Genomic DNA, 126,582 nt, shown 5'->3' on the forward strand with positions numbered 1-126,582 from the left:
TGTAGAAGTTGTCAGGGTAAATAATTCCATTTAGGTCAGTCAGGGAATAGAAGAAGACCAAAGAGGAGGTTTATGGATGTAGTGAAAGAGGACATGAAGGTAGTTGGTGTGAGAGAAGAGGATGCAGAAGACAGGGTTAGATGGAGGCAACTGATTCATTGGGGCGACCCCTGAAGGGAAAAGCCAAAAGGAAAAGAAGACAAAAGTCGGTCAGGGAATAATCTATCAACTCCAAACTATCTTGCTCATCAGTTCTCTGTATAAGGTCATTTCTTCATACTGGACATATATGGCTATTTTTTGCTCTGCTGTAGTTAGCGTTGGCCATACCTTATTGATCATATTTTGCTATCTCCTTGGTACCCATGATCATCGTTGTTTTCATTTGCTACTGATAAAACCCCTTTATTTTGATGAAGATCCTGCAGTTGTTCCTCCAGGTGATGTCGATCAACCCATTCTTCTTTAGTTGGCGAGCTTTTTTGGCAATAGATAGAGAGATAGATAAATACATAGATATACTTCACTGATGTAAAGATAATGGTTATGAGTGATGGGAGTTAACCACTGATTGTCTAAAGGGAGAGTGTGGCAGATGTTTAGTTAAGGTCTTCAGCCTCACTTTCTCTGCAGGTTTGTGCAGATTGTATAATAATAAAGGTTTCTCTGTGTATGTACACATGAATGTTCATATTGTTTACAAGTCAACCATTTAATTAAAAAAAATATTTGGAAATGTTCCTACATCACCTTGTTTGTCCTGTCACCATATGGGCATTGCAGCAACCTTTACCCCCACCCCACCATCCCCCCAACACCAACACCACATCACCTAAAGCATAAGGTAAGAAGAGAAATCCCCTGGCAATACACAGAGCTACACCGCTAATCTGAGCTTAGACTTGAGAACCTATTTCAGCCACTAATGCCCCCCCATGGACGCTGTCTTCAAGATATTTAGCAGAGGGCTGCACCATCAATTTTACAAAAAAATAACAAAATAAAGCCAGAAGCTGTCAGAATGCTCTAGGTTGCCATAGTCACTCACAGATATTTTTAATAATGTAAATAATGCTACTGCTGAGTGTGGTCACTTTGTGTGTGTCTGTGGCCCGACTCTGAAGAGGAACCTTATTTGGGTTTGTCCTCACTTAGAATAGGCTTAAACCAATCCATTTATAACGTCTGTGGATACATCCACCAAATATAACATTCTATTTTCAGATATTTTAAACATTATCTCTAAACTATGACATTACTATGTTCAATGAGACACACTATTCACTTTAACTTCAACATGACTTCTGTAGCATTCTAATAGGAGTGTTTGATCCTTGTTCAAACCAACTGTCCCAGATAGCATTAAATGTGTAGTCCTTTTGAACGTTTTGCTTTTCTATTGTCATTTTTAAATGGATGCTACAGCTTGTGGTAGACCAATCACTCTCCCTTCTCCATACATCATTAGATTCAGGACTGTCTCCAGGTGCCTGGATCTTTTGAAAGCCTCTTTACATCTCTGCCAGAAGACACGTGGTAATTACAACATCCTAAACCCTGGCTTGCCACAGCACAACAATCGTCTCCTACACACTGGCTTCGGTCTGCATTTCCAAATCAATCAGACTGTGCAGCGCCTTCAAGACGAGAAAAGGCCCTCATGAAACACAAAACACAATATTTACAATATATAATAGAATATACAGTACATGGTAAAACGTTTCTGTTAAGTAGGTTAAAATCCTCTCTCACTTGTCTGTACATTAAATGTACACCACTTTCAGTAGAATATACAGTATATACAGTATATATACTGCATATACAGTATATATATATATATACAGTATATACAGTGTATATATATACTGTATATGCAGTATATATACTGTATATACTGTATATTCTACTGAAAGTAGACACACACACATATATGTGTGTGTGTGTGTGTGTGTATGTGTGTGTGTGTGTGTGTGTGTGTGTGTGTGTGTGTGTGTGTGTGTGTGTGTGTGTGTGTGTGTGTGTGTGTGTGTGTGTGTGTGTGTGTGTGTGTGTGTGTGGGTGTGTGTGTGTGTGTGTGTGTGTGTGTGTTTGAATTTATTTTGAAATTTCAGTCCATTATTTAATCTGTTTCCATTCCGTTTTATTACTCAAGTTAAATAATTAAGAAACGGGCAGCGAGAGAAAAGTCAGAACAAGATGAAGAGTTTACAGTCATGCTAGAAACTTTGTGAAGTTAATGTGTGCTAATGTTTAACATTGTGTGCTAATAAAAGCATGCACAAAACACAAAGTGCAGAGGGTATTAAGAGACTGGTTGTAAAAGCTTGACTGATAAATTTTTTGACCTGATGATGACGCTGAGTGATAAAATAAGTTTTTACAAAGTGAACAGAACTCATTGAGAAGAGAATTAATGTTATTTACCAAGTCAGAGGGAATCCATCCAATGGTTGTATTTCACTCTACAAGTACAAAGACATCCTGCTGACTCTTATTTTATCTTTTGATTTTCAACAGCTTGAAATCTGCATACAATCAAAAAAAACACTTTGGATTTACTTCAATCAGTCGAGTCAACAATTTCCACAAAACTGAGATACATTAAACTAGTTTAAAAGCATTGAAATTACAATAAATAACTTATATGCAATCACTAGTTGCATTAGGCAGTTCTAACAGTATCCTGTAATCTTGGTTTTAATCAATAGATCAGTGGAACCATAATCCAGAGTGGAGCTGATCCAACACAGCCATTGCTCTTTGCTATTGCCAGGGTTCAGGGTGTTGGTGAGGTGTAAAGCTGCAGTCACATCCACAGCCTCTGAATGGCCCCTGATCACCAGCATCATAGTAGCTGGAGGTCTGCATGCATCATCCCAGCAGTGCTGAGGTGTGTCAGCCAGCTGGAAACTTGTTAAACTTGGTAATTTATTTGATTTTAAATCCATTTCAATTATTCATTCAAACTGAAATGAAGGAGCACTTACCTGCTTGGGCCATTCCAGGGGACCAGCTGGAGAGATCTGTCCACCATGAAATGATGAAGAGATTTATCCAGCTGCTCCCTGGAGAATTCCCTGTCCATGGAACTCTGGTGCTGAAGAAAATGCCTCATGTTCTCTGACAAATAACCTGACAGCTTTTATTGTTTGGGTTCCAGCTTTATTGTTAAAGTCCGTTTGTTATCCATTTATTTGTTTTCAAGTTTTCACATTTTTATGTGATAAATCTATAAAATAAAAATTATGTAAGAATAAAACTAATGACTCGAAGTCAGCGACATCAATAAACAATAGAAAAGTTTCAGAGATTCTAAAGACCCACTTTATATTTGTTCTTATACTTCCTGTGACAGCAGTGTGAGCGACTTGCCCCACTGAGCAGACTCACGTAAAAGTTTTAGGAGTTTTATAAGAGCTTGTACAACAACATAGGCTTTGGATAAACTGGTAAAGTGTGTTATTAGTATCACATTGATGGTGTTTTTGTGTCTCATTGTTCAAGAACAAAAAATATACTATGACTTTATGACTTTTGATTTAATTTTAATTCCTGTTGATATTTAAGTCTCCATTCTCCAGAGAGAAAATACATCATGTTGTTGTTCAGACTGAGGCATCTTTGAGATATACATCTTTATCTTCTTAATACAGTGAGCTGATTTAAAGCTTCAAAAAGATAAGATAGTTACTTTTTTCATGTTACTGTAAAATTATATATGATGTTACAGCAGCATATGAAGCAAAGCAAATATGCTACATAATACATATGTATACCATCTGTAGAATATAGTACTGTAGTTTAAAAACATCCTGAGCAGGTAAAAAAATCAAAAATTAGGACGATTTTAAAGAAAACGGGAGAAAACCTGCAATTTATGCCTGAGACATAACTTTTGTGCACACGCTCCACAATGAGTGGGTCCTCACATCATATGTCCTGCAGCCCTCATCAGTCTAAGTGGCCCCTGACAGCCCTCTTGTGCTGATTAGCTGGACCCTCTTCATCAGTTGCTAGGGATGAGTGCTTGTCCCTTCTCATTGTTTCATATGATTTATCCTCCGCCAAACACACACGCTTGTTATTCCAGCCTCGAGGACAAATTTGTGTGCCTTCGCTTGAGCACAACATGCCAGACGTGACCCTGGTAGCGTGTGGGAGGACGTCCATTGATTTGCTGCTTTCATCATCCTCTAATGGTTCAATGAATTCACTGAACACTGCAATCAACCACACCTGTGTTGTTTGTTTGTTTTTCTGTGTGTGTGTGTGTGTGTGTGTGTGTGTGTGTGTGTAAGCCATTATGGCCACTTGTGTATTCCAATCACATTATAAAGAATTTGACTGCTTGACTCCTCGTGCTTTCTTTATACTCATTCAGGGGGATCTGCTGAGAAACAGTGAAGATGGTATAAGGAGGGCCTTAGTTGGATTTGAATATTGAACCTTTTGCGATAACACAACTCACTGCAACAACATGCCACGTGATACACAGAGACAAAATTATAAGTCTACTGAAGAAAATATAAGAAATTTGAAGGAGCTTACAAGAAGGGACAAAGACTGAGCAAGTGAAGAGCTGGATTCAACGTGTCTGAGGAGAGAGTTTAGCAGGTCAGACGTTCCCTGAATGCTATTCAGATCCAGATCTGACTTTTATGTGTGGTTGATCTTACTGGGATGCAATCATGTAAATGTGGTCTATTGTCATCCATAAAGTTGGAAACCATCATGTGCCTATAGCTTATATCCATCACGATAAAGAATCCTTGAATAAAATTAGAAGTAACTGAGGACACAACGAGAACTGTTGTGAAAAAGCACAAGCATTAGTTTGAATGTTGAATAAATAATGAATGACTCGACAGTAAGGACCAGGTGTAAAGAACAACTGTTCATGTTTGTGATATTAACTATAAGAATGGAAGAAGCAGTATGGTTACTTCCTCAGTGTGCTTGGATTCATGGATGGGGGCTGATCTGGACACATGATATGACCCCCTCCCCTCTTACACCAATATGCATATGCATGTCAGTACTACGTTATGGGGTTAATATTATCTAAAAAAAGGAAGACTCAAAACAACCTTAAACAAATAAAATTCAAATAATTTTTTTGAAATAATAATAATAATAATAATAATAATAATAATAATAATAATAATAATAATAATAATAATAATAATAATAATAATAATAATAATAAATTCGTTGTCTAGTCATTTTTATCCACTGTCCCGGGGAGCCTATCCCAGCTGACTAAGGGTGTGAGGCTGCAGAGTCACACAGAGACAGACAACCATGCTCTCATACACTCCCAACTACGGTCAATTTTGGACCGGCCAGTTAACCTGAAGCGCATGTTTTTGGAGGTGGGAGGAAGCCGGAGAACCCGGAGAGAACCCACGCGGACACGGGGAGAGCATGCAAACTCAACACAGAGCAGGACCTTACTGTGCATCACCTTACTGTGCGGCAACAGCGCTATCCGCCGTGCAACCTTGCCACCCTAACAATAATAATAATAATAATAATAATAATAATAATAATAATAATAATAATAATAATAATAATAATAATAATAATAATAATAATAATAATAATAATAATAATAATAATAATAATAATAATGATAATAATAATAATAATAATATAATGACAACTGTTTTGTTGTGACCTTAAAATATTTGTACTCCCATCAGTCAGTTTAAAATTAAAAACCCACTGGATGAGAGAATGATGAGAAAAAGAAGTCCAGCTGCTTCAGATTTAATCAACCTAATGAATGAGAATCTACACCAGGGGTCTCCAAACTTTTCCTGTAAGGGCCACATAACTTTTCTCTTCTCCGATGGGGGGCCGGGTCAGTTTGTAACAGAAAAACTGATGATCGCAAGGTTGCCTAAATGTAAACATGTATTGTCTTCCAGAACCAAATATTAATTACCCTTTCTGATTTTTATGTCATTTGGGAGGGAGCATAGAAGTCAATAAGACTTTCCAGCTTGAATGCATTTTTCAGAACATCATTGTTCTGTAACTTGACCAACTCAAACTGATAAGGCTGGTCTTCATCAATGTCAGCAACAAACGGGTTCTGGACTAACTTCTTTAGCATTAGCATGTTGTTGAAGGAATCACACACAGAACTCCGCCTTCAGCAATGCTACTGCTTCATCATACCGTTCAGCTGGCAACAGAGCCTCTGGCTTCTCTGCAGAGGTTTTGGGTGGCAGGGAGATGGATGTTGTGCTTTTTCACTTGTTCCAAAATCAACGCCAGTTTCATCTCAATTGCTTTTATGTGGGAATACATGTCCAAATGAGTCATTTTACTGGTACTGTTCAGGGGGCCTTGCGAAATGTGGAGGTGGGCCGTATCCAGCCCACGGGCCATGCTTTGGGTACCACTGACCTACACCAACAACATATGAAATGCTTTATACTCTCAATATCCACACAGAAAGAGTGCCCACAATTTATATTTATACTAACAGTAGTGTCCTCTGCCAGGCAAGAAGAGGAGAGTTCTGCCCTCTGTTGGTAGCTTACTGATCACATACTGTACTGCAGACACGCACTGACCTCACACTTATCAGGGTGAGAGAACTTTTACTGTGTGAATCATCTTGGATCAATACCATAAAGTTTTGATGGTTAAAATGCAAGACAACAGGTGCAATTATTATATCATGAAGATGAGTTTTAGTGGTTAGAGGCCGAATCCCAACATTGAATTATCCTGTTACAGAGGTGTAATAGTTGTTTTTGACAACAATTTGTCAAAAACAACTATTTTTGAAATTGTTGGAACTTTGTTGAAAATAAAAACCTTTTATCACATCATCACGGGATGATGTATGTATAATACTTTGGAAAAAAGTGAATTCATTCCATTTATGAATGAGGCTGTTACATAATGAAATGTGGAAATGGTGTGCTGTGTACATTCCAGATGAATTATTCATCTGCACAATAATGATGGGGTGATAATTAATCCTCTTACAAATGGGCAGAGCTCTTTGGCGGAAGAAGTTGTCAGTCAGCTCTGAGTCAGACCACAACAACACCGAGATCCCAGCAGTGCTTTCAAGGATCAGATGCAGTGAAAACACTGTCTGCATTCCGTTTTCTGGTTCAGCAGCACCTGTCACCATTGTGATAAATCATGATGACATGATGACATGTGTCTCTTTACTCGTGGCAGTCAGCTGCTGCCTCCCTCTGCCCAGTCAGCCCCCAATCTCAAGTTTTGCCTGTTTTCAATAAATCCCCCTTTTGGGGCAGTAGTAACTCAGTCCACTAGGTCCTGGGCTGGAGACCAGAGGGTGGCCGGCTCAAGGCCCGTGTTTGTTTCAGGGGCTTGTACTCACACACACACACGCACACGCACACGCACACGCACATGCACACGCACACACACACACACACACACACACACACACACACACACACACACACACACACACACACAAATATAGAAACCATGAGTGGAAAAATAATTTCCCCAAGAGGGATTACCGTATTGGCCCGAATATAAGACGGTGTTTTTTGCATTGAAATAAGTGAAAAAGTGGAGGTCGTCTTACATTCGGGCTCTAGACATTATACCCATTCACAACGCTTGATGGCGCCAGATATCTTTAAAGCGAATGCTGAACTTAAATCCCCAGGCCAAAGCAAACCCCTGTCACGAAGAAGAAAAATAAAAAATAGCGGTAAGAAAGAAAACAGAAGAAAATAAGAGAAGAGATAACAGAAAAAGGAGAAACGTAGCAACAATCTGGAGTAATGTTCTGACATGACAGATCTCAGCTACTCTCAAGTTTAAACCAGTCTGCATTATTTTATTGCAATGTTTTTCCTTATTCAGATTTGTTTCAAGACTAGTTACAGTTAGACTTCACTTTGATGGTTAATGCAGTTATTGCAGTTTTGTTGTTTTATTACAGTAGACTAGTTTATTTACATTTCTAAAACCCGAAGCCATTAATTTACAAATGTGATTGCACTTGAGTTTACATATCTAAATGTTCAGATATTAAGATGTGATAGACAGTTTTTGCATGATTTGAATGAGGCAAAAATGACAGAAATAATTGTTGGTCAGCACTCTCAGTATTTCTGTGATTAAATTGCTACCTTGCCCTACAGAAAAATTTCAAGACAAGAGATTTTTTTAATGTTAGGTTTTTAGTAGTGCACAAATCTCACACAATCCACAAGCCACAAGAGGACACAAGCCAGTGTCTTATTGTGCCGGTCCCAAGCCCGGATAAATACAGAGGGTTGCGTCAGGAAGGGCATCCGGCGTAAAACTTTTGCCAAATCAAAGATGCGAATCAAACCTATGACTTCCATACCGGATCGGTCGAGGCCCGGGTTAACAACGACCGCCATTGGCGCTGTTGACCTACAGGGCGCCGGTGGAAATTGGATTACTGTTGGTCGAAGAAGGAGAGGAGGAAAGTGAATTCGCTCGAAGAAAGAGAAGAGGAACACCAAGAGTATAGGACTAAGAGTAGGGACGTTGAATGTTGGAACTATGACAGGAAAAGGTAGAGAGTTGGTTGACATGATGCGGAGGAGGAAGGTAGACATACTGTGTGTCCAGGAGACCAGGTGGAAAGGTAGCAAGGCTAGAAGTTTAGGAGCAGGGTTCAAGTTGTTCTATCATGGTATAGATGGGAAGAGAAATGGAGTAGGAGTTATCTTGAAGGAAGAGTTTGTTAGGAATGTCCTGGAGGCCAAAAGAGTGTCGGATAGAGTGATGAGTCTGAAGCTAGAAATAGAAGGTGTGATGTTCAATGTTGTTAGCGGGTATGCTCCACAGGTAGGATGTGAGCTGGAGGAGAAGGAGAAATTCTGGTTGGACTTTGATGAAGTGATGCAGAGCATGCCTAGAAGTGAGAGAGTTGTCATTGGAGCAGACTTCAATGGACATGTTGGTGCAGGAAACAGAGGTGATGAGGAGGTGATGGGCAGGTTTGGTATCCAGGAGAGGAACGCAGAAGGACAGATGGTAGTAGACTTTGCAAAAAGGATGGAAATGGCTGTAGTGAATACTTTCTTCCAGAAGAGGCAGGAACATAGAGTGACCTATAAGAGTGGCGGTAGGAGCACACAGGTAGACTACATCTTGTGTAGACGGTGTAACCTGAAAGAGATCAGTGACTGTAAAGTAGTGGTAGGTGAGAGTGTAGCCAAACAGCATAGGATGGTGGTGTGTAGGATGACACTGGTGGTGAGGAAGATGAAGAGGGCAAAGGCAGAGCAGAAGATGAAATGGTGGAAGCTGAACAAGGAAGAGTGTTGCAGGACTTTTAGGAAGGAGTTAAGACAGGCTCTGGGTGGTCAGGAGGTGCTTCCAGATGACTGGACAACTACAGCTAATGTGATCAGGGAGACAGGTAGGAGAGTACTTGGTGTGTCATCTGGAAGGAAAGTAGATAAGGAGACTTGGTGGTGGAATGAGGAGGTACAGGAGTGTATACAGAGAAAGAGGTTAGCTAAGAAGAAGTGGGACACTGAGAGGACTGAGGAGAGTAGACAGGAGTACAGGGAGATGCAGCGTAAGGTGAAGGTAGAGGTAGCAAAGGCCAAACAAGAAGCTTATGAGGACTTGTATGCTAGGTTGGACAGTAAGGAGGGAGAGACTGATCTATACAGGTTGGCAAGACAGAGAGATAGAGATGGGAAGGATGTGCAGCAGTTTAGGGTGATTAAGGATAGAAATGGAAGTCTATTGACAGGTGCCAGCAGTGTGATGGGAAGATGGAAAGAGCACTTTGAAGAGTTGATGAACGTGGAAAATGAGAGAGAACAAAGACTAGAAGAGGTGACTGTTGTGGACCAGGATGTAGCAAAGATTAGTCAGGATGAAGTGAGGAGGGCATTGAAGAGGATGAAGAGTGGAAAGGCAGTCGGTCCTGATGATATACCTGTAGAGGTATGGAAGTGTCTAGGAGAGGTGGCAGTAGAGTTTCTGACTGGGTTGTTCAACAGGATCTTAGATAGTGAGAAGATGCCTGAGGAATGGAGGAGAAGTGTGCTGGTGCCCATTTTTAAGAACAAGGGAGATGTGCAGAGTTGTGCCAACTACAGAGGAATAAAGCTGATGAGCCATACAATGAAGTTATGGGAGAGAGTAGTGAAAGCTAGACTAAGGGCAGAAGTGAACATTTGTGAGCAGCAGTATGGTTTCATGCCAAAAAAGAGTACTACAGATGCAGTATTTGCGTTGAGGATGTTGATAGAGAAGTACAGAGAAGGCCAGAGGGAGCTGCATTGTGTTTTTGTAGATCTGGAGAAAGCTTACGACAGGGTGCCCAGAGAGGAACTGTGGTATTGTATGAGGAAGTCTGGAGTGGCAGAGAAGTATGTTAGATTGGTGCAGGACATGTATGAGGACTGTAAGACAGTGGTGAGGTGTGCTGTAGGTGTGACAGAGGAGTTCAAGGTGGAGGTGGGACTGCATCAGGGATCAGGATTAGTCAGGATGAAGTGAGGAGGGCATTGAAGAGGATGAAGAGTGGAAAGGCAGTGGGGCCTGATGATATACCTGTAGAGGTTTGGAAGTGTCTAGGAGAGGTGGCAGTAGGGTTTCTGACTGGGTTGTTCAACAGGATCTTAGATAGTGAGAAGATGCCTGAGGAGTGGAGGAGAAGTGCGCTGGTGCCCATTTTTAAGAACAAGGGAGATGTGCAGAGTTGTGGCAACTACAGAGGAATAAAGCTGATGAGCCATACAATGAAGTTATGGGAAAGAGTAGTGGAAGCTATACTAAGGGCAGAAGGGAACATTTGTGAGCAGCAGTATGGTTTCATGCCAAAAAAAGAGTAATACAGATGTAGTATTTGCTTTGAGGATGTTAATAGAGAAGTACAGGGAAGGCCAAACGGAGCTGCATTGTGTTTTTGTAGATCTGGAGAAAGCTTATGACAGGGTGCCCAGAGAGGAACTGTGGTATTGTATGAGGAAGTCTGGAGTGGCAGAGAAGTATGTTAGAGGGGTGCAGGACATGTATGAGGACTGTAAGACAGTGGTGAGGTGTGCTGTAGGTGTGGGACTGCATCAGGGATCAGCTCTCAGCCCCTTCTTTTTCACTATGGTGATGGACAGGCTGACAGATGAGGTTAGAGAGGAATCTCCATGGACTATGATGTTTACAGATGACATTGTGATCTGCAGTGAGAGCAGTGAACAGGTGGAGAAGCTAGAGAGGTGGAGGTTTGTCCTGGAAAGGAGAGGAATGAAGGTTAGCCGCAGTAAGACAGAGTACATGTGTGTGAATGAGAGGGACCCAAGTGGAAGAGTGAGGTTACAGGGAGAAGAGAACAAGAAGGTGGAGGATTTTAAGTACTTAGGCTCAACAGTCCAGAGCAATGGAGAGTGTGGAAAAGAGGTGAAGAAGTGTGTACAGGCAGGATGGAATGGATGGAGAAAAGTGTCAGGTGTGATGTGTGATAGAAGAGTTTCATCTAAAATGAAAGGAAAGGTGTACAAAACTGTGGTGAGACCAGCGATGTTGTTTGGTCTAGAGACAGTGTCACTGAAGAAAAGACAGGAGACAGAGCTGGAGGTAGCAGAGATGAAGATGCTGAGGTTCTCTCTGGGAGTGACCAGGAAGGATAGGATCAGGAATGAGTTAATCAGAGGGACAGCACATGTTAGAGGTTTTGGAGATAAAGTCAGAGAGGCCAGACTGAGATGGTTTGGACATGTCCAGAGGAGTGATAGTGAATATATTGGTAGAAGGATGTTGAGTTTTGAACTGCCAGGCAGGAGGCCTAGAGGAAGACCAAAGAGGAGGTTTATGGATGTAATGAGGGAAGACATGAAGGTAGTTGGTGTGAGAGAAGAGGATTCAAAGGACAGGGCTAGATGGAGGAAATTGATTCGCTGTGGCGACCCCTGAAGGGAAAAGCCGAAAGGAAAAGAAGAAGAAGAGACAAATCTCACACAATCCCTGTGAGTCATTTCAAGTTCTTGTCAAAACCCATTTGGAAAATAATTGCTATATTCATACTGTTGATAAATATTTAAGCAAGATCAATACTATATTTATATGACTATATTTAAAGTTTGAAGAAAGTCAAATCTTGATAGTTTTTTTGCAAAGCTAAAAGGGGAAAGACAACTCCCAAAATGAATTAGAACTGAGAAAGTAACATTATTATAAATATTATACCCAACAGTAATAGAAGCAAGCATTGTCTTCTGTCTAGATAAAAAACATGAACACTAAATTTAGTGTTCATGTGAACAAGAAAATTTGAGTTTGTTTACCATACATGATGCTTGATGAATATGTATGGTAATAATACAGTGGTAATGAGCTATATTACCACTGATGAGTCACTCTAGTGGTAGTAGCAGTCATACTACTTGTAGGTCAGTGTCCTAATGAGGGTAGGCCTAAAGCTGACTGTAGGTTTAATCATCCAGTCAACAACAAGAGTGTGTGTGTGACTGTATCTGGTGACCCGACGTGTTGACATAGTGAGGTAAGTGGTTAGAGAGTTGTGAAGGGCTGGACATGATTGAAAAGCTACTGTTATATTGTTAAAACGACCACACAAAGATCTTTCTGAGCAGTTGTGTAACATATGTTATGGACATTTAATGTAATTCATATGAGTTCAGTTAAAAATGTCAATATTGCAATGAGACATAGTCAAATACAGTTGTAGTTCATCAGCCACTCAGAATGAAGTGATCATGTCAGTAACATAACATCATGTCACTATCTTTGGATAGTGACATGATGTCTGTGGAGATTCTCAATCATCCAGGCCACAAATGTCACATACAAAATTCACCCAAATTCATGTAAGAAATATCCCTTTATTGTAAACATTATGTGTGGAAAATATTGACACTCAAACACTGATAATGGTACTTTGGTTTATTCCAACAGCTGCAGAATATAATAATACTAATAATACTCATACTACTACTACTACTACTACTACTACTACTACTACTACTACTACTAATAATAATAATATAATATAATACTACTACTACTACTACTACTACTACTACTACTACTACTACTACTACTACTACTACTACTACTACTACTACTACTACTACTACTAATAATAATAATATAATAATATAATACTACTACTACTACTACTACTACTACTACTACTACTACTACTACTACTACTACTAATAATAATAATAATAATAATAATAAGCCTTTATTGTTCCACAGTGGGGAAATTTGTGATATTAGTAGAATAATATTGCCAATATATATATTATTATTATATATTATTATTATGCCAATATATATTATTGGCGAAATATGTATATATATATTTTTTTCCCCAGATGTTGTTGATGTTGCAAATGAGATGAAAGTGGTGAACTCTGTTGTATTTTTTATTTTGTGTACAGTACTAGTCTGATCCCCGAAGAGAAATTAAGAAATTAATAGCACGTCTGAAAAAATACAATAAAATCCTTCATTCATTCAGTCATTTTCACAACCACTTCATCCGCTGAAACACAGAGGAAGAATGGTTCATATAGAATAAGTGAATATCCTGCATTAAAATAAAAATATCCAACTAATAAATATATAAAACGACACTCAGAGATCCCCTCCGAGGCAGCAGATAGCAGTATAGCACGAAGAAGAAGCAGAAGAAGAAGAAAAGAAAAGCAAGAAATAGAAGAAGAAGAAACAGGAAAAAGAAACAGAAGAAGAAGAAAAAGAAGAAGAAGAACAGAGGAAAAAAAGAAGGGAGGCCGATGTCTCGATCGTTAGTTCGCCTCCGCTCAGTGAGGTCGCAGCTCTGTCTCCACGGCTATGATTGACAGAGTCAGCAGAGCTTTCCCCGGGCATGTCCCTGCAGTCGCTCGCTTGTTATCGTCGCAGAAAGACCTGCAGCATGGCGAGTCGTGAAGGAGCCCAAAGTTCTCGCCACTGTCACACAAGAACAAGATCTCTGTGTGTTGGATTACTGAGGATATTATTTATTACTTTTATTCACACGACGCGGGCCAACCATCAAGGTTTGTAAACGTAGCTGTCCGTGTCGGCGGTAGCTAGCGCTAACTTCCGTAGACACCTCACCCAAGTGAACGTTACCGTTAGGGGCTAACTTCATCACCGCTAACCTGCTGTCCTGCTCGAACACTTACGTCCCTGTAAGTGTTCATTTGTAGTCATTAAAACACCGTAAAATGAGTTACAACAGCGTCCGTTCAGTGTTACAGTGCTACCTTCAGCTGGCTAACCTGTGTCCAGCCCTTACGGTTACAGTGAACGTTAGCTTCATCGTGTTGTCGTCTGTTCCATTTAATGGCTTCACTTTGCTAACATTAACAACAGAACTCCTCATTTAGTGAGTATTTGTATTATCTGACATCAGTAGCTGCATGATCTGTAAGGACTGATCGTAAGAGACAGATCAGAATGTCTTCCTTGTCTCTGTCTCCAGCATCATAGACCCGTAGAAGTCATTCAGGTGTCGCTTTGTTTTCTAGTCTTCGTGGCGTCCCGTTCCCGGTGACAGCCACATGTGTTGTGTCCGGCTGTCAGATCGGGATCGGTCCCAGAGATCAGTCCAGCTCCCAGATCACCTCTGAAACGTGTTATGTTGTTTGCATTGGTTCTATTATCTTTTAACTCAGTCCACGCATGTAATGGTTTCTTTTTTTTTTGCAGTATATGTACTTATGTGTTGTGAAGAGGTTATTTTGCATGCTTGCGCACAGACCCATGCGAAGAAAGTAATTTTAAAGGAGAGATCATTAAACTTCAAACCTCTTTACATTTTGGTAATTGCTAAGAAACCAGCGGTTGCATCACTTGAGACCAGTTTGCCCTCGGTTTCTGTTTGTTTTAGACAAACTGAGCACCAGGAAGTTTATTGGTACAAGTCAATTTGTTTTCTCATGTGTTGCTTTGATGATTTTGATATTTCTTTTCCAAAATGCTAAAGCAGACCAGCAAAAGATCCATTGCTACTTGGACTTTCACTATGAATGTCTTTATTTGGTCGTACTTCCTCCAGGCTGCAGTGATTTCAGTGCTCCCGACAAAACTAACATAAAAGAATTCATTCTCATATCAGTGATATTTGTGACAAAAGCACCAATATTATCTGTATGCATTGTCAGGAGTAACATCTAACAGGATCTGTCATGGTTTTTTTTTCCAGAACCTACATTATATTTATCAGAAATTTGACATATGTTGTTTGCCTAGTTACGCAAAAGTATTAACATGCTTCCATATCATGTATGGTGAACAGGCAATTGATGCTGAGCAGCTTTATGGTTATCCACTTAAATAAGTGTGTAGTAGTAATGGAATATGTCCAAGCAAAAATTGCCTCCATTTGATTCTTATTGAGCTGAAAAATTACAAGTTTGGTATTCTGGGCTTGCGCTAGCCATTCGCCACTTTGCCATAGGCAAAGTAAAATCTAGAGTGGCTACAAAGTTTTTAGCCTGTGTAGCCACAGTGGCATTCTTATTTTTAGGGGGAAAGAAGGCTAAAACTTACAACTTTTTTGGACTCGCAAAAATCCCCACGCGATAACATAAGAAAACAAACTTTTTCTCTCGCTAGGTGGCGCGCATCTTCTTCATCTTCGTCTTCTTCTTCTTTGTCTTCTTATTCTTCATAAAATTGTAAAATGTTCTGAATGTGATTGAATTTTTTTTGCAAAAAATCATCTTCGTCTTCTGAAGCACTTTAGTGATTTCATCTAATGTAAAATTGTAAAATGTTTGAATGTGATTAAAGTGTTTTGCAAAAATAAAAATAAAAATCTACATCTTCTTCTTCTGAAGTGACCCGAACACTCCCGATCATTAAAAAATGCACTCGAGTCATGACTCCCTCTCGTCCAATGAAAAAACAAGGATTCTATTTTTAAAAGCTAAACCCGCAAATTGGTGTACGACAAGGCGAGGACGATTGATCGAAAGAAAATGAGAATAGAGTGTTTTATAGTAGATTTTGCGTTAAAACTCTAATTGAACAACAAATGGTGAATGCTGAGAGGGGGTAGGAGTGGTGACAGACCGATCAGAAGGTAAATGAAAGATATTATCAATACTTTTTTGTAGTCTTAGACTTTTGATCCCAATTATCAGCAGGAATAACCAGCGATGCATGATGCTTGGTGAATGTGTATGGTAATAACACCAGTAATAATCAGTATTAGTTACAGATCATCAGCAGTGATGAGCCTCAGGCTTTGTGTGAGTCAGTGAAACCTCTAGTGGGAGTGGCAGTCATAATAGTCATAGGTCAGTTTCCCGATAAGGGTCTGGTCACTATTATAAGTTTGTTATTGTTGATGATGATGTGGATATTAATAAAATCTTTAAAGTAAATACCAATTAAAATAGCTTTAATATCCTTAAATGTTCATCAGATACAGATTCAGTCGCAGAGACGAGGGAAAAATAATTTAATACAAGTTTATTACCATTAAGGAACATTAAATCTTTTAACTACATAGCTTAGCCTGTCTGGGGTGTATAAACTATGGGTTATGAACTTTAAATGATGTACTCTCGTGGTATCGGTGTCACTAAAAGGGTGCTGCTATTATATATTTTCAGATGACACTGAGCTTTAGCTATGAACATGAGCTGTCAGGGCTGTGGGGATCAGGTGGTGTCAAGGAAGTCTCCTCAGTAAAGTGAAAGCATGATAAATACTGACTACTCGTTTGAATTTCAAACTTGGACTCTCTGCCCTCTTAACACACAAGGACAGAATCAACAGAGTAAACTGATTTATGTTTTATGATTTATGGACGTGTGAGTGGGTGTCTGTCTTCTTGTGCGGCCCTGTAATCAAGCCTAACCCTAATCAGACTTCTTGTTCATTAGCGTCAAAATATTAACAAGTGTTTTTTGTTTTCATTTTTACAGCGTTCATCCAGTCAGACACAATTCTAGAAGTTTTACATTTTGATGAGGGAAGACTTTTACAGGTATGTCCTCTGATTATTTTTCATTATAATTGCTTACATTGGAATTAAACTGTCATTCACAAGAGTTAAAGTCTCATAAAACCAAATCACGTTAATTAGATGACATTTAAATACAAGCTCATTTCTTTTTCTTTTCCCAGGCGGAGTCTGATATTGATTTTAGTTTATATCATCATGAAAGGTAAGCTTGTATTCTTCACTTCTGGTCGTGAACTGAACTGACACACTAGCATACCTTAAACATGACAAACCAACAGGTTCTACCATAACCCTGTTTTGATTGGGATTACACAAAACCATTCGTATTTTAACCTTCGCAATCTGGTAGAAACCAAGAGGCCCACTGAGGCGAAGCCACACTAACCTGCATTTACAGATGGCAAAATATGTCTTTTTGAGGGAAATTGAACGATTCATAAATGTATATTTTACTGAACACTTTTTAAAACAAGCTCCCTTTTGTATATTGATTGGCCACTTGATATATATTTGCATTTTGCAAATGTTACTGTCTCTCCTACTCTAAAGAGGCTTTCCGGTTGTATTGTTCTCATCCCAGCTGTTGTCCGCAGTGAACAAGTTGTAACAGCAGTAAGGTGATAAAGACTGTGTGAGGTGGCGTGCTGAAGCATGTGAGCTCCGTATACGTTGTTGTGATCCTCAGAAATGTTTTGCCAAGGTCAACAGGTCTGAAAGCACGGCTCAACGCGTGACACACCAGATACCGATGCTGCGGTGCTACAGGTCACGCCTCTTTCAGGGTGCTACTGCTTTACTGTTTTGTTGAGTGTAAACAAAGAGAGGCAATGTAGAGGATGGTCTTCGCTGCACCATTGTTTCACAGTCTAAATGTCAGACAGGCTTTTGTCACCTGGTGTGACACCGACACGGCGTCCCTCTTTCTGGAATTACTGTACTTAGAATAATCGAGTTAGTTCAGCTTTCACTGGTGAGACCGCAAGGAGCAAACGGGTGACTGTTAACCAACTGTTTAAGGAGTCCCGTAAAGTAGCCGTATTAGCACACATTTTGCAGTATTCAGTGTGTGACATTTGAGAGGAGGCTACGTAACGTTTGACACGTAAACAGAGTCTGTAAGGCAGGAAATATGATACATAGCGACTCTGACACATTCCTCTCTTTACCTCCCTGCTCTGTCCGTACGTTGTTTGTACGCGTTTAGTGCAGTCTGAGTGCACTTTACTGCCAGATGGATGGGTTATCTTACACATACATATATGACCACTCCCATTGTATTATGGGAAATATTCTGCTGTTCGACTGTTGGTCAGGTTTTCTCTTTGTGTATTTGCAGCATTTGGAAAAAAATATGTTCTTGATTATTATCACCTCTGTGACTCCGAGCTATCCTTTGGTTAAATTACTGTTTACTTACACATTTGAAGTGCCTTGTTTAACGCACTCATCCTATTGATGACCCGGCTCAGGACATGCATGCTCTTAGTCCCAAAATGCACTTCCCTCCCCATGAAAGTCTCCCCCACCTACTCCAATTACAATCTGACATTCAACACATTAGCTCCAGAAGGCTGAGTGAAAGGCCACACAGAATTCACAGCCAGGGTTCATTTGATTCCTTAATCCTACAAGAATTTTGTCAGTGGTTGTTAAATTAATGAGAGAAGTGAGGACGGGCTGCAGTTGACAGATTATCGAGGAGGAACAGGGACGATCAGGGCTCTGCATGGATTACTGCGTACCTCAGGATGGAAATCTATCCCATCTGAGGCACCTCTGTTATCGGAGCTCGCTGTTGCAGCCTTTTGTCAGCTCCTGTGTGTGTAGACGTGGTGGAAATCAATCTCCCAAATCTCCCAAAAAGTTGTCTGTGGATGTCGCGTAAGGTCCCACCATGTCACCTCTTCAACGAGTGGAGAGTAGACCAGTATCTTTGGAGACATCTTTGTTTTTTCACAAATGAAATACCAACAGTCAAAAGCAGAAAATGACATTTGGGCCTTTTGGGTTTTTTCATTCATTAAATGACTTAAAAGCTGAGTCACACATATCTGATGTCCATCCCTTTCTGTGACGCTATTATTAAGGCTCTCACCTCCTCAGAGGAAGAGCTGTGGCTTTTTAGGGATGGCCTAGGCTATTGTTAAGATACACCTGTTGTTAAACAGGTTTGGTGAGCTCAGCCAACAACCAGACAGGCTACCAGTGTAGAAGAGTCTTTGTCTTTGGTGTGAGAGAGACTCCACAGGAGACGAGAGGAGCGAATGTCTTTTACTTGATCTAGTCTGCTTCACCTTTACATCCCATGGCTTTTCATGGAGATCTCATGGATTGGAACATGGTGCTGCAGATGGGAGTGGCCCCATGGCCATTTTAATGCAGTGTTGGAAAGGCCTGGATGCAGACTCTGTTTGCGTGTTTGAGTCCTCATCCGTTTCAAATGCACACAAACATGGACACCCTGTTTCCTGTCCTGCTGCTGCTGCTGCTGTCACATCTTCCTGTCTCTTGCAGCACATCGCCGCAGCGTGGGAACTACCGAACGATACGATTTGAACCGCCCATGTTGGACTTTCACGAGCAGTAAGTGTTTGACTTGTTGAAGAAGTGTTGGATTTTCTGTTTTATTAGTTATATATTCCCCTTGTTTTACTCTCAAATCCTACTGGAGAGGTTCTCGATCAATATGTGGTACAGCTTGTTATCGTGTGTCATGTAAATCCTCTCAGTTCTTCGGAGGCAACCTCAGTCTGTCAACAATGAATGTATCTCTGATGCAACGTGTCTAAACTACATTCTTGACCTGTAGTCACACTAGCCCAGCTTCTCCTGGCACGGCTTCTCAGTGAACATCACATTCTCCAATGAGAGTCAGTTCACACCCATGTTGTGTGACCTTGTCCCACCTGAGTGAGTGCAGTGAGCTCTAGGGGGGGCATACCCCGACAGCAACAACAACGTGAGACCCGGTCTTAGCCTGTCCACCTCTAAACAATCCATTCATCAGCCCAGAATGCTTTGAGAGCATGAAACTGAAACTAACAGACCCCCCCACCCCATCCCGTGCTTAAGTTTGGGTTTGAAAGTGTTAATAATTCACTTAGCAGTGGGTGTGATTACATCTGCCACAGGTCTGTTGGATTCTTCAGGTTTACTCCTTCAACACAGTGAATATTGAGTCTTCAGCTATAGTGCTGTTCTTTATTTGTGAGCATGGAGGTTATTTTGAGCGTTCCGTGTTTCGCATGACCCTCCAGTTTATTTTCAGACCATAATAAAATCATGGAACCCACAGGTTGACTGGGAGATAGGGAGACCTGCGCTTTTATGGGGTGTTTTGCACCTTTCTTTGCAGTAATTCAAAGTGCATTATATTCTGTGGCAGGGGTAATAATACAGATGATGCCCTTTGCCCATCTAGAGTGGCAGAGAAGTATGTTAGAGCGGTGCAGGACATGTATGAGGACTGTAAGACAGTGGTGAGGTGTGCTGTAGGTGTGACAGAGGAGTTCAAGGTGGAGGTGGGACTGCATGAGGGATCAGCTCTGAGCCCCTTCTTGTTTGCTATGGTGATGGACAGGCTGACAGACGAGGTTAGACAGGAATCTCCATGGACTATGATGTTTGCAGATGACGTTGTGATCTGTAGTGAGAGCAGGGAAAAGGTGGAAGAGAAGCTAGAGAGGTGGAGGTTTGTCCTGGAAAGGAGAGGAATGATAGAAGAGTTTCAGCTAAAATGAAAGGAAAGGTGTACAAAACTGTGGTGAGACCAGCGATGTTGTTTGGTCTAGAGACAGTGTGACTGAGGAAAAGACAGGAGACAGAGCTGGAGGTAGCAGAGATGAAGATGCTGAGGTTCTCTTTGGCAGTGACCAGGAAGGATAGGATCAGGAATGAGTACATCAGAGGGACAGCACATGTTAGAGGTTTTGGAGATAAAGTCAGAGAGGCCAGACTGAGATGGTTTGGACATGTCCAGAGGAGAGATAGTGAATATATTGGTAGAAGGATGCTGAGTTTTGAACTGCCAGGCAGGAGGCCTAGAGGAAGACCAAAGAGGAGGTTTATGGATGCAGTGAAAGAGGACATGAAGGTATTTGGTGTGAGAGAAGAGGATGCAGAAGACAGGGTTAGATGGAGGCAATTGATTCGCTGTGGCGACCCCTGATGGGAAAAGCCGAAAGGAAAAGAAGAAGATTATTCATATTTTAGTGATGATCCGGAGGCAGGTCATTAATCATCTCTGAGAAGAGAATGTGTAATTTTATTCTGAAAGATTCGTGGACCCCTCCGAGGGCCGTCTGGCTTCTTGTTGTTGTTGCATTCAATCCTCTGAAATGATTTATCCATGCTTTTGGTGTTGCTCTAGTATTCTCTATTTAAATTTAAATTAAATTTCAGCCCTATTTTCACATTATTGTTTGCTTGCTCTCTCTTCCTCTGCAGGCCCGTTGGAATGCCAAAAATGGAGAAAGTTTATTTACATAATCCTAGCTCAGAACAAATTAGTTTGATATCAATATCAGCAACAACGGCGCATTTTCACGCATCCTTTTTCCAGAATAGGGTAAGTACACACGTCCTGACAAACAGATTGTTGTTGTAATTATAGTAGTCATAGTAGATCAGATACTTGTAATGAGACCAATAGTCTGGTAATTAGTTACGTTTTTGTGTTGATCGCACTGCTGTTTGTTTATTAAACAATCAGTGAAACAGTTCAGCGACCTAAACACACAGAAAACAAGGAAAACTAGAACCAATACAGTCACAGACTGCCACATCCCCCGACACCCCTGAATTTCAAATTTTTACCCTGACCGACTTGCATAGGTCAAAGATAAAAGCTAGTACTCTTGACCTACTTTCATTGATCAAAGCAGTAGCTTTGATCTATGGTCTTACTCACACTTCCCTTCTCCCTCGTCTTTCTATCTTACTGGTTCCTGATTGTAAAAAAGTTAAAATTTGACCTTGACGTAGTTTTCTCAAGGTCAAGGTCATTATCCCATTTTCAACCCCTTTCCTGCCCGAGTAATGTGTTTTTGGTTTCATCTTTCTATCTGCAACGGTTGTGAAGATGTTTGGTGGACTAATGAACGGACGGACGAACACACATACGCTGACAATTATAATACATCGCCGCTTTGAAACGGGATGTAAACACGGAGCAATATAATCAAGTTAAATGGACAGTAAAGTTAATTTTAAGTGACATATATGTTATTCGTCATTTGACTGTTTGGTCAAAAAATTTTCATAATGATGAATAACATATACAGTATGTCACTTAAAATTAACTTTATTGTCCCTTTAAGGATTCCACAGTCTTGAAATATGACAGTCTCCTAAATGAACTGAGTTCTCCTTTATCCTGCTGTGTGTGAGGAAGGTGATGGCAGTGAAGGTTCCGTCGATGACTTCTTGTTTCATACGTCGTTTCATGTCCCATATTGTTGCAGATATAGTGAAAGGTCAGAACCTCTGATTGGCTGACAGTTTACCGTCCACTTCAAGTTAGAACACGTTTACATTAAGGGATGTTATGTGATCTTACACCACGCACACACAAACACACACCGCAAGTGTCAACCTGTCCTCCCGGTCAACTTCATGTGGCACATGACCCGATAACCCGAGTACCAAAGCCAGTTTAATTTGTACCTGTAACGATTAAGAACTGTTTACTAAACAACAGAGTAAACAAAGGTGTGGAGCTTCATGGCTCAACCAATTGAGATGAGAAGGTGGCCACAAAGCAGTCAAACAAACAGAAAATTAATTTCTCCCCAAAAGACAGAAGCAGATAAAGTATTTAACATTTACTCCATTTACTTTAGAAAAGAACTAGAACAGGTGCAGGAAGATAGGTTTACTGTCGCTTGTGTTTCAGCTGCTTGACCCAAAAAGCCCAACCCGATTGATCATCAGCTGTTTTAAAGTATAGGAAATGATTCAACCCCCACCCCAGTCATCTGAACATTTCTTAATTACCCCATTTTCCCCATCGTTCCTTTATTATTTTTGGACAGCTGAACTATATATCATTTAAAGAAAAACGCTCAATCAATAATTTAGTCATTCATATATTGGACTAAACTAAAAAAAAAAATCTAAATAATATATCTAAATAATTTATTCAACACACGGATAAATAAATTTTGTTTAAACTTCTCCTCAGAAACGGGACAGAAGCAGCTAAAAATCTACTCACTATGAAGTATATCTGTTTATTTTGGCTTTGAAATCTTTATACTTTTTTACTGAGGTAATTTTCTCTTTGCAAACACCATTTAGATCATGACATGCAAACAGAGTGTAGTTAACCAAATGAGTGTTGTGAGGGTGTGTCTGTGCGATGCTGAGTTTTGGATGAAGGTGAATTACATTCCCCTGTGTTTTGAGCAAATACAGACATCTTCTGTTGTATTAATATAAGATAGTGATGATAAATAACTAATGTAGTCTGACCAGTCACTTAAATATTCCAAAAATCTCTGCAGGAGAGCTGCTGTGAGTTTCAAAGCTCTAGAAGCACAGAGACGTTTTAGCTGGGCACCTTTATCATTGTGACGTCAGTCAGATATTAAAAGCAGGTGCAAAGTGAACACAAGCAACACACGTTGATACACCGGATAAAGACCAAATGCTTCATGTATAGTGTGCTGTAATTGGACATGTGAATGATGCTGTCTGAGCTGTATAAATACACTGTCTTTGCTGGAAAGGCCTGTTCTGTCCCTGGAGGCAATGTTGTTGTACCTTTAAACATTTACTCTTTTCGGTCATGCACACTATGGAGTCGATCTATTGCCCAAAGACACTAATTATGCAATTGAGATTACTCAGAGGATCATGTTGTTTTGTGAAATGTTGGCTGATAAAATTTCTCATTTCAAAAAAATCCTGTGAGCCTTCAGAGAATTGTTTTTATTTTGGTTATTTTTAGCCAACAAGCTGGTCTTAGAATAAGCGTAACACATAACAGTTGCCAAAAGAAATGTGATTTGCTATCAAGTGTAAGGTACATGTTTGTTTCTTCTTCTTTTTTTTAATAGGTAAAATATTTTTTTTCAGTAAGTTTAAATTTTTAAAGACTATATGATCAAACATCTTGGCGTCAGTGTTGAAATTAAAATAGTTCCAACTTGAGAAGAGCAGGTTGTAGTGTAAAATGATAGTCATTTGGAAAAGGCTTGTGCGGTTTCGAAGTCAACCCAAAGCTTCTAGTCGTCTGTCATGGGATATTGTTGTGTAACAGCTTTTTGCTATGGGGCTCTTGACACAACTCCATGGAGATCCTTCATACTTCTTCCCCTAAGAGCCATTTTACCACCATAAAAACCAGCTGGGAGAACATTGCATTTTGCTGCTTATTTTTTGTTCTTTGGTTTGTCTTTAAATACGTTAGGTTTATTCTATGTGTTGGAGGCCATACATAGTTAGAGATTGCATTCCCCAGATATGTCTGATGTGGTTACAAGTTCCAACGGCACATGTGTTTTTCATCAGAGCTGAAGTGAAATTGTTTTTAGTCTTGCTGTTTTGTAGCTGTGCTGTTGTAGCTCCATTTTCAGACTGCTTCTTATTGCGATACTCAGGCAAACAGATTTTTTGAAAAAACAAAACTCAGTAGTTGCACCTTTTGAGTGGTTGCTCTGATTCCTTATCAGTTTTAATAATTTAATCTGAACTATCAATTGTTGAAATAATGAATCAAATAATGATTAATGAACTCTGACAAAAACTATACACCCATGTTGAATCACACCAAACAAGTTTGTGGGCACCTTTTCAAACAAAGGTCAGAAATAGTTTTTTTGTGTGTGTTGTTTTTATTGAAAAAGTTTCATTTTCCAAATATAGTAAAGTCAAGTTCAAGCAAGGAGTTGATAAAAATGCTGATATCTCATCTTGTGATCGGAGCGGTTAGCTTGACAAGGCAGTAAAACTTCCAGCCGTTCGTCGTAAACACGCCAAACCAGATTTCCTGACATCTCTAACATGGAACTTAAACTAGATTTAAGATGTACATTTAAGTTGGGCTGGTGCTAACATAAACGTTTACCATCATTAAAAGTCTCCTCAATTCTTTTTTTTTTTTACAGCAGGTGACTGTAAATGTACAGTTATGTACACATCAGAAACCAAACCTCCCCCCTTTATGGCATGGAAATATTGCTGCTGGAAATAATTACTTCAATAAATGATTGATGGCCGTTTTGATTATTTGCTTCTCAGTATAATTTATTTTTCTTCCTCCAAGCTCTTATCTGTCAAGTGATGAATTTGTCTCACTGAAGTGTTTCCTAAATTCCTCCCCCCTTATACTCCCTGCTCTGTCAGCACACACTGTGAACATTCTGCAGCGACAGAGACGATACAAGACAATCCAGAACATTTTCATGCATTAGAGCATGAGATGTTTTGGCCTGTACTTGATACTTTAAACTGATTCAATGGTATCTGGAAACAGAAACACTGAAGTCATTATTTACAACCATGATTAGCACTGAAACGCTGAAGCTGGAGTGTAGCTTTACTTTAATGTTTTTGTAGCAACAAACTGTGAAGGTCAGGAAATATGGGGAGTGAGCTGATAGTGTTTGGAGGTCAGTGTGTGACTAAATGAGAGAAGCGGGACTCTGTTAACAAAAAAATGTCTGTTGCACTTCATCATCATCATCATCATCATCATTATCATCATGGCAATTTTTCTCTTCCTTTGTTCTTCCAACAGATAATTCCACCGGGAGGAAACACATCATTTGATGTGGTGTTTCTCGCTCGAGTTGTTGGGAACGTAGAAAACACTTTATTTATTAATACGTCACATCATGGAGTGTTCACATACCAGGTACACACTGAGAGGAATGAGCCATCCCTTGCGGGAAGACATGTGGCTAACTGCATCTCTGTCCTGAAGGTGTTTGGTGTTGGCATCCCGAACCCCTACAGACTGCGGCCCTTCATCGGGGCTCGAGTCCCAGTGAACAGCAGCTTCTCACCTCTCATACACATCCACAACCCATACAGTGAACCACTGCAGGTAATGGAGGTCAAATTTGCACGTTTGTTTTGAATTGGCTTTGTGTGGACCAGCTTCACGTTGGCGATGTGTGTGTGGGGGCGTGTTCCTCTTCTGTTCTGACTCCAGGTTGTTGAGATGTACTCTAGTGGCGGGGATCTACATCTAGAGCTTCCCACAGGTCAACAAGGAGGTGCCGGAAAATTATGGGTTAGTTGGTGTCTCTGGGTTTTCGTTCTTGTGCTTCCTGTGTTGAGTCTCATCAGGGTCGCTCACGCTACCGTCTTCCTCCAGGAAATTCCCCCATTTGAGACGAAGGGGGTGATGAGAGCCAGCTTCTCGTCGAGAGACGTGGACAACCACACAGCCTTCATCAGAATCAAAACCAATGCCCCCAATGAAGACCAGTTCATCATCCTCCCTGTAGAGGTGGAGGTCACATCAGGTGCACCACCCAACACTGTGAATTTATTAAAACCTACGGTATGTGTCCTTTCTTTCCTGTCAGGTCAACATTATTCTGCTTTTTTGTTGTTGTTGTTGCAGCTCCTGGTATATACTCCTCCACAGAAATGCTTGACTTTGGTACGCTGCGATCACAAGGTATGAAATCCTAATAAAAAAGCATTTTTTTTCTTCTCACTTTCCATTTTTGCTCACTCGTCTTTGCTGCTCTCTTCCAAATACTGTCATCCAGATCGTCCCAAACAGCTGAATCTGCACCTTTTAAATTCAGGATCTAAAGACGTTCCAATCACAGTAAGTGTTCTTCATAGTCACTAAAAAAATCATCTCATGGCTATTTGACTTGTTATGTGAGCTGATGCTTTATTTGCTGTGCAGAGCGTTCGTACAACACCATCCAATGAAGCAGTAACAATAGACTTTAAAGCAGTGACGCTAAAGGCTGGAGAAAACAGATATACCAAAGTAGCAAGTATAAATTTCGATGGTAAGTGATGTCTTTTCTGTCTGTGACTCTGGTTCTGTTGACGTTTACTGTCAACACACTCCAGTTTGTCAGTTGGAAGTCGATGGAAGTGACCAAAACCATTTTAGCAGAGATTGTACATTGAAGACCTTTTGTGCTTCCCTTCACTGAGTCCTGTCAGTGAGTAGTGGTGCTGTTAGCTGTTAGTCCTAGTGATGTCTCCATACGATGTCAGTCTGTGTTTTGCTTACGATGAAAAAACATCCCGGTATTAATCATTTACCTTCCCTTCCCTTTCCCTTTTGGGAAGTAAATGATTGGCTGTTGATCTCTAGGGTAAGAAGCTCCCTGTGTCTTCTCCCCAGTTTAAAGATATTTATGGTTGTTGTTTTGTTTTTTCCTTTTCATTTAGATGATAACTGCTACCAGCAGATTTGAGAATCTCACAGTTGTGGGTCACGTGTTGTCAAAACATTGTGGCCTGAATTATGACCTCACAGGATCACTATTTGTATACAGCGTTGGTACTACGCCTGCTACCTTTGTGATGTTTAAACAGGGCAAAGGTGCATCACGTGTACCTTTACCTTTGGGTTCATTCATACACTTAGAAATAACCAGAAAACAAAACAAAGATCAATAAATTATCTGTTTTTCTTTGAAAAAAATTCAGTCCATGTTCTTCCTTTAAAACTTTTGAATTATTTCAGACTCAACTTTTTTTTTTGCCATGCCACAGCTTCCTCTTGTGAAGACTTGTGTCCTTTTGCATTCTTCCTCATCCTCTGTTTGCTTTTGTTTCTTCAATGCAGCTTCAAAAGCAAGAAGACCATTTCAGTTCACAGGTAAAATTACCGTTAAAGCAAAAGAAAAGAGTTACTCCAAGCTGGAAATCCCATACCAGGCAGAGGTGTTAGAAGGGTGAGTTGTCCTTGGAGCGTACATGGAGAACGGTTGGCTTTAGGTATTACAAGAACGGGTTTTTTCAATGTTTCTGTGGTTTGTTGTCTCTTGTGATAGCTACCTGGGCTTCGACCACACCGCCACACTGTTCCACATTCGGGACAGCCCTGTGGATCCAGTGGACCGGCCAATCTTCCTCACAAATGCCTTCAGTTTTGCAATCAGGATACACAATGTGTCTCTGCCCGAAGAGGCCAAAACCATGTTTAATGTGAGCATCACTAAAACCTACGAGCAGAGGAGGCCGACTGTGGAGGGAGACGTCTGGATAGAACTCAGTGACACCCTTATTTTTTTTTTTCATTGTAGGTGCAGAACTTCAGCTCACCCATCGTCATCTTCCCACACGAGTCCCGTTACATCTTCTCTCTCTTGTTCCGGCCAGTCCGACCCTCCATCCACATCGACAGCAACATCCTGCTCATCACAAACGCATCCAAGTTTCACTTACCGGTCCGAGCCTACACCGGCTTTTTGGAGGTAATGGCTGGATGTCAGGTTGATTGCTTTGAACGTAGCCTCACTGAATCAAATATTGAGATGTCAACTGCAGAAATCTGCTCAGCTGGTTTGCAGCTCTTTGCAGGAGATGAACTGTTTCTGTTGTCCTTTGTGATTGGCTGTAACTACTTACTGAGGTTTACACAACGACGCTGCTTTTACTGACTTGTTTTGTAACTCTTGTTATGTAGTCAGTGAGATTTAAAAAGCTCATTTCGCATAAATCATCCATTTTTTAGGTTTTTGAACTAAATTTCACAAAAAGTATTTTCCTCCACCATCTCTTTATTTGTGTATAAGGTCTCTAAAGCCTGTTGACAGATTGTTGAGAACTAAGGAACAGTTGGTTCTGTTTGGAAGCTGATCCTGATGTTAAACGGGATTTATGAACTTCTCAAGCGTTGAGACAAAGATCTCACTGAAGGAAGAAATCAAATGTGGATGAGGAGTATTTATATGAAATGACATTTCACTACTGCTGTTTTATACGTTTCTCAGTTCGAGAAATTCCATTCTGTATGAATGAATATTTGACATAACTACAGGATGATAGCAGCGCTGATACTCCTGAAAATAGTATGGTTGCAGGATGATGTGCTGTCGATTCTTCAGGCTGACTGAGTCTGTCTGTAACCTGATGTTGATTGTTTCTCCTACGATGTGAACAGCCGCTGGTCCTGCCTCCCAGTCTGAAGGACAACCTCCTGGACTTTGGTGTTCGCAGTGCAACACACACCAGCAGCATCGTGTTTGTGGTGGTTAACAGTAATCCTATAGAGGTAAGTAGGTGCATCGTGATGCATGTGTGGCCATAATTCACAGTAAACACAAGATAATTGTGTCATAAGTGTCAGATTCTCTGGATATGACATCATGGAAGGTAGAAGGGTTTGTAGTGTCAGAAGCTTCTGTCTGGTGTAAAAACTAAACTGATCTGTGCCAAACAATTCAGAAGTTGTTTTCCAACCCAAGTTTCTGCACTTACATATTTATTTGATACAAATCCTGTTGCATAGTGTTCAAAACGACATTGTGTTCTCCAGCTGGAGATCAAGTCCTGGCTGATCACAGGAGAAAGTCTGGCCATGGAGCTGCTGAGGACGGAGCAGGGAAACACCACAGTGGCCCAGGGTCGCCTGCAAGAGCTGCAGAACACTTCAGCTTCACATCACAAAACAGTAAGACCTGCAGAGCCAATCCAAAGCTGCTGTCTCCTGCTTCGATCCTGTTACATGGGTAGTGTGACCGTGCAGTGTGGGTTAGCTTAAGTTAGTTTATTTTCATCGTTTACAACTGGTAGCTAATTGCTAGCTAATGTTATCAAGCTAATAATCACCATCTGTCTTTATAATTATTAAATAGATAACAATTGGCATTTAGTTGAGATTGAAATTTCTTTGAGGCAAACAACATGGTTTTTGGTGTCGTCAGCGTCCTCTCTCATTTCCTATAGATCAGATGATTACCGGTAACCAAAGTAAGAATGGACATGTGACGCAAAGACAACGATCAGCACAAGATAGTCTGTGAAGGAAAAAACGATTTAAGTCAGACACTGCAAACCTTTTACGGCGGCGTTATGGCAGCATTACCATAACGCTTGAGCTTGCCACACTAAACAGAATATGAATGAATTACACAAATCTGGGCTCTTGGTAGGAGAAAGCAGACGTCAGGAACAGGCTGCAGGGAAAGTGGTTGAGGACCTGGTGGTGGCTATAAATGGTTCTCCTGTGTGTGGCAAAGTTTCCCTCCCAGGATGCCTTGGTGAAGTTTTTCTCAAAACCAAGAAATATGAAGTGCAGCAGTGAACCAGGCTCACTGTGTGCATGAAGCGCTAATGTAGTGCAAATATTCATAGGTCAGTTATTTTTGTACTACAAATAAACTTTATAAAGTCACCCTGACTTTGCTCTATAACTTGACTACCTCACAAACAGAAATTTGAATTAAAATATAAACTTCACACCGCCTGCTGCCTCATGTGATCGATACCGACCGCGTCTGTTTCTCGTCCATCGTGCCTTGTCTTTTTGGGGATTTTTTTGATGGGTGCCACCAGGCCTGAAAACAGTTCTAGAGGAAATACTGAATTGTTGCAACCTCTGCTTGGGTCGGCTCAGGCTTTAATACCCTCGGGCTCGGGTCGGGTCGGGCTGGATTTTTCTGGCTTGATCTTACCTCTAATGATTATACAAGCAAAAAATCACATGAATATAGTATTTTGATCACACAAAGCTGTGTGGAGTTGTATCTCCAGTCTCATGTAATCCAATATAAAAGCCCGGCCTTTAATCCCACTTCATGAAGCTTCTCATGTTCAGGTTTTTTAAAATCTGTGTCACACGAGCTTCTGTTCAACATCACAGACACTTTTGTAGAAATGCAACAAAATATAACGTCAAAAACAGTCCTCAGAAATTTCTCTACATATAAACATGCAGGGCTCAAATCTTCCTCAGAAAAAAGATCCAAAGATAAAATTACTTTCAACCTCAGATGGATTCATCTCCTCTGAGCAGTGACAAACAAAGACAAGGCCGTTATAACAGAGATCCTTTCATTGTCAGCTCCTTAAAAATCCAAAACTCGAAACAAGGTCTTGCCTCCCCTCCGACTTTTCTGATTTATGTGTGAGAACAAAAAGATAAGGTGTTCTCACAGGAAAGGAGGATGCTCTGATTCAAGGTCTCTGCAAACTGTAGGTCAGCCTGACCTGAGAGCTGACGGTGCGCTGTGGAGTCTGTGAAGTAGTGAATATGGGAATAAAACAGAGGAGCACCAATATGAGTGAATGTCTCTTCTAATCATTTAGGAGGTGGTGTTGATATATCTCATTACACTGCAAACACACCTTTAGCATATATACAGTCTGTGACAACAAATCCTAACCCTTAGAATCACATGAGCTTTCAGCAGTTCTCTGTTACATGACAAAATTGTTTTATAACCCAGTACTGTAGTATTTTGTGGGGTTTAAGGTTGTGGAAGCTTTCTTTGTGAAGGCCAGTCAGCTGCAGAGCGTGTGCTTCTGGTTGTTGGCCTGACTGCTCTGTGGTGACGTTATCGTGCCTCACCCAACAGATTGTAGTTATTTGATGCAAAAAAAAAAAAAATCAACTTTTTGTATCAGACAAGTCTCCCATGCACCTACTCCAAAAACATGAAATTAAAATGTGATTTTGATAACATATATTGAAAATACACCAAGAGAGCTTTTTATTTTGACCAAAAAGGAAGTAATACACATTTTTTTGTCTCCACCAAGGTGATATTAGCGTCTGGCTATTATGCAGCATTCAGAGTGACACTTGTGGCCAAGGCGCTGGAGGGCATGTATGATGGAGCCATTCACATTACTACAGATTATGAGGTAGGGAGCTGTCAGACCTGCTGTTTGTGCTGCACACCCTCTGTCTACTGTAACAGTTATGTTTCCTTCTCCCTCAGATATTAACCATTCCGGTGAAAGCTGTCATTGCTGTGGGTACACTGAACAGCTCTCCTACGCACATCATCTTACCGTCTTCATTTCCAGTACGTAAATATTAAGATGTGCTGACAGGCGACATGTAAGATGAGGTAATCTGCAGAACCAGACTGTCCTGTTCAAACCCCCCGGCTTTAATCGCTCTGTATGTGTCTGCTTTATTGTTTCCCGCCAGGGAAAAGTTGTTCATCAGAGTTACAGCATACAAAGCTCCTTCACACAAAAAGTGAGGCTACAGCAGATCCGCTCCCTGACAGAAGACATACGCTTCTATTACAAACGGCTTCGCAACAACAAAGACGTGCTGGAGCCCAGACGCAAATCTAAGGTAGCGCCTCCCTCCACCGGTCGTATGAGTGCGCGGCGCACGTCTTTCTGAGCAGAAACTTATTTTCTTTCTTCCATTTTTCAGGTAGCAAATATTTATTTTGACGCCAGCTTGCAGTGTGGTGATCACTGTTATGTGGGCCTGCCATTTGTGCTTAAATGTAAGGGTGTTTTTCTCTGTGTGTAATATTTAAAAATTTCATGTGCAAGAGTCAGAATTTTAAAAAATGGAAATCCGTACGTTTATGTTTTTCACAGCTGAATCAAAGCCTCATGGGCTGGCTTTACAGGAAGATATCTGGGATGCCGACGTGGACCTCCACCAGAAACTCCTCAGAAGGTGGAAGGAGCTGAAAGAACGCTCAGGCCACAAGTGAGAACGTTAGAATTCATTCCTCCTGCTTGTTTGTGATCAGATTTGGCTGTTTAATGAGTTGTTCTTCCCAGGGAGGATATTTACAGAATGTTACCAGATATATTTTCTCACTAAAGGATTGAAGCTGTTTTTGAAGTCAACACGGACCTCCAGAAAAATGTTCAAGCTAAAGTGACGGCGCACCTGACGTGGCCTTCAGTGGTCAATTCCTCCCAGCGTGTTACTTTCCCTCTGACCAACACAAACAGCTCCTCTGTGAGTAGAAACAGTCCGCCTCTTGTTCTGCATGTGTAGAAACACACAGGGACATTTAAGGAGCTGTGTTTGAGAATGAGGCAGGACATGTTTCTGTATCTCTGCAGGATCAGGAGGTGATTCTGCACAATCCAGCCGACGTCCTTGTCTATGTCCAGGTGCTCCCCTTGGCCCTGTTACCCAACCCCTCCGTGTTCTCTGGAAAACTGGCCGACCGGTGGGAAAACTCCACGACTGACATGTTCTTGTTCTTCATCCACTCATGTTTCTAACAGACGTCTCTGATCCCTTCTCACAGGTTGCCATTAGGAAATTTATCCAACATCAACATTGACACAAACACTTTAGAGTTTCAGGTCCACAGAAATCAAGTGAGTGAAAGCAGAGCGATGTGCACCGTTATTTTCAGACATTCAGGGAATCATCCGTTTGTCATTTAACTTTATTGCAAATCAGCCATCCCGTGTGACGCAGGCAGCGTGTGCAAGCTTTTTGTCTTTAACGGGTTGTCTGTGTGTTTTGTAGACATCCCTAACAAAGAGCAGCACAGGGTTTATTGAGGGTTCAACCAGACCCTTTGTATACAACCTCCTCCTGCTGCCCGGAGAAATCAAGTCATTCAACGTCAGATTCACTCCCATCAGCAACCACAGCGTCTCCTCCCTCCTCATAGTCAGGTAACATCAGATCCGACCGTACGCTCCCTAAATATTTGTTTCTCATCTGAACTCTGGACGTCATTGGGAATCTGTATTTAGGAATAATCTGACGGTGATCGACACGATCTTACTTCACGGCCGAGGAGCGACAGAGAGCCTGAAAGTGGGAGGGAAACTTCCAGGACAAGGGAGTCTGCTGAGGTTCAAGATGACTGAGGCCCTCCTGAAAGACTGCACAGACAGTGAGTCTGTGTGACCATGAGCTCAATTTATATTCTGATTTCATGTCTTGGTTCTTAACAAAATCCAGATGTGATCTAATAGATTTGAAGCATCATGTATTTGTCTGTTTGTGGGCTGGATTGACTTCCAGCAGTATCCTCCAGGCCCAGAGAAAGAAAAACTGGTGCTCTTTAGCTCATCCATCAACACTCGTAATAATGAACACAAATTAATTGTTTGCTCACGTTCTGATCAATTTGTGTTCCAATTGAAAAAGTGAACATTGAATATCTTGCAGCGGAAGTGTTGTACATTGACACATTGGTGGTTGAAGTTAAAATGGTGCATCATGTGATGCAGTTTATTGTGAGAAATGCAATTAAAGCCTTGGTAAATGCTGCAGAGTCGATGTCTGTGGATAAAATGAGTGGTGTAGTGCAGGGTCAAATGGAATAGTTAAAGTCAAGTCAAGTCCACCCCCTCACACTCGCTGATAGAATGTGAATGAGCTTTTTGACAGCCTGGAGAAAAATCAATTTAGTTCACATTTTTATTGAAGGAAAACTCTTCATCATTTTCTCTAAATTTGTGTAATAAATTAATTCCTCTCAGGCTATGAAATCATAATATCCTCCTAATAGAACAAATGAAGTGCTCTGTTTTCTGTGTGTTCGGAACTTAACAGTCCTTTCCAGATGAAACCACAGTCTTCTCATCTCAAACCAACTATCACAAATCACATTCATATGTCGGTCCACGTGTTGTCTCTTCTGGGAGAAACATCTCCACGCCGTTCCCTCAGCGCCTCATGTGTTTGCAGATCAATCAGTTTGAAGTGTAGATGCAGTATCTGCTCAAACGTTCGTCTGTTGATCCTCCTGCTAACATGAGCTGACGTTTGTGACCAGAGAGAGATTCTGAATGAAAAGACGAAGCTGCTCTCCAAGGCTGAAGTCAAACCGTCCCAGACGTTTCCAATCAGTGCTAGAATGAAGTCTGCATGAGAGGAAACATCTGTAACACCTAGAATGATTCATTGCTGAGAAATGTGTTGAATCCTCTTGTTAGATCCACTTTGTAAATATCCAGATTCTTATGGAAACACTGGGCAGCTACCAAATTACCCTCATTTTTTTGCCTTGCAATCTACAGTTGAAGTCATTGAGGTTTGATGACGTGTCAGGCAGGAAGGACATTATACTTCCTCTCATCCTCCGAAAACAGAGAAACATGTCGGGTTTTACGGTTCTTTTGTCACGCCAACAACTTTTTTTCCCCCTAATTTTTAATTTTCCAGACGTATTCTAATTTACTTTCTGCATTCTTACCCCAGACATCAGAAACGTATACATTTTCCACGCCAGCCTGACTGAGATTATTACCAGGAGAAGAAATGTGAACTTTTCTCTCCAGTCATCTGAGAAGGTTTTAGCTATCAACTTGTCTGGTTGTTCATTATTCCATATTTCATGCATGATGTGGCATCTTTGCCTCACTTCACTGAATATGAACAAGAGCACACGGAGCAGCTGATGCTAGCAGACTGATAGAACCCAGTCAGCACCAGTGACCTGGCCACACTGTCTGCTGAGAAAGCCCTCTGGGCAAAGCTAAAAATAGAATGAAGCCTCCAGCGGCCCGGATTTGGACTGTGGGCTGGTAATTGATGTCTCCTGACCTCAAGACTAGCTAACACACACACACACACACACACACACACACACACACACACACACACATGCAGGAGTGTCACCAGCCTGTGGTGGGCCTGCGTGAGAGCGTCTTATGATAACAAGACAAACATCTAGCAATGTCGTGGCGTACCTGGTTTCCAGTCTATTTACTTCTGGTAGCATCTCATTTATTATAAAACTAATTCTTTATGCAAAACTCCCACAATATCTTTCTCTTTTTGATAAATTCTCTGTTAATTCTTGTCTCTTTTTTGTGTGTGTTCATTTCAGAGACTAAAGTCAAGGAGCCAAACTTCACTCTCAAAAGGACCTTCAGAGTGGAGAACACCGGCCTGCTCCCGATCACCATCAGATCAGCAGAAATCAACGGACAAGTCTGTGAAGGATATGGATTCAAAGTTCTCAACTGTCAAGAATTTGCACTTAAGCCAAACACTTCAAAAGACCTCATCATACTGTGAGTGAACTCAGACGCCCCCTCCCTTTGGTCCCGCTGCCACGTCTGATTCACCTGTAGCTCCCTCCTCTCCATCCACAAACTATTAATACCTGAGTGAGGCCTCAGTCAGAGGATGAATCCACTCTCTGTCTGCTGCCTCTGCTCTGCCTTCAGCTCCCATTTCCTACCAGAATTAATGTTTGCTTTTGACGCTTCTTCTCTGTAAATATTCAGTCAGGATGGTTTCCCTCAGTCAGACCCTACTTAAAAGTCAAAGTGACCCCAGCTCTGGGGGTGCAGCCCATCCTCATCCTCTATGGGTAGAAAAGCTGTCGTAATAATCAGTCTGCCCCGAATCATAGACGCTGCAGTTGTTGCAGGGTAATGTGAGTTCATGTTCCCCTCTCAAAAGATGATTCATCCGTTTATGACCTGCTGGAGGAGGTTAAGTGCTCCTGATTCACCTCCAAGACGGTTAAGGTGACGTCTGATTAAACATGACCAACGTGTGTCCTCCTCTTCCTCTCCCCTCAGATGTGTCGCCAGAGTTGTGTTCAGGAGTCTGACTTTTTCTCTAATGCTGCAGGGTGGAGGCGGAAACAACTGCAGAGAGTTTTGTGATAAGGAGCTGCAGCTCATCATTACTTCTGGGCACATGTTCAGAGTGTAGCCCTGTTATGATACGATCACGGTGATAGCATCCCCTGAATGGCATTTAGTCATGTTATTTATGTTAGTCATGTTATTAACTACACCTCGTCCCTGTCAGCAGGGACTCACAATGACTCGTTACTTATTAGTAAATATATTTGTGTGATCAACTGAAAATGAAGTTTGCACACGGACACTGTGGAAACCGGTTCCTGTGTGTGAGCACAGGAAGCTCTGTGATATTAACCCCTTCCATCAGGTTCTGGCTCTGGTTTGTCAGTCAGTCGGCGAAGGAAGAGGATGGAAGTAAGGTAGCAAGAGAGAAGAGGCGCCCTAAAGCCGGTCATACACTCGATATCATTGGTCATATCATTTCACAGGTCAACGTAGTTCAAATGAGTTTTTCCTACGATATCCTCCTGTGTCTGAATGGATAATTTATTCCTGAATTACATCCCAGATTTTCCTCTCCGCTGACTTCTGGCTGTGTTTTTTTCACTTCAGGTGCATCTTGGGCTAATGTTGGGTACCTTCTGCTTTTTCTGACAGGTTTACACCAGATTTCACTTCGTCTCGAGTGATCCGGGAGCTGAAACTGGTGACTTGTGGAGGCTCAGAGTTTGTTTTTGTCCTGAACGCCTCTTTGCCCTACCACATGTTAGCTGCGTGCGCAGAGAGCCTACCCAGACCCAGCTGGGAGCTGGAGCTGTACATCACAGTGTGTCTCGTTATGAGGTGAGTGGTGCTTCACAGTGGGATGAGGAGCAGGAAGACGGGAAGTAACGGTCGCCGTGTTTGTGTCTCCTCAGTTTGATGTTTCTGTTGGTGATTGTCACGGCCTACCTGGAGGCTCAGAGCATATGGGAGCCCTTCAAACGACGCGTGTCGGTGGAATCCAACTCCACCTTGGAGACGGGGAGGCCGTTTAATCTCAGGGAAATTGTGCAAATTCACAGTGACTCAAAGTAAGTGCTGAATCGACAAAGGCGACGTCAATCAAAACTGATGATGTCATCTGTAAATTCAGTGAAGAGGAAGGGTGATCTGACATCCGAGTGTGTGTCGCCCCTGAATCTGGTAACTATGGTTGAAATGGACTAATATTCCATCGCTGGAATCCATCCAGACCAGACCAGAAAAGAGAGTGTTTCTGTTTGTTCTCATTCCATTTGGTTTGTAGGTTAAATCTGAGCTAGCGGATGAGGGAGAGCGATCTGATTGGCTGTTCAGCCAGGTGAAGACGTGATTTCAAAAAACTTAAACTGGTCATTCAACTCCAGGCTTTTTTAAAAACATTTTTAGTGACTAGAAATGTTCCCATTGACCTATAATTCAATCAAGCCTGGATGGTGTGACTAAAATATAAATATTGGGATTATTTAAAACTTTTACCTCAATTACAACTCAGAAACAGTTCTTAATATTTATAACAGTTTATTTTTAAATTGCTTGTTGTGCCTGGGCTGTGAATATGTTCAGTCATTATAGCTCAGATCATTTTTCCTTTTGTTTGTTGTCATCTTTCCTGAAGCCAAAATGAGCCTAAGCAGCAGAGCAGGTATTCGTGAGGCTTATTTGTCGGCCCAGTGATCAAACTCGACTTTCATCTGTCTTTGTTCTATGTGAGCGCGGAGAGAATTAAATGAACCGGGCGATGACTAGTGACTCAACATGACCTGGTATTTCTTAGAGGACAATCGACGACGTCAAATAGACCAACATGAGGAAGATCAAGTTTGGCATAAGTTCAAAACTTAGATTTTCGGTTAGATTTGATTCAATTAGGTTTAAACTTGTCATTTTTTTTCAGACTACAAATAAAGAGTTGCTGTAACTGCATAATAATTTACAAAAATAAATACAGACATTCATGACATAGAGAATTATCACACAGCTATTAAGTAAGGATTGTGTAGGTATGTCAAGGCTGTCCCTGGGTCTGCTTGACCTGAACAAATGTTCCTGTAGCGCCTCCCAGAGGTGAGGAGGGCAAACAGGCTGTGATGGTCTGGGTGGTTTCCATAGTGATGCTGCGTCCTCCCTCCTCACACATCTTTTGTGATGAGACTTTGTAACAGTGGCTAAAAACTGTTTGTTTTCTTGTTTTACTTAGAATACATCAGAAAATAAAAAAAATGACCAGTTCAGGGGTGACATCAGCAAGTTATCATGGCAACAGTCAAGCTAACATGCTAACATGATGTGAGGTGGGAATAAGGGCAGATAGTTTGAGAAGATAATAGGATATTGATTCATTGTAAGGGTTGCTCATTGATTTTTATGTCTGCTAATCAACCAATCACCAACTCTAGTTGGATTATGATACAAGCTGAAGTCAAGAGTGTTTGTTGTTGCTTTTATTGATCGATCAGAAATAGTTATGTAAGCACCGAGTGTCAGTCACTATGACTCATCAGTCCAGTAAGAAATTGATTATTGATTTTATAGGACTGCTAGATTAGAAGAAGAAACATTATTTACTTTATTCATAACATGGATTATACTGTAGTTATGAGATTTAAATAAAGTTACTTTAGATTACAGAAAATCTGTCTATTATGAAGCAGCTTTTGCATCATCACCAACTGTTCTGTCGCCGTTCAGGTTGAACGATTATGGAGATTCACCACAGAACTCCAGAGGAGTCTATGCGTCCAGCAACGGAGCCGCTCGAGGCGGAGGCCGACACGGTAGCAGCCGCACCTTATCGGACTCAGACGGCCAGGATAAGAGGTCCAGGATCGGCTTCAGCCGCCCATCTATGCAAGCCACTTCCCCCCAACCAACCAAAGGAAGTACATCCTTAAGCCAAGAAAGCTCTCCTCCCTCCAGTCAGATAACCAATCGGAAAGCTCGGAGTAGCAAACAGCTGGATCTCCAGAGTCAAAGTTTATCCGGGACGTCGTTGCCCCTCAAAACCCTCTGTCCGGAGGAAACAGAGTATATGAACCTGGTCGGAGTGATGGATAACGACCTCGACCGTCCAGAGCCCCTTATTGACGAGGCTCTACAGGAACAGAGCTCTCAGCCAATGCAAAACAAAGGTACCCACGTTTGTTGTTAACTAGTGCTGGGTAACAAGGTTTCTGTGGTCACTAGCAGGTCTTTGAGGGAAATGTTCATGTTTGCAGTTTTGGAATCCAAAGGGAAACTGAGGGGAAAAGCAAAAGCTCAGCGGAAGAAGGAAGAGAAGGACAAGAAATCAGCGTTAAAGACCCGAGGAGACGAGCTCAAGGACAGCCTGGCCGACAATGACGACAGCTCCTCCACAACCACAGAGACCTCCAATCCAGATGTGGAGGCCAACATCAAAGAGGTAGGATGAAGTGCATGTATATTATGGTCTGGCTCACTTCCTCTGTTGGATTAGCTCATGCATTGCTCTTACCAGACCTGTAGACTCAAGATTTGGACTCTTCTGCTGTGAGACTTGACACCCTGACTCGTAAACATTAAAAACACAACAGTTTACCCAGGAAGAGCTGCCAAACTGTTCTGAGAGGAACATTAAGAACTTTAGTGAGTGCACAATATCATACCTCAAGTTTCAGCTTCTGTTATGAGAAGCAAGAGCAGAAAACTTGGAGCAGTCACTCAGGAGTTTCATTTCCTGTTAGCGTATCATTAATTTTCTACTCCACATCTGTGCAATTCCTTCAGAGATCAATTTTTGTGATTGGTTAAATGCTGATTCCATTCAAATATATTTGGGATAATTTTGGCCATTTTGTATTTAACATTCTGACTGTACCTAAACTTAAATGTCAAATAAAAACCTAATTTAAATCAGCTCCATCATCTAGAACTACAGAAACAGCATTGCATGAGTTTGATCAATGATGTGTGTGCTGTTATCCAGGAGCCAGCCAAAAAGAAAGGAAGGACAGTAGCAACAACAAAAGTGAAAGAAGAGCCTTCAAATTTCCTTATCAAACCCAAAACAAAGAAACAAGTAACCACAAAGAAAGAAACCCCGGATGAAAAGACCAGGTCTGTTTATTTCAACCCAGGTTATGATCGTCCTCTTTCAGTTCTTAAATAATAGCAATCATTTTAATAAGTCTTTATTCTGCTCAGTTCCCTGGAGCTGCCATATGTAACACCCCTGGAGAACAAACAACGAAAGAGCTACACATCCAAAGCTCTCTACCCCCTCGCCAACATCCCAAAGACAAGACCTGTACAGAAACAGAGAGGTGAGTGGAGTAAATTTAAACATGTTTCACTTCATCCGCTGCTTCAGTACCAGATGTGTTTCTGACGCCTTTTCTTTCACAGTAGAGTCAAAGCTGGAAGAAGGACGCCCCTCTTTGTTGGTCAAACTGTTGTCCAGCAGTTTAGTTCCAGAGCTCGGCCACAGCAGCAGTTCTGAGGGGGAGAAGGAGTTCGCACCTCCAGAGTGGGATGTGCCGTTTTCCAAAAACAGCATCCGTAAGTCTGGATTTGAAACCAACCTGTCGCATCCAGTACGACGCCGATCGGGCTGAGATGTTTCTCCTGTTGTCATGCAGAAGCTGATAGTCTTCAGCAGATCTCCCTCCAGACATTAAATGCAGACCCGTTCCTGAAGAGATCTGTCACCACCAGGACTTGCTCCCCCCCACCGACCTCCCCCACTTTACTGTCCCGAGGCACCTACAGCAGCGTGCTCAACAGTAACAGGTAGTGCTCCACTAGATGCACACGTCATCATGAAATCAGTCGTCACGGGTCATGATGGTCACGTGATGACTGATTCACCGCTTCACCAGGTTTTATGGAAGTCACTTCAGTCCCTTCTGTGTAATCAGCGAAAATGTTGAGTACCTGACTGTTAAAGAAAACGTCTCTGCATTTTAATATTGGGCTGTTTTATTTCATTCTGTCTTTTTAGAGCCTGAGTGGATTACATGTCGTAGTCCTGAAAGTGTTTTTTTTCTTCTTGAATTTCAAAATGAAAGCCCTGCATTACCCTTTGACAAATGATTAACATACAGTTAAATATATTATTTAGCTATCAGCTAACAGTAATCCAAGTTTATTTGTGAATTTCTTTTTCATTTTTGCAGCGAGGGAAACCAAAAGAAGGCCCCCGGAAATAAATTGTCTGTAGCCACACCGCTGCCTGGCAAAAATGGGACCCCCACATTTGCTGCTGTAGCTGCTGGCTACGATAAAAGCCCAGGTATTTATGTGTCAATGAGCTAAGGTGTGATCACAGTGTGATGGATGGAGTTGTTTCGCTTTACTAGAGATCTCCACTGTTGTGTGTGTGCTCATCAGGTGGTTCTGGTCCAGGTAAGATGGAGCACCATCCAAAGAGTCTGGCACACATGACGTCAGTGGAAAGTGACAGCTCTGACAGGTGATGTGAGAAAATGTCTCGTATTTTTACCCGGGCATGATGAGATGACATCCGGTTGTAACTCCCTGTGTTTTGCCCCCAACAGCTCTGGGCTGTGGAGTCCCATCGACACAGCCAGCAGCCCGAACTTTCATTCCACCAACTCCTTCTCGGCTTTCGGACCCAACAATTCCTTCAACCTGACAGGAGGTAACCTTTCTCTTTCTAGAGTAACTCTGCGAACAGTTGATGCTTTGAAGCTGAAGTGTGTGTGTGTGTGTGTGTGTGTGTGTGTGTGTGTGTGTGTGTGTGTGTGTGTGTGTGTGTGTGTGTGTGTGTGTGTGTGTGTGTTGCTTTCAGTTTTCAGTGGAATGAATCTCCCAAAGTCATTAGAGTCTCAGCAAAGCTGGCCTGAGTTTACCCCCGTCCCCTCCTCCATCTGGGACATACCAAGCAACGACTCTCTGCACTCCTGGTCCAGCAGCTCCAGCTCAACTACTACCCCAACTGCAGTAAGACACCCCCCACTACCCCCCATTTGTTTTGAAAGCAGCCCACAGAGGATTTTCCTCTTTACAGTTCCATGCTGAAGCCTCTGTCCTTTGTTTTTCAGTCACTCCTGGGAAACACCCGCAGCCCCTGGTCTGCCACCACGCCCTTCGGGAGCTCCATTTGGTCAACAAGCGCAGATTCGGCATTAAACCCCTTTCCTCCGACCACCAACTCACCCACTCTTACCGATCTGGTCAGCAGCCCTGCCCCGTCACCGCCGGCTTCCACTGAGATGAGTCGCACTTACAACCCATGGAACATGTGGCGCCCCACCCTGAGCAGGCGCAGCTCCGAGCCCTGGCCCAGTTCATCTGACAACGGCAACTAAAAACACACGACTGCACCGAACAGAAGCACATCAAGATTTAATGTGCTACGTATGCTAAATCAAATCATTTTAAAATCAGAATCCCAACAGAAAGCTGCGTCACCTGAAGTGTTTGGTAGCCCAGTGCTATGTTCAGTTTAGCAGCTTTTTATTCATGGGGGCACAAATGCTAAATTTTATTTGGATTTGTTTCAGACACTGCCCCAAATTAAAACAATTGATAGCATGATATGCTAATGTCTGTGCAGACAATTAGCCATTAGAGAAGTTCTGCACCCCTGGCCCAGAATCTCTAAAACAGTATTAACGTTGGAACAGACATCTTATTTTAAGCCATGTGTTTTCATTTAGGTTCTTATTAAAGTTGGTTTTAAAAGTCCTTTTTGCAAAGGTTTGCTTTTAAGTTTTTGCACTAGGCTTTTATTTGGCAGGAGGGAGCGTTGATGATGTGAACGGTGATTTCTTAAGAGCACCAATGGCCCAGAAAAACTTATATTTATGTTCTCATGTTAAAATGGTTTTGTGCTAAAAAAAATATCAAAATCTGTGAAGACAAATTAGTCAACCCCTAAAGGAACACAGAAGTTTGAGGTTTGTGTTGTACATCAGCTCTATCTGTCAACAAATTTAAATAAAGGACATCAGCAAAATACTCTGAAGTTTTCATGTCGTTTTATTCAACTCACCCCATTTTGTCTTCAGAAATAGTTTTACTTCTTGAATCTGTAAAAACTTGTCACCAGCCATTCTTTTGTTTGACCTCAGCTCTAGAACTGAATATATGTTGTGAATTATACTGTGTTCCAGCTGTACACGGAAAAAACAATACATAAAAACAAATACATTACAGGATACCTTCCATGTATCTCTGAATTACTGTCTCCATAAACTGTGACTCTGTTTTGTACTTTATGAACACTTTTACATTTAGACAATGATCCTATGTCTCCACCTGCTGGGGGAGGAAAAGGGATGGCAGGTGTGTGAAGAGATCTGTGGAGTGTGGATGGAGGAGATTAATTTGGTCAGTAGTCCAATTAAATAAAATTCAATGTCAGGATTTGCTGGTACATTTCAGAGGAGGCTGATCCTTAAATTCAACAATTTCAAAGTCTCAATGTTTTTGTGTTGAACCAACTTTCACTATTAACTTCACTGAATACAGCGCAAATAAAAGGTAGAATTAAATAGATCTAATGGTCTCCATTCTCAGTTGTCCTTATAGTTGATTTTCTGCTGCTGGAAATGTAGAAATAGTTCAGAAAATTCTAGGGAAAAAAATTTCTTTGCCAAAAGATGCTTCAGTGAAAAGAACCGCTTTGCATGTCAAAGTTAAGACTGTATTTGTTGAAAAGTATTCAGTGGTATAGCAATGGTTAAAATCTTATGGTCAAAAATTCATTAGTGCATCATGTTTAGACAATATACAGTTTATTAACAGTGCTTTACTGTTCATGTTTTAATATTTTGGGTACTGTATATTTGGATGTAATCGGGTGTACATTGAGTGATTTTAATTGTTTATTTACACAGAAATTTTAATGGACAGAAACGCAAGGCAAGTTTATTTGAATAGCACAATTCATACACAGGCAATTCAAAGTGCTTTACAACGAAATATTTAATCTACAGCTAATGATTTTAAAAAATGCAGATAATTAAAGAACAGATTCAGGAAAAAGCTGCAGTGAACAAAAATATTTTTAGCCCTGATTTAAGTGAAGTGACAGTTTGAGCAGATCTCAGGTAGTCAGGCAGTTTGTTCCACAGGTGAGGAGCATAATAACTAAATGCTGCTTCACTTTGTTTGGTTCTGGTTCTGGGAACACACAGTAAACCTGTCCCAGATGACCTAAGGGTTCTGGAGGCTTCATAAGGAATTAATATATCTTGCATGTGTTTTGGTCAAAGACCATTTAGACATTTGTAGACCAGCAGTAAGATTTTAAAATCTATCCTTTGTCTCACAGGAAGCAATTGTAGTGATTTAAGGACTGGTGTGATGTGGTCCAGTTTTCTGGTGTTTGAATGGACTCTGGTGGCAGCATTTTGGATCAGCTGAAGCTGCCTGATTGATTTTTTATGTAGACCTGTAAGGACACCATTACAGTAATATATCCTACTAAAAATGAAAGCATGAACAAGTCTTTCTGTGTCTTGTGGAGATAGAAACCCCTTAATTCGAGCAGTGGTTTTCAGGTGGTAATAGGCAGATTTAGTAGCTTTTAAGTGGCTGGTAAAATTCAGGGCTGATTTGTAGCTCTCAATGACATGAAGTCAAGGTGAGCATTGATCTTTCATTTTTGGGACCAGAAATAATTACTTGTCTGGATTGAGCTGGAGGAAATTGTGGTCCATCCATTCATTGATTTGATTAATACAGTTGCTTAATGAAAGTATGCAAAAGGCTGTCGATTTAATATCACACAATTCATATTTTAAACAACCGTTAACAGAATCACAGCATTGTAAATAAATGTGTTCTACACCAGGGTTCATTTAACTTAAAGCCCAGACAAACCTTCCCTGTGATGTTTCATTCATAATGCAATGCCTCAACTTTCTTCCAACTCCGTGACACACCGTTATTTTCTATACCAAGTTGTAATGGAGCTCACCTCCACATTAGCCTCCTGTCTTAAATTATGTTCCACTTAATGCAAACAAAAAAGGGACGTACAAATATGTGAATTGTGCTGCAACTTTATTTCTTCATTTGAATGGTAGTTTCCAGCATTTTCAATCATCTACATGGTGACATGCTGGCGCAGTGGGTTAGAGTGTTGCCCTGTCAGTGCGGAGTTTGTATGCTCTCTGGCTTCCTCCCACCACCAATAACATGCAGCTTGGGTAAATCATTCACACCAAGTTGTGAGTGTTCATGTTTGTCTTTTTTGTGATGATCTGGCGACTCGCCTGGAGCCAGCTGTGATTGACTCCAGCAGTCATATGACTCTACTGCATTAAGAATACATCTGTATATACCAGTAGTTACAGAATACAGAACTCTGGATTAACATTTGATTTAATGAATGGTATCAGAATCTCATGCAATAATAATACACAGAATATATTTAACTATTTGTTGGTTAATTAAACAAAGCTTGAAATAATTATTTACTGTATAAAGAGGACAGTTAATGCAGAGCTTGTCTTGCTTTCAGCGAAGCCTACTTCTTTAATGGCAGTCTGAGAGACTCCATGAGTAAATGACCAAACTTGGCAACATCACACTTTGTCAACACAAACACACTGTGGGTCTTCTTCAGCTCATTAGTGCGATCCAGAACCATCATGCCCCGACAGATGGAACCCTGCAGCTCCACCCGGACCGGACACTCAATTCTTTCCATCACCACACTGTCATCAATACAGGCTGCGATCGCATAGGCGTCATAGGAGACGAAGCACGGCCCAAAGTAAACATCTCTCTTGTTCTTCATTGATTCTTTGCGGTATGCCCAGCATTTGGATGTGATCGTCTTCATGAGGCGTGCAGCAGGTGCATCCTGGTTGATGGCCTCTTCAAAGAACTCCTACACATGAGAAACCAGTGAGACCAGTTTGAACTAGAACACTATTGACTTGTTCTTCACAAGAACACATCTTTTACCCAAGTCAGTCCGTTTCTGCAGGAATATTCCCATGTTGCCAGGTACGTGGTGCAGAGAAATTCTTCCAGGACAACGTAAGCCGATTCTGGATCCACAGCAAAGTTAAACTCTGCACACAAAGTCACGTTTCCTTTTCCTACAAGAACAACATCAGGTTATAGAAGAAGACCTGCTTGGAAGACACTGAAGTCACGTTCTTCTCCTACCTTCCATGTTGCCTCCCATAATGTACAATTCTTTGAGCTTCTGGGGGAAACAGGGATCCAGTCTGACAGCTAATGCCAGATTAGTGAGAGGGCCGAGGGCCACCAGTGACACCTGTGGAAAACACATTTTAGTGCAACATCACTCCAGACCCGACTACTTACAGACAGATGTCTCACCTGGTTTTGTTTTTCATTCACCAGGCGAATCATCCCGCTGACTGCATGCTCTTTCTGGATTTTGTCCTCCCATCGTGGGTCTTTCTCTTTAAGCACATCTCCAAAGCCATCAGTTCCAAAATGGGTACAAGGAAGCTGAACAGCTCCGACGAGAGGACCACCAGAACCACGGAACACTGGAATCTGCAGGAAAACATTGCGGTAAGTGCAGCTTTAAGCCCCACTTGTTTCCAGAGAGACACTGAGGTAAAGACTGGGTCGTGTACAGACGGGCTCTGCTTACAGGAATCAACAGTATTTTCTGCACTATAAGGCACACTGGACTATAAGGTGAACCTTCAATAAATGGCCTATTTTAAAACTGTTTTCATATATAAGGCACACTGGATTATAAGGCGCACTGTCGGTTTTTGAAAAATTAAAGGCTTTGACGTGCACCTTATAGTGCAGAACATACTGTAAATTCAGCATCTATTCATAATGTAGTGTAAGAGTTGTTTAAATTAACCCACATAATCCCACCGCTTGTGATGCAGACAGCTCTAAAATTTCAGGCTACGCATTTTCTAAAGCTCCAGAGGTAAATTGCTATTTGTGAATTTGGGCTGCACCAATGAAATGTGATTGCTGTGAAGGGGATTCATTCCTTTAGAAGAGATGAGGTCGTTTCACCTTTTATTATGATCCAATCATTTTTCAGTAAAAACTAATGAACAGCAATCACCTCCTGCTGTTATTATCTCACGCTTTAACCCAGCGCTTCTCAAATAAGTGTGACCTTGGGGAACATGCTTTTTATTGCCACACTAGAATAAAGTGTAAATGCACATCCACTACAGTAGTGGGGAGTGGCGCTCTCCTTGTAAGGTTATATGATGTATGATGCAATAAGTTGTTCACAGTTTAAACAAGTTTTTTTTTTTTACATTTCAGGCAAATTGATGCACTTTATTGTTATAGACTAAAAAATAATGTTGATAAAATTAGCCTTTGTTATAAATTGAACTATATTTCTTTTCTTTTTTGTTTTGTTAATGTTAATAAGGATACAGTGTTATGCAGAGGTGTACTTATAACAATTTTATAGAAAAATTATATTATTTAGTCGTCACAGAGAGCGGGAGGCGCGAATTGTTTTCGTCTTGCTGGGGGGGTGTAACAGAAAATAATTGAGAAGCACTGCTTTAACCTAACTTACCCCTTCACGCTCACAGAGGGCCAGGACCCGTAGAACATTCTGACACACGTTCTCCACCGTCGTGTTCCCAAACACACAAGTAATGGCCAAAACTTCGATGTTGGGCGCTGCCAAGGCCATGAGGATCGCCTGAGCGTCATCGATGCCACAGTCGGTGTCAATGATCACCTGCTTCTTCGCCATGGTTACCTGCAAAATTCAATATAGTAGAATCCGCTTTTCTAGAATTACAGGCCACACAAACGATGTAGTCTTTAAAGCGTTGTATAGTTCAGGCACAGAAGAATTCATAAAAAACCACACACACAATTTATATTTTCCTTTTAGTTTATACTCTGTTCATAAAGACATTTTGGAAGTTAGCCCAAACTTCTGAATGGAAATGATAAAACACAGTCAACTAACTCTCCTCTCCAGGGTTCCTCATGATGTTTACACAACTTTACTACTTCAACTTCCACATGAGTTTAACTGATATTTGTTGTTCACCTGTGTTTGGCTCAGGTTTAAGGAACCGGCCCAGGAGTAAACCTTTAATTACAGAAGAAAACTGGTTAAATGTCAAACACTTGTAAAAGCAATTAATCAGGAGTGTTGAAACATTACTGTTTTCATTAATATTAATCCTAACACCCATATTACATTTGTATCTTGTGGGGACAAGAGACCCTTCAGAGAAGTGCTTCTCAGTGGTTTTCTGTTGACCCCCCTAGAGAGAAGAAAACATTTTGTGCCCCTTATCCACGGCCACACACACACGTGTGTGTGTGTGTGCTAAGACTCCCTGCACACGCTCTACAAGGGCGGTGTGGTGGTGCAGTGTGTAGTGCTGCATCCGTGTTCTCCTGCTTCCACCCACCTCCACAAAACATGCAGTTTGGGTGAACTGACCACTACAGATTGTGTGTTGGTATGAGTGTGTGTGGTGATTTGTCTACATGTGGTCCCGCAATGAGCTGGTGACACGTCCGAGGTGTACCCTGCCTCCTGCCCATAGCCAGCTGAGATAGGCCCCAGCGTGACCTGTGAAAGGTGGAAAAGCACCTGAAAATGAGATGACTGGGATCGTCTCGTCTACAAGGAGGATGGATGGATGGATGGATGGATGGATGGATGGATGGATGGATGGATGGATGGATGGGCACACTACATGTTGACGTGAAAGCGCCGCTGCCCCCTGCTGTACCGGATACGTCATCACACTTTACTCTGTAAAAGCAAACGATAGTGTGGCCCTGCGCGGCCCCTGGGGCCACAAGCATGTCACCGCGTCTCCCGCGGGTGTCGCGCCCCGTTGTTTGAGAGTCACTGCTTTAGACGGATTGCTCAGCCTTGATGGAGGTTCGCAGCTTTTGAACGCTGCTGTTTGGTTGTTTGCTGGCCTGTTTGAGTGATTAAACATTAACTTGGTTGGATGGAAGAACACACACTGATTTGGAACAAGATGATGATTCAGCAGTAATGCAAAAACAATTTCCCAATACTTAAGTTTTATCATGATAAATTACCAGACAGTTAGTGATAATTAGGAAGTTGGGCAAGTTTTAAGTCGGAAATCATCTGATTTAAAATTTACACAATACTATTTACTTTATATACCACTTTCTTCAACTATTTAACAGATTTTCATTAAACACACTTTATTTGATTCATTATTGATTAACAATTGGATTTTGCGTTCAGACTGATTTAAATTTGACCATAATAATTGACTGTAGGAAATACTCAACTCGACTGTAACCTTCACGCGTAAAGGCGCATATCCGTTGTTGGTGGGGTTTTTTTGGATTAGATTGTGTAGTTTCCTACAATTGAACATTATTTACGCAGCTAATAAAAAGGAAGTGTACTTTGTTTTTGTTCTTGACGACAGTAAAATTTCATTCGCACCCACATTGGCGCTCATTCCTCGTGTATGTAATGGAAAAAAAAAATCCGATTTTAAAGAAAACTTGCATTGCTGTAGGAAATTATGACTATTGCGTGACTCGTCGGTTATGAATCAACATTGTAGTGTTTGCTGGTAGTTTTGCTCTAGTCTATGGTTTCATAAATTGAAGTTTGGTTACCAGTTAGTTGACAGGCCGACCGGACCTCTGGAGCTGCAGCCAAGGCAGATTCAACGCGCCCGTGATTGGTCCGAACTGGACGACCATTCCATTCTTATAAGGAAGGATTTTGCAATTACGGAAGTAATATGATTATTTAAAATATACATTACATTATCAAATTCTATACAATTTTTATTTTATATAATTCTTTGCTTTCTTAAAATTTTGTCACATTGATGTAATTGATTGTTTTGCATGTTTTTTTTTATGTGGACTTATTTTCTACACCCCTCCTCCCGGTATTATGGTACAGTCTGACAAACCTGAACAGGAAGTGGATGCGTATCAGCTGGACAATGTTTCGGAATTATTCCTGTAATTTGAACATGTCCAATCTAATATTCATCTAGGTTTGGATATTTTCTCTTTGAATTACAGCCCGTTTTGGTCACAACAAGTTATACATGGTATGACGAATAAAAGCAGAAATAGATGAACGTAGCAGACGCTAACTAGCATTGATAGCTACAGCTGTGCACACAGTATGACTAATATTCCAATGACCCAGAGCTAATTGTGAACGGATTGCAATGGAAAATACTGGATTTATCACTGCTTAAATGCTATGTTTTTTAGGGTTGTTTTCCGGATGCTGTGAGTTCTTAGAATAGGATTCAGCTTGATGACTTGAGAAATGCTATTAGGTTTATTTGACCATTGTTTTCCAGTCGCTGCATCTCCATGCTCCTTATACATCTCTATCCTCTCTAAAGATATCTGTCCTATCATCGCTAGAAAAGGCATCCATCTCCCAAACATCTCAGCCTCAACTGTTTCTGTCATCCATCATATGAGGGGCTGATCAATGCCTAATCCATCAGACGGTCAAGGAGCACACTTACCTGGGCCAGCAGAACCTCCAGGGCTGCAGAGGCCCACCAATGGCCAGCAGGAACGTGGTTTGATCAACCCCCTTACCCAGGATTCTACCAGAATCAGACGGGCATCGAGTGCTGAGCTCCAGCTGCCGTGGACCTGTCCGGTCACACACTCCAGGGAGAAGTTCTACACCGTCTGTTCTGATTATGCTCTTCTCAATCAGGCTGCTTCTGTGTACCGCTCCCCAATCACAGCCAGAGAGGTGGCCTCTAACAAGCAAGATGATGGACCACTGCTTGTGAAGCCCAAACCCTCTACTGACGTCAGTGCTGGCCAGTTTGGCAGGCCCCATGTGGGTTCAGATCGGGACTGTGACATGCTTGATGTGTCGTCTGGTCACACTAAACCCATTTTAGCCTGGGAAATCGATACCTCAGACTTCAATGCTGTGCTCACTAGAAAATCTAAAACAAGTAAGAAACATGATAGAAGTCTGTCATGTAAATGAATCATGTACTACAAATTAGTGTTTATCTGAAGCTGACAACTTCAGGCGATTTCACCCTCTTCCTGTCAATACTGTGAAGCATTTTAAAACCTGCAATGACTCATGCTGTGTTGCAGGCAATGTGAAGAAATGCAGCATCAAGAAGATGAAGTCATCAGACAGACCCAGTCGAAATTTGCAAGACGTCTCTCCACACGCTTCACTGGAGGAGATCAAACAGAGGAAAGTGCTCGACCTCAGAAGATGGTAATTTTAGATTTTGTGCCGTGTTTCGTCAAGAGACCCAGTCAGGCTCCAGTGTACTTGTCACACTTTCATTACAATGGATTTGTTTAGTGATTATTTTCTGCTTCAGGTACTGCATCAGCCGCCCTCAGTACAAGGCTTCATGTGGAATCTCTTCACTGGTGTCCTGCTGGAATTTCTTATACAGTACTCTGGGTGCTGGGAGGTGAACAGCCCATAATCTTGTCAGTTGGATTTCAGATTTGGAATACGGCCCATGACATGCTAAGTGTAATTTATTTGCTTTCTCAGTCTTCCACCCATCTCTCAGGAGGAGGCTCTGCACATTCTGGGTTTCCAGCCACCGTTTGAAGAAATCAAATTTGGTCCTTTCACTGGTAATGCTACTTTAATGAGGTACGGACTGATCATATAGTCTTCTGAACAACCACTTCAGTTTGGTGAAGTGAACACAGCTCAGTCAAAGTAGTTTTTTTCCAGGTGGTTCAGACAAATTAACGATCACTTCCGAGTGCGAGGTTGCTCCTATATTTTGTACAAACCACATGGAAAACACAAGACGGCTGGGGAAACTGGTGAGTCCCTCAAAGTCAGCTGCCTGTTTTATTTATTAATAGCTGAGATTGAAGCGATAACCACTCAGATGTTTTCAGCTGAAGGAGCGCTCATGAAGCTGACACAGGGGATGAAGGATGAATCTATGGCCTACATTTACCACTGCCAGAACCACTACTTTTGCCCACTGGGCTACGAAGCTACGCCTCTCAAAGCAGCAAAAGCATACAGGTGAGTCACATGACCACTGCTTGATAGATTATATTCAGTTTTGTTTAATCTTTCACTTGTTGTTCGTTGTGTGGTTGTTAGAGATTAATGCAACTGAATCACAACTGACTGAAGTAGATAGGAGAATTTTTCAGCAAGCATTTTTTCCAAAGTCAGAAGTTCCAGATCATAGTGACCAGCAAGGGCTGTATAGTCTTTGTCCACCATTCCAGTTCTGTTTACTCCACCAGTGTTAATAATTTGGTCAACCTCTGAAGGTGACGATTGTAAATTTCTTATTTTGTCCAAGTAAGAAATAAAAATTGCAATAAAATAACAATAGATAAAATAAATCAATAGACAAGGAAACAGATGAAAACAGAAAAATGTCAGCAAATATCTAACAGCATGTTTAAGCATGTTCAAGTTTTTAACAGTTTTTGAATATATTTATCTTAAAAATGAATCAGATGTCAACATAGATTTTTAAAAAATATTTGATTGAATGATAAGTTGAGAAGTGCGATGGTGACTGTCTCAAAAATTAAAGTGTTGAGGAATGGATTTGGTTTCTCAAGTTTTATTTTTGGAGAGAAATTCAAAAGCTTCTTGGTACGTTTTGAAAACTGATGTGAAAGTCTTTGATAAGTCTTTGTACATTTAGTTGTACCTATCTTTCAGGGAATCCATTGTGTCTCATCCTTGTTCTTTTTTATAAAGGGGCCCTCTACCCACTAATGAAATGGAGTACTGGATTCTTATTGGTGAGCCCAGTAGGAAACAGCCAGCAATTCACTGTAAAAAGTAAGCTCTGTCTGTCTTCATTCGGACACGTTTGCTGCTGAACTGTAGCTGAGCTGTTGAACACGGAGCCTCTCTTTCCAGATGGTTGGACATTGTGACTGACCTGAACACACAAAACCCAGAGTACCTGGACATCCGTCACACAGAGAGGGGGATTCAGCTCCGCAAAACCAAAAAGGTTCCCTCCTTCACACGTGTCATCTCAAATGGTCCTAGATAAGTGAAATGTGTGTGTTAACCCAGAAGAAACGATCTCTCCACACAGGTGGGCGGTAACCTGCACTGCATCATGGCCTTCCAGAGGGTGAACTGGCAGAAGCTGGGGCCCTGGGCTCTCAACCTGGAGAACCTGCAGCATGACTTTCACCACTCAGAGCAGGCTCCTGGAGGTGACGCGGACGAGGCAGAGGAGAGGGCGTCCACCAAACGCCTGGCCTACCTGGGACGCTCACACAGCACGGGAAGCCAGAAAGACACCGGCTGGAAACGCCTGTCCAACACGACGGAGTACAGACAGAGGAGCTCTCCTGACAGCGATCTAGAGGAGGACATCACAGACTGAAAGGTTCACTGGGACACCGGTGGGGGGGCAATAACAGATTACAACACAGTATAGTCCTTAGATGCATTTTAAAAGGAAACATCTGGTGATATTCCACATTTTATTGTCAATAAATCCCACGAAAAGATGCAAACAAGTGGGGTTTTAAACTCCATGCCTCTGATCCTGTCTGTGGGGTAAAGATTTAAAAACACAGCCTCCTTTCTAATCAGCTGTTTTTTGTTTTACTGCTCAGAAGAGCGGGTACAGGTAGTGAAGACTGATGCACCACTTTAAGTTAAAATCCTGAATACTATCAAACTGATACTTATTAATATTTCTACCAGCTATGGATCAATGTTAGCGCTCACTCAGGAGTCACCCCATACGGCAGATTGTCTGCTAATTTAATGAATTCAAAATAAATACACTGAAAGGTCTTCTCTTATTTGGTTATCTGCCCCCTACTTAAATTCTAAATTTAAATAAATATAGAAGAAAAAATATGAATAATAGAATACATAAAGACAGGAATCTCCAGGTTAGACAGGAATCTCCATGGACTATGATGTTTGCAGATGACATTGTGATCTGGAGTGAGAGCAGGGAACAGGTGGAGGAGAAGCTAGAGAGGTGGAGGTTTGTCCTGGAAAGGAGAGGAATGAAGGTCAGCCGCAGTAAGACAGAATACATGTGTGTGAATGAGAGGGACCCAAGTGGAAGAGTGAGTTTACAGGGAGAAGAGATCAAGAAGGTGGAGGATTTTAAGTACTTAGGGTCAACAGTCCAGAGCAATGGAGAGTGTGGAAAAGAGGTGAAGAAGCGTGTCCAGGCAGGATGGAACGGGTGGAGAAAAGTGTCAGGTGTGATGTGTGATAGAAGAGTTTCAGCTAAAATGAAAGGAAAGGTGTACAAAACTGTGGTGAGACCAGCGATGTTGTTTGGCCTAGAGACAGTGTCACTGTGGAAAAGACAGGAGACAGAGCTGGAGGTAGCAGAGATGAAGATGCTGAGGTTCTCTTTGGGAGTGACCAGGAAGGATAGGATCAGGAATGAGTACATCAGAGGGACAGCACATGTTAGAGGTTTTGGAGATAAAGTCAGAGAGGACAGACTGAGATGGTTTGGACCTGTCCAGAGGAGAGATAGTGAATATATTGGTAGAAGGATGCTGAGTTTTGAACTGCCAGGCAGGAGGCCTAGAGGAAGACCAAAGAGGAAGTTTATGGATGTAATGAGGGAAGACATGAAGGTAGTTGGTGTGAGAGAAGAGGATTCAAAGGACAGGGCTAGATGGAGGCAACTGATTCGCTGTGGCGACCCCTGAAGGGAAAAGCCGAAAGGAAAACAAAAAGAGAATACATAAAGATAAATAATTGTGTTGATGGCTGGGGAGGTGACTGGTTTTTCTCACAGGTCGACTGTTCTCTCTCTATCTACTCTGATGACCTTCTTTGCTAGCAGGATGTTTTATGTCAGCGACATCATTTGTGGTAGACGTCCATCATCACGGCTGGTGAGACACATGTTGAGGCTCTTCAGGTAGATGCAGCCATAACAAAACCATAGAAACCAGAGTGATATCCAGCAAGCATGGACACAGAAAAGGTTTTATGAATCAGCAGCAGGAGCAGAACAATTTAACTGCAGCATCGTAACCGTTAAGTCTCAGATGTCATGAAAGCGATGACACCACCAGGAGAAGCTTCAAACCATAACGAGAAACGATTATGTATTTCTATCAAACAATAGTTTGACACACACACACACACACACACACACACACACACACTGCCTAAACCCATCCCAAAGAACTTCTTGCTGCCCTTTAACGTAGTCACCGCCTCGCTGTCTTTTTATTGTATTTGTTGACACACTTATTTCCAGATGTGTGTTAATTGCTGTGAATTAATGTTTTGTTTCTACCTGTCAGATTCATCTGAGCCTTCTTTTTTTTTTTTTTACCACATTTGCTTTTGTTGGTTTTAATTAAGTGGTCCATCAGATCACCAAAACACAATGAATCAATAACAATAGCAGCAGCAATGAGCCACATTACTGTAGCAGTAAGCATCAGTTATTGGGAGGACCCGATATTTTTCTTCTTTTCAACACTTCAATCTATGGAGTCAGAAATGAACTAGAAAGAAACTTGTATGATTGAAGTTTATTAATTTGAGTTTATAAAAAAACCCTCCTTCCATAAATAATTGTTTGATACCGTTATGTTGTTTGTTATCAAAAAGTTTGATCTGTTTTGTGAAGGAGATCTGACAATCTGCTGACAGATATTTATAATTAAATTATAAAGATTTATGGTTGAACAAGTGACTTTATAAATTCAAGGGTCTCATGGATGCTTCAGAGACTAGTGACTGATGGGACTTATAATACATTGTGAATCATCTCAAGACACACACACACACACACACACACACACACACACACACACACACACACACACACACACACACACACACACACACACACGTCATATGTTACTGTATGTGTTAAGTAAAGTACTTATTGTGAGTCTGTAATATTGCATGCTTCATTATAACCATCACTGCTGCTTTATTACCCACTTCATATAATTTATGATGCACATTATTAAAGATGTGAGATTAGTTATAATCAGTGTGCTTTAAAAATGGAAACACTTTCATTATGGGATGTTGCAATCAACCACCAACAAAGGTACACAGCTGTTGTGATGAATACACTTATGCTGCCTTCAGACTGTAGGTACACATAATGTCTCATAAGGCCCATCTAGTATAGCATCCACAGGACATTTGACCTTGTAATTCACTACCAATTGTATTTGTGACTCCACGATGCGTTATGTGCACAGGTGTTGTTATGAACTGTTATGAATGCGACAATACACAGGGAAACAGTTACCAAGTCACAAATGAATAGTAGATGTCCTAACTTCTGAGCCACCCGTTTCAAGTATTTAATCAAGTTTTCTTAGCCCTACCCACTTCCTGTTTGAGCCCCACCCATTATACTGTAAGTACAGGAGGGAACACAGGACTGTTCAGATGGTTTCAGATAAACTGCTCTTCTCTGTATTATAAGCTATTCCTCTTGTTCTGTCCGTCCTAAGCGGGGGGATGATGGGTGTTCTACAAGATATTTCTTCACTCTCCTCCTCCTCGTCAATATTTTCTCGACTTTAATTGTGGTCATTCATAGCTATCACACTGCACATTACACCTGACAGATTCACATCTGTTAAGTGTTATGACACTTTTCCCATGATTCATATGGGAATGTGGGATTCTCTGGCAACTTGTCATACAGTGATTAGTTCAGTGGAAATGCTGTCCTGTTCAATTGTTTTGTTGTGCTTTGCGAAACCTACAGTTAGACTGTTGCCTTGGTGATCCCAGTGTTTAAATGATGGAGCTGTACAGAAGTGAAATCACTCCGAATCATTCAAAATGTGAGTCACAAAAAGCGAAAACTGCACGGTTGATTTTCAAGTTTACGTGACGCCACCTCTTTTATTTGCACCTTTGCCATCGTGTATTTGTTCTACACTTGGATGTCATGTTGTCATTGGTTGTATTACTTATCAATTTCCAATAAATCTTTTATAAACTGCTGGAACATACTCCTGTAGACGTTGATCCTCTCTTCAGCTGTTTCCTTAGTTCGGCAATGTGAGCAGGACGGATTCGGCAGCAGCCTCCTGATGAAAACAAGAGGCTCATGAGAGAAAGTACAGAAAAACAGAACTAAAGTTTGTGGAAAACACTAGAGGACAACAGTTTGTTACCTATCAAAGCAGCACCTTGCTTCATCCATTTACAACTGAGGTCAGGTAATAAGAGTGACTCTTTGTCTGAAGGTAGCCATCTTAGTAAGAACAGAGCAGACGGACAGCAATGATGGTGGATGAATTCAGATCCTTTACAGTAGCAATAACACAGGAAAATACTGGAAGTAAAACCACTGCATTAAGAGTACAAAACAGTTTAAAAATGGAATGCTTCATGTCAGAGTTCTATTTTTAAAATGTTATGTCACTATAACATCTCTGCCAATGTTAAGTCTTTGTTGGTTCATTTAAAAAGGCTGGATGATATTCACCAAACTGGAAATATGGGACAGACCCAGGACTGTGTAGATTCAGTAATTTCCTTCCATCTACTGTCATTAAGATTTATTACTTTAAAACTTTCCTTAATTATGGAAAAACTATTAAAGCAGTTTCCACTGGGTTGAGGGGTGGTGCTTGGATCCACAAACAGATGTGGATTGTTTAGTCGGAGTACAGAGTTCTGCTGAAGGCTGTTTGTGTCTGAAAATATACTGTACATTGTTGGAAATCTTAACCCAAAAATATCATATTTCCACCATGTGTTTTATAATAATAATTTTATCCAAACCTTGTTACAAAGTGCTTCAGAAGTGCAGAAAAATCTAGCACCTCACTGTGTAGTATGTGAAAACAACACAAGAAAATGGAAAAACTACTGGAATGACATATAAATGCCTTCACTGAAATGTAGCTAAACGTGTAAAAATAAGCAACTTGAAGAAACCTGTGGTGAGACGCACACCATTAAAGCCCCTACAAAGCAGGTGTCATGTATGTACAGAAAAGGGTAACACAAAACTCCTTCTGGCAGGTGCAAAACAATTCTAAAAACAGTTAAAGGAAAATTAAAAGCTGCAATAAAATCAAGTCTCTTGGATAAAAGTTTGTCCGCGGTCTGGGACGTAAAAACTATCTGAGAAAAACCTGGGAGCCTGTTCAAAGGAGCTGAAATGGGAGTGATCTGATCTTGTCTCAGTTCCCGGCAGTGGAGTTCTGGAAACTCCAGGGTCAGTGGTTGATTTTGTTCATGCTGGTTCACGCTGGACTGTTGCACTAAATTAAAGTGATCTGTGTCTTAAAGTTTAATTGCATCCATTTTTTATATTTGTCTGAGACAATAAAAATGACTGCACAAGCTGTGTGCTGTGGTGCGATCACGAGGAGAGATAAGGCTGGTATGATCCCACAGGGAGCTGGCAGATGGCAGAACCTGCAGCTATAGCTGCTCTACGACTGTTGGAGACAAAGGTAACAGTTATCATTACACAGTGAAGGTTTGGCTGCAGTGAGCTGACCTCAAACAGTCAGTACGATTATTATTCACATGACGGCTTGATCGCACATTCATGTTTGGGATTCAGTGTGCTGCGTGAGGAGGAGACTGAAGTACAGAAAGCCTAATTCATTTAATTAAATACTCAAACATAGCCATTAATTCATTTTACAAAGAAGGAAAAATAAATGAGATCGTCTTGGGCGTCTTTCATGTCCTCCTGTAACTGCTCTGCTTGTGATGCTGACACCCTGTGAGGCTGTGGAACCTTCCTCTTCTGTACTTTTATTTGTGAGCGTCATCATCCACATGCTTACGCTCCTGCCAGGCGTTTGTGATGCCAACAGTCTCCACCTTGTTTCAACATCACAACTTATTTTAAATATTCAGAACCGGTGCCTTTCATAGAAACAGGACTTATTTCTCTGTCAGTAATGTGAAAATGGGAATTTACAACATGAAATGAATAAAAGGTCCCATATTCCCTGAAGCTTTCCATTAAATGTGAGACATGAAATTACTGATCATTAAAAACCGTTTCATCTGGATGCAACCTTTTGGTATTCGTCCTAAACACAGTATGTCCACAGACAAGTCACAGCGGTAGTTAAACCCAACTTGGCTACACACTCACCCTTGCTCCCTCACCCACTCCTCTCCACTGTTGGGATACACCACCCAGGACAAATCCGGGCGCCGCAGCGACTGGCCGGACTCCAGCAGCGGCTCCACCAGTAATGGTGAGCAGCAGTTGACTCCAACAGCAACGAGCTGCGACGACCTGTTCGCCAGCTGCACGGCGCTGGTGAACGGGCTACCGTCTGCGATACACGTCTGATCCTGAGGGAGGTTTGTGCACAGTGTGAGTCATTTTGGATGCACCATCATGAGGTTTAACTCACAGCAGTACAGTTGTTACCTTGCATGAGAAGGAGAGCCAGGCATTCGAATTGGGGAATTCTCTGAGCAGCTCAATGAGAGCCTGTGCCTCTTTGGTACTTGGGATGGTCTCCATGGCGAAGAGATCAGCTCCTGCTGCCGCCAAGCACTCAATCCGTGGCCGATGCCAATCTTTGAACTCCTTAAAAGAGAAGAAAACAATGAGGATAACTTAGATATATAGAACTATCAATGGAAAAATCAGTTTTCAGATAAGTTAACATGTCCATACGTCATACCATGTCTATGTAGTGCGTGTGTGTATGTGTGTGTCTAGTAAGTAAGGTGGGAGGGAGGTACTTACCTTTGATACTGTTTCTCTTATTAAAAAAAAATTGTGTTTAATGTTTTTAATTCTGTGAAGCACTTTGCGTTGGATATTCTTCCATGAAAAGTGATCTATAAGTAACGTTGATTTGATTAGTAAGTAAATTGTACTAATCAAATCAACTTTATTATTTACTAATACTGACCGATGTCTCTTTTCAAACTGATTTTATGTTACCTGCTACCTGCTGGGGGTTTTTTTTGCACCCAACAGTCGTGCAAAAGATATGTAAAATATTATAAGGATAAATATTTACCCACACGCCCATTAAGTTGCTCAAAGAAACCCTTTGTGTTGCAAACACCTAGAAGGAACACTGCTGGTAAGCATCATGATCCCATTTAACTAAAAAATAATTACTGTGTATCAAAGTGTGCATGAGAGGTATCTCTCCTGCTGGTACCAGTATCAGAACATAAAAAATAAGTACAAAATATATCAAAACATAGATCAAGTCTGGTAAGGTTCACAGCATGCATGATTCCCTCCGATGTCACCACTCACTTCAATACTCATTTTTGCTGCATAAGCCCCAGTGTACTCTGAGCCGTCTAGCAGAATGGCCCCATAGGGCCCAACAGAGCCGGCCACCAGAGGATGCATCCGTCCTTTAGAGACAGTCAAACAAAACACAATGAAAGAATGAAATAATGAACACAGACATCTCAGAGTTTCTGTGTTTGTACCCGTGTGGTGACACTCAGAGACAAATCTCTCTACTGACTCCTTTGCGAGGTGAACTCCAGACATCAGCAGCTCTCTGGCGCGCTCACTGCTCAGGTTCAGGTGGTCCATGAACCCTGGAACACTGGCCTGGTACGTGGCTGTGGAGATGACATCAGCACCACTGACGAGGAACCTGTCCATAATTCACATCGAAGATCAAGGTTGAATTTTCACCAGTGAATTCTCCCTCAAAAAACAGATACAGTTATGGATGTTTTAAAGCAGTAGATCAGTTAATTATACATGAAGACAAGCAGCTCAATTCTTTTAGATGGACCCACCTGTGGTGTACATCTCTTATGATCTGGGGATTAGTGTAAAGAAGCCCGGAGCCCCACAAAGGATCTCCCTGGATGTGTGACACAAAAAAGACATTTCAGTCTTTGTGTCCGCCAGACAAAAACTGATCCCAGCTACTGTTCAGATGTATTTTATCCTTCAAAAGTCCGTCATGCACAAAAATATTTGTTGACAAACTACCAGCTCCATTGTGATTAGTTAAAGTTTAACAACGTTTTAATAATTAGTGTGCAATATCTTACTTATGTTTGTCTCTTAACTTTGTTCTTGTTTACAGCATTTTCTGCACTACAAGATGCACCTTCAATGAATGGACTATTTTAAAAACTTTTTTATATATATAAGGCACACCGGATTATAAAGCGCGCTGTCGGTTTTTGAGAAAATTAATGTTTTTTAGGTGTGGAAAATACTGTAGTTGAAACCCTTTAAGTCTGTGACACAGTCACACTAAGCAGTGTAGAATCTAAGAAAACACTGTCAGACTTAAAATGGAGAAGCTAACAGAAACCCAAGTGAATTAAACATATTTCTTTTTACCTGTAAATTAGCGCCTTGCTCTGCCAGTTCAGTTGCTAATCCACCATCCAAAATTAAAGGCGCGTTATCATTCATGTAACGTTTAAGACGAGCAAGTGAATCCATAGTAAACACTTACATTAAGGGGCGCTGATATTATATTAAAAAGAGTAGACAACCCTGGTCAAGTACAATAAGGATGGAAAACCATCAACTGAAGTCAACATCACACAAGTTCTACACGAATTAAGACACTCGTTGGGGTTTATCAGTCTCAGATTGTTATTGTTCCGGGATGTCAGTGAACGATCAAACGTTGCGTTTAAAGTCACTCGAACATTATAAAATTTAGTCCAATGTCCATAATATTCAAGATGAACACTAGATGGCGCATTTAATACAACGACAAAGCAGCAAGGTAGGGTCCAAAAAGGTAAACCGCTGTAGCAGGTGAATTAGGCAATTGAGATGATGAAATAGCCTTTTTTAAACCAGCAACATTTTTGTAGCTATCTACCAACCTAATTTTGTATTCACATGTTTTAACGATTACGTTCATGAAGTGGGGAAACTCGATTTGCTCCAGTAGCAAGAGAGTTATCATTTACATTATTATTTGAATGCTCTTGAACGTACCTTACCATGCCACCACAGTTGCTATAGAAACGAAACATGGCGGCTGCCATTTGCTAGTTGAAAACTCTATTGGGACTGGTAAAATTATTGTATTTAGCAAACATGGTAAGTGAAGATCACTTTGCTGTCTAACAGGTATGGATGTGACTTAGTGACAAACTCACCGCTCAACGAATCGACTGAATATAAACAACATTCTAACATTTAGCCCATATAATGTTAGCCTTCGCTTGCTAGCATGAACTAGCACAACATTGAAATGATTAACAATTGATCAACATCGATCGACACAGTGATTGTATGTGCTTAGAGTGACCATATGGACTACACATATTAACTGATGGATACTCAGACTAACACATGTTTACTATCTAGACGCCAGTGTAATAGTACTTACTACACAGTTTTAAGTATTTTTAATAGGTGAGCATTAACCAGCTTCACGATGTAACCTTTGTATTTGCTCATTTATACAGTGGCTGTAATTTCTGCCTTAAAATGTCAGATTAGAGGTGATCTAATCGTAAGAAAAAGTATGTTGTAATTTGTATTGTCATGTTGTTTATTATACGTTAGGTAATAGTACAGTTTTAAAAAAAAAACAGTATTAGACGAACAAATTCAGATTAGGTTGAGATCAAGTTTTGAGCTGTCAATTTAGTTAAATATTACATATCACTACTTACCCAGTGTTATGAATTAGAATCAATAATTGTTCGAATATCTGATCAGCTGATGTCTGGGCTTACGCTCTTTATGGTCATACGTGTCTGGAGAGAAATAGGTTGTTTATTTTCTTTCGTTAGGGTCACAGAGGTCAAGTTAAGTAACCAAGGTAACAAGATACAGACTACAACTACACGCCTTCAACAGGTTGTCCTCCACAGACACAACATTCACCTGACTGTCTGAACTCTGTTACTATGAGGTGACGCTGCTAACAAAAGAACTGTCATTTAAGTAAATAAAGGTATAATCTTTACACAAGTTGATCACTTACATTAAGGTGATCACATTTTATTTACTACTGCTACTACATTTTGAACTTGTAATAAAATCATATCTGCTAGTCCTCACTTGTTGATAGTGGATCATTTAGGAAACATTTAGTATTCTGAATGCTTTAAAGTAGATAAAGACATTTCTAGATTTGGTGACAATCAATTCCACATTAATTTTAGTCATATTACTGAGGTGTGGTTGGGTATGAATTCTGCACTGCATTACTTTGCAACAATCACTTAACTCTGACCAAAATAAATCTGGACTTGTTGTTGAAGTGATTTTTATATAATGAAAGCCTTTTTAGATGTGAAAGTAAGAAGACACAGTGAACAGTATGAAATAGCACCAAAAGTGTTAACAGTGTAATCTGTTGGTTAAATGCCCAAAATGAGTAGAACCTTTCTAATATGACTTTTTATATATTTAACCTCGCCTCTCTAAAAATACGGCACAGAGATGCTGCTTTACCTTAAAGAGTTTGGATTATACTTCTCACTGTTTTCTCTTCATATTCTGAAGTTGAGTGTGAGTTATTTCGTGCCTGATTATTCATCTGATTTGCTCTGTAATTGATTTACCGTTACAGGAAGATCGCTATGCGTTTCTTACTGAGTGGTACGACCGTCCTGCGGCTCTCTTACGGCGCTTCCAGCTGTTCTACTACCCTAAAAACAGCTCAGTGGAGATGGTAAGGGTTTTCCAACAACATCAACATTTGATGTTAACTGCAGCATCTTTTTGAGCTACTTTTTCTTAGCCGGAAGCTTTAGGTATTTAAGGAAAAATCATAATTCTTTTTTATATTTTTATGTCCAATATTTTTGGATGACGTTAATCAAACATGGATAGAATTTTGACATTTTTTTCACTCCTGAAATCTGAGAAACTGCACATACATGTTTGTGAAGCATGTTTTATATTCTGGGATGTTTTTCATAGAGAAATTTATTATTTTTTCATCAGCAATTAAAAAATTGTTGAATCCAACAATGTCATTATTTTGATTTGCAGTTTGATTTAAAAAACCAGCGGATATTCTTGAGAAGGACCAAGTATGACGACCTCCATCCAGAAGATTTATTTGTCGGGAATCGAGTGAATGTGTTCTCACGGCAGCTTAATCTGATTGACTATGGAGATCAGTACACAGCAAACAAACTGGGCAGCAAAAAAGAAAGGTTTGATTGTGTGCCTGTGTGTTAAGTCTGCTCAGTGCTCTCAGTTACGAGCCTCACAGTTCCACATTACCTTGGAAATAATTTGCATAACTGTGTCTGATAATCTTGGTGACTGTAAATTCTCACATGGTTTTTTTCAGTTTAGTCCAGAATTCCTCACAGATTGTACAAATGTTTGCGTTTTCTACTGAGTCCTCAGGTGCAGGTCTTTTATTTTGATCTACAATTTACTTTTGCAAAACTAGTGTAGTGCATTGTTAAACACTGTGTTTACTGTATTTATTGTCAAGATTAAATTAGATTAGATTTAGTTATTTGATTCTGTTACATAGGTTTCATTCATAGTTTTGTCTTAATAGATAGTTTGTGTTAACTTTTGTTGCAGTGTCTAATTTGAAAAACATACTAATGATTTATTTGCTTTTGAAAGAGACACTGAAGCAGCACACCCACACACTAAAACCCTCTATGTATTTGACTTAATTCCCAATCCTTTTCAACAAAACAACATATAAAATACAGTAGTATTTCACTGGGTATGGCTTTTATGTTCTGATATTGATTTATTTCACACAATATTTGCTAATAATTTGCCTGCTTCTTATTTGTGGTATTGACATTCATTACTCACCCTTCATTTTCTACACCCATCTGAAAACGTACGTGTGAACATGTTGCTGTTAGGGTGTCTGATTATCCTCTTATCGGCTTCCCTGACATGATCGTCTTGTTTAAACATTTCTCTAATTATCCAGAACTCTTGCTCTGATAAAGCCTGACGTCATCAACAAGATTGGGGATGTCATCGATTTGATATATGCCTCCAACCTGATTGTGACCAAAGCTAAAATGACTAAACTGACATGGTAAGGTCAAAACTAGTCACGCCTTAAGTCATACTCTGGTAATGTGACTTCTTCAGGAGGTAGACAGGAGCTCCTGGGTGTCAGTCTCACATGCAAAGCGTACAGCATGCAAGTGGCAGACAAGGCTGGTGTTTCATTAACACCTTGATCAGGTGTTGGTTTTGTGGTGCATTTACATAATCAAAGCTATTACAGACTCGCAGCAGAACATATAATAAGCACTTTATGCCTGAATGCCAGAGTGAAATTCATAACTATCGAGTCAGTTTGATTTGTACAGTTCAAAAGCAGCTCCCAGGGCTTCAATGGGCTTAACAATCAGTACAGTACAGTACTTGAGTCAAATGAAGAAAAAGTGCATCCTTTAAAATCAGGTTTTAACAGGGACAAACAAACCACAGGAAGAGCCACAGCTGACTAAATTTGGATCCAGGAGGACATTGGAGAGGCTTAAGGTTTCATTAAGTTGTCCTGTATGACCTTGTCTCCACGGTGACGCCTCAAAGAAAAACAAACAAACAGAACAGACAATCAGAACATGTGTAATTTCTGTTGACAAAAATTCCAATATAAAGCACCAGCCAGGAATTTGAATAGTTTCCCCTGCAGGTGAATAAGAAGAAAAATGTTCTGAGATTCTACGATGAGGCAGGATTAATAAAAATTCTGAGGTTAATTTTAGAGTTTTAGAGAGGAAAATTTGATTTAAGAATTTCATATACAGTATTTCATTTATTTTCGTAACTGTATCTCAATTTATTCTACCCCATTCTTTCCGAATCCTCCTACTTACTGTACGTTTAGCATTACCCACTTTCCATTGTATTTAAAACTTTAAGAGGGGGGGGGGGTTTAGTAAAGCTATCCTGTTTATTATCAGCAAAATGATTTGCTGACTCTAAGCCTTCTGCCAAGAATAAAAGAATAGAACATGCCTAAAAACATATGTTTTAAAATTCTTAGCATTCCCATCATATGTCAGTATTGGTAGTAGAACAACCTTTCTTCCTCACATTTTAAAAGCTAACATTTCACATACTGAGCATGATCAATTATGCACATTTGCCCTTTGTCAGTAGTGTTTCTGCGTAGCCTTCACAATGTCTACCTGAGGCCATCTAATTAACTCCAGGGTTTATGGATTTCTTACATTACAGGAGCCAAGCAGCAGACCTTTATGTGGAACATCAGTCAAAGCCTTTCTTCAAGTGAGTGCCTGTAAATGATGAGTTTTGAACAGCAGAGAAGATTTTGTGTCAGCCAGCGTCATTAACTGAGCCTGTGACAGTAATCCCAACGACACCATGGTGACTGAATGTCACCACGGATTCACCTCCGCTGGGAGAAACATCGCTTACCCTACGCCAATGAGTCATTTCATTATTGCTCTATTTCATAGTAACCTGGTGCAGTTTGTGTCTTCGGGCCCCGTGGTTGCCATGGAGCTGATGGGCGATGAAGCCATGTCTATCTGGAGGAGGCTCCTGGGACCCGGGGACCCCGCTGTGGCACGGAAGGAGGCGACGCAGAGTGTTCGCGCCCAGTTTGGAACAGATGGCATCAAAAATGTTGGACATGGCTCTGACTCGCTTGCTGCAGCAGCGAGAGTAAAGACGTGAAGCTAAACTAGTCGTGCTCATATGTGTCCTCTCACTCCCAGAAATGATGATGCACTCTAAATTTGATTGTTTTTTTCCGTTTACTTCCTCAGGAACTTGAATTTTTCTTCCCATCTACAACTGGACACGGTCCCTCGAACACAGCCTCCTATACAGACTGCACATGCTGCATCATCAAACCTCACGCCATATCAGAAGGTAGGGAACACAACCGTATCTGTTAACCTTAACCTGTACTTCTCTCTCAGTTCACCTAGAAACGAGCCTGTTGATGTCTGTGATTTTACTGCTGGGTCCACTGACCTGTGTGTCGGTCCCTCCCCTGCCTGTTAAAGCGGGCGTCACACAGAGGCACCACATTGTTACCAAATTTGTCTTTGGATTTTTCCAAATGCCTGCCCTGATCCCCGTTCCTGGAGCATGCCACCGGAGCTCTGACCTGTGAAATGTGAATTTTTCTGGACAGGGCTTAATATTCACACAGAACGTTGTGGGCCGAGGAGAGACCTGGACTGCTTGTTCAGGATATAAGTCCAGACACATTCCATTCAAATAAACAAGCTCAGCATGGCCCCATGTAAATCAATTTAATCTTTAGTCCTGGTTCTAATGTTTCCCTCAGTGGTTATTTGTTTGTTATCTGATTTGGACAGATACATTTAGTAGACATGAATTACAGTATTTTCTGCACTATAAGGCGCAACTAAAAGCCTTTAATGTTCTCAAAAACTGACAGTGTGCCTTATGTATGAAAAGTTTTAAAATAGGCCATCTGTTGAAGGTGCCCCTAATAGCCCAGTGCGCCTTATAGTGCAGAAAATACTGTAATTTGTTTTATATGTATGATAACTTGACCATGATAAATCGAATATTTGCACAGCATTAGGTGACATTATTAGAAACTCTGAAACTTGCTTGAAAACACTGTTTTGCCATTTTTGGCTAACGGTCTGGTACAAACTGGGAACTACACACCTTTGCCTTAAAAAGCTTATTCAAGCAGGGCTAGAAAGGGAGTAAAGCCATGACTCCTGCAATGGTGTTGAAAGGTTTTTTAATTTCTCACAGAACCACAGTCAGGTTATTAATGTCAGTTTTATATCTCACTACGTTGGGATACTTTTCCTGTGAGTGTTATTCACTGGTTGGATGTTCTGCCACACCTAGTTGGAATGACGCCACTGAAAATGTTATTACTGCTCCTGCACCTGTCCATTTCCTGCTCTGACATGTTGACGTGTTTGGTGTGAGAAGGGAGTCTGAAAGAGAACCTCCTCCGACAAATATGGGAATGCTGGGTTTGGCACGACTGAGCCACTCACAATGTGCTGTAAATTAAATTTGTCCCAAAATATCAGGAGGGTGTTTGGATTCATTGCACTGGTGCTGCTGTAGCTTTTATTAATGACGGTAAACACTAGTGGTGTTAGAAAGATCTGTGCCTTACAGGCTTCCTTCTCAGCTCTTCAATGTCAAGTTCAAAAGTGACTAATTACTAAAAACTTTTCCATGAAGGTACTGCTGTGTTGGCGAGGGCCTGGCAGCTTCATAATATCTGCAAAGCTTATTTGTCTGCTGAATGACTGACAGCTCTGTTAGTCACTGACACACAACCGTGGCAGCTCCTTAAACACGCCTACTGGACTGCCAGGAGTCTGTGTATTGAACTGACAAAAAAGATGACACGTGATTCGAAAATATTGTCAGAGTCAAAGCAAAAATGAGCAAATTTGAGGCTACAGATGTGCCACATTCCCTTCGTGCGACTCATCTGGTTTGAACGGCTGTAAAGTGGGAACAGATTTTAGAGACAGCATTGTCGTCCTGTCAGCCTTTGCTGGACCCATTTCATGTGATCGGAATAAAGTGGGCCTATTCTGTGGTGTAAAGAATAACTCCAGCTCAAAGGAATAAATCAGAAAGTACACATTCAGGTATTTTGCCGGAGCTGCATAATTGTCATTTTAGAGAGCTGTTTCTTTTTAGGGTACAGGGTGTTTTTATTCAGATGTCAGACATTACGTTTGGTCTGAGCTGAAATTAGCATCCCATTTTGAGCCTGACCAGCATCGTCAGTCTGAGGGAAAAGAAACTGCATCAAAAGGTGGTCTTGATTTCACTGGAAGAGAAGGAAAGCGTCCGATGACGCTGTAGCGACGTGTGCAGGGCGGCGCCACTCAGCGTCGACAAAGGACACAGTGACTGAAAACGCTCTCAGCAGACATGACTGGAATAGAGAAGCTTCTGTTGCCAGGCACCCAGAATAGGATCTCCTAGCAACAGCACCAGCTGTTTTGGAGTGCGTATTCTCATCCATATAGGAGGTGGTTACCTAACTAGTACACACACACACACACACACACACTCACTCACACACTCACACACAACTGGACTGTAACTGATCCATTACCCACTGAAGAGACAGTCCTCACTGCAGACAGTCCTGATCACAAACAGCAACATTCAGGAGGACCCACAAAGACACACACAGACACACACACTATCCTGCCTTCCGACTACACAGGCTGTGTTTGATCAGGACATTAGCGTGAAATTGCTCTTTTAATTACGTGTCTGCAGGAGTCTGACCTTCACTGTGACTGCTGTACGTTTGTCAGTGCGCTGCTGCCATTTATATGATAATCTGGAGCCACAGAGATTAGACAAATAAAGTACCGCCTGGAAAAGAAAAATAATGTCACCCCCACCGGTAATAGACAGGACGTATGGAGGACAGGCTCGTTCTTCAGTGAGTGATAGCTCTACAGCACATCAGCACTCAAAGCTTGACATTTCTTATGTATTACCTTTATGGTGTGACTGCAGCTCCAGACGCTGTTTGGTTAGCGTAGCAGTGAACACCTGACTTATCTGTCTGTGTCATCTTCTGGATCATATAAGATCACTGATATAATCGTGGTTCATGTATTCGTAGGTCTCGCTGGGAAGATCCTCAACTCCATATCTGCTGCCGGATTTGAAATCTCAGCGCTTCAGATGGTAAAAGTGCAACTCAGGACCAGAATACATTCCAACTTTGCTGCAGACGATGACCTCTGACAGTCCGCTTGTTTTACTACATCACATTCAATGCACATTTTGAGCTGTAGGCGACAAATAAATCAATCGGGTTTCACCGTGTCTGCATGGAGATCGGTCAGCATTACTGGGAATAGATAAATCATATTAGCCATTCATGCAGTATCAGAGTTTAGAGCAGACCCTGTAATCTATATTCCAGGTCAAACAGTCACGGCTTCTCTTGTTTCTCATGAGTAATACTTTCGTCTCACAGTTCAGCATGGATCGGGCAAATTCCGAGGAATTCTATGAAGTGTATAAAGGTGTCGTCACAGAATATACCGTGAGTATAAACACTATATTGTTGTGCCATCATAGCAAGTGCCTGTATAATTCTGTTACATTGTGTTATGGTAATAACACAGACGCTGCTTTACCATCTGGCTAGAGTGGCAGACCTCAGATTTTGTTCATAGTGGAGTGTTAAGCAGAGCTGTTGTGTAGGGCCATTATCAGTTTAATGCTTCATTTGACTGAAAAGAAGTCGAGTGATTTAATCTTTTGGCTGAATGACCTCCCTCTCCCTGCAGAGTATGGTGACAGAGTTGTGCTCTGGACCTTGCATGGTTCTGGAGATCCGTGGCACAGATGCTCCTCGATCATTCAGGGAATTCTGTGGGCCGGCCGATCCAGTGAGTCCAATCTTTTTTTTTTTTTAATCTTGTCATATTCGGTATCAGAATCTTATCTGACCAGTGCATAGTAGGCTTCAATCTCCTGAAAATCTGTGTATGGTCTTTAGATTACCAATCCGTCATCCTCCTTCAAGGTTTTCAGATGATCTTGTTGTCAGAGTGAAGCTAAAACTAAGGTCAGCCCACTGGTTAGTCCCACACTCATCCCCAAGGGGGGTAGAGCCAGTTGGGTGTCTGTCCCCGTCTTGTGTCCTGAGTGAGGATGGATAAATTATTTTACTTTTTACTACGGGATGTCAGGTTGAGACACTTTGGCTGACAAAGTCATTCAGTCTGGCAGCAGGAAGTCATTTTACTGAGGAGCTGCATGCATTTTATTTACTCAATATTTGAAGCTGTTACTAGTTCAAAGAAAAAGTCCTGTTGATTCTGAACAACCCCGAATCAGACAGAGTAAACATGTGGTGACTTGGATGATGTTGTGTTAACCCTTACTTTGTCTAAAGTGTGTACTGAAAGTTTTGTGGTTGTTTGAGTAGATAAAAGCGTTGACCTGTTAAATAAAGTGCCGTGCAGGGGAAGCGGCGCTGCAGCTTTACTCCACTGGGATTTTACACCTAATGATTCAACTCTCTGCTTCTAATCACTATTTATCTCTAATTAACACACCGACATGTTCGACAGTCTGTGACTCAGCTGCCAGCCAGCTTTTCATGTTACAACTTCCTATTGTTCCCCTTATTGTTATATTTTATTTACTTTTGTGTTGTGCTTTCTGAACTCCACCATCAGGTGCTGCTGACTGCAGCCACAGAGCAGGAAGGGTTAACTAATTGGCTAATGATTTCCAGGTCATGTGACGCGAGACAACCAGCACTCATTGATGCCAAAATAATTAAGCCTTTTCAAACGACCTCTGTTATTGTATTAATTACTTTCATCATATTTTTGTCCAGATGGATTCATTATATGGAACAAAAGATTCTACTGAAGGCTTTTGTGATTGTTTTATCTTTTAAATCATCTTCATACAAAAAAGCACTCAAAGAAATCAGAAATTAAAAAGATATAGTAGAATTCATATTAATTTTATAAATAGCTATGTTTTATATAAATTTTTACAGTCTGTAATGTCAGACCTTCCAGAATGAAAACTGAATGCAATTTTTTTTTCTGTAACTAACAATATTGTTGCCTTTTTAGGAGCCTTATATTTATTTTATGATATCTTCTATTGTCCCCATGGTGAAATGTGTTCTGGACTCTATCCAACTGCAGTTTCACTGTTGTAAAAGATGTTAAACATTTCACAGAAACAGATGCGTCTAACTCTCAAAGCAGTGAATATACTTAGAATCTTTGCGTAACTAAGATTCTGTAGGTCGGCTTGATGATGTAAATTACAACTTTATTGTATCCAGCGAACACGATTCTGTGTGAGCTGAATGTTTCTCCTGATGTCTGCCAGCTGCCGGCTCCGTCTGCTCCCAGTGACTGCGGTTGTGAGTGAAATACGTGAAACTTTGAAATTGTTGTTTGTTTTATGGGGTTCCACGTATTCTGGAGTCATTTAATTTTTCCAGAAATGCCAGGATGCTTTTCATGAGAAATTTGCTTTTTGTTTGGATTCATTTATTTTTTTTGTCAGTTGTTGATCAGTTGATAGTTGAACTTTTCAAACCACACCCAAACATTATTTTAAAGTTTATTTTGGAGCGCATCTTTTGCTAGTTGGTGTCCCTATATACAGTAAGTGATTACCATGGTAGCTGTTACCATTAAGAATTCTATACAAGGATAACTATATATATGCAGTAAGTGCAGACATTCAGTGTGAAATTCTTCATTGTATTTGATCACTCAGGAAGCAGCCAGAGGGGCTATCCTTCAGCTGCTGTCCTTTGTTTCCAGGCTTCCTCCTCCATTAGAACCTCTTTAACCTATTTCAGTGACTCAGACTCCATTGACTAACTGGGAGGTCAAGCAGTTTCCTTGCTTCATAACCTCTGGCTCACCTCACTATTGTCTGGTAAATAGCCACGGTTTTTGGCACGCCTACCTTGGTTCCTCAAATTATTACACAAGATAAATGGAAAGTCACTGCAACGCTGAGATCTCAAAGATGAAACACTGGCTCAGATCAATGTGTTGGAGGTTGACTGATGAGGTCACAAGCAGAGCATGTACGTGTGTGTGTGTGTGTGTGTGTGTGTGTGTGTGTGTGTGTGTATGTGTGTGTGTGTGTGTGTGTGTGTGTGTGTGTGTGTGTGTGTGTGTGTGTGTGTGTGTGTGTGTGTGTGTGTGTGTGTGCACATTTAACATTGTTCCTCTGTGTTGTGTTGTAAGAGCTGAGGAACAGAATGTATTCTCATCAAAAGCAGCATGTAAAGACATTTCAGACATCATTATCAGACTGACAGCCTGGAAGGGACAAACTCTATAAGAGCAGACTGCATGAAGCCGGCAGAATGTCTTTTTAATAGTTAAGGGCTATTGATTAATTCCAGACTTCAGACTGATCTATAAACAACATAAACAACAAAGGTCGTGTGTGAATCACCACATGAATGTAGAGGAAAATACTTGGATTGATTTCTCATATTAAAGATGATGGTAGATCAATTCGCCATTCATATCCCCCCCACAGAAAAGAGCTAAAATGGCTAAATATATGGCACAACATACTGTATGTGGCGTCACTGCCCTGCATCACACTCTCAGTACTGATATGTGTTGTGTCCTGATATCAGAGTGGACAGACGCAGAGGTGCTCCGTCTGCCAATCCTGACCCCAGCCTGTCCTGCACTTTCTTCCACAGTTTTTAATCTTCTTGTGTCTCAAAGTATCCCCTTCCTCTTGGAATCAGCAGCCCAATAAATCACCGGTGCATGGTGGTCAGCTCGCTGTCCTGGCTCACTTCATCTTAGATCATCAAAGGCTTCGTGTTACACGAGGCTCAGAATGTCTCCCTCCGTCATGTCGGTTAAAAATATGATTTTCCTATTGATTTTTGGTCCATCTATGTAATGCTGTTGTGGAGCTAAATGTCAGCCGTCTCTCATGGCCACGGTCAAGTTAGTGTAGTTTGAGGACCTAACTTCAGAAGAGACTGGAAAAAACAAGTGGCTGCTCTTACCTGGATGAGTTTGAAAACCAGTAAAGCTAATTAAACTTACCTGTAATCTGATTCAATATTGGTGTTGCTTCTTTTCTTTGCAGGATGATGTGGAGGCTGCAGTGAAACTGGGCAGTTTCCACAGTGGTAACATTCTAAATGATTTAACATTCACCTATTTTTGTACAGTCTTAATTTTGGAAATAGGGACAGGTTCCTTTTTCATTATCTTACAATCTTTATGTGCAATAAAATGACATGGGATTGTGCCAGCAGACATTGCTAGAAGTTGTAGTAGTGCTGGTAATAAAATAATAAAAGGCTGTATAAAGTCATAAAATCACAAGAAGATGGATTCCAACAAAGCTGTGATTTGATAGAGTTAGATCAGCTCCAGATCCCAAGGCCTCACACGCTGAATCAATAATCAGCCTCTTTTAAAACTTCTATTGCTCTTACTTTTACCTCCACCAACAAAGTACGTGTTTCACCCGCTTCCTTCTGGTTGTTGGGTTGTTCGTCAGCAGGATTACCCAAAAACTTGGACAGATTTCCACAAATTATGAGGGATTGGGCCAGGAAAAACAGCCCATTATATTTTCTTGTGTGGATCAGGACCAAAGTGGTCAATCTAGGATTTTTTTTACAATTTCTTAACATTGCAATAAAAGGTTATTTCTATTATTTTCCATAATTATACAAAAAAAGCTGAACACATTTCCAAGAAACATTGTGGAAAGATGTGGAATGGGCCAGACTAGAACCTGTACATCTTGAAGAGAACAAACAGGACCTACTTGGAGGGTTGGTTTGTGTGAAGTGTCTGCAGTTTGATACACGTCCAAATAAAAATGCAGATCACCAGATTTTAAAGTTTGGCTGTTACAAATCAAATGAAAGTGGACTATATGTGCGCTAGTATGTGCTTTAGTGAGGCTCAAAGTTTAAATGAATGTTATGGGAGTTCTGATTAAATCATCCAGATGTCTTACTTGTCACCTGTTTATTGTCAAAAGTTGATGACTATTATTTTGTTGAGTCCCTTAGTTTATCTTGACTAGCGTGTTTTAAAGCGAGGCTAACAGAGTCGTTTGGTAAACTAGTTCTTGCCGTCCCCACATCAGCAGGTTGGAGAGCCAGCGGTGCGTGAAGGATCAGCCGTGAGACATTTCAGCTGCTTGATGGTTCTGTAACCACCAGGTCACCGTGCCCCTGCTTCCTGTCCACAAAGCCCAGCAGTCGTTAGGAGATTGTCGGCCCAGCAGAGTCAAAGACTCATTAAAACCAAATTAAGCTCTTGACTGCAGGCCACTCATGAGTAACTAATGCAATTACAGAGAGAAGTACTTGACAAAGAATTGTTATATCATTGGGTAAATCTTCCCTTTGCCGTGTTTTGCTTTAGCGTCATGTAGCATTGGACTCATGGAGAACAGACTACTTCCTGGGCGGGGCCTTTGCGCAGATGGTTACGCACAGCCCTCAGCACAGAGACAGGAACCACACGTAGCAGCCACAGGTGGAGTCCTATTGTTCCTGCCTGGCTTCACCCTCTGATACAGTCTGCTGTCAAATGAGAAATTATTTAACCTTGTTGGCTTTCTGGTAGAATGGTATCGCATTGTAGTAATAATCCTCTTAAATTAGTGTCCTAAACTAAAGTGTGAATCCACAGGTGATCCACAGTCCTTGTCCTTGAACCTTCACACCCCCTTTTCTTTCGTCGTCAATGCGGTGTCATGTGGTACAATAACTTGAAGCAGGAGATTGGTTCTCTGCAGGCCTTTTGTTTTCAGAGATGATGAGTGGTTTAGAGGAGAAGGCTGGGCTGATGGATGTCCTTGAAGATTGTTCCCATCTTTTGTGTGTTCTCCCATAAACCACAAGAGTTTCATAAAGAGCCGGTCATGAGAAATGTTTCATTGACGTAAAGCAATCTGGACTCAACCTAGTTGAATGTATGGGAACTAAGAAGACACTTTTCAATTCCAATTCATTTTGATCCCTTTTGAGTATTTTCATTTTATTTTTTATCCTGCTGAGCTGATAACAACAAACATATCTTAAGATGTCTCTGTCTTGGAGAAAAAAAATACTCGTGTTGTCCCTCCCCTCATGGCTGACCCTGTGGGAGGGTTGAATTTCTTGGAGGCACCGAGCAGCAAAGGGCAAGAGAACCCGACTCTGACCTTGAAACTGATTTTCAACTCACACTGGAGAGAAATGTACCTGAAGAAACCAAAAGCAAGAGAACTCAAACCCCCCAAATGTATTTGTTTTGTGCAATGAAAAGGAAATGGCACCGAAACTGCACTCTAAAAAATGATTCAAGGACCAAGTAAATGTGACAGTAATATATAGTTATGCACGCTCAATAAAAATTCTGAATATCATCATGATGAGTATTTGATGTAACTACATCAAAATTACTTAGTAAAACTCAAACAGGAATATTTGTGTGAAATAGACACATGTAAATTAACTTTACTTACTTAAAATAAAGTATTATTTGAGTCACAGATTACATGGTTTAAATATTTGTAATAAGTGTATGTTTCACCAACCTTTTTGAGAATATATTAACAAATATCAGTTAGTTTCAATAAGTGCAATTATTAAACAAGTCAACTCAATTTTATTGTAGACGTAAGTAACAACTCAAAAACATCAAGTAAACAGAAGGGAACCGATTCCGGCTTTTTAGGATTTTGGGGCGCTGGGCTCTCACTCTGGCAGTAGCTGAGCGGTAGAGCAGATGTCTTGAAAACAGATTACCCATCCATCACTGGTTCGAATCCTGCTCCCGCCAGGCCCCCCTAGTGTTGGGATGCGACCCCTCCAAATTCAGTTACATTTGCTCAATTTGTGTAGGTAATTGAACCAAATCAATTTGTTCAGATGTACTAGAAAATATTACTTATATTTTACTCATGACTCAGGTTTTGTTTTAGATAGATAGATAGATGGATAGATACTTTAATAATCCCGGAGGAAATTGCACTTGACTAGCGTCAGATTTGAGAGCTTTCATATCTACTCAATATTTGTAAGTGTAAAAGTGTTTCACTGATTGAATTAAGTAATATGCAGTATTATTTTTTTGAGTGTGGTCTTGATTACATTCCGCTTCAAAGCGGTGTTGTATTGTAATTGTCAGCGTTTGTGTCTTCATCCATTAGTCCGTCCGTTTGTCTACCAAATATCTTGGCAACCGTTGCAGATAGAAAGATGAAACCAAAAACACATTACTCGGGCAGCAAAGGGGATGAAAATGAAATGATGACCTTGACCTTGAGATAACTAGGTCAAGGTCAAATTTCAACTTTGGTTCACTCAGGAATATAAGCTAGATGAGGGAGAAGGCCAGTGTGAGTAAGACCATACATCAAAGCTACAGCTTTGATCAATGAAAATGAGTCAGAGCACGAGCCTTGATCTTCGACCTATGCAAGTAGGTCAGGGTAAAATTTTGAATTCAGGGGTGTCGTGGGATGTTGTAGTTTCTGACCGCATCGGTTCTTGTTAGATTTAGAAGTGCACTGGGTAGCAGTATAATCTAAATAGATGAGACATATTTATTACTATTATGTATAACTCCTCAGTGATGAATTGTGTGTTCTCCTTAGATTTGTATGAAATGGCTGAACACATACAATTTGAATCAGTTTAATCAGTTCATGGCACCACCCTGTGTGTAGAAATGTCTGATGAGCATTTTATCACTTCCTCCAACAGATCACATGTCCATCTGCTGAGTAATCTCTTTGTCTCAGTCACATACAGCAGCACAGGATGTGAAACTCTTATCCACACAGCTCATGATATGTGGGACACAAAGTGTGTCATGTTATTGTGACACTGAACTAAATGCGAAGTTCCATCTGTGACACTCAGTTGTTTTTCTTCCATAGGAAATCTCACGCCACCTTCGTCCCGACACGCTCCGCGCTCTTTATGGCAAAGACAAAGTCAAAAATGCAGTCCACTGCACAGACCTCCCAGAAGACAGCGTCCTGGAGGTGGGTGCTGCACCACCATCACGTACAGTGTGTCACACAACTCACCCACATCATTTCTTGTGTGTTTACTCTGGCCCAACAAAATAGATTTGCTCTTTGTCTTCTGGTTCATGTATAAATAATCACCTTGTGTTTGTCGAGGCTCTTTGAAGCCCTGTCTTTATGCAAGTCTCGTGACTCTGCTCTGTGGGCTGGGGCAACCTTGGCTCACTCTGGTTTTGAGAACAAGAATGGCAGAGGAATTAGAAACAAAACCATTGTTTTGTTGGGAGTGGGTCCGACCCATCAAGCGTCATTGCGCAGGAAAACTCCTGATCTGTGGCTTGGACAAATACCTCCTTGTTAAACATTAGCCTGTGACCGACTGAGCTGCCTTTTTCCCAAGATTGGGCTCGCAGTGGCCGAGAAAGGGCTTGTGCAGACAAGAATTCTTAGCGTCACTTATTCTGGTCACAGTAAGGAAGGACTGGCTGATACTTACATGTTGCTCATTTACAATTTCTTTTACAGGTGCAGTATTTCTTCAAGATTTTGGACGGGTGAACCATCGACAAGACAAGTGGAACTACATAGCAAAGAATTCACAATTGTCTTTTTTCTGTTTATTGTTTCAGCCTTATGCAGATTAAATAAAGTGACAAGAGCAAACTCCTGACAAGTGTTTTGATCTTCAACATTGAATTAAGTATTTTCACACCAACTAGACATCTTATTACATGGGATACTGCATTGCTTCTGATATTTTGAAGTAACGTTTTGACCAGCGACTTTGGTATTGGATTCATACATTAAACTCTGAAAAAAATGTACAACTGCATAAATATAAAATTATTCCACCATGAAAATGGCTAAAACATTCAATAGTTAGAAGCATCACATCGTGATGTCTCCAGCAAAACAGATTTCAAAAAGTTGCCACTGTTTCAACGGAGGTGACAGTCTTCTAGGCTGGACCCAAAAAAGCTCTATGCTAAGAATTAAGAAAGAACATCTGTAAGAGTATCAAACAGAAATGTCATCAAACCATATCCTACAGCTAATGGTGAACAACAACGAAAGTGTACAAGTGTCTCCTTCCACAGTCAACTTTGAACAACTTGTATGAAGAAACACAAAAAACAGATTCCATGGAGTGCAGTCATTTACTCATACATGGGCCTTAAATGTTCAGAGTACCACACTAGTTATTCAGTTAGTCAGAGCACATTAGCGCACACTCAAACACACTCACATAAACTAACACGCCTGCACACAGACACGAACGCACGCACACACACCTTGGACCACGGAAGCTGACATAAGACAGAAGATATTACAACAGGACTAGACTACAGCACTGGACACTCCAAAAATATTTAGAAACCACACTAGGATGAAGCACGAGAGGACAGAAACACAGCTCGCTACACGTCAGTAGTGGAATTGCAGTTTTACAGTAATAGATGAACACATCCCATGGCTCAAGGAATATTTTCATGTACAGTAGAATAAATATTTGCTATTGCTACTCTGGTATTTTACATTCTAACCCTCGACAAACACAGAAAAGCGGGTGTAAAGCACACAGATTAAGTGTAGGTCCTGTATATTATGAATGTTCAAAGACTAGTGGTGTTTATCTGAACTCTTTAATTCTCTACATTTTACTTGTTTCAAAATGAGAGTGCTCATCACGGTTGAGGTCACGACTTGACTGTCAACTTAACATCAAAACGTCCTTGGTAGCGGTCTTTATCGCTGTAGTTGATGTTTTCTCCATATACTTTGCACTCGATGCGGATCTCCTGATCCAGGGTAACGTTAAACTGAATGGCCACCAGAGGCTGCAGGTACTGGGGATGCAGCACTTTGCCATAGTAGGGGTAGTACTGGAGGGGAAAGCCTTCGCTAATACCAAAGTACTTGATCTCTCCGATCTTGTTCCTGTCCTCGTCTTTCTGCAAACACAACAGCTGAGTGTGAGCTCAAACGTAACCCTTTCTTGCATAATGCTTCAGACAAATCTCCTACTTGTATGCATGACACACTAATGTATAATAACCAGACATTGTCAGATCCAACGTACCTTGTTGGAGCAGTGAATGGGGATCATGTTGGGTAGCAGTTTGCCCTGTATTGGCCCTGGGAGTGACTCGTTGTTGATGGGAGCCTAGAAAAAGAGATAAAAACGAAGAGCAGTCTGAACGTATGGTCACATCCTTTCACACTTATAGCGGATTGAATTTATTTTGAGCAATGTTCATGTATAATGGTTCCTTGAATACAGTAAGGATGTAAATGTATTAAAAAGTAATCCTAGTTAGTGATTCAGTCTGACTCCTGGAAGTCGACTGTATAACGGTGGTGTCTTTACGATACAAATAAAAAGTTACATTCAAAGCCAAAGCATTTTCTCTCAAATCTATTCTACTTCTGAGGTGTTTGCAGTTGTAGTGCAAGATACTTTCACTATACTAAAAACAAACATGTAAGCAGTATGATTTGCGCTCATTCTTGAGTTAACCACTGCCCTTCTTGCTGTGACTTTTTACCCACAGTGGATGAGTGTTCAGGTCTTGAACCAAGTTTTTGTTGCAAAAATATTCCTTTGCCTGAAAGATCTCCTGAACCCACAGAGACATCCCTTTTCTCCCTTTTCTTTTTCAGAGTTAAGTACTCATCTTAGTGGTTAGGATTTTACACCCAGTATTTACTGATAACAAAAGCTACTTGCAAAGTCAAGCGTTTGCAACACATAAATTCACCGTCGCTTCAGTGGGTATTCTGTATCATGGCAACCAAAGTGCCACAACTCACCTGCGCCTGAAGCGCTCTTAGCCAATTGTTTTCAGGAGAGCGTTGGCCTGTTCAGCAGGGAAAACGTTTTGGTGTGCAGTACAGCCCCCAAGAGCACTGCAGTGATATAGTGCTCCCATAACATTATCATGCTCATGTTGAAAAGGATTATATATTCAGACTCAAGTGGCATCTCTTGACATTCATCAGATGGCTTTTGTCACACTATAATGTACAGAGTCCTTGAGGAATCAGACTCCCAATGAAATTCAATATCTGAATAACTGCCTCAAAATGATGAGCAGCATCCTGCACACAGTTGTTCTTTGTGTTTATGTTGTCATTGAGGCTTTATAGAAACCATTTCAGGTCCCCATTGCTGTGCATACTGTGACTTTGCTGCATTTAGAGTAGAGTAGAACTTTATTTATTATTACTTTATTTAAGGAACAAACTCATAATTCAACTCATCAAACAGGCAGCATGCAGCTGAACGGTTACTGTGACAAGCTAGTTCATCCATGGTAGTAATATTTTTACGCTGTGTGTTTCTATAAAGTGAGTATTCCTAACAAAGCATTGTTTTGTTTTAAAGTTTCAGTTGTCTTCCAATGTGTTAAACAACTGGTTGACTTCAAGTTGCATGTCACATGTGTGGCCATGTAGTAAGATCTTAGTGGGTGACATCTAGTAGCTATTAGTAAAGATTCTTCAAGAGCATCATCATCACTCTTGCAAAATTAAAGTGTGTTAATGTTACAACTTCCAGCATGTTTATGCTCTCTTTATAGTACCTTTATCAGTGTTAATGCAACTGTAATCACCTAGTCTAGGTTGTAAAGGTGCAGTAAACCCACCCTTGGTCTGAAGTTGACGATCCTGTTGAGCTTGACAATAAGGCATGGCTTTCCTTCCTTGAAGCCATAAGATGGATCAATCATTCCAGAGCAGCTACCAAGCAGAGATCTGCTGAAACGGCAAGCTTTCCTCTGTCCTGCATTATTCTCCAGACTTCCACGTTCCCTGTATGCGTCAGGAATATCTGGAAAGGATACAAAAAAACAGATCAGACCAATAAACCACTATGCACACCATTCACACCAAGCAACAGTCACTTTTTATCTATTCTCTCACTAAAATTTGCATTAAACTCAAAGGATGTTTCCTAAATCGTGAAGCAAATTTTATAAAATACAAGTTAAGTGTTTTTTTTTAACTGTCTACAGTCACTTGAGACAGAACTCAGGAATCAGCCGGTCAGGACAGTCTCTGTGTGACTGGACCATACTTGCCTCCACAGTCTTCATATTTCATCTGATCTAGCTGAAGCTCATCATCGTACATCGCCAGTAATTTATTCATGCTTTTGACATAATCCTTAAATGTCGATTCATCAGACATCTTGAAGGCAATTTCTGATTTCTCTGAGCGTGGAGTGTGTGATAGACCTGAAAAACACAAAGTTGATTAAATAAGAAACATTGTTCAGTGCAACAAATTAGGAAAAACCCAATTAGAAAATGACAGGGGTTACACTCTAATTGAATATAAGTGAGCTGTTAGGGCGAGTCTCTGGTCTGTTATCTTAGGATGACATGCAAAGCTGGATCTTGAGGATTTCCTCAGATGCTCCCTGTCAGCTCTTTACTGTAGTAATTTTCCACAGACCTTGTGCATGAGGCCTCAGTGAGGAGGGGCATGAGGTGATGGGTAAGAAAATACGGTAACTTTCAGAAGCCATTATGCTCATTCATTTATTCATTTGTTGCTGTGGTTATGAGCAAGTTCCAAGTGCAACAGAGAGAGAACCAACGTTCACTCATTTGAATTTCAGTGGTGGCTTGTGAAAGTTCACCAATCCCCTGCCCCCACCCATCCACTCTCACGTGGGTTTCTCTCACAATGGAAACTTTTAGCCCCAGAGTGAGAGGCAGGCTTGGGCTCTGAAAAAAAAAAAAAAGTCCAACTACTCCCTGCTTCCTTTATCTTGCCACTACTGGTAATACTGTACTTCTTTTTCTGCCCAGCTACTCTTGACTCTCAAGTCAAAGCGGACGGCTGACAATAAAAACAGCAGGCAAATTAACTTGTGTGCATGGAGCCAGTCGTTTACAATGACTCCTAAAAATACCGCCAAGGCTAGAGTGTGTGCTGTGCAAACAAGTACTGGCACAACAAGACAAGACAGAGTGCTTAAAATCTACATCATCAAAGCTTGCAGGAAATTCTAAAACACTTATAGGCTGAGTGCAGCAGGGTTTGGAGTTTTAATAAGTACAGATTCAAAAGTCGCTCCAGAAACAACCCTCGACGCCTCTCAGCTGTGACAGGAAGAATACAATTTATCAAAGAACAAACACTGGTGTCTGAGCATTAAACATGCCGGCCGTGACACATTCATAGCACACATGAATCGCTTTGGTCACAAACCGTTCCCCTGTAGCCTGAGGGGGGAAACATCGACTGGCTGAGAGGAGTGAAGGACAAAATGGCTGAACCTATCTGAGGTCAGAAAGACTTCTGATAGAGTAGCTGCTTCAAGGCACACCCCAGCAGTCGTTTTTATCTCCGTAACCCAGGCAGAGCCACACCGTCACCAGACCCCAAAATAAAACAACTCCTGTTACAGCTTTGGACTACCAGCTGATGAAATGTCCATAAGTCCAGGAGATCATTCACACAGATCGAATTAAAAGGCAAACAGATTTACCTGGGGGGGCGACTCTGTCCTGATAGGTAGGTTTGTAGTTACTTAATGTGAGCAGCAGCGCTTGGATGGTCCCGACAAAAATCCCAGCCAAGCACAGGTAGAATATCACGTAGAACAAGATGATTTTAACTGTGGGGAAAGAGAGCAGTTTGTTAATGCAGTGACAAGAATCAGATGATTCACTGTTGGTTGCTTATTAGTCTGCTACCTTTTGAAATCTTATGTTATTGCAAATGGAATATTTTGACCTGTTGGTTGGACTGTTAGTGATGACATAGTGTTGTGTTGTTTCGTACACCATCTGATAGATTAAGGAAAAGCAGACTTGATTTGAACACAGCATACTTCAAAGAACAAAATGTTCTTTTCATCGAGCACCATGAGGTCAGTTCCGCAGGAATCAGAGCAGCTTCTAGTTTCCTAAATAGAAGGTTTGGTTCTTGTCCTACACCTCTCAACTGTTAGCCAAGCTAGATTTGGACAAACCTCAAGGAGCCAAGCAAACAACCGGGAGGTCGAGTCAATACAACCTCCACTAACTACACACCACAATCTGATTTATCATCTCATTGTAAAGCTGCTTCAGAACAATTGAAGCTTTTTTTCATTCATTCAAGTTTTTTTCCACCCAATTGAAATCCCACAGCCATTATGCAACAGCAGGAGGGCATGGTTCCGGATCAGGATGAGTCAGTCAGCAGAGCCACAGCCACCATCCATACACACACAGTCCCTTCCACCACCACTTCAACAGGTTTGGTATAAAAACACTGTCCTAATTTCACGTAACACACTGAGCTTTGCTTTCACCCTCAGGTTTCACTCGTGCCACAAACATAACACGTGTTTGCTTACTACCAGTCAAGTTCAGTGCCGAAGCGATAAAGCAGAATAACCTGATCGTTCTTATTTATAAGTCCCGAGGTCGTCATGATACAAGGGATCTGAAGCATGCGACAATACTAATTCATACTTTATTCTCACCGAAGTTGTTGAGTGTTGGAACAGGATACTGAACACAACACATCAAACACACTGACAATAATGTTAACATCTGAAAAGCTGTTGAAAATGTGATTATAAATGTTTAGTATATATCATTTAATGTACATCTGCATTTCATTGCTTTTTACCTGTCACATATGCAATGACAATAATCTAATCTAATCTAATATTGCTCCAAATCAAAAACTAAGACAAAAATACTACTTCAACAGTAATTCAACACTTTTGCCATGTTATAACATATATTGTACATAGTGTATGTCTAGTACAAGTCTGCAAAGGAACCCTGTAGTCTTGACATGTTTTTGTGGTGAGGTTGAGTCAAAGAATGCCCAGAATCAGCATGTTTCACATGAAAACCTACTTCCTTTCATATTTGTATTTTACAACCAAACCTACATGAAAAGCAAAATATCCAGATCATAACCTGATCCCATTCTACACAAAAAAGAATAAATGATCTTTTTGCATTAATGAGATTAGTGATCTTCCTTGCACCTCTAGTCATTTTAATTTTTAATATATTACCATATTACAGTATTCTGAATGACATTTATGTCTTTCTTAAAGGAGAATGGCTGTCGAGGGCACAGAGCTTTGAAATCTATTGAATAAACGTTACGTGTCTAGGACTGCTATTTATATGCCGCGTCAATCAATAACAAATCTCATTTGGGATTGCTACCAGAATTTGTATAGCCCCATAACGGCCATCCTCTAGCATCATGATCGCCTGATCTGTTTGCTATTGCAACACCTTCCCAAAATGTCTCCTTTTGCCAGTCTCCTGTTCAAATCACCCACAGCAAAACCAGTTTGGCGGGGTTGTTAACAGGTTCAGTGCTGTAGCCTTAACTCCTCCAACAGACAAAGGAAGTTCACAGAACATGGCTCACGTGCTACAAACATCAATTTCAACACTGTTTATCTGGATTCAAAAACACAGAGAAGCCATGACCACAGAATAAGTTTTTCTTAGCACGTAAGAACAGAATAAGTTTTAAATCACTAGGCTTTGGAGACAATGCTGGATTTTGTGTTGTAATATTGATACAAGTGTTCACAGCACCAACTACCAAAGGAAATTTACAACCTTTTTTTTCTTGTGAGCCTGCCACCAAAAATAGCTGGAGCGATATGAGGAACACAGTATGGATGGACACTTTATGTGATGATGGACTGTTAAGGATTACAACCATGAGGTGACTTTTATAAATAAAAATGTTGCCATGGCCACCTGTTGTAAGGTGAATGATTTTGAATCACAGATGAACTGTTTTTTTCATGGAATCTGGTACATTTCTGACAAGCATGTTGGAGGAACTGAACCTGCAGTCACTGACAGACAAGCTCTGACTCTTGGTTAGAGTTTCAATAACATGTCTTTGTTAATTAGCAGAACAGCGGCTCCTGTGTGTGTATGAGTGTATTCATAGCACATTAGTTAAGGTTCACAAAGACAGCAGCTCTGTGTGGGGGCATGTGGGTTATGTAGGTGCACCATTTTGTTGCAAGCAACGACATAAATGTAAGTAGCTCAGAAAGTGGCCTGTTGGTGGTGAAGAGCTGAGTTTGAATGGAGAGCACCTCCCCCACCAGACTGGTGCTGCAGCATGATGTGAGGGGGCCGTCACCACGTTCACACCTCACCGAGAGCTCTCCACGCACACTGGCGCTGTTGTAGTATCCCAGTCAAAGCTTCACCAGTCTAAAAGCGCATTTTTCTGACAGGCTCAACCGTCTGAACACACAAAAAAAAACACCGCTAGTTAGCGGCAGAACCACGCGTCTTCACACTGACATGTGTCGCTTCCTGTACTTCGCCTACTGGAAACAGCGGGAATAGAAATAGTTTCGTCCAAATGCTGCCTCGCGACACCCAAATGCCGCCTCGCGACACCCAAATGCCGCCTCGCGACACCCAAATGCCGCCTCGCGACACCCAAATGCTGCCTCGCGACACCCAAATGCCGCCTCGCGACACCCAAATGCTGCCTCGCGACACCCACTGGCCGACCGTTAAGGTTTAAACTCAAGGGCACAAGCGGACCTGTTGCTTACGCTGGTGGGCGCTTTTAGTTGGTGCGACACCGCTCCCCCCCACCCACGACAAACCCGGACAAAAAACAGCCTGTAATGCACCCGTCCTAACCGTGGAACTACACGACTGCCCACGGAACCAGTCAAACTGCGGTGTAATTCAAACAATTCACCTAAAAAAGAGCAGCCCGTGTGTGTTCACCCATTACGGCAACACCGCTGAGATTTTTCGCCAGATGTTTCACCTTTAGCTAATATAAACCCCTCGTTCATCTTTTTTTATTCAACTTCAGCTGTTCTGCCATGTAACTGCCGACCGGAGTTATTTCTCGTAGGGACCGAGCGAGCCGCGGAGGGGCGGCCCTGGAGACATGCGAGTCGTGATCGGCTCCCCAGCACCGTGTTGCCAAGCGGCGTCTGGCCGAACCCGACCGCCCTCAGTCACGGAGAGAGAAAATGTCGCTTCTGCTCGGTTTAACGGGTTTACTGAAATTAACTGGTGATGTGTAAGGCTGTACAGTTAGCTCATCAAACCAACAACCACCGCTGGTCCTATTAACTGAGTCTTACCTCGATTTAAAGTATTGTAACAGTGGTAAACGGATTACAGCTGGATCCATTAATCTTTGGCTGGAGTGAAAGGTAGAAAGGCATCAAGACAGGAGCGGGTATTACTTATTAAAACGGCCCTGTTTTAGTTCACCAGTGAGCTAAAATACAAGACTATAGCAGTGAGACATGGAAGAACCCAACACAACTTCAACTGTTCGTTATAGCACAGAGTTGTAGTCCACCAACACTGCCCTTCAAGATGACCTTTTCATTATTAACGAATGGCCCGATATGGGGGCTACGCCTCGGGCAATCTCTCCCACAGCAGTGTGTGGGGCTGAACATAAAAGCCAACGGTCTACTTTCAGTCAATAATCATCTTTATTCCCATTAAATTCGACCTTAGAGAGTCTGGTGAGCTAACCCTGTCATGGGAGACGGTTTTCCACTGAAGACTTCTCTTCTACATGAAGCAGCCTCCATTAAAATGGGAGTCACGACGCAGTGTGTCACAGCAGTGGATCTAACAGGTGCTGCCTGTACAGCAGGAAATGGAGAGAACCTGGATCCCGCTGAGATCCCCTCTTTCCACCCACATCAGGGTCTGACAGAACCGAGCAGCGGCTAGCTGTGAACTCCATAGCGGTTAATTTAAAGGGGGGGGGGTACTTACACCAACTGCACCCTGTTCGTCCTAGAAACTCTTTCTTCTGTGAATTCCACACAAATGTCCTCCATCCGCCGTCGCTGTCTTTATTCCCCGACATGTTAACTCCCGGTAATGTCCCGTCTGTTCGCCTGATGTGAATTAACGGAGTGTTTCGCCCTCACTGTTCGCTGTCCCCTTCAGGAAAAGAGAAAGGACAGCACCGTAACCGGACCCACCAATTGTACCGCACGCAGTTTACCTCTCAGGAAAGCCGGCTCCGCCCGCTAACTCCTAATAAGTTCCCACTGGTGGAGGGAGGGCCGAGTCCGACAAATCACAGCCTCCGTCTGCTTGTGCGTAAGAGGGAGACGAGGGGCTCCAGACAGTCCGATCACAGGGGCTCTCCGACCGAAGAGCCGCCACCGCTACCTCAACGCTTTATGAGCGCGAGATGCCCCGTGTCGCGCACGAGCACCAATTTAAATCTGTAATTTCCCGGGTAAAGTTGCCCCCTGGGATGAGCTAGTTGTTAATGTTCATGGGGAACAATTATGCAACCACATTTTTCTTTTTTCCCCCCAATACATCATCAATTTTATCCCTTTATTGTCACTGGGTTACATCCGTATCTTTATTACATCATACAGTTTGTGCTTGGATCTGTGGTCTGTTAAGGGGTGGCCACAAACTAACTAACTAAGGAAGGGAGGAACAAGCGCAATTGTAAGATAGATACATTAAAATACATCTTCTCTTTCTGATGCATGCAGACCCTCTGGTCACTGCCTTCACGATCCATATTTTTTCTTTTTTTCCCCCTTTTCTGCACTGCTTATTCCGCTTATGCGTGTCACAGAGGTTGCTGGAGCCTACCAACCAATCGTGGGTAGATACCAGCCAAACGTTTCCCAGGTAAACTTGTGGCCCTACCCTCCTAGGATGGGCTGGTAATTGTTAGTCTTCATGGGGCACAATTATGCAACCATATTTTTCTTTTTTTTCTTTTTTCAATACATTTCATTATATTTACCCCTTTATTGTCATTGGGTTACATATGGTTCTTTATTATGTCATAGCTGTCTCCAACTGAAAAGGTTCCAGTTACTTCAACACTTTCTGCACCTGAGGTGCCCCGTGTTGCTCATGAGCCCCAACTTGAATCTTTCCTTTCCCAGGTAAACTTGTGGCCCTGCCACCCAAGGATGAGCTGGTAGTTGTTAATCTTCATGGGGCACAATTATGCAGCCAAATTTTTTATGGCATACAACATTCAATTCTTCTCCCTTTATTTTTATTTCTTTCCGATGAGAACTTAAGTGTGACAATTAGTTAAATAAAGTAACTTATGGATGAATCAATATCTAAAATTATTTTTTTCAAATAAGGTGGGTTTCCATATAAAATTTTTGGTCTTCTTCAATGAGACAAATAAAAACAATTTGGCTTGCAGGAGGGCAGGTCAGCTTTGTGGTTAGAAGTGAGGGATAGGCTAAGGATTGTCAAGTTTAAATGAAGGATGTTGTTTCAGTGCTATTGCTAACGGTAATAGTGCATTACGCCCCAAAATTGTAATGTGCTGATGTGCAGAACAACTGCAAATTCTGTGAAAACAAGATAAAGAGCACCTCTTTACACAGCGTAGTAACACAACTGGTAGAACATGATTAAACTAATACTCACCCAGGGCTCTTTGGGGCCCATAGTGGTCACTGGGGCCCCTCACAGCCACTTGATTTACTTTAAGTCAGAATCATCTACAGGGGATCATATTGTTAGTCTGAATGCTGGTTACCATTGTTTTCAAGACTAAAATGGGTCAAAATATTTAGATTTTTCTTTTTAGAGAAGCAACATATTTTCAGCAAAACAAAATTAATCTTGGAAATTTAAAGTTTGCCAAACGCTAACACGAGCCACCTCAAGACATTGTTCTAATATCTGGGGGCCACCAATGGATTATAGTTTACGTAACTGTTAATAATTCAATGACAGATAGTAGGATTGAAAATAATAATTTAACGTTTTAGCATAATAAGTTAGCACTCAAAGCTATAAGTGTAACACTGTAAACACTACAATCTATGACTGACGCTATGTTTGCTAAATGCACAAAACAAAATAATATCTTAGTATATGGAATATTGAGGCACACACACATGCACACACACGCACACACACACACACACACACACACACACACACACACACACACACACACACACACACACACACACACACACACACACACACACACACACACGCACAAGCTTAGTATCATATTCTAGCTTTTCAGGAATGTTGAATAAACATATTCTCATGTGACGTAGCAGTGAACTGAAAACTGGTTTTGGCAATATTTCAGAAAGGTTGACAAATGCAGTAGAGTTCACTGTAACCTGTCTTAATTATGGTAATAAGCATTACATATTTAATCCAGTTTTTAACTGGGTAAACTGTCATGATGCTCAGTGTCATCTGGTCATGAGTCACTGGATGATGACACCGTGTGCTGAGAAGTCAGAGGGTAAATGTATAATTTCTCATAAATGACACATTACAGCACTTTTGTTTGATTAATAATTTCTTATTACATTTGACATGTTGTAAATGAATAATTTCACATGTGAACAAATTGACCTGAATATTGACTAATTTCCATTCAAGCTGTTCCATTTATAATCTTAAACTCGTGAGTCATGTTCAAGACAGTGGAAGGACATAACTAGTGTATCCTGTAACTTTTTCAAAGATTGAATATTGAAGTGACGGTTTTTGGAGACGTGCTTCAAAAGTAGACCAAGAACAAAAGACACTGCTATGCTTACAATGACGGTCAGCTGATTTATATTTATTTATATTGATTGACTTATATTCATGTTTGTTAAGAACTGTTCTGCTGCTTCAAAGTTGAAGTCATGAACTCAGGAAAATACATTGTGCAAAATACTAAACTGATTATCATCAAACTTCATTTTATTTACAATAGACATAAAGTTTCAATAAATTATGTTGCGGAAGTGTAATCTCAAATATGTTATAATATGCCAAAGAAAGAAAAAGTAGAACACCTCTCATCTAAATTACTGTTTTTACTCATATGGGAAGTGCTTCAAGCAAACTACACCTTTTCCTTTATCTATGCAATCAGTATTTCTGTTCGTTCCAGAGTGAAACAGCCAGTGCTGGTCGATTTTGAAACCATCATAAGTCAACAACGTCACACACCTCTTTGTAAGACTATTGATTGTGCAGTGATAACATAGCAGCCACTATTTACATAGATCAAGGCTTTGCCAAGATTACTAGGAGGTGCAGCATTCTGAGATAGGTTGTGGATGGAATGTGGTATGCAGTGTGTGAAACGGACTTCAGCTCGTCAACAATAGTACATCTATACAGCGGGCCGTACAGCGAATTCACACTGAGGCAGAGCAAAACATCTCGGCTCAAAATCATTTTTTATGGTCAGATAAGAAACAGCGGGAGAAAAACAGATTTTCAATAATGTACTCTTCCTGACAAGGTTTATTAATTGTGGTGATTCTTTTGGCACTAAAAAAGTCCTCTGGTAGTGTAAAACACAAATTGTACAGATGTAGCACTACCATATCTAAATTGCACATCTGCTCATACTGTGTGGAATGTGTTGGATTAGAAATTTAAATTAAATGTCATAGTTTACGCATACCCTACAGGATTTTGACATTTTAGTCTGTTGTTCTATTTATAGCCTTGTACCAAGTGATAAGAAACAGTGACAAAGAGAATGACTTAACACAATCTATGGCTAAAGCTGCCTCTACAGTTACTCTTCAAAAAATGTACCCAACACCTAGATAAAACACACATATTATCACCTTATGAAATAGATATATGAACCTTGTTATAAAACGAAGAACATTAAGTTGGTCAGCCAACCTAAAGCAAGTCCAGGTGATTATTTTGCTCTTCTTGATTTACCTGGACCTGGATGACTGAGAACCTACATAGACTCATTAGAAAACAGTTGCCTAATTCAGATATATGGATCAACATTTACATGCAGCTCAGTTCTCTGGTGAGCTTTGTTTGGAAAACCTAACTAGATGTTAACTAGCCAGTTGATAACTCTATCTGTGTGCTCTTTGGTGCTTGACAAGTCCAGCCCAAACAACACCTTCTACATCTAGAGACAATGCCAGTGAAGGCGCGGAGAAAGTCAGCTTGAAAGACACTAAAGGTTTGTAAAACTACAGTCAAATTCAGAATCGAGTATTAATTACCTGCAAGTTCATCACAAAAAACTTTTTAACAAACGTTTATTTAGTCCCTTTTTAAATTAAATCATTAAGGTGTGGTAGCATGTCCTAAAGAAAGGCTGTTTTAAACATTGCCACATACAGTATATCCTTTAGCAAAACGGACAGTCCACCCCAAAATCAAAATACATATGCAATGCATTTTTAATCTTTTAAGGTGTCACTGGGAGCTTTCCTTTTATCATTGGTTGGCAGCCTGTAACTCAGCAAAGTAAGATTGCAGCTCAGATGACGTAAATGTCTGAATCATTCCCTATCAGAAATCTTTTGTCTCAATTGAAATGGTAATACTGTGTAGTTAAAAAATGAAATGATTCTTACACGAAAATAATTCTTACACACATCAATGTCTGTGTGTTATCTTCATGATCTATTAAGCGTCAAAAAGATTTAGCATTTAGCAGCATTTACATTAATGTCATTTGAGAGAAGGCAGATTTCCCAAATCATCAAAACTCAGCATAAATCACACCAAAGCAATCCAGATGGATAAATTGCACAGCAGATAAGACGAAACGTTAGTATAGAAAGTCAGATCTGATCTAAAATGTACGTTGAGTTTATGATTATTTTTGAAAAATAAATTTACAGAATGTAAACACTTTAGCCATTTAAAGCAGATTCACATCATTGTTCTCTACTCTGCACTCCTCCACATCTTTATGACTTTGTGGCATCAATTTAGAGAAAAGAAACAGACAGGAATTGTTTTCCAGGATTTGTGGGAACAAGAGATTCTCGAATTGAGCTGCAATTTTAAGATGGAGTACCAGTAAATTTAAGCCTTGGTCTGTAATTCACAAAGTTTTCTGCAACTTCCAGCATAGCTTTCTGTTACAAACATTGTTCACATGTCTTAGGTACACATGATAACAACCATAAAAAATGAGCATTAAGTCAGTGTGGTGTGCAGGAGCCCCAGCTTCTCACTGCCTCTACATTCCAATGTAGAAGCTGTACTTCAGAGGTAAAGACTGTTGACTCAGAGAGTTCTCATCATCAAGATAACAGAAAACTTCACCTCAACACACATCTTGTTTCAATCCATGAAAATATGTCAAACTCAAGTGATCAATGTTAATTTAATATTACAATGATCTATATTAAAGCTTAGGTATTCTTTAACCGTGAAAGTGAATGTACTGTAGAGGAAATCTCATTTTGTACTCACGGACCTTGTTTGAATGCAGCCTTCTTCTGTTCTGTATTCACATACAAACATGCCCTTGTTACTGACCCTCAAATTAAACAGGTTGTGGTCTGAGTACTGCCCGGAAAGGTTAATGGGAACCATTTTTAGAATTTTTCTTTAATCTCACAACCTGAACAACACGACTCCTCAAGGCCACATGGTTTGACCTCTACATTAGTGGGTCAGCCCTGTCCTTGTGTTCAGCTCTCCCCATTACGTTGTGTCACAGGTGAATAAGTAGGGATTCCAACACGATCACACTGCTCAAATGATCAACAAGATACTGGAGATTCTGCTGGTAAGACCAAAGCTATAAATAGTGGAAACAAAGAATATCTATAAAATCATGCAATTTTTTAGGTAAATGTGTTATTATCCTCAGGGGTGTAGTGGCTAAGTCAAGCTTTAACCACTGAAGTATTCCACCACACTGACGTGAATGACACTGATGCACTTCCTGGTCATCAAAAGTCCAACACGTTAACATTAGATATCAAAACATTCAGAGTTCACAGTCCAAAAAACTGTTCATCCTTCCGAGCAGAAACCTAAGATGGCCAACAATGGTTCCTACTTATACCTGAGCACCAATCATCTCCAGGAGACCCTCAGCTCTAAGAGAGGGACAACACTGTAAGTAATTTAAAAATTATGAACTAATTTCTTACAGGAAGCCTATAGTCTACATTACTGGCTCTAACTTTCAACCTAAAAAAGAAATCGGCCTGCTGGTTGCTTATTTTCTCATCATCACGCAATTACACAATTCTTTTTACACAATTACACAATTCTTTTTACACAATTTCACAATTGTTTACATAACTGACTACACAATTTTTCTGGGATTAATAAAATACAATAAAGTATACACTGTATATCTATTTAAAAAAATCTCTTCTGTTTTTTGACAAGAATCACACCCTGCTTATCGCTATGTGTTATTTTCATTTGAATAACATAAAACTATACTATTACTTGACCTAATAATAAAGCATTGTGCTCATCTTAAGAAATCACCAACTCTAGCTGTCAGACGAGCGTAATGGGTTGAGAATGACACTTTCTGCCCATGATAGCTTTAGCAAAGTATAGCAAGGGCATCAATAAAACAAAGTCACACTGTTTAGTATGTTGTTTCATAAAACCGCAATTTTGGATCTTGTGCTACACTAATTTCTTACATACAATGCTGCTGTTTGCTGCTGACTGCTTTTGTTTGCATGGCTTACCAGTTCTAGAACTCCTCACTTACATATGTCTGAAGAAGTTTCTCAAGTCTTCACTATCCTATTTCATTAGATCCACATTTATGACAAGCAATTACTTCAAATTTAGGAAGGACTTACACACATTGTGGATTTAAGAATGAATGGTGGTACTTGATAAAGAGAGAGACATTATAGATTTGAAACACTCCTCGTATCAAAGTTAAAATTTATAATCTTTAATGAATCTTTAGTTCAAAATTATTGCTAGGATAATAAACATACTAATTGTCACATGATCTGTGGGTTTGGTGACTTTCAATAGACCAGTCCTATTCAGTCACACAGTAATAGTAGTCTGGGATATTTGCTATGGAGCGTCCAATGGTCTCTCTGCCCTGCAGCATAATTAAGCAGCCATTGTCTGAGTTAAATGAAAAAAATCAATAAACCGCACGTCACGTTTTTTTCCACACAGTGACCACAGCAGCAGTGCATCTTCTCAAAAACGGTATAATTATAGGAATTATTAATAAGGTTTCATTCTGCATTCAGCACAGCCTAGATCAATACATGTCTTCTTATCAATATTGATTATGGATTGAGTGAAATAAATATCCTATTGCAATTTTAAGCAATGTCTGAAAACAATGTCTCTGAAATAATTTTTATTACAAAGTGTGTTTGGATATGTTTGGATTCAAGTGTGATTGAGTAAATTGAGGTGTTTTTTTTCTTTTGTGTGTTTTCCAGGACAAACAGATGAAGTTAACTTCCCTACTAAGTAAATATATAAAACTAGTTAAGACTATTATTTTTCCTGTGGGAAACAAACCATGTACTGTATATGGTATGAGTTAAAGCATACAGCCCATGTGAACTGGTTCATAAACACCAGAACACTGCCTCAACCCAAAGAAGTTGTAACTGGGTTATCATTCATGGGGGTCGTTGTGTCATAACGTCACTAAAAGTGTTTTGTAATGCTTTTTTACACTGGAGAATCAACAAAGTGGATGTGAGGTACATCTTGCCAGGTTGTGCCTTGATTCTTCTCTCTACATGGACTCCATAGGCAGAAGTGTGTCTCTTAAATTTCAAGTAATGAAAAAAAGAAATATCTGGCTGGATACCTTCACAACGAACAAAGACGTCTGCATATAGCACCTCCATAGTTTACTATTGTCATCACGAATAAAATCAGCATAGTTAAAATAACAATTATTGGTGTTATGGGGAGTTATGCACCAGACGCTTTCCAGTGTAGGAGGTTTTACATTTTACTTTACACAGGGTGATCTATGTGAGTTTGTTGCTACCAATGTTTAATTGCTGTGACACTAATTCATTTTGCATGGTTCTGATTAGTTGAAAGCAACTACAATTAATTACATGCTGTTTTCAGACAGAATTCAATCATTCTTTCATCACATTTTAAAACATGTGTCGGGTTGTTCAGCCTCAACACATGTAAGCTCTCTTTTCACATGCTGAAAATTTGAGATGAGATTTTTCAGAATCACCTTCAGCAGGATTGTAGTAGCTCCGTGTTGTCATACAACTCCATAACCCAACATCTGTAAGCACTGACTGACCCAGTTCTTCAAAATTACAAGTGGTGTGGGCATGGAATTTAGAAATGGAAAAAAAATGTAGGAATCATCCCAAGTGTGGATTCAGGATTCAGTTAGTAATTGCATGTCATGAAAAAGATGAGTTGAAATTGCTCATAATTTGGAGCGAAAATGCTTCAAATGCAATGTTACACCAGTTCTTATTACTACGGCATTCTGACATGTTACCAGAGTATACAGTGAATAACTTGTCTGAAAACTGACCTTGGACTCAGGCTTTGAAGCCAACATCAGAGAGTTTTAATTTGAATTTGAAATATGCTACAAAGCTACTGAACCTTCGGAAAAAGGAAGAAAGAAGGAATGCTTTTTAAGGACAAAACTTTATATCACCCTAAATTCTGTGAAAACAAAACAGCATTAGCAGAATCAGAACCGTTTACATTGGCCATTCCACTGTGTAATTTATGGTTGCTAACACTCATTCCTCTCTGCTAAGGATTAGATTATTTGTGATTGTCGAGATATTCCATTAAAAAACAGAGACAGCACTATACAGGAAACAGAATATTCACCAAATGTTCATAAAAAATCACTCAGGAGAAAGGTGATAGTAAAAAACAACTTACTGTAGTGCTGCTGAGAGTTTTCACAGTCTGTTCCTTAATCATCAGTCCATGAAAGAGAGACAGGTAATGCTGCTGTTACAAATGAATAACACGAACAGTTAGCTTAGTCTTACTAGTAGTGATTCATCAACTTTGCAGAACTACAATTTATGAATGAAATTCACGGGAGCAATAACAATCAACAGGGCTAATTCCTTTATAGGTCAATGGTAGACCCTATGAGTCTAAATTCTGAACAGTTAAACATTCATATTTGACAGAAGGGCTTGGATAAGGCGTGATTGCGCCAACAGGGTCAATAGGATTTAGCTTATTGCTAATGATCTATGAAACATAACATTAATATCCCATCATGTCAAAATAACTCAATAAATCTCAGACTAAGTGAACAGTTTACTCTGATGTCAGACTTCATCTGGTCTTTTCTTTTAGCCTGTTGGGGTGTCATCTGCAGAGTTTCATTCATCTTTAGTCCGCATCTCTGAAATTCTGAGAAGGGAACGAACCCACATTGTATTAATGAGTACTGATATGTTCACGAACATAGAGATTGCTGACAACTCTGGAAGGTTGGACATTAGAGTCAGCAATAATGACTATAAGCTGCCTGTAAGAAAACTCTGTCACTACCAGCCTGTTATTTCATGTTTTTAAGTCAAGATATGCTCCAGCAACCTCTGTGACCTGCAAAGCAAAAGAAGCAGCTGTGGATGAGATGGTTACCATCATGTTGTCTACCAGAAAATGGATGGATAGATGGATCCCCCCAAGGATAGAATTCATTCAGCAGATGTATAGATGTATCCCCCCCCCCAACAAATCACACCCTGGTCATGTGAACTGTGGAACTTTTCCCATTAGCTAGGGAATGTGTAAATAATGGTAATTTTGGGTGCTCTGTTCCTTTAAAGTGGAAAGAGACCCCCCCCCCCATACACACACAGACACCCCAGCATCTCTAAGTGGTATTATTGTTGGCGCCACTGTCACAGAGACAACTAAATTGAGTGCTGTTTACCTCAGTGTATCAACGGCAAACAACACAGAAGAATATGTGATTTAAAATGTTCATTTAGTCAATCAGGCAGTCATGGAGCCGGTGCCAGGGTGCAGACTTGGGGGGGGGGACTGCTGCAATAGTTCTTTGTGGCAAACAAGGATGTTGGTAACATCTGGTCCACCTCATCAACCACCTTAGGAGGTTAGATCTTTATATATGTACAATAACAGTTTTAACTTCTTTTGTTGTAGCAATACAGTGGAAGTGCTGTATCATTATATGTTATGTGTCAACTCACATGAAAAGTAATCAGACAATGAGACTCATATAATAATTACTGTACTGCGGTCTCTGTAGTGGTGTTGAGTTACTGGAAATGACTTTGTTCTGGTCTGGTGGTTTGACTTCCTAGATCCATCTGTGGGGAGAAGGAAGACAGAGTTATTGAACCACTCTAGTTCCCCCAAGCTGGACAACACTGTCCATTAGTGAGCCCCAATGTCAAAATATGAGCTGCAGACATGAGCAGCTGTACATCGCATAGACACGATAATGACCTTGCTGGAGTCAATGATCACTCAAACATCTTGACCCTTGTGTGTCATCCCTCTCAGATAGCCTTGAAGCCTGAAGGGGAAGTTATGGCACTGACACAAGCAAATAAATGAGAACATGGTATCATGAGCCTGAAATACTTTGGCTGTGATTATTTTCCAGCAATCATTCCTGCTCTCCCATTATCACGACTGTCAGGGAGGCTTATCTCTGCCTGCCTGCCCGCATGCCTGTCTTGCCAGCCGTGGCTCAGACACATCCTCCAAGCACCCACGATGCATTGTTCTAATGAGGTTTACAGCCTGAAGCAAAGTGGTTTGTTTTGTAGATGTTATGACGGTGGCCTTTTTGACTGGCCCCTTAATTTAATCAGTGAAGCACTATTACACAGCAAAGGTCTGAAGGCAAAGTGGATCATGCTTTGGCATCCTCATAGCGGCAGTTGTGTAACTGTGCATACCAGAAATAGCAGTGTTTTTAGGAGAGAAGTATCACTCTGTTCATTCATAATTACAGCCTCAGATGTCCAGAATGATTATTTGTTTTGATTAGAAAACATTATTCATTAATACAAAGATAAATATGTGATAGGATTTCTGTGAACAGAATAATAATTTATTGATGGAGCATCTTCCAAGCAATGTACTTAAAAGTGTTTTCCAAGGTCAGGACACAAGAGGGACAGTTACGGATATACACAACATAACATAACACAACGCAACGCAACAAAACACAAGACAATGCAACATAACACTGCACAACATTACACAACACAACATTACACAACACAACACAACGCAACACAACACAACATAACACTGCACAACGCAACGCAACACAACACAAAACAACACAAAGCAACGCAACACAAAACAACAGAACAGAACAGAACAAAACACAACACGACCTTACACAACGCAACACAACACAAGACAACACAACACAACACAACACAACACAACACAACACAACACAACACTACACAACACAACACAACAAAACACAACACAACAAAACACAACAACACAACAAAACACAAGACAATGCAACACAACAAAACACAACACAACACAACAAAACACAAGACAATGCAACACAACAAACACAACATTACACAACATGACATTACACAACACAACACAACGCAACACAACACAACATAACACTGCACAACACAAAGCAACACAAGACAACATAACAAACACAACACAACAGTACAAAACACAACGCAACACAACACAACGCAACACAATGCAACACAACACAACACAACACAATGCAACGCAACGCAACGCAACACAACACTGCAAAATACAACACAAGGTCAAGGTCATCATCTATTTTCATACCTTTTGCCGCCCGAGTCATGCGTTTTGTTTCATCTTTCAATCTGCAACAGTTGTGAAGATATTTGTGGATGAACGGACGGACTAACGGAGGAACACACAAACGCTGACAATTACAATGCATCACCACTTTGAAGCGGGATCTAATCATGTGCCACATTTTCATTAATAAAATGTCTTTATTGAGTTGAAAAGTTACTCAGTTGTAGTTGTGTTCTTTTAAACATATTGGCTGTTACAATTTAGTCGTATGTAAGAGGCAAGACAGAGAGGGAAAAGAGCAGCAGATCACAGATCGCATCCTCATCAAGCATCAAGATGGTGAAACTCCAAAAAACATCCAAATTAAATAAATTCTGACAGAAAACCACAATAAACTGCTTTTTAAAAGCTGATGGTGGAAGTAGTTTAGAGTAAGCCAGCTGTGTTCTTTTCATTTCTGCTGAGTGGTGGAACTGTACAGAACTTGTCTGATATGACAGTTGTTACCTTTTGACTTCAATTCCTCTTCCAGATTTAACACAGACTGGAGGATTTTTGAACTTCGGTTTGACGGAAACACGAGCTCCAACATTATTAGTTTCAACGCCTGCCATTGAATTGGAGCAGAAAAGGGATAGGACTGAGTGTGTCCATCCGGTTGTCACGTTAAAGTCCCATCTGATTGGAGCTATGGCCGATAACCTGACTACTGAAGCCTAACATACACTGTACACTCACATCGTGTGAAAGAGGTATGGGTGTACTAGTATCAGCAGAAGGATGATTCTTGTAATATTAAGATGTCTACCATGAGTAAGCACAAATTTTCACTTGAAAACACACCTTTAACTGACATATTAGATGTGAAATTAGATGTATTTTAAGTTTACGTTTGTGTGTATTGGCTGTGGTTGCCCTCATACGACCAGTCAAGTTGATCTAAGCTCAGCTCTCACATGGTTCTTTTAATATGCATCACATTTCATCATTTCTGTTTTAATCTCAGAAAAATGATTCACTCTGTTTTAAACAAGGCTTTCTATGTGGTAATAATTATCAAGAGATGATCTTTTCAAGCTTAATGATGATGCGTACCAAATTAACAATGAGCTTACTTTTACTGAAATCAAGTGTCATTTGCTACAGTTATTTCTATTCACTTGGCCAAACAGACTGAACACAGCAGGTTGTTCTGCTTTCACAGTCTCAGGATGTCCTCTGTGTAGGAAGATTTGTGAATGGGATACTATCCACACAGCAGCTGCTAGGTGGCCTGATTTGAATACATGCCTCTGGCCACTGGGACAATGAAATGACAATGAAAGCCTGACCTGATCTGATCTGCAGGAGCAGATGAGTCATTTCCAGAGGGTCAACTGATGTCTGATGATCTGTGTTTATATATTTTTCATACAAATATACCTATAATGAGAAGTTTGTCACTATGTACTGTATATGATAGACTTATATATCAAGAGTTGTTCATATGATCTACTTAAAACTTGGTACATTGATCAATTTGATATTTGCAACTATATTTAGAATAAATGGATGGAACAGCGCTCTGCGCAGAAGCGGGAATGTGGCTTCACGGCTTTGTCTCCTTTCACACAGAAATGATTCTTGCATAAAATGACATTTTAGGAAGATTTTAGGAAAAGCCAAACTATTAAAAATGGGCTTCACAGTGTGATCTTTTGAAGACAACACTGTTATCGTCACTATGTAAAATAGAAAAATACGGGTACCGTTATACACTGCGCTGTCACGTATTCATGCATCAACGCTCGTGACTTCACCTCATCACGGATTTTCGGTAGGCGGTCAAATGATACAGTATTTTTTAATTTAATTTTTTTTTTAATTTTAATTTTTTTTTTAAAAATTTTATATACTGGTTTGATCCCCGAAGGGAAATTAAGACAGCACACTCTAGCTACTGATTACAAACGCATGCATACATGTGAGTACAGGCCCCTGTATCACACACACACACAAAGGGGCCTGTAGGCATGCAGGGGAGGTAGAGTGGCAGGCAGCTCCTTCTTGGTGCGCCTCAAATGAGCAATTTTTTTTGTAAAGGGGACGGCACCTTGCTCAAGGGTGCCTCGGCAGTGCTCCGGAGATGAGCTGACACCTCCCACTGTCAGCTCACCTCCGGGTATATTTTGGGGGGGGCGGGAGCGGGAATCGAACCGCCGATCTTGAATCATAGGACGACCTGCTCTACCGCCCGCTTTACCACTGAGCCACTGCCGCCATTCAGTATGTTGTATGGACTGCCGCCAGTACGCGCATTCTATTGGCTAATGGCATCCGGAAGTGCGCTATGTTCCATGAGTCTTGGATTTATGTGACACACAAAAGTTATTTAAACTGTCGATAAGTGTGTGGGAAAAGGTAATACAGATAGAAGGTGGTTTAATATCAGTATGGGGAGGGTCATAAATGTTTAAATTACCGTAAATAATAGGATAATGGGGGCGGCAGTGGCTCAGTGGTAGAGCAGATGTCTTGAAGACGGATCGCCCGGCCATCGGTGGATCGATTCCCGCTCCCGCCATGACATCCCTTGGAGTGTGAGCTGACAGTGGGAGGTGCCAGCTCACCTCCCAGCCACTGCCGAGGCGCCCTTGAGCAAGGCGCCGTCCCCACCACAAGCTGCTCAATTGGGGTGCGACCTCCGTGCGCGACCCGTCACTCTTCCTCCCCTGGACTAACTGCATGATTACAGGCCCCTACTGTGCTGTGTTTCAGGGGCTTTGTTCACAATACTGTGTGATGTGCTAAAAACTAACACAAATATATGCATGTACTGAGAGTGAAAAGAGAATTTCCCCTCTGGGGATCAATAAAGTGTGAATTATCATTATCATTATAAAAAGTTTGTTGCTCTATTGCAGAATTTGTTAATCGCGTGTGGTTCCTGGAACTCATTAATCACAAGGAAGGAGGGTGCACTGTGTATGATATCAGTTTGCCATAACTATTAGGTTTTGAACCTTGCAACCATGAGACAGAACCCTAAGTGCAGAGCATAGCAGAATGCAAAATGTACATTTGTTGCACCACTACTATGATCCACTGATATAGTTCTAACAAGGCTTACTTTAGCCAGTTTTTGTTTAATCTTGACCTTAATAGTATAACCCATGCAGTGAATATAATCTGTGTTTTTAGGAGCTCTCTAATGTGACTGTTCAGTATGCCAGCATTCATCCCAGTGGGATACTAGTTACTGTCTTGTGCTTGTATGTGAGGAACCGAATAAAACAATGAAAAAAACCTGAGACATACAAAATAGGAGCCAATTGCTGTAGCATATAATGGATCAGGATGCATGGAAGTTATTCACTGCATCATTGGGAACCTATAATCTGCTTCACAACATTGATCAGCAATGGTAGAGTAAGCATATAGTAGTATTTGTTGTCCTACTAGGATGGCTGTAGGAGCAGGACTGTTCAAAACTGCTGTTGGGGTCAATGAGACGCAGATGTGAAATGTAGCATAGAAATATTTGAAGTATCTGTACTGGCATTCATTTTTGCACATGGGACTTAAAGATGAGCTGATAATAATTTAATCCAGTTAATTACTGGAGGACAGTCAGAAAGTTTTCTTAGGACTTGTATCTGAGTGCTTCTGATGTAAAAGCACTTCAGATCTGTGTGGGTTGATTTCAACACAGATATCCCATGAACTTATTTCATGCCCCCCTCGATGATCTTTGGCACAGTTCAGTCTCCGTGTCACAGTTGGATCAAAGTATCGTGAATGTGGCCCTACATTCTCTAAGTGCCAGCAGCACTGCTCTAAATAGAGCTTTTAAAATAGATGACAGCGTCTATTAATACCTCCTAGTTCTGCTCCGTTTTGACTTTAGTGGAACTCCTCATACAGTGAGTCACACACCATTCCTGAGCATTTGCTCTCATGTATTTTTAGATGCTTTGAGGATGATCGTGATGATCAATCACATGCTATCAGATCAGGCACACAGTGAATTGTGAATTTCTCTCCTCAGCAAAGCCAGCAAAAGCATCTGGTCGGAAAAAGATTTTAAAAGGTGTATAATGTGTATGTAGAGCCTTTGTGATATAATGTAATAATGTCTGTATCCACACTCAGTGAGCTTCCCTCAGGGTGCAGCTGTTGTTAAGATATTATCGATTTACATGAATCTATACCAGCAGGTTTTTTTGTAAAACTTTTGAAATGAATGTATTTTGCTGGCAGCAGATTCATCAGCATGGTGACATTAACATTGAGAACAAAATGATTTGCTCTAGAATGTTGAGCATAGTACATAGATTTAAAATATAACATTTTATATGGAAATATAGATGGTAGAGATTCATAGAAAGATAAGACTGTAAAATATATTTTTTGAAGAATTCACCTTACAATGTGTCATCATGTAAATATTGTATATTTGTGTGCTGCAAATACTGTGTGATAACAGTCCACCTTTTCAATCCACACTTTCTATGCTTATTATAATGTACATATCTTTACGAAATAGCTTTGATTTCAAACTTTTATTTTGATTATTCTTGTTTATTATACAGTTTTCAACATACTGTATTGTCAATACCCTCCTGTATTTCATTGTACACAAATCTTTCATTTCATTTAAATGATACATCTTAAATTAACGCATCATCAAGCTATCTGGTTTGAAATCCGTTGTCAAGATCTTTGTTTGCCAATAACTACAAGGATTCAAGAGAAATACACAATTATTATCCATTCTCCAAACCTTTAAAGTTAATTAATAATGAGAAGTAGTTTTCTTAAGTCAGTATGTGTTTATAGCAACAAGAGAAGCCGTGGAGAAAATAGATCAATGGTTCTGTTCTCATTTGTGAGTAATCTCTACTTTATTCAGGGGCATAGCACTCAGTGATATGATTGAGAAGTCACATGTGTTATTATTTGTGATGGATCCTTGTATTGGTGGGACTAAATTTGAAGTAATATGGATTGTGTCTAATCTGTATATCAGCACTTGAATTTGTCAAAGGCATTCAGCCTGGGAAAGGGATCCTATCCTTCAGTTGTAGACTGCACATTATGAAATCTAAAATCAGGTCACAAACAAATAGTTACATTAAAAATGCTCACTTGTTTCCTTACAAACCTTGGCACTGTGGTGTTTAGTAAACACGACACAAACCGTTTTGACTTCAGTTTTGTTTTTGTGCTTACAGATGTTTCTTTATGTTCTGACGTTGACACATTTGGTGTTCACCTGAGAATTTGCAACACAGACTGTTGCATGTATGATTGACATTAACTCCGCTGTGGAGGTTTATGGCGATGAAGGAATATGTCCCTCAGCAGAATGACTGTTTGGACTGTTGCAGTCTCATTTTTTTGTTTAGCACAGCAAACCTTGAAAAGGCTGATCATCTCCAGCTGTTTATGTTGTTGGTGATGCTTCCATTTACATGATTATTAATTTAGCACCTTGGTTGAAAACACACTTTTGTCCCCCAAAGAGAGAAAGGACAGCTCCTCAGTGAGACATGTATAGCATGTCATTTCCTTTAACATTGCAGACAACATTGTGTTTGTCATCGTTTTTAATAATTTCATATGAATGTCTTGACAAATTTCCTTTGGCAGAACTCTGTTTTGCTTAAATTTGGATTAGAGTTTAAATTCATTTAACTTAATCACAAAAAACAGCATCCTGCACCAGCTACAACACAACAAACATACGGTGAACGTACATGACTGGGCCTTATTTATCGGTAACCTTTAACCCTAAAATATTAATTATACATTCACAGGCATCACACAAAAGCTCAGGGAACCAACTCAGTACTCAGCTTAAGAAGTCTGGTGCTTTTGCCATTTTTGTTTCCAGTCTAAAAATACTGTGGCTACCACTGGATTATACAGACCTTGCCTAACTAACAACTAACAACTAAAACCCTAATGCAGTGAGCTGAAAGTGGTCAATTAATAGGCACTCACATTTGCATCGTAGCAGCATAAAACCCATTAGATAAATAAAATGTTTTTATTTAAGTTATAAAAGGAACCATCATCTATAAATATGAAGTATCACTCATACTCCTTATATATGTGTGTGTATGTGTGTGTGTGTGTGTGTGTGTGTGTGTGTGTGTGTGTGTGTGTGTGTGTGTGTGTGTGTGTGTGTGTGTGTGTGTGTGTGTGCCTCTTCACCCGGTGACGCAGTGGGTAGCACTGTCGTCTCACAGCTAGAAGGTTTTGGGTTTGATTCTTTTCTGTTCACAATTGTATGTTCTCCCTGTGTCTGTATGGGTTCTCTCCAGGTTCTCCTGCTTCCTCCCACCTGCACCCCGCCTCTAGCCCATATTCAGCTGGGATAGGCCCAGGTATGACCCGTGATCCGCTAAGAGGAAAAGTGGATGAAGTCAAGATTATTATGGTCTTCTTATCTACAAGACAATAGATGGGTGTTTTATCCACATATGACACTTATGTTGAGGTGTTGCTTGTTAGAATCATTCAGAACTTCAGTTGGTTTGATGAAGAAAATATGTGTTTTCTTCTGATTGGTATGGTTAAATGCAATGACCATGATAAAAGTCAATTGTCCAAATTGATAAAAAGGCACGATACTGCCAAGAGAAATGAAATAATTACTGTTTCCAGACATTTTACAGTCAACTATGAAGAAAAGCACATAATGTTTCCATTCCAGTCTTTTAAGGTGCCCCCTCATCCATGGTGGGACTTTGCTAATGCTGCCTCTCAGAGTCTACCTTAAAGTGACATCGACATTTGGATTCGTCCCAACAACAGCAAATCACACATCACACAAAACATCTGGACAACAGCTCTAGAGGAGTTTAAAGTGAGGCTCATGTGGAGAGGAGCAGCAAACAGCATGAATCCAGCTCTGGTTGTGTTGTCATTGTCTGTGCTGGCAGCAGTAGCAGCCCAGTCGCCTGACCATCAGGACATATCCTGGGTCAATGGCTACCGCCAGAGCTTCAACTTCCAGTGTCCCCATGGAGAGGCTGTGGTGGCCATCAGGAGCGACTACAGCGAGAAGGACGGCTCGGACCGCGTGTGGACCTTTGACTGCCAACCCACCCCTGAGGGTCTAGGGGAACCCACTGACTGCTGGTGGGATGACATCAACCGTGCTGGAATGGAGTGGTGGGTCCTCGTATATCAGAGATTTTATTCTCTTTTCTTGTGCACCTGTGAGCTCAGGAAGTGTCAGATTTACACTAAAAAACTGTTAAATGTGTTGCGTGTATTTATTTGCCTGCACTGAAGATTAAGAATACAGATCTTGGTACAATATATAGGTTAATTTAATTGTGAGGAATCAAGACCAATTTAATTTCAGTGGTTTCATCAGCTCTAGGTCCAACCTGTAATACAGACGTGGTCTGAATGCATAGTGAAGAATTGCTAATAGAAGTGTTTCAATTCTTCATGATTTTGCTGCAAACAGCATTACTGTACATGAAATCTTTGACCACCAGGGCTATGAACAAACGCTGCAGAGTAGGAGTAAACCAATCATCTGAACATCTGACACAGATTACATGTATGGAGTAAATGTTGACGTAGTGTTCAACAGCATCCTCAGGCTTCTATTTCACTCTGTGCAGCACATGTGAATACGTTTGAAATAGTTCATTTAGTTCATCAAGTTTATTTATTTCAGGCAAATCCTTTGGGAAGCCACTAAGACCTACATCTTTGATCCAGTTGTTCTTTATTGTTCCAATCAACAGGATGACAGAAGCATAGATCAAAGATGAAACGCCTCAGTGAGACATGAACCTATGTCCCCTCACCCAGAGATATACTTTGACTGGTAATATATCTGATTAAGCTCATTTTAAGCAGACACAGAGGTCCTATGAGGCCTTTGAGGGGTTAGTTGCTGAACTATTGTAAAAATAAACTCCCTGTGTTAGTGATAGATGGGTGAAGTGGAACAATTTCTGCTAATGAATGACACGACTACATCACGCTTTTATCTAAAAGCCATAGTCTTCTCATGAAGCAGTGCACAGTAGGTGGGACTTTATATTTATCAATAGCTCAAAAGTCTGAGTCATAATTTTCTAGACATTAGTCTTCATTTACAATTAATACACACCCCACTGTGTAAAATGAAGTGAAAGCATAGCTATTTAATGCCAGGAAATAACGTTTCCCCAAATTTGATGGTTTCCTGTGGGTCTCATGAAAACAGAAATGTCTGATTCTAACTGTATACTCAACCTGTACATAATGAAACAGAATGCTTATCACTCAGTTTAATGGTCATGCAAGGCAGCTTAAATAGGCTGCCATAATGGGTCCAGATATCACATGACACTAGATGAATTAATATTGTCTGTAAATGTAAAGTAACATTTAAAGCAACACTTTTTTAATCATAAATATGAGTCCAAGCACCAGTTTTAACCATTACAAATTAAAGTCAAGGGAATGTATGTTCAGAACATTCAGAACGGGCCAGATGGCTTTAATGGGGTCCCACCCAGTCACAACGTCACCCCTGATTGGAGAGGCAACACATGTTTCCTGGTTCATCATTTTTTACAGATTTAATTAGGGCTAGCTGTTTTACACAGTTTCACTTAGACAAGAAGGAAAAGACAGATTCAACACATAAACCTGGTGATGAACCCAAACTTTATAGCCTGAAGACTTTTTGGTTTATACAAGACTACAACAGACAGACTTTATCTCGGACCTTCCACATGGGTGTTGTTTTCATAACTTTAATTTCATGCCTGGTCTTTCTGAGTCTGTTTGAATTACAGTCTCAGTCCAGAGCAACCATATGTGTCTTCTGTTACTGGGAACTGGACTGTTTCCAGTCTATCTAAACAAGATTTATTCAACAGGCTGTGTCAGTGGCCCCTCTGTGATACCATATTGTAGTTTGTCGTCCACGTGTCACAGCATTTTCCTCAACAATTGCAGCATGCCATTCATAAAGCAGGGATTTATAACAGGTTCAGTAAGGACTTGTGTTTTGTGTTTAATTTCCATCCTCCGACTGATTGCTTTTGGTATTTTTTCTTTTCTTTTACTTTTACCACATCCCCACAACAGCATTTTCAACCAACAAACGACTATCCAGGAAGGTTCATAATGGATCAAGCCATTTTGAAGGAGAGTTGAAGTCTGTTTTATCAACAGCTTGCATGATGTATGTGTGTGAGCCGAAGGCATACATCCTTTCAGACTGCTTTCATTCAATATTCAACTGAACCCAGCCCATTGGCTCAAAACAAACGCTGTGTGCTCCATCGCTGCCGCTCCTGCCTGCTTTAACATGCTGCCTGTTTGGATAACACTGGCGGGCCCCTGTAGGAAAACACCCCCATTGACTGAATGGTTGTTGACCATGCCCATGTTGCCATGACAAACTTTTTCTCAATGCCCAGCTCCAAGTGCTTGGGCCTGGTACAGTTGAATGTGTTGTGGTGACAGTGAAGCGTATGGGCCATAAACAAACAGCTACAGCAACAAACAGTGTAGTACAGGGGTTCTAAATCTGAGATTGTGGTCCTATCGTCAGGCAAAGCTCTGAGGAAGTGTCTCACCACCAACCTCATTTTAACTTGCTTCGTTATGTCACCCAATCAACACTGAGAAATTGAGTGAGGATAGCTTAATACTGCTGTGTAGGATTAATTCAAATTATGCTAGACACATAGGACAAAAGGATTGTCCTAAGGCTCTTAAAGGTTTTAAAAAACAGCACCAAAATAACTATATCTCTGTGCTAACTCAGTATATTTTCACTTCTGGTCATTGAGCTGCTCCTGAAACTTTCTGGATGCCTCCTTCCGCTTTGACATTTTTTTCCATGTTTCAAGGCCAAAAATGACTTTCAAGACATTTTTAGATGTTTGTCTTTCTTTCTTTGTATCAGTTGAATGAAATAGAAATAACTAACTATGTGTCTTTGCAGGACTTCAACATGCAGTCGAAATGGCCTGGTAGCAGGCGTGCAAAGCAAGTACTTTGAGCCCGTCCTGGACCGTGAATGGCAGTTCTACTGCTGCTATTACAGACGCCGCTGTCCTTACTCCTGCATGTATGTCAACACACAGCTACAGACATGTTTTAAGCATTTATTGGAGCATTTGCTCATTCCGTCAAAGTTAGATATTTAACAGTAAGGCACATTTGAATCTGAAGCTAATGTTAGCCTACCGTTGAACAACAAATTTAAACAAAGAGTGAAAAGCTGTGTGAAAAGCTACAGCTACTAGTGCCTCAAAAACTATCTACTTAACAAACTTTTTCCTGCTTGATTTGAAAACATACTGAATATCCAAAGTTGCTAGTGAATCAATGTTCTTCACCAAGAAACAGTCGCGCACACTTGAACACAAAACACTCTGATACAGAGTTAACATGGATGTAACAATAACAAGGTAATTCAGGAGCTGTGGAGCTGGCAGGTAACTCTTTTACCTGGATTGAACCAGACTGTTCGGTGTTTATGTTCAGATAAGGTAACCATTTCCTGGTTGTACATTTAGCACTCAGACTTTAAAGCGGAATCAATCTGTACCTGAGCAGGACAGTAAATCAGCTTATTTCCCTAGAATGCCAAAGTATCCTTTTAACTTCTATTGTAAAACCCAACTCATCTCAGTATTGTAAAATCAGTGCTTTTGTTGGTTCCCACAGGAAGACCAATAACATTCCTGAATACTACAAAGAGGAGGGAGAGCTGGTCATGCCCAGTTATGGTTATTTCATTCGAGGAGCTCAGACCACCTTCACAGGAGTGGAAAGGTTTGTTCCCAATATCTTTTTTTTCCTCCCAAAACTCCTGATTCCATGAAGCAGCAGCGTGGATCTACAATCCATCCAAAAAATGTTGGCCTCCTCCCATGACTGAATTGGAAGTAGAGATCTCCATAGTCAGGCCTCTGGGAGCAGAATGTATTGGCAGACAAGGCAGGAACAGAAGAAACAGCAAAGATAATATTTATGTAGAGTTTTATGATTGCTGAACTGACAGGCTTTTTTCTTTTATTTTGTTTCAGAGACCGACAATGGAAGTACATCCTGTGCAGAATGACAGACTTTGACTGTGAATTTGAGAATTTATAGATTGTTTGCAGCATAGGTCACATCTGTGCACAGATAAGTACATATTTAGACTGACATGTAAACATGTAGTAACATTATACATAAATGATTATGTCACATGTCACATAAGCCTATATGATCAATTTTTATATAGCATGGAAACTTTAAATGAATAATAAAGGTAACAATTGTGGTAAACAATAACACAGAGGGTCTATTTGGGATTTTGGTACAGCTGGACATTTTGAACGGCGTAATCATTTTCATTTAGCAACTGGATGAACTATAAGTCCTTTAGCAGCATGTGAATGTGGTTTCCAAAACAAGCTCATTTATTTGATGCTGTGGTGGTCATGGTGGTGAAAACCACAAGCATCACACTGATCCGACAATTCTCATGTGAGGTCAGTGATGGCCAAACAAAATGGTTATTCCAATTTTAAGGTCATGTTGAGCTTCAGGATACGGCTGATTGGAAAGAAGAGTTAGGACGCTATTCCAGGTTTACATGCTTTCAATAGACTTAAGATCCCTCCTTTATTAAAACATCTTGTTCATTTTGGCAATTATACAGGAACAGTGCTGTACTTGAAATCCTGAAAGTACTATGTGAAAATGGTGACAGTGCCACCCCCTTCTTTAAGTCATTGATTTGTGGTATGGTTAATTCATTTGTTAAACACAATGTCATAAACTGTTGAGAAAATATCAAATAACCTTATATATGGTGTTTACAATAAAAGAATATTAATCAAAATCTCATGTCTTAACTGTTGTGGGACAAAGGTTGAGCATACAAACCTTTAATAAGCATAAATGATGACTCAGCATGACTAGACTATATGGAATTTAATAAATACTCATACTTTTCTCTTTAATATAAATCAGTTTGACCATGTTTGAACAGGAAACAAAAATTCCTCCTTAGATGGAAGGTCAACAAATCTGTCTTCTTGAAGCCTGAACAAAGCCCATTGACTATGATTGTGTAATATGTTTTAGGGTTTCCTACAAAAGCGAACTGACTCACATGAAGCGTTTATCCTGTATAGCGAAACAGGAAAATGTTTCTGCCGACTTAACTTTCCAGTAAACTTTCCCAGTGCAGGACGTTTTTATCCAGTATGTCTTATCATGGAAATCCAAGGCAAATGTGGAACATTAAACTGTCTTAATTTTGCTTTGTCTCCATTTTCACTTAACTTGTTCTGGATTGGTCAAACACCCGCTCTCATTTCCCCAAGTGCTCTTAATTTCATTCAAACTTAATGGAGTGAGTTGGATGAAGGTCAGTCAGCTTGCTGCGCCACCTTGAAAGGAGCTGGGGACGGGGCCAGTGGCTTTCAGCCCTATTTGTTTATGGTGGCTGCTGTGTGGAGGCAGAGGGCCAAACACGCTGTGTGTCACAGCTGTCCCTCGAGACTGTGAATGGCGGCAAGCCACACGCCTAGAGGGGACTCCTGCCCTCGGGGACAAACTGTCCCTGTGATGGAAGGCTCCTTCCTGAGCTGGGAATTACAGAAGAATTTATAGTCCCTGTTCTCGAATCCCACCATGTGCTTTATCACAGCTGGATGAAAAACAATCCTTTCAAAATAATATTCACACTGATGATCAGCGTTTAGGAGGATACATGAATCTATTACAGATTTCATTCTATGATCACTTTAGGAATCCATAGAAATCCACCATAAAGTCAAGAGCAAGTTTGCATAAATGCCAACAAAATACCAGACAACAAGAATTGATTTCTACTGAAAACTACCTCTTATTACCAAAGGAATGCATCTGCCTGGAATATTGGTATTTCTATAGACCCAAATGTATTGTTATTATATAATGAATTAACATTGATGGATTGACAGTTTGAATGTCCTGCATTAAAGAAGGATTTACTACTGTAATCTTAAAATATAGACTAATATTTTGCACTGTATGTTGAACGAAAACCTCACATACTCATGAAAACCTCACATACTCGTAATGACAACCCCGTTATAACTTTTATAACAGCTCAGTTTGTTTGTTTGTTTGTTTGTGCTGTAAAAACAACAGCAGAATAATGCGGCTCCAGTGTGTGAATAATCACTTTGTAAAGAATGGAATACCATGTCAAAGAACAATAACTTTTAATCATTCTTTTATCCCACGTTTTCACCTCGAGGTAATAAAGATCTCTGATTTGGTGCGAATTGTGTCCCTGCTGTCACCACAGAGGTGGAACAAACAAGCAGGCCGTTGTGCCTTGATTTCAAAAGGCTGTGTGAAAAGGGCTTTTGTAAAAGAGAATACCATTTAGAATTTTTTTTTTTAACTTTCTTTGGGGAGTGGCCATCTTGTGACAAGTCTTATCCAATTGTGGTTACTTCGTGTTCCAACTGCAATTTAATTTGGTAGTGTCCAATGTTCAACAGAATAGTAACTGCGAGCGATTAGATGAAAAAACCCACTTGAAAAGGATTAACAACAAGAACGCAAATTAAAATGCCTTTTCATTTGTACAGTCTTCAATCTTTAAATAAAAAAGAGAGTGTGGTGTTGTTGAACCGCTAATTCTTGATCATGTATTTCCCTCCACTCCACTGATGCAATCTGGAGGAGTTAATGGCGCAGTCCAGTAGTCGTGAGCCAATGAGGCATCTGTGCTGCCAGAGCAGAGAAATAACAGCTTCTCACAACAACACGTTGCTGCAAATCCTCTGCTCCAAATCCTTTGTGGAATCAACTTTATTTCTCCTAAAAAAGTGTTGTTTACTTCTCCAAGTACAGATTTTGGCCACAAATATACTGTAATCCCGGCTCTAAGGCCCAACTGGTGCCTCTGTCCCAATACCTTGAACTAGTGAATATCAACAAATGTGTATTTACATTGGAACATATTGGCAATGTGGTTTGCATTTACTGTATTTACTTCTGTCCGTTGTGTTGATGCTGAGATGATGAACATGATAAACTTTCTGTCTGTCGCGCATTAGCTTTGTCTTTGTGAGCACGCAAACGTGACATTTAGCTCAGTGCTGCTGTGCCTGTCGACAGCATGCCTCATGTTTAAAGGTTAGTTTAACACCACGCAGATACACAGTATAAACGTCAGGACTGAATGATCACTCACATTAAACTAAGTGTTTAGGTTCAGTATTGAAATGTAATAAAAAACAGTTTTAGTTGTTGCCTGATATAATATGCTATTTCATAATATTACCCAATACAACATTATATTGCAAATACTATGCTGCACATTTTCAAATTGACATCAATTTCAGTTTTAATATTTATCACAGACTATTAATTACCACCAAACATTTTCATTCATGTCTGTTGGTCATTTTTTTGTATTTCGTTTGCTAGCAGGATTGTCTATCAGCTGCTGGATGGATTTCACAACTGTTGACAGAGGTGTGGGAAATGGCAAGCAAACAATGCTTAAAATTTTCTGTGTCAATCCAGATAAAAGCAACATTTTTTCTTACTAAAGAGTTGTTGTTTTTTCCATTTTCTTAAACTATGTGAAAACTATGGAATCAATTTCTAGAAAAAGTTCTGGGTGGTTGATGTGTCTCAGGAATGCTATAGAAATGTCTGCATTCTTCAGAGTGAGGCTTCAATATAATATATAAAACTATCTGGGATTGTGGCTTAAGGCACAGAAATAGTTTTTCGGACTCTGCACCCGGTCGTGTTCCTAACATGCTGTTTCAATTCATGTAAAAAGCTGTGTGCTCTACCGGAGAGGCCAGAGAGTGAGGCTCTGTGCTTGGATATGGGCAGGGGGAGCCCAAGTGAGTGAGAACCATGGAGTGAGACCCTGACCCAATCCTGGGGCTACACAGATAGCTTGTTTATTTTAGGGAGCCTCTGATCGCCCTCTCTGCTCTCCAGAGGACAAAAACAGCTGCCTCGTTTCATGTCAGACAACAAGGGGTGTGGCACAGGGAAGACCCTCCACAACTCAGTTTGACCTGCTCTTTACAACTGAGGCACTATTCTGAGAAGAGCTAAGCTACGGGTGAGTCACACTGCGTAGTCCCTGCAGAGAGCATGAGACTGGTTTAACTGGGGCATATTCCATCCAAATATCAATGATTTCTACATCCCAAGGAGAGCTCGGCTCAAGGGAATTTTGTATGGAGTAAGTATAAAATTGAAGACAATGACATTTGAGAAATTCAGTAGGTTATTTTTTCAGAACCTCCACAGACTTTCTGAGAAATTCTAATTTGGGCTTTTTCAATCAAATGAAAGCTTTTGTCTGTAAGTGCCATATTGTCACGACTAGGTACACCATTATGGTTCAGTAAGAACATTTTTTTTTAAATTGTTTTTGGTTATCCACAGCCTTAATGATGGGATTCTGGCTTGTTTTGTTCGCATTAAATCAGAGCTAAGAGAATCCTGTGACCATACAGAGTGACATTCCCTCCACTTAAAGCCATCTTCTTGAGTCAAGTCATCATTTGGGGACCACAACTATACACTTATATTCACACGCACTTTTATTTTCACCAATTTCCTTGGTGCAAAAGCAGCTGTGGCAAGGAGTTCACTATCACTATGCTCAGTCAATTGACAGTGATACTTTTATATTTAAATGACAAATAAGCCTAAAAGTTTGGCAGTTACACTGAGACAAAAGACAACTGGTTGTATGGAACAGTTTGCCATCTTGTCTTTATGGATTGATGTAATGCGGCAGTCTTTCAAAATGTTGGTTGCAAGTTTCAACTTGTATAACTTTTGTATCTTTGGTCTTACAAAGGCTTACCTGCAAAGAGACAAGTCAAACAGCCTAGAAAACTGACTCAGATAGGTAATTTACCTTAACCCTGGTCATACCCAACTCGCAGTTGAAGAAGGATAAATGGGTGGGTATCTTCTGTACATAATGACCCTGACTAAAGGACCCAGAAACAGAATCTGATCCAAGTCTAGAGGAGTCATATAATCAAATCATTGTATCTCCATCTAATCGACTGGAGTGCTGAAGCTATCTGGAGGGAAAGTGGAAGACCTGTCTAATTTTATAACAAAGATTTTTTGGCCTTGTACACCAGAGAGCACTTTCATAGAAAAGCTTTATCCTGTTCTTCCTGTATCGTTGAAGACATACCACACAAAATCAAGCTACAGCAGCCTATAGCAGCAGTATCATTTGATACTTATACTATAATGACTAAACCTCTGCTCCCTCATCATTAGACACAAAATGTTTTGGGGTGTTTTTCCAAGAGGTAGCACTCACAAGTTCCAGATCTTTACATACCAAATACTGTACTTCATTGTGGGTAACAGATGGATTATTCCACCTTTGAATAATCTGTACACAATAATTGTGAGAGAATAAACATGAGCAATAAGATGATGGGCATTGATTACTTCACAAGAGCACCACATCCCAGTCACTGGCTGTTGAGAAAGATTCTTTGCATTGACGACTCGGGAGGGAGCTCTCTCCTGTGTTTACACAGTGAACCTGTGTCCATCATGTGCTCATGAAATGTTGGTGTCAGATAATAGAAGTTGGTTGAGATTTAAGGTTAAGAAAAACAGCTTACTTACCTTTTCCCCTCTGGGTCTGTGGAGCAAAAAGTTTGGGAGTTTTGGGAGGGCAGCCAAAGCATTGTGGGAACAAAAGGTGTAAGGTGAGCTCAGTGGCCTACTGGTTCCCAGCTTTCCCTCTGGTTTTCTCATTTCTCTGCTCGCAGCACACCCCCAAACAAAGCATGGTTATTGGAGTCTTTGCTGGTGAATTCTTGGTATTATACAGCACAGAATAAATTGGATGGTTTTTGGCCTGTGATGGAGAGAGCTGAATGGATCAATGATGGATAACCAGCATCAGGTCATTCAGAACTCCCAGTGGGAAATGTTACACTACAGTATTTCCTACAGCTGCTTTGTCTCCCTGATTAGCTGTGATTAGCTTGGGGCTGTATTTCCTAGAAGCCTAAGAATAAAACAGAAGGTGCCCTAGGGTGCAAGGTCTTTGTTTTTAAAAGGTGTCTGACTGTATTCTGTGATTTTACTGATCTCCCTGCAGGTGAAAGGTCAAGGCTGCGAGTCTAAAAGATGTACTGTGCCTTTTTTGTTAATCGTTCCTTTGGCCACATGCCCAGGAATAGAGAAGAGCAGGACTCTAACAGTATTGTGTTACATAAAACAGGCTCTTCACATACCATTGAGCATGCGCCTGTGTCTTAGTTGTATGGAACCTAACACTGACTCAGATAAGCTCCTGCAGTTCTTAGGACACAGAAAATACATCATGGAGTACAGAGCAGGGCTCACATGTTGACATTTGTGATTTGATTATGGTTTTCTATTAATTGTAAACATTTATATAGTCTGTAATCTGAAGCTAAGCGTCTAACACGTACATCAAAATAAGAATAGCTTAAGGACTTTATAAAAATTGCAAAAAAGGAATGGAGCACTCTGCCATTTTTACCAGTGAAATTATTTAAATCAGGAAAGAAAAGTTAATAAAATAAACATTATTTCTTGAATCAGATCATATGTGATAATGTAAGAAAATCATTCATGCTTAGACCTTTCAAGGAGATTGTGATTTAAAGGCACCTGTCTAGAGCAATAGGACAATAGATCCTATATCAGAGTCTAGACACTGGTGGTGTCGGCAGCTGATAACTCTGCTCAGAGATTTATAAGACTGATAAAATGTTGAAGTTGTTGAATCTGTGAAGACTGGGCAGTGGAGGGTATGCATAACAGGTGCTTGAGCTCGAAAGAGAATCATTATAAAGGTGCCAGCAAGATGATAAGCTAACACTGAAGGTGTGTCTCTGGTATTGGATGGATGAACAGCTGATGAGAACAGCTGATAGCTCAATGGACAGCCCAGACAATTACAGCAACACATTAAGGCTGGGCAGACGTGAGAGGTGTGAATATCAGAATGCCATGAGAATAAATTATGACTTAATCGTGCAAAGGAATAGCATTTACTTTCATGTTATACAGCCCAAAACACTTAAATAAATCTGATGATGTTGCCAAGGTTGCCTTGCCTTATTGAAAGTTATATAAAAGGTGGCCCTTTATTCAGAGCCATATTACATTTTTTGTCTTTCTGTCATCAAAATTCCCTGTATGGGTTTAAATGCAAAAAATATTCTCTACCCTTTTTGGAGAATGTCAGTAAATAATGGACAGGATCAGTGAAAGTCTGTTCACTGTGACTAAATCAGGATGTGGTTAGCTTAGCTTAGCATAAAGCCTGGAAGTAATGGGGCACAGCCCAATTTCTTTGAAAGCTTGCCTGCTAGTGCTGGAGTACCACAAGTCAGACTCTGTAACAGCAAAAATACTTTCCTTCTCCTCAAAAGGAAAGGCCAAATAATAATCGATGAAACAAATACTGTTTTTCTATTTGTATTCTCTTGTTTTTTAGAAGTCTCCTATGGAAAAGTGGTTAAAATTAGCACTCATGCTAACACACTGTAAACTGACCCATCTACGAGTTGTGCAAGTGTGCAATGAGCAATGTGATTGTTATGTCTGTGTCAAATAAATAAACATAAAAATAAACATAATCTCTTTCTCATTTCAGTATATTTAGTAGTTCTCTGTAACAGTATTTCCAATTTACCATGGTATGACCACAGGTTTATGGCTAATGTTAGCTAGAGTAACTGAACCAGAGACTCAAAAAATGATAAAGTAGTGTATCTATGCTCATGATGATAATAAATTCTGAGTCTTTGGCAATTAGACAACATCTTAAAAGGTAGAGATGCCATTGTAAGTATAGAAAATCTCCACGATGGAATAAAGACCCTGGTGGTGACTCAGAAAATGGAGATTGGTGCTGAAGCCTTGGATGGATGTGTTGTTGAGTAGGATGCCTGATGAGACCCCAGAGCAGTGAATGTGATGAGCGCTGGAGGAGATGGTGATGACTAGCGCCGGATCGATGTGACTGAAATGAGGACTGATGGGAGTGCAGAGGAGAATAGGTTTAAACTTTAACAGCAACAGATGAGTCTTCTTGATTGAACTTCTTCTAAACCCCATTTCAGCTTCAGCACTTTTTTCCAACTGTGACAACCTTAACCTACAGTTGTTCCTCTTAAAGTTGTCATCATTTAGCAAACTACATCAGTGATTTTTCAAGGGCTCTCTCCACGGTTGAGAGTCTCACACATGTCTGCATGACATTTTTGGTTTGAATGAAATGTTTTGTTTTGCTGCCTACTCAAAGAACAGTATATCTCAAGGCCTTTTCAAGAACAAGCCCACCAGCTGCATTAAAGCCAATTTGATGTGCATAAGGATAATCAAGCAGAGCTCCTCCATGATTATCCTTATCCAATTTCATCACAGCGACATCCAGACAATGGCTTTACTTCCTCTGACGGCTGGGGAGGCTCAAGATGGACTCTAGGAAGATTGTGCAGCTTCACACAGGTGCACCATAGAGAGTGCACATCACCAAGACATCACATCACCAGGACATCACCAGGTCATCAACATCACCAGAGAGCGTAGGAAGAAGACCGTTGGAATCACTTAAAACCATATTACCTAGCCAAACTGTTCCACTTGCTGCCATCTGGCCGATGGTCTTACGGCATCCTGGTCCAACCAGTAGGTTCAGGGATGACTGTTGATACAAATTTTAGGCTTTCATTGTATTATTTTGATAAATGTATCTATTTATTACACCTTTTCTTGTGCATTTTATGTGGATACCTGTGACACAAGCATTTCATGGCCTTCGACTGTTTCATGTAAATGTTGTGCACATGGCAATAAGGCCTTGATTGACTAATTGATTGACTGATTCAATCATTCATTCGTTCATTCAATAATGACCTCTGTGCTGCAAAGCTTTCTTTCTTTAACAAACAGTGCTGAAAGCTAGTGTCCACCTTATTGGATTTCTCTGTCATTATGTTTAGCGACACATGAGTCTCTCCCCTTCTAAACATTGATTTAGGTACAAAGGTTTGCCTAACTTTAGTAATGTTTTGGACTAACTGAAGGTCTCACCTGACAGGTGCATCTGCATCTTGCCTGTCTGACTCTGGCATATTTACAGCTGGCACTGAGGCTCTCATGCAGTGTGTAATGGAAAAGTACTCTGGGGCCTGAAGAGCTATAGCAAGCTTTCTATTACTGTCTGGCCTTGGACACAGCAAGAGCAAGACAATGAAAGATAAGGCTGTCTCCACTGGCTCGGTTGCCCAGCTGTGTTTGTCCTGAGACACACAGACACCTTTATCTAGGGAGTCTGGGTCAGACACAAGATCTTTCTGACTTCCTTTAAACTCCAGCTCTGAACCATTAGTGTAACAGGACAGATTACAGATTAGGACTACAGACATCAAAGACCTCAAATCGAGATTTAAAACAGACGTCAGACCCATATCCTCACTGCTCTACATAATGCAGATGTGACTGTTACTCTAACAGTGTTTCAGAATGTAGTTTGCAAGAGGAAATACACACGTGCCCTCCATGAATGAGAGTTTGAGGAGAACATTGATAGCACTCATGTGACTGTCTATAACAGTTAATGCTACACAAACAGTTAGATATCTTAGCTCGGCATGAAGACTGGAAATAGGAAAACAGCTAGCTTGTCAGTAATTATGCACAAAAACTGAAGAACAAAAAGTAATAAACAACAACTGATATCTTACTTTATAAACAGAAAAATATGTTCTCCACTATTAGCAGGCATGCAAATACACTTCTGGTCATATTGTCTGCAAAAACTTTGGAAAGCCTGTTGACTTTGCTGTGATCTAGAAACATACAGTAGTATATTAAAGTAAGTGTTTCACTAATAGTGAGAATCTTTTCAGCAATTTCTTTATTTTGCTTTAATTTAATTTGGAATTTGGTTTACATTTTAATTGTTATTTCTATTTAGTTATCCACAACAATCTTTCCAGCTCAGGTGTGCAGTATGTGAACTGTTATTTCCTTAATTCTTGGCTCTTTGCAGTTTGCCAGGCAACCCGTTGAGACTCAACGAAGTTTGTGTATGTGATGCTATGTTCCACTCAACCTCGTAAGAGATGAAGTGTACGGTATTAAGTAAAGGCTGTTCACAAGTTTAAAGATAGTTGAAATAGTTATCATACAGGATAGTGTCATAATCCCATTTACATTAGGTAGTATAGTGCCAAAAAGTATCAATAAGAAAATGTAAAAAATAATTACGGCAAAAAAGTGAAGCCTATAAATAAAAATAGAGTTCCTATCTGACACAAATATTGCATATATGAAGGATCAAAACTCTTTTTTTAAAAATTGTAAGCTGAATCTGTAATCGTTACTCTCGCCTGTTGAGTCCAGTAAATTCAGGGTATCTTCTGCTGTAGTAAAGCCTTAGTCTGGTGAGATCTGTAGCTTATAATGTTATACAAAGCTGGTGATTTTAAGTTAATTCAGGCTTGATTAAAACAAAAGCAAATACAAAATGAAATCATGTGAAATGTTCTCCTAACAGAAATAAATGTAAACCTATGAGGAGGCGTCCTCTCAAGGCTGCAGTGACTGGATTGTAAAGAATAAGCCCCTGATTTAGTCCAGATGCTAGTGGAGGTAGATGACTAGGGAGCATAGCTGGAGACCTGGATGCTGTGACACTGAACAGACTTCTGACGACACCCGTAGATGCTGATTGAGGAGGAGGAGGAGGAGGTCAAATTGAACTGGCTTAAATAACAACCAGGGAGGAGGGAGAAGAACAGATTTAGCAGAGGGCTAATATTGCATGTGATGAAACACCTTCATCAATCATTTGGGGACATGATCTTCATCATCTGTCACAAACTTCTGACATGTATTTTGACAAGTTGTATGCAGAAATTTTAAAATAAGCACAAACAAATACGGTTGAAGAATATCTTTCTACAAAAGCTGTTTGAGAGCTTACAGCATATACTGGTCAAGTGTTCTTTGTCCAACATCTTTTATCAGATCTGCTTCAAAGCCAATGAATTCTGGCTGAATCCATCCATCCATCGTCAACCACTTGACAGATTGCTTCCGCGACCACCCGGGTCGCGGGAGCAACAGTCTTAGCAGGGATGCCCATACTTCCCTCTCCCCAGACACCTCCTCCAGTTCCCAGGCCAGCCGAGAGACATAGTCCCTCCAGCGTGTCCTTTCCCGAGGTCTCCTCCTGATAAGACTTGCCCAGAACACCATCCCAGGGAGGCGTCCAGGAGGCATCCGGAACAGATGCTCGAGCCACCTCAGCTGGCTCTGCTCGAGGCGCAGGAGCAGTGGCTCTTCTCCAAGCTCCTCCCTGGTGACTGAGCTCCTCACCCTATCTCTAAAAGTGTGCCCAGACACTCTACGGACGAAACTCATTTCAGCTGCTTGTATCTGGGATCTTGTCCTTTTGGTCATGACCCAAAGCTCATGACCACAGGTGAGAGTAGGAACGTAGATTGACCGGTAAATTCAGAGCTTTGTCTTACAACTCCTTACAGCTCCTTCTTCACCAGGACAGACCTATACATTGACTACATCACTGCAGGAGCTGCACTGATTCGTCTGTCAGTCTCACATTCCATCCTTCCCTCACTCGAGAATTCTGGCTGCACTATAAAAATCATAGAGACAAATGATACATGTGTATTTACTTTATAATCCTGAATAAGCTAAAGAGCAGAGGGCTTAATAGAACAATAAAATCACATTAGCTCGAGGATCTGGAAACATTAAATAAAGGTCAGAACCTGATCTTTGTCACAATTTAATGTCTGTATTCGTGGAAAACTGAATGTGTACAGTCAATACGAGCCTGTACACACAAAAGGATTCAACAGCAAATATGTATCCAAATGACAAATGGCCAACCATGCGGGTAATAGAGGCACTGACCAGTACTGTTTCTCTTCTCTACAATGCCAGAGGCTATGAATATGCTCTCATTTCAAGGTTATAGTGTGAGCCATTTTGGCTGGCATATGTACAGTATGTGTGTTACAAGATGTCCATCGCATGTTACAGAAGTGGAAAAGAACAAGCTTAGTTTAGAATTCACTGAGCTAATACATCATATGAACTGCTTTTATTGGAAGCTTATGAGAATAATTTCCTTTGTTGTTCACTATTAGGGAAATAAAAGCAGTTATGGATGTGGGTTATGAATTGAGAAAGAGGGGAGCCTATAGAGCCATACACAAATTATATGGCAGATGTGAATGTAAATACAGCCAAAAAATAAAAACCAGGGTCAGATGTGAGATCAAACCTGCAAATCAGGAAACATCTATCTTGTCAAGGAGAAGCTGTCAGACTAAACAATGACAGAAATGAATTCTATCCGCATCACTGAGCCATAAGAAGATTGGAAAAACAATTTACAGAGATAAAACATTGTGATGTCTGTGTGTGACATACAGGTGCAAAAAGAAGGTTGATCCCTCAGCTTTTGTTTCTTAACTCCACAACAATGTGAACATGAGTATTTGCAAATATAGTAGAGTATTTCTCGAAGGTACCATCATTTGCTGCAGCTGATCTCACAGTCTTAGATTTGTTTTAACTGACATGTATGCAGAGTCAGACTCAGCCTGCATGTGGAACTTTTGATAAAAAGAAACACAATAAAAAGAAAGACAAATGGGGCTCTAGATTAAATGACAAAAATGACACAATGACATCCCCATAACATCTACCACACGTCAGAATCTGATCTGAAGCCAAGTATTATTCCAGATCTGTTGATCCAGGAATGTTTAAATTGTTAGGACTCAATTGATATGGCTTATGAGCTGCAAACTATCATGGGACTATTACTTTTACGTGCAACAATGTAGGGGGGAAACTGTACTGACATTGAATAGTTAGAATGCTCTATTGTTTTATCATATGTTTTCCTCATTTTTTCTATGACTTGTAGTGCAGCCTGTATAACATTACATCATGTGTTTTCCTCAGAAAGAGCATCCAATCGGGCATCTCAACATATTTTATCAACTGCCAGGTATGCAAAATGGCAAATTTGCGGGTTTTACTGACACATTTTCCAAACCCCACTGCCGGGGGCTTTTACTGGAGGCATGAAATTTTTGCTTCACCACAGCAGCTTTGCTTCTTACCTATCTAAATCAAACGGAAACTTTCTTGATTTGAGTCATAAATGCATTTGTTTGCACAGCAAATGACCTGCAATCAAAAAGAAAGGGAAATGAACCAGAGGAAAGTTATGAGATGTGCTGAGAAGCTGCAATATCAAATGAAGTGATGACAGTAGATTAAACTGAGGGTCTAAAGCAGTAGCCTTATTGGTAAACAGAATGTGAAGGCTTCACAGATTAAACTTTTAAATAAGCCTCTGATATTAAACCGACTGATAGATGCATGGAGCAAACGCATGTCCTCTGACACAGAAACACAGTCGCAGGATGTAAATAAACTCTTTCCCAGCAATCATATAAATACCCAGTGACACGTGTAGCAGTGACTGCCAACTGCAGCTGAGAATAAACATATTAATTTTCTGCTTCGCAGGAGGGAGAACCAAATATGTCGAATCAGCTCGGTATGGGAAGTCAAACAAGACAAGAATGACAAAATAGGTGAAATAATCAAATAGTTCAGCACTTGTTTTGCTAAATGTCTTTGCAATGACGAGGCTTAGTTTTTTGGCAGCCGAGCATGAAACGTGAGTTAACAGGTTCATGCTTGTGTGTGCAGCCACCAGTCTACCCCGTCAGCCGGGGATTTGTGGTCCACAAAGGCAGACTGAAGCTACTGAAGAGAGCAGTAAGGGATGCTGGAAAGACATTAGACACTGAGACTGTAGAGGCGTACTGGAACCTGTATTCAATAGCCGATCTCTGAGGGCAGGTAGCTTCATTATCAGGCATCAGTATTAACTTCATCAGTTAATTTTGAGCTGAAACTGTAATTCACCCTGGGCCCGCTTACGGTATCTCTGTATTATTCAGTGGTGAGACACATTCCTGACTAGTGACCGATGTCAGGTTTGGTATGTGACACATGGATGAGCACAAATGATGTGTCGTACCTCCCCGTGGGTCACAATAGTTCAGGAAAACACGGAACGGTGGAATTTAGACAGACCAATTATGCAGAAGCTGCAGTGCCACACTTAAGCCGATCAGTGCAATTCTGACAATGGATGCTAGATGTATTTCCTTTCAGCCAATTTGTGGCAAAGATTTATTAATAGATGATGATTAATGGAAGGACAGCAGATCAGTCACACCTACTTGATTGTAAATAAAAGAAACTGAATAATAAATATACTGTACATCTGCAGCCTGCTCTCATGAATGAACATTAACACATTTATGGAACCATACCGGAATCCTTTTATGAAACTGGTTTCTCCAGTCTTGCTTCAGTTCTTATCATTGTGATCTGAAGATCCCACAGTCCTGTTGACAAGAAGATGGTAGAGGTCACCTTGGGTTGTGAAACTGTTACTGATCGAAATTTGTGTTACAACTAGGCCTATAGGGGAAAACCTGTGGCAAACCAAAGAGGTTATTTCAATAAAAGTCTATTAGTTCCTTCAACAATCTGGCAGTCATGACTGACAAATTGTTTTTTAGCTGCCAAATCCAGTGGCCGTCCCAGTCCACAGCTTTGGTCTGGATTGATGTATTTTAACTATTGAATGGATTGCCTGGACATTTAACACACATATTCAATATATTTCAATGACTTTGTGAACTTCTATCTTTCTGTTTTGAACAATCTCCATTTAGTGTTTGAAGCAAAATGATTCAACTTCCATTGTATATTAGGTTTATTTTTGTTTGTAACACCCACCTCACACTAGAACAGTTCAAACAGGTAAATAAAATGCTACTTATAGAGACTACAGTCTAAACTGACTCAACATGAAATTGCAGAGAGCCTGTAGTTGCTGTAAATGTGACAAGCAGTAGGTTCATACACCAGCGTTCCTAACGAACCTTAAACCATTCCTAATGGGCTAAGGCACATGTTCTTGAATGATCCTGATATTTTTATAAATCCTATCACAGATTTTCTGTGAGATTCAAGGCAGATGAACACTTTATTCAGGATGAATAATGAAACAACTTGTTGGCATTGTACAGATGTTGTTGCTTTAGGGGCTTTTCTTACAGAACAATCTGCTGGTGTCTGTTGGCTCCACAGAAATGTTGGTTATGATAAACATTTTTTTTAAAATGCAGTTTTCATGCCATTCCTCTAAAAAATTCCTAGCACTCACAAGACGATCCTCCTCTCCTTGTCTTTGTGACCCTGTCTCATACGTACAAACTGTATGCAGGAAATTCTGATTTGCTTATGCAATCCTAACATTCCTCATCTGTCAAATCTGACCTGCCCTATTGAGAAGAATTACCAAAAGATAGAAAGTGATAAGTGAAAGTCAAGATGTTTGTTCCGTATCTGAAGAGAACAAGTTTAGAGTAATGACAAGACAAACTCAATGTGTGCATAAATATACTAAAAAGCTACTTTTAGTAAATTAGCTTTCAACAGGCAGTTGACGTGCTGACAGTGAGGAAAAACCTGCCAGTGAAAAGTAAACTACTCCAAAGCTGAAGAAACAACAGGAAATGTTCAGTCATTGTATGGATTTGAAGTTGGACATTGGAAAGGAGAGTCTGAGTAAAGGGTGTTAGGTTCGAAGTGGTGAAGTGAAGGAATAAGAAGGTTCAAAATATAATTTGCTCTTACATTTTTTAAATCTAAACATGGAACATTATTATGTTGTGTCAATGATTGTGCTGCAGCCATCTTTAACAAGAACCAATGCAGCCAGAGACTGCAACATCCTGCAACACTCCTGAATTCAAAATTTTACCCTGACCTACTTGCATAGGTCAAAGTTCAATGTTAGTGATCTATGGTCCTGCACTTACCTTGTCCATCGTCTTTCAATCTTACCCTGTTAATGAGTGAACAACAGTTAAAATTTGGCCTTGACCTAGTTTTCTCAAGGGCAAGGTCATCATCTTATTTTCATCCCCTTTGCCGCCCGAGTAATGTGCTTTTTATTTAATCTTTCTATCTGCAACGGTTGTGAAGATATTTGGTGGACTGACGGACGTACCAACGAACACACAAGCGCTGACAATTACATCACCGCTTTGAAGCGGAATGCAATTATAAACTGCATGAGCCTGTACGTAGGCTGTAAAATCTGCTCTGGACTTTGAAAACAACCATAGCAAAATAGTTTTTTTTAAAAAGTTGTCATGAAATTACAGTA

The 126,582-nt window shown here is 40.6% G+C and overlaps 7 protein-coding genes across 16 annotated transcripts; 4 read left to right on the forward strand and 3 right to left on the reverse strand.

The window, feature by feature from the left end:
• The first annotated feature begins 13,719 nt into the window (after positions 1–13,719).
• tmem131 (transmembrane protein 131) lies at positions 13,720–43,345 on the forward strand. Of its 2 annotated transcripts, none has more exons than XM_068319768.1 (41): positions 13,720–14,030; positions 16,914–16,975; positions 17,116–17,156; positions 19,469–19,537; positions 21,401–21,521; positions 25,695–25,811; positions 25,881–26,003; positions 26,112–26,192; positions 26,277–26,427; positions 26,529–26,585; positions 26,680–26,741; positions 26,826–26,934; positions 27,726–27,834; positions 27,934–28,087; positions 28,186–28,356; positions 29,046–29,156; positions 29,421–29,555; positions 31,646–31,750; positions 31,828–31,914; positions 32,043–32,195; positions 32,280–32,355; positions 32,453–32,567; positions 32,687–32,825; positions 32,933–33,042; positions 33,124–33,196; positions 33,351–33,502; positions 33,584–33,726; positions 35,671–35,857; positions 37,040–37,225; positions 37,300–37,455; positions 39,095–39,534; positions 39,622–39,806; positions 40,350–40,480; positions 40,568–40,686; positions 40,769–40,921; positions 41,002–41,152; positions 41,539–41,654; positions 41,753–41,834; positions 41,920–42,023; positions 42,174–42,325; positions 42,427–43,345. In XM_068319768.1, exons 1-41 carry the CDS (start codon positions 13,859–13,861, stop codon positions 42,691–42,693), a joined length of 5,427 nt encoding a protein of 1,808 aa, XP_068175869.1. In that variant the 5' UTR covers positions 13,720–13,858; the 3' UTR covers positions 42,694–43,345. The 2 variants fall into 2 exon arrangements, with proteins under 2 accessions (XP_068175869.1, XP_068175870.1); XM_068319769.1 differs by having other exon boundaries at positions 40,772–40,921.
• A 2,035-nt stretch (positions 43,346–45,380) lies between these two features.
• Positions 45,381–50,017, reverse strand: si:ch211-201h21.5 (uncharacterized protein LOC555526 homolog). Of its 4 annotated transcripts, XM_068319166.1 has the most exons (8): positions 49,958–49,982; positions 48,933–49,068; positions 48,378–48,419; positions 47,889–48,077; positions 46,691–46,873; positions 46,514–46,625; positions 46,307–46,443; positions 45,381–46,229 (listed from the first exon to the last, which is right to left on the reverse strand). In XM_068319166.1, exons 4-8 carry the CDS (start codon positions 48,069–48,071, stop codon positions 45,864–45,866), a joined length of 981 nt encoding a protein of 326 aa, XP_068175267.1. In that variant the 5' UTR covers positions 48,072–48,077; positions 48,378–48,419; positions 48,933–49,068; positions 49,958–49,982; the 3' UTR covers positions 45,381–45,863. The 4 variants fall into 4 exon arrangements, with proteins under 4 accessions (XP_068175267.1, XP_068175266.1, XP_068175268.1 ...); XM_068319165.1 differs by lacking the exon at positions 48,933–49,068 and having other exon boundaries at positions 49,958–50,003; XM_068319167.1 differs by lacking the exon at positions 48,378–48,419 and having other exon boundaries at positions 49,958–49,983.
• A 225-nt stretch (positions 50,018–50,242) lies between these two features.
• On the forward strand, positions 50,243–53,716 carry LOC137599507 (basic immunoglobulin-like variable motif-containing protein). Its single transcript, XM_068320488.1, has 10 exons — positions 50,243–50,406; positions 50,713–51,291; positions 51,443–51,572; positions 51,682–51,777; positions 51,864–51,968; positions 52,053–52,147; positions 52,226–52,358; positions 53,058–53,141; positions 53,223–53,319; positions 53,407–53,716. Exons 2-10 carry the CDS (start codon positions 50,805–50,807, stop codon positions 53,701–53,703), a joined length of 1,524 nt encoding a protein of 507 aa, XP_068176589.1. The 5' UTR covers positions 50,243–50,406; positions 50,713–50,804; the 3' UTR covers positions 53,704–53,716.
• A 456-nt stretch (positions 53,717–54,172) lies between these two features.
• Positions 54,173–61,895, reverse strand: zgc:172121 (uncharacterized protein LOC337599 homolog). Of its 3 annotated transcripts, XM_068320493.1 has the most exons (9): positions 61,621–61,895; positions 61,062–61,129; positions 60,741–60,913; positions 60,559–60,662; positions 59,707–59,868; positions 59,422–59,627; positions 57,470–57,549; positions 57,306–57,382; positions 54,173–54,328 (listed from the first exon to the last, which is right to left on the reverse strand). In XM_068320493.1, the coding sequence occupies exons 1-9, from the start codon at positions 61,723–61,725 to the stop codon at positions 54,308–54,310; spliced, it is 996 nt and encodes a 331-aa protein (XP_068176594.1). In that variant the 5' UTR covers positions 61,726–61,895; the 3' UTR covers positions 54,173–54,307. The 3 variants fall into 3 exon arrangements, 1 of the variants encoding a protein (XP_068176594.1); XR_011036819.1 differs by lacking the exon at positions 54,173–54,328 and having other exon boundaries at positions 57,314–57,382; positions 57,470–57,601; XR_011036818.1 differs by lacking the exon at positions 54,173–54,328 and having other exon boundaries at positions 57,314–57,382; positions 57,470–58,747.
• A 348-nt stretch (positions 61,896–62,243) lies between these two features.
• nme7 (NME/NM23 family member 7) lies at positions 62,244–78,403 on the forward strand. 4 transcript variants are annotated; one of them, XM_068320490.1, is made up of 13 exons: positions 62,294–62,340; positions 63,042–63,108; positions 63,827–63,928; positions 64,252–64,418; positions 65,174–65,284; positions 66,442–66,492; positions 66,684–66,891; positions 66,996–67,101; positions 69,839–69,903; positions 70,199–70,267; positions 70,515–70,616; positions 77,647–77,754; positions 78,265–78,403. In XM_068320490.1, the coding sequence occupies exons 3-13, from the start codon at positions 63,926–63,928 to the stop codon at positions 78,295–78,297; spliced, it is 1,023 nt and encodes a 340-aa protein (XP_068176591.1). In that variant the 5' UTR covers positions 62,294–62,340; positions 63,042–63,108; positions 63,827–63,925; the 3' UTR covers positions 78,298–78,403. The 4 variants fall into 4 exon arrangements, with proteins under 4 accessions (XP_068176590.1, XP_068176591.1, XP_068176593.1 ...); XM_068320489.1 differs by lacking the exon at positions 63,042–63,108 and having other exon boundaries at positions 62,244–62,340; XM_068320492.1 differs by lacking the exon at positions 62,294–62,340 and having other exon boundaries at positions 63,050–63,070.
• On the reverse strand, positions 78,342–87,897 carry atp1b1a (ATPase Na+/K+ transporting subunit beta 1a). The gene is made up of 6 exons (XM_068320494.1): positions 87,510–87,897; positions 83,240–83,368; positions 81,822–81,977; positions 81,387–81,571; positions 79,820–79,903; positions 78,342–79,691 (listed from the first exon to the last, which is right to left on the reverse strand). The coding sequence occupies exons 1-6, from the start codon at positions 87,601–87,603 to the stop codon at positions 79,437–79,439; spliced, it is 903 nt and encodes a 300-aa protein (XP_068176595.1). The 5' UTR covers positions 87,604–87,897; the 3' UTR covers positions 78,342–79,436.
• Positions 87,898–106,077: 18,180 nt separating this feature from the next.
• On the forward strand, positions 106,078–111,478 carry dpt (dermatopontin). The gene is made up of 4 exons (XM_068319577.1): positions 106,078–106,427; positions 109,222–109,347; positions 109,950–110,057; positions 110,312–111,478. Exons 1-4 carry the CDS (start codon positions 106,129–106,131, stop codon positions 110,376–110,378), a joined length of 600 nt encoding a protein of 199 aa, XP_068175678.1. The 5' UTR covers positions 106,078–106,128; the 3' UTR covers positions 110,379–111,478.
• The last annotated feature ends 15,104 nt before the right edge of the window (positions 111,479–126,582 follow it).

Source organism: Antennarius striatus, chromosome 7 (assembly GCF_040054535.1).
Source record: "Antennarius striatus isolate MH-2024 chromosome 7, ASM4005453v1, whole genome shotgun sequence".
Taxonomy (NCBI): domain Eukaryota; kingdom Metazoa; phylum Chordata; class Actinopteri; order Lophiiformes; family Antennariidae; genus Antennarius; species Antennarius striatus.

Coding starts and splice junctions, on each gene's coding strand:
- nme7 (XM_068320489.1), top strand. Junction 66,892..66,995: donor CGCTTGCTGCAGCAGCGAGA/GTAAAGACGTGA, acceptor TTACTTCCTCAG/GAACTTGAATTTTTCTTCCC. Junction 70,617..77,646: donor TCTGTGGGCCGGCCGATCCA/GTGAGTCCAATC, acceptor TTTCTTCCATAG/GAAATCTCACGCCACCTTCG.
- zgc:172121 (XM_068320493.1), bottom strand. CDS start 61,725: ATGGATTCACTTGCTCGTCTTAAACGTTACATGAATGATAACGCGCCT. Junction 60,663..60,740: donor CTCTGAGTGTCACCACACGG/GTACAAACACAG, acceptor CTGTCTCTAAAG/GACGGATGCATCCTCTGGTG. Junction 59,628..59,706: donor GGCTCTCCTTCTCATGCAAG/GTAACAACTGTA, acceptor AACCTCCCTCAG/GATCAGACGTGTATCGCAGA.
- dpt (XM_068319577.1), top strand. CDS start 106,129: ATGTGGAGAGGAGCAGCAAACAGCATGAATCCAGCTCTGGTTGTGTTG. Junction 106,428..109,221: donor AACCGTGCTGGAATGGAGTG/GTGGGTCCTCGT, acceptor GTGTCTTTGCAG/GACTTCAACATGCAGTCGAA. Junction 110,058..110,311: donor ACCTTCACAGGAGTGGAAAG/GTTTGTTCCCAA, acceptor ATTTTGTTTCAG/AGACCGACAATGGAAGTACA.
- LOC137599507 (XM_068320488.1), top strand. CDS start 50,805: ATGCCTAATCCATCAGACGGTCAAGGAGCACACTTACCTGGGCCAGCA. Junction 52,148..52,225: donor CAAGACGGCTGGGGAAACTG/GTGAGTCCCTCA, acceptor AGATGTTTTCAG/CTGAAGGAGCGCTCATGAAG. Junction 52,359..53,057: donor AAAGCAGCAAAAGCATACAG/GTGAGTCACATG, acceptor TTTTTTATAAAG/GGGCCCTCTACCCACTAATG.
- atp1b1a (XM_068320494.1), bottom strand. CDS start 87,603: ATGTCGGGGAATAAAGACAGCGACGGCGGATGGAGGACATTTGTGTGG. Junction 81,572..81,821: donor GAAATATGAAGACTGTGGAG/GCAAGTATGGTC, acceptor TATCCTTTCCAG/ATATTCCTGACGCATACAGG. Junction 79,904..81,386: donor TCGTCAACTTCAGACCAAGG/GTGGGTTTACTG, acceptor CTCTTTTTCTAG/GCTCCCATCAACAACGAGTC.
- si:ch211-201h21.5 (XM_068319164.1), bottom strand. CDS start 48,071: ATGGCGAAGAAGCAGGTGATCATTGACACCGACTGTGGCATCGATGAC. Junction 46,444..46,513: donor TATGGGAGGCAACATGGAAG/GTAGGAGAAGAA, acceptor TTGTTCTTGTAG/GAAAAGGAAACGTGACTTTG. Junction 46,230..46,306: donor GCAGAAACGGACTGACTTGG/GTAAAAGATGTG, acceptor TCTCATGTGTAG/GAGTTCTTTGAAGAGGCCAT.
- tmem131 (XM_068319768.1), top strand. CDS start 13,859: ATGTCCCTGCAGTCGCTCGCTTGTTATCGTCGCAGAAAGACCTGCAGC. Junction 21,522..25,694: donor CATCCTTTTTCCAGAATAGG/GTAAGTACACAC, acceptor TTCTTCCAACAG/ATAATTCCACCGGGAGGAAA. Junction 37,456..39,094: donor CAAATTCACAGTGACTCAAA/GTAAGTGCTGAA, acceptor GTCGCCGTTCAG/GTTGAACGATTATGGAGATT.